Genomic DNA, 144,179 nt, shown 5'->3' on the forward strand with positions numbered 1-144,179 from the left:
GTGCTTTCATTTTACTGATAAGAGGCTACTCAGAGAGGCTCTGCCACATTTCCAGGTTTACAGAGCAGAAGGCATTTTCGACTTCCAAGGGTCCTGGTCTTATTCCATGTTATGGAGTAAGCCCTAAATTTGGAATTGCACCCATCCCGAGAGTCAGGGGCCTGAGGTTTTGCTCACAAATGCTGTTGACAAATCCTATGATTTATCAGCGGGCAGATCAAACTAAGCTGTAGAGCCAAGTAGTCCCTCTTTTTACCACCCCCCACCTGGACGAACCTTGAATTTCTCTTTCTGATACCCCAGTTTTATTGAGGTGTAATTGACATGTAATATTGTATTGGTTTCAGGTGTTGCTTTTGTTCTTTAAATTGCTTTCAGCTTTAACTCCTCTGCTTCTTAAAGAAGAATTCCCATCCCAGGAGAGCAAGCACTCAACTTCCTCATTTTTGTCAACAGAAAACAGGCCCAGAGATGGGTAGTATCTGTGAAGCCTTTCGGAAAAAGTCCGAGATCTGTGCCGCCCGACGAGTCCCAAATGTCTATGCAGAGAAAACTGACTACCTGTGGGCAGTTTGCAGACTCCAAGCTGTTAGGTATGGGGGCTTGAAGTGGAGTAACGCAAGCTTCGAACTTTCTCTCCCCCCTCCCCCAGCACTTAATCCGCGGAGGCCCAAAACCAAGCCCTGGGGGGGGTGTTGCTCCTTGAACCTGCACCTCTGACAGCTCGACGGAAAAAGAGCGGAACTCATTCTCCGGGTCCCAACGCCCCTCCCCAGACCCACCCGCCGGCCTCTCACTTCCTGCCCCCGCCAGGCAGCTCCGGGCCCGCCCCTCCACGCCTCTCAGGGAGGCCGGCGCCCGAAGAGCTCCTCCCCGGGTAGCAGCGGGAGCGGCCACTCCCTGCGCGCCGAGCTGGGCTGGGCCGGGGTCTGCGTCTGCTCTTGCTCCCTGTACGCCGCGAACCCCTCGAAGCCAGGCGGCGGCCGTCGCGCGGGACCTTGTCGCGCCCGGCAGTCCTCGTCCCCGTGACCCCCCTGGGCTGGGCCGCCGCTCGCCTTCCGGACCATGCTACGCTGGCTGCGGGGCTTCGTGCTGCCCGCGGCGGCCTGCCAGGACGCGGAGCCGCGGACGCGCTACGAGACCCTCTTCCAGAGGCTGGACCACAACAAGGACGGCGTGGTGGACATCCGCGAGCTTCAGGAGGGGCTCAAGAGCCTGGGCATCCCGCTGGGCCAGGACGCCGAGGAGGTGGGTCGCTGTGCGGCAGCGAAGGCGCGGAGATTCTGGGCGCGGGCGGCAGAAGTCGGAACTGCGGGTTCCAGCCCGCGACTGGGCTCCGAAGCTCGGGAATGGGGCACCGGGCCAGTTACTCTCGGAGCTGATGCGCGTCAGCCTGAAAGCCTACGGGTATTTTTCCCAATGAAATTAGTGCAGCGAACACTGTGGCCCACTGTAACAATTTAAAACGCTGTTCCATAGCACTTTTGGTAGGAATGCATCCCAGGTCCTTCACCTGCCTTTTTGCAAAATTTAATCAATAATTTTTTTTTTAAGCTCTCAGACTTAAATGGGCCCCACGCTCTGTAAAAGGCTCACATTTTGCATCCCTTAGAAGCTGCTTTGTTACACTTGCTAGTTTTGTCTAGTCTTTCAGAACTCTTGAAAACCAAAAACCAATCGTATGTTTCTTCCAACTTCCTGTTGAGGAGAGGCAACATTCCATTGCTGAAGACCTTCTTAATGTCCTAACTGCATAAATTCATCTAAAGGGTTGGCCGGTCGCTGAGCAGTTTCAACTTCTCTGAGTCATTTTCATTGTGCCTCTGAAGCTCAGCCCTTTTACCAGGGTGGAGATACTTGGAACCTCTCCAACCCCTCTGAAACATAAGAGGACACTATGGCATTCCCTATCCCAAGAGGGAAGGTGATTAAACTCCAATAGCCAACAACTGTTTCACAGTTCTATTTTAAGCTACCCGTTCAATGTCTTTAGTAGTTCTAGGTCCCTTTAGTTTATTTACTATTTCTTCTTGAGTCAGGTTTAGTAAGTTACAATTTTTAGAAAACTTGTCTCCAAGGTTCGTTAATACTCAATTATGATTTTTTAGAACATTCTGACTCTATGTGTGGTTATATGCTCTATTTCATTTCTGATATCGAGCTCCACCCCCCACACTTCAGTCTTGCCAAAGATTTGTCTACTTTATTTATCCTTTGAAAGAACCAACTTTTGGTACTTTTTACTGATGTCCTCTTTTTAATTTTTTCTCATTAATTTCTGTGTATTTCCTTCTATTTTCTTTGGGTGTACTCATTTGCTCTTTTTCTAATTATTTTAGTTGAATACTGATTCCTTAATTTTGAGCTACAATATCCCTTTGATCACTTTTTTGCCTTTAAAGTCAACTAGCCAACATAGAGTACATCATTAGTTTGGGGGGTAGTGTCCAGTGATTCATTAGTTGCATATAATGTCCAGTGCTTTTCACATCATGTGCGCCCTCCTTAATTCCCATCACTCAGTTGCCCTATTCCCCCACCTACCTCCCTTTAGCTGCATTCCACAAGTTTGTATTTCTGTTTAGTTTCAAGTATTTTGTAATTTCCAATGTGATTTCATCTTTGACCCTGAATTATTTAAATGTGTGCTTTAAATTTCCAAAGACATGCTTTTTCAGTTGGTTCTTTGAAAATATGAATAAAATAGGGACGCCTGGGTGGCTCAGTGGGTTGGACCTCTGCCTTCAGCTCAGGTCATGATCTCAGAGTCCTGGGATCCAGCCCTGCATTAGGCTCTGTGCTCGTTGGGGGGCCTGCTTCCCCACCCTCTCCCCCTGCCTGCCTACTTGTGATCTCTGGATCTCTCTCTCTCTCTGAAATAAATAAATAAAATCTTAAAAAAATGTATATGAATAAAATAGACAAGCCTCTGACAAGATTAAGCAAATACAAACTCAAAATCAGGAATAAGAAATATGTTTAATTTTCCAAAATTTATATATGAACAAATTATAAATTGTATAGAATCATGTCTATACAAACATACAATAGGATGGCATATATTTATAACTGTCATATATATGTATTTTATACATAAGCATAAAATGTACTTTATACATACATACACATATTTATAATATCACTCTCTGTGCTTATGATAGATATTAACTAATCCCAGCACTCTTTTTTGACTGGTGTCTTCTTCAATAAAAGGTTAGTAATGGTTATTTATGGATGGTAGGAGTTGCCTTTTTACTTTTTTCCTCACAATTTTTATATTTCCATTTTAAAAAATAACTATATTATTATGATTAGGGGAAAAAAGAGGTTTTTGTTTTCATTTTCATTTTGTTTTTATAAATACCACCTCCTCTGAGATGAGTCTTTCTGGGCCACCTTCAATGGAAGAGTTGATCACACCCTACTATGTGTAGGTCCTTGGTCTCACATGTCACTACTATCATAATTTTCAGAGGGTGTTATATTTACTTATTGATTGTACCCTCCACTAAGACCAAGCATCAAAGATGAGGGTCATATCTTAGTCATCTAAGCACAATAATGCAAAAAGATTGAGGACTTGATTTGAAATAGCCTAACTAAGGCAGTGCCTCCTTTGAGATAATACAGAAAAAAAGAGATAAAATTTAATTGTAAAGTTGTTAGTCCTTATATTTCCAGTATGTATAGGACAAGATGACCAAAAATCCTCCTACTGCAAGATATCAAGAAATGCTGGATAAAATAAAATAAACACTTTTTTATGAAGACTTTATTTTTTTAAGAGCAATTTTAACTGAGAAGAAGATACCGAGATTTCCCATACACCATATGCCCTTGCATATCACGTGCACAGCCTCCCCCATTGTCGACATCACTCAGCTGAGTGGTACCTTTTTTTAACCAAGCATAAACCTACACATCATTATCACCCAAAGCTCATAGTTTACCTGAGGGTTCACTGGTGATGTATATTCTCTGGGTTTGGATGAATGTGTAATGACATATATCCATCATTATAATATCATAGAGGATTTTCACTGCCCTAAAAGTCCTGTGCTCTGCCTATTCATCCTGCCCCCCACTGCTGATCTTTTTCTTAGCTCCATAGTTTTGCCAGATAAACCTCTTTTACATGTATAAGAAGAGAACGCTAATCAAACGGTCTGGGTTTAAATCTTGGTTCTGCTGCTAACTAGTTAACTTTGGCAATTTTCCTTATCTCTCTCTCTCTCTTTTTTTTTTTTTAATGGAAGCATAGTTGACACACAGCATTACATTAGTTTGAGGTGTACAACACAGTGACTTGACATCCCTGTTGGTTCCGCTGAGCTCACCACAAGTGTAGCTCCCGTTGGTCTCCATACAACGCTGTTACAGTGCCATTGACTACATTCCCACACTGGGCCTTTCATCCCCCTGACTTACCCATTCCATAACTGGAAGCCTATACCTCCCACTCCCCTTCACTCATTTTGTCCCTCACCCCTCTCTGTATCCTCACCCCTCTCTGGACAATTTTCTTAATCTCTCTAGCCCCAATTTCCTCATTGGCGACAGAGGCAACACAAGTACCTATCCCAGAGGGTTATTGTGAGGAATAAATGAATTAAAATATGTAAAGTACTTAGAAAAATTCCTGGTACCTAATAAGCAATCAGTTAGCCACTAAACTTTAAATTATTAATTACTGTTACTACAATCACTACAGAAAGAGAGATGTCAAAAACTCTATGATTACGGATTTGCCAACTTTTGTTTATAATTCTGTCAATTTTCCCTTTTATATTTTAAAAAATAGACTATATAGTGGACTATACTGGTGGTATAGTCAAATTTAGCATTTTGGTATCTTCCTGGTGAAATGCTCCTTATATAAGTACACTTTCTTGCCTACCCTTACAGCATATTTTTCAAATTCCTGAGTTATTACCAGAGTGTTGCCCTCCAACAGTCACTTCCCAGATCACCAGTGGGAAATCATCAGCACTGGGCTCCCACCTTGTGCAAGACATACTTCTTGCCCCATATTCCAGTCAGACTCTTTGTCAGTTGGATAATGAGTGATCCAGTTTCCAAATTCCACGTTACCACCTCTTGGGTTGGACTACTCTTGGTCAGTTCTGGTCTTCTGAGGGGCAGAAACCAAAATGGGATTGGGAATGCAAGAGATGTATTGGGAGAAATCCTTGTGAAGGGTAAGGGAGAGGCAAAAAGGATGAGTTGAGGTCTTAAGACTGGACACAAATTTAACCCCTGCTAGAAGAGTTCAAGAAGGGATGATTTGGGAAGAACTTCAACAAAAGAACAGTTCTTAGAATGTCTCAACTAAGCCAATACGGGGATTCCCCGGGGGGAAAATGTTATCAGTTGGGGGAATCCTATGCTATTGGCTGCCCCATGCTGGTACCCTGCTGTGGCCAGTCATTGGTTGGAGCAGCCCAGGGCAAGCATGGACTTGCTGGGAGTGCTGCAGCACAGGCGAGAAGGTGTTGCGGGCAGGATGTCTGTCCTTCAGCTCTGCTCCCACGGCAGGTTTTCTCTAAGGGTGATCTGACCTAGCCACCAGAGCCCTGTCCTCGTGCCACACACATCTGCGTCCATCAGCTTGGGGAGTGCTTACCTCACTGTTCTCTGCCTCTTTTTCTCAGGGAGGTCAGTGGGACAAACTACAGTCCCCATGGGTTCAGTTAGTCACCACTGGTACTCCTCGTTTCCCTTTTTGACTGTTTATTTATTTTTTATTTTTTATTAGTATTTTTTAAAAATAAACATATAATATATTTTTATCCCAGGGGTACAGGTCTGTGAATCGCCAGGTTTATACACTTCACAGCACTCACCTTAGCACATACCCTCCCCAATGTCCATAACCCCACCCCCCTCTCTCAACCCCCCTCCCCCCAGCAACCCTCAGTTTGTTTTGTGAGATTACGAGTCACTTATGGTTTGTCTCCCTCCCAATCCCATCTTGTTTCATTTATTCTTCTCCTACCCCCTTAACCCCCCATGTTGCATCTCCACTTCCTCATATCAGGGAGATCATATGATAGTTGTCTTTCTCCGATTGACTTATTTCGCTAAGCATGATACCCTTTAGTTCCATCCACATCGTCGCAAATGGCAAGATTTCATTTCTTTTGATGGCTGCATAGTATTCCATTGTGTATATATACCACATCTTCTTTATCCATTCATCTGTTGATGGACATCTAGGTTCTTTCCATAGTTCGGCTATTGTAGACATTGCTGCTATAAACATTTGGGTGCACATACCCCTTTGGATCACTACGTTTGTATCTTTAGGGTAAATACCTAGTAGTGCAATTGCTGGGTCATAGGGTAGCTCTATTTTCAACATTTTGAGGAAGCTCCATGCTGTTTCATTGTGGTTTTGTTTTTTTGTTTTTTTGTTTTTTTTTTTTTAAAGATTTTATTTATTTATTTGACAGAGAGAGATCACAAGTAGACGGAGAGGAAGGCAGAGAGAGAGAGAGAGGGAAGCAGGCTTCCCGCTGAGCAGAGAGCCCGATGTGGGACTCGATCCCAGGACCCTGAGATCATGACCTGAGCCGAAGGCAGCGGCTTAACCCACTGAGCCACCCAGGCGCCCTTCATTGTGGTTTTGATTTGTATTTCCCTGATGCCGAGTGATATGGTGCACTTTTTCATGTGTCTGTTGGCCATCTGGATGTCTTCTTTGCAGAAATGTCTGTTCATGTCTTCTGCCCATTTCTTGATTGGATTATTTGTTCTTTGGCTGTTGAGTTTGCTAAGTTCTTTATAGATTTTGGACACTAGCCCTTTATCTGATATGTCGTTTGCAAATATCTTCTCCCATTCTGTCAGTTGTCTTTTGGTTTTGTTAACTGTTTCCTTTGCTGTGCAAAAGCTTTTGATCTTGATGAAATCCCAATAGTTCATTTTTGCCCTTGCTTCCCTGGCCTTTGGCGATGTTCCTAGGAAGATGTTGCTGCGGCTGAGGTTGAAGAGATTCCTGCCTGTGTTTTCCTCAAGGATTTTGATGGATTCCTTTCTCACATTGAGATCATTCATCCATTTTGAGTCTATTTTCGTGTGTGGTGTAAGGAAATGGTCCAATTTCATTTTTCTGCATGTGGCTGTTCAATTTTCCCAACACCATTTATTGAAGAGGCTGTCTTTTTTCCATTGGACATTCTTTCCTGCTTTGTCGAAGATTAGTTGACCATAGAGTTGAGGGTCTATATCTGGGCTCTCTATTCTGTTCCATTGATCTATGTGTCTGTTTTTGTGCCAGTACCATGCTGTCTTGATGATGACAGCTTTGTAATAGAGCCTGAAGTCCAGAATTGTAATGCCACCAACTATGGCTTTCTTTTTCAATATTCCTTTGGTTATTCGAGGTCTTTTCAGGTTCCATATAAATTTTAGGATTATTTGTTCCATTTCTTTGAAAAAAAAAAAAAGGATGGTATTTTGAGAGAGATTGCATTAAATGTATAGATTGCTTTAGGTAGCATAGACATCTTCACAATATTTGTTCTTTCAATCCAGGACCATGGAACATTTTTCCATTTTTGTGTCTTCCTCAATTTCTTTCATGAGTATTTTATAGTTTTCTGAGTATAGATTCTTAGCCTCTTTGGTTAGGTTTATTCCTAGGTATCGTATAGTTTTGGGTGCAATTGTAAATGGGATTGACTCCTTAATTTCTCTTTCTTCTGTTTTGTTGGTATAGAGAAATGCAACTGATTTCTGTGCATTGATTTTATATCCTGACACTTTACTGAATTCCTGTACAAGTTCTAGCAGTTTTGGAGTGGAGTCTTTTGGGTTTTCCACATATAGTATCATATCATCTGCGAAGAGTGATAGTTTGACTTCTTCTTTGCCGATTTGGATGCCTTTAATTTCCTTTTGTTGTCTGATTGCTGATGCTAGGACTTCTAGTACTATGTTGAATAGCAGTGGTGGTAACGGACATCCCTGCCGTGTTCCTGACCTTAGCGGAAAAGCTTTCAGTTTTTCTCCATTGAGGATGATATTTGCGGTGGGTTTTTCATAGATGGCTTTGATGATATTGATGTATGTGCCCTCTATCCCTACACTTTGAAGAGTTTTGTTTAGGAAGGGATGCTGTACTTTGTCAAATGCTTTTTCAGCATCTATTGAGAGTATCATATGTTTTTTTTTATCATTTTTTTTTTAATTTATTTTCAGCATAATAGTATTCATTGTTTTTGTACCACACTCAGTGCTCCATGCAATCCGTGCCCTCTCCAATACCCACCACCTGGTTCCCCCAACCTCCCACCCCCCCACCTCTTGAAAACCTTCAGATTGTTTTTCAGAGTCCATAGTCTCTCATTGCTCACCTCCCCTTCCAATTTCCCCCAAATCCCTTCCCCTAACTCCCCATGTCCTCCACGCTATTTGTTATGCTCCACAAATAAGTGAAACCATATGTAACTGACTCTCTCTGCTTGACTTATTTCACTCAGCATAATCTCTTCCAGTCCCGTCCATTTTGCGACAAAAGTTGGGTATTCATCCTTTCTGATGGAGGCATAATACTCCATAGTGTATATGGACCACATCTTCCTTATCCATTTGTCCATTGAAAGGCATCTTGGTTCTTTCCACAGTTTGGCAACCGTGGCCATTGCTGCTATAAACATTGGGGTACAGATGGCCCTTCTTTTCACTACATCTGTATCTTTGGGGTAAATACCCAGTAGTGCAACTGCAGGATCATAGGGAAGTTCTATTTTTAATTTCTTGAGGAATCTCCACACTGTTCTCCAAAGAGGCTGCACCAACTTGCATTCCCACCAACAGTGGAAGAGGGTTCCCCTTTCTCCACATCCCCTCCAACACATGTTGTTTCCTATCTTGCTAATATTGGCCATTCTCACTGGTGTAAGGTGGTATCTCAGTGTGGTTTTAATTTGGATGTCCCTGATGGCTAGTGATGATGAACATTTTTTCATGTGTCTGATAGCCATTTGTATGTCTTCATTGGAGAAGTGTCTGTTCATATCTTCTGCCCATTTTTTGATACGATTATCTGTTTTGTGTGTGTTGAGTTTGAGGAGTTCTTTATAGATCCTGGATATCAATCTTTTGTCTGTACTGTCATTTGCAAATATCTTCTCCCATTCCGTGGGTTGCCTCTTTGTTTTGTTGACTGTTTCCTATGCTGTACAGACGCTTTTGATCTTGATGAAGTCCCAAAAGTTTATTTTGGCTTTTGTTTCCTTTGCCTTTGGAGACATATCTTGAAAGAAGTTGCTGTGGCTGATATCGAAGAGATTACTGCCTATGTTCTCCTCTAGGATTCTGATGGATTCCTGTCTCACGTTGAGGTCTTTTATCCATTTTGAGTTTATCTTTGTGTACGGTGTAAGAGAATGGTCGAGTTTCATTCTTCTACATATAGCTGTCCAGTTTTCCCAGCACCATTTATTGAAGAGACTGTCTCTTTTCCCACTGTATATTTTTTCCTGACCAGGAAGAAATCGACAACCTAAATAGACCGATATCTGGTAACGAGATTGAAGCAGTGATTAAAAACCTCCCAAAAAACAAGAGCCCAGGACCTGACGGACTCCCTGGGGAATTCTACCAAACTTTCAAAGAAGAAATAACACCTATTCTCCTGAAGCTGTTTCAAAAAATTGAAGCAGAAGGAAAACTTCCAGACTCTTTCTATGAAGCCAGCATTACCCTGATCCCCAAACCAGGCAAAGACCCTACCAAAAAGGAGAATTTCAGACCAATATCCCTGATGAATATGGATGCTAAGATTCTCAACAAGATCCTAGCAAACAGTATCCAACAGCACATTAAAAAGATTATCCACCATGACCAGGTGGGATTCATTCCTGGGCTACAAGGATGGTTCAACATTCGCAAATCAATCAATGTGATAGAACAAATTAATAAGAAAAGAGGAAGAACCACATGGTCCTCTCGATTGATGCAGAAAAAGCATTTGACAAAATCCAGCATCCGTTCCTGATTAAAACACTTCAAAGTATAGGGATAGAGGGAACATTCCTGAACTTCATCAAATCTATCTATGAAAAACCCACAGCAAATATCATCCTCAATGGGAAAGAGCTTGCAGCCTTCCCGTTGAGATCAGGAACACGACAAGGATGCCCACTCTCACCACTCTTGTTCAACAGAGTATTAGAAGTCCTAGCAACAGCAATCAGACAACAAAGAGAAATAAGAGGTATCCAGATTGGCCATGAAGAAGTCAAACTCTCTCTCTTCACAGATGACATGATTCTTTATATGGAAAACCCAAAAGACTCCACCCCCAAACTACTAGAACTCATACAGCAATTCAGCAACGTGGCAGGATACAAAGTCAATGTACAGAAATCAGTGGCTTTCTTATACACTAACAATGAAAATACAGAAAGGGCAATTAGAGAATTGATTCCATTTACTATAGCACCATGAACCATAAGATACCTGGGAATAAACCTAACCAAAGAGGTAAAGGATCTGTACTCGAGGAACTACAGAACACTCATGAAAGAAATTGAAGAAGACACAAAAAGTTGGAAGACCATTCCATGCTCCAGGATCGGAAGAATAAACATTGTTAAAATGTCTATACTGCCTAGAGCAATCCATACTTTTAATGCCATTCCAATCAAAATTCCACCGGTATTCTTCAAAGAGCTGGAGCAAATAATCCAAAAATTTGTATGGAACCAGAAGAGACCCTGAATCGCTAAGGAAATGTTGAAACACAAAAATAATACTGGGGGCATCACATTACTTGATTTCAAGCTTTACTACAAAGCTGTGATCACCAAGACAGCATGGTACTGGCATAAAAACAGACACATAGACCAGTGGAACAGAGTAGAGAGCCCAGATATGGACCCACAACTCTATGGTCAGTTATCATATGGTTCTTGTTCTTTCTTTTATTAATGTGTTGTATCACATTGATTGATTTGCGGATGTTGAACCAATCTTGCAGCCCTGGAATAAATCCCACTTGGTCATGGTGAATAATCCTTTTAATGTACTGTTGAATCCTATTGGCTAGTATTTTGGTGAGAATTTTCGCATCTGTGTTCAAGGATATTGGTCTGTAGTTCTCTTTTTTGATGGGATCCTTGTCTGGTTTTGGGATCAAGGTGATGCTGGCCTCATAAAATGAGTTTGGAAGTTTTCCTTCCATTTCTATTTTTTGGAACAGTTTCAGGAGAATAGGAATTAGTTCTACTTTAAATGTTTGATAGAATTCCCCTGGGAAGCCATCTGGCCCTGGGCTTTTGTTTGTGGAGATTTTTGATGACTGTTTCAATCTCCTTTCTGGTTATGGGTGTGTTCAGGTTTTCTCTTTCTTCCTGGTTCAGTTGTGATAGTTTATATGTCTCTAGGAATGCCTCCATTTCTTCCAGATTTTCAAATTTGTTGTAGTAGAGTTGCTCGTAGTATGTTCTTAAAATTGTCTGTATTTCTTTGGTGTTAGTTGTGATCTCTCCTCTTTCATGATTTTATTGATTTGGGCCCTTTCTCTTTTCTTTTTGATAAGTCTGGCCAGGGGTTTATCAATCTTATTAATTCTTTCAAAGAACCAGCTCCTAGTTTCGTTGATTTGTTCTATTGTTTTTTTTTGGTTTCTATTTCATTGATTTCTGCTCTGATCTTTATGATTTCTCTTCTTCTGCTAGGTTTAGGCTTTCTTTGTTGTTCTTTCTCCAGCTCCTTTAGGTGTAGGGTTAGGTTGTGTATTTGAGACCTTTCTTGTTTCTTGAGAAAGGCTTGTACCGCTATATAGTTTCCTCTCAGGACTGCCTTTGCTGTGTTCCACAGATTTTGAACCGTTGTGTTTTCATTATCATTTGTTTCCATGAATTTTTTCAGTTCTTCTTTATTTTCCTGGTTGACCCATTCATTCTTTAGAAGGATGCTGTTTAGTCTCCATGTTTGGGTTCTTTCCAAATTTCCTCTTGTGATTGAGTTCTAGCTTCAGAGCATTGTGGTCTGAAAATATGCAGGGAATGATCCCAATCTTTTGATACTGGTTGAGACCTGGTTTAGGACCCAGGATGTGATCTATTCTGGAGAATGTTCCATGTGCACTAGAGAAGAATGTGTATTCTGTTGCTTTGGGATGAAATGTTCTGAATATATCTGTGATGTCCATCTGGTCCAGTGTGTCATTTAAGGCCTTGATTTCCTTGTTGATCTTTTGCTTGGATGATCTGTCTATTTCAGTGAGGGGAGTGTTAAAGTCCCCTACTATTATTGTATTATTGTCGATGTGTTTCTTTTATTTTGTTATTGATTGGTTTATATAGTTGGCTGCTCCCACGTTAGGGGCATAGATATTTAAAATTGTTAGATCTCTTTTGGACTGACCCTTTGAGTATGATATAGTGTCCTTCCTCATCTCTTATTTTAGTCTTTGGCTTAAAATCGAATTGATCTGATCTAAGGATTGCCACCCCTGCTTTCTTCTGATGTCCATTAGCATGGTAAATTCTTTTCCACCCCCTCACTTTAAATCTGGAGGTGTCTTCGGGACTAAAATGAGTTTCTTGTAGGCAACATATAGATGGGTTTTGTTTTTTTAATCCATTCTGATACCCTGTGTCTTTTGATTGGGGCATTTAGCCCATTAACATTCAGGGTAAGTTTTGAGAGATATGAATTTAGTGCCATTTTATTGCCTGTAAGGTGACTGTTACTGTATATTGTCTCTGTTCCTTTCTGATCTACTACTCTTAGTGTCTCTCTTTGCTTAGAGGACCCCTTTCAATATTTCCTGTGGAGCTGGTTTGGTGTTTGCAAATTCTTTCAGTTTTTGTTTGTCCTGGAAGCTTTTTATCTCTCCTTCTATTTTCAATGATAGCCTAGCTGGATATAGTATTCTTGGCTGCATGTTTTTCTCGTTTAGTGCTCTGAATATATCATGCCAGCTCTTTCTGGCCTGCCAGGTCTCTGTGGATAAGTCTGCTGCCAATCTAATATTTTTACCATTGTATGTTACAGACTTCTTTTCCCGGGCTGCTTTCAGGATTTTCTCTTTGTCACTAAGACTTGTAAATTTTACTATTAGATGACGGGGTGTGGACCTATTCTTATTGATTTTGAGGGGGGTTCTCTGCACCTCCTGGATTTTGATGCTTGTTCCCTTTGCCATATTAGGGAAATTCTCTCCAGTAATTCTCTCCAATATACCTTCTGCTCCCCTCTCTCTTTCTTCTTCTTCTGGAATCCCAGTTATTCTAATGTTGTTTCGTCTTATGGTGTCACTTATCTCTCGAATTCTCCCCTCGTGGTCCAGTACCTGTTTGTCCCTCTTTTCCTCAGTTTCTTTATTCTCTGTCATTTGGTCTTCTATATCACTAATTCTTTCTTCTGCCTCATTTATCCTAGCAGTGAGAGCCTCCATTTTTGGTTGCACCTCATTAATAGCTTTTTTGATTTCAACCTGGTTAGATTTTAGTTCTTTTATTTCTCCAGAAAGGGCTTTTATATCTCCCGAGAGGGTTTCTCTAATATCTTCCATGCCTTTTTTGAGCCCGGCTAGAACCTTGAGAATCGTCATTCTGAACTCTAGATCTGACATATTACCAATGTCTGTAGTGATTAGGTCCCTAGCCTTTGGTACTGCCTCTTGTTCTTTTTTTGTGGTGAATTTTTCTGCCTTGTCATTTTGTCCAGATAAGAGTATATGAAGGAGCAAGTAGAATACTAAAAGGGTGGCAAAGACCCCAGGAAAATATGCTTTAACCAAATCAGAAGAGATCCTTTCAGAAAGTGGTTGATTTTCTGTTTCTAGAATTGCTGTTCTTCTTCTCTTCGATCTCCTGTTGGATTTGTGGGTGTTTGCAATCTTTAGATAAGCTATCTAGCTGATCTCCTGCTACCTGAAGTAGTCTCAGCCTGCTGCTTCTCCGCCGTCTTGACTCCTCCCTTCTGAATGTTTACTTTAAATTCCACTCATACTCTTCTATAATCACTGCAGGTCCTCGTGACTTTGTGTGGTGTGCTCCAATCCTTCATTTGTGAGGGGTCTGAGCTTCTCAGGCCAGTGTTCTGCATGCCCGTTCATAGCAATCAGTGGGTGGCAGAGTAGCAGGCAGCATGTATAGTGTCCCCATGGCTCACCTGAGTCCACACCTATGCCTCTCTGTCTCCACTATGTAAAAGCAGCCCTATCTCCTGCTGATTGAGGTCAGCGTATACCTACTAAGATGGTGACTTCTTTTTTTTTTTTAAATGGGCAATTATTTCTTTTTTCTTTTCTTTTTTTTTTTTTAGTTTCTTTTCAGTGTTCCAGAATTCATTGTTTATGCACCACCTCCACTGCTCCATGCAATATGTACCCATAATACCCACAACCAGGCTCACCCAGCCTCTCACCCCCCGCTCCTCCAAAACCCTCAATTTTTTTCTCAGAGTCCACAGTCTCTCATGGTTTGTCTCCCCCTCCAATTTCCCCCAACTTACTTCTCCTCTCCATCTCCCCATGTCCTCTGTGTTATTCCTTATGCTCCACAAATAAGCGAAACCATATGATAATTGACTCTCTCTGCTTGACTTATTTCACTCAGCATAATCTCTTTCAGTCCTGTCCATGTTGATACAAAAGTTGGGTATCCATCTTTTCTGATGGAGGCATAATACTCCATTGTATATATGGACCACATCTTCTTTATCTATTCGTCTGTTGAAGGGCATCTTGGTTCTTTCCACAGTTTGGCGACTGTGGCCATTGCTGCTATGAACGTTGGGGTACAGATGGCCCTTCTTTTCACTACATCCGTATCTTTGGGGTAAATACCTAATAGTGCAATTGCAGGGTCATAAGGAACCTCTATTTTTAATTTCTTAAGGACTCTCCACACTGGTTTTCAAAGTGGCTGCACCAACTTGCATTCCCACCAACAGTGTAAGAGGGTTCCCCTTTCTCCACATCCTCTCCAACACTTGTTTACTGTCTTGTTAATTCTGGCCATTCTAACTGGTGTAAGGTGGTATCTCAATGTGGTTTTGATTTGAATCTCCCTGATTGCTCATGAGAATGAACATTTTTTCATGTAAGACGGTGACTTCTTTCCTTGACTGTTAGTCTCTGGACACAAGGAATTCCAAGTGTCCAGGTGGAAGTTGTAGCTTGTAGTTCATTGGGACCCTTGCTGTATTCCCTGGCAAGAGTGTGTCCTGTTTGGGGACCAGAAACTAACCCTCCAGAGCCCAGAGTTTTGGAAGTGGGAAGCAAAGAGTTTCCCAGTGTGTCACTGGGAGTGCTAATAAGTGGGACTGCTCCTGCTTCCACCTCTTGGTTCCTGGACTCATGTATTCTCCCTGTTGAGGGCATGGAGCCCTATGGAGGTCTCTCATGTCATGTGTACTGCATCCTAAAGGCTGGCAACTCATTTTTGCCAAATATTGTCTCGATAATGCTTCCGTTATGGTTTCTGTAGGCCATTCCAGCATTCTATGAGGATGGCTGCTTCTGAGTGGTGTGGTGTATGCTATGGGCAGTGGATCTCTTGGTCACGGGCCCACTTACACACCTCTTTGACTATGAAGCAGATTCCCTGGTTAGATGCTATGTTATGTGGGGATTTTGTGCCTGTGGATCAGGCATTCCACAAGCCCCCAGATGGTGGTGCTCTCTAAGCCTCTGTGGGCAGGAAAGGGTAACCCCTACCTGGAAGAGGTATCTGTTTCTGTGGGGGTGAGCCAGTGCCCCTCCCATACAGGAGGCCTCAGTATGACTGACTTTTCACCTAGTGACTGGTTGGACTTCTTGAATAGTGTCATATCGGGGACAAAGAGGGACCAGGTCATGAAAAACATTTTGGGCCCACTGAATGGTTTGGATTTCATATGAGTAATGGGAGCATTGAGAAGTTTTAAGTAAGAGAGGGACACAGGCTGACTGAAATTTTAGGAAGATCACTCTGGTGGCTGTGTGGGAAATAGATGGAGGAAGAGAGGACATTGAGGCAAACCTGGAAAATAGTAGCCAACCAAATACTTGGAATTAGGATTACATGGTCAGTCTCTATGGGGGAAGATTTCAAAGGTATAGGTCAAGAGTTTGCATAATGTCAAGGATTGGGGAGATTATGTAGAAATGAGAGTATCATTTGAGCATCTACAAATGAGAACTATGAGGTGACTCTTCAAGGGAAGGCTTCAAGATAATTTGCATCTAAGACAGATACTTAGCTTGAAGTGAAACTCTTCTAAAGTTCTATCTGATTTTATCTCCTTTCTGTGTTTCAAGCTTTTGTAATGAATTTAGCAATTAGAAGAGAGCAAATATCCATTTACAGTATAAAGGATCTTAAATGGAAAGAATATGGAAAATAAAAGTAGAGTGTAGAAAATGGGCATAAGGGGGGCGCCTGGGTGGCTCCGTGGGTTAAAGCCTCTGCCTTCGGCTCGGGTCATGATCCCAGGGTCCTGGGATCGAGCCCCGCATCAGGCTCTCTGTTCAGCGGGGAACCTGCTTCCTCCTCTCTCTCTGCCTGCCTTTCTGTCTCCTTGTGATTTCTGTCAAATAAATTAATAAATCTTTAAAAAAAAAAAAAAGAAAATGGGCATAAGGGATACAATAGCTAACTATTACTAAGCATTCCAAGACTACCCAGGGAAGAGAAAAGGATTCAAAGCAAGTTTACTTTTTAGAGTATTTTCTTTTTTATATTCCTCCTCCTCCTCAATGTTTGTTTTTTGTTGAAGACCACATTAGAACATTCTCAAAGACAGTCCCGATGTTTGTATGTCATTTGAGGTACTCCAAGGAACATGTTTTAGAACATTAAAGAAGAGAGGGAAAAATATGAATTTTAGTTTATTCAAATGGAAATTGTGAGGAGAATAAGCTGATGAAGAGCGAGCAGTTTTAGCTGGAAATATGCTTATTTTGTTTCAATTTGGGCTTGGAAGAATTTGGAGCAGTGAAGGCCCAAAAAACCAAAAAAAAAAAAAAACAAACCCAAAAAACAAAAAATTTCCCAGTTGTAGAATTAAGGCAGTAAAATGAAAAAAGTGGATCTTGCCCAAGAGGATTTTACAGATTTTTTTTTTCTTACTTCTCCAATCTTGGCATCATTTTAGTGGCATCTCTTTTATTGTATGTGGAGGAAAAAGGGGGGCAGGTTTTGTAGGGATTCCTGTATCCAAGTTCAGACCTGGCTGACTTGATGAATGTGTTCAGTTAGCCTGGTAAATTACAGGGAGTTTTATTATTTTTTTTAAAGATTTTTATTTATTTGACAGACAGAGATCACAAGTAGGCAGAGAGGCAGGCAGAGAGAGAGGAGGAAGCAGGCTCCCCGCTGAGCCGAGAGCCTGATGTGGGGCTCGATCCCAGGACCCTGAGATCATGACCTGAGCTGAACGCAGAGGCTTTAACCCACTGAGCCACCCAGGTGCCCCTTGTAGTTTTTTGGTGTTTTTTTTTAAAGAATTACAGATCATTTTAAAACTGAGTTGTTATCATATCTTCATGTGCACAAATTCTTACTTTAACTTTCTTAGGAGAGATTTATCATCATAAGGGGCCTAGGACTCTTAAAACAGAATTGCTGAGAGCAAGAAGGAAAGCATCTTGGCCAATGAGTTCCATACTTCGTGTGACTATGTGGCCTTCGAACCTTTGGTTTACTTTCCTTATTCTTAAAATGCAAGTATCTTCCATGACTCCTGCACAGAGCTTTTGTCAAGATCCCATTTGACTGGATATGAAAGTTGATGTAAAAAAAAAAAAAAATCCTTTAAAATGTAGTGTCACAGGTACTAGATGATGGGCTTCTGGAGGACCCTCTGTCCCCATCAGTACTGAGTATGTGCTGAATGATTAGGCAGTGTCTGACAAGTGGTTGGACTGGTTGACCTGATTTAAGGGCTCTTCCAACTCTGATATTCTGATTCTCTGTCTTAAAATTTTCTATTTACAACTACAGATGGAATAGGTTCACATACAAAAACAGTAGCTTAATAAATGTTAATTGCTTTGAATGGATTTTCTTTTCAGGGTTTCACTCCATAGTGTAATTCCTCTGTTAACAGGAGGGACTTATTTTATTAGCATTTTCGTTGTTAGAAACTTTAAGAATGTGATAGAGAAGTCATAGAGAAGTCATAGAAGTCATAAAATGTACTCAAAAGTACATTTTAAGGCATCATAGCAGGGAGTTTATGGTATAAGAAAAACAATGAATTCTAAATACATTTATGTCAAATGTTCTAAAATTTACTACATCTGTACCTTTTGTGTTTTCTCCTTATATTCTAAAATCTGATGTTATCCCTTCTTTGAGGCTCTTTATTTTGGAAAGAATGAAAAAAATGGAAGAATTCTTTCGTAAGGTATAAAATACCCTTTTCACCTTGGTAGCAGTCTACCTGTTAGTCTCCTTCCCAAACCCCAACATTTTGTTTCCCCAGCCAGGCCACAGCCATGGACATTTGTCTCTATTTTCTTATCTCTGCTTGGCATTGCTCTCACTTCTTTTCTGCCTTGTCAGTTATTACCCATTTGTTTAAGCCTTCAGCTCACCTGTATAATTGTACCCTAGCACAGTCAGAATTATTATTATTATTATTTTTTTGCATATATTGTTTGTTCATTTAAATCTTCTGTTTTGTGACCTTTGGTTTCATGACCTTTCAGAAAGTGGTTGATTTTCTGTTTCTAGAATTGCTGTTCTTCTTCTCTTCGATCTCCCGTTGGATTTGTAGGTGTTTGCAATTTTTAGATAAGCTATCTAGCTGATCTCCCGCTACCTGAAGTAGTCTCAGCCTGCCACTTCTCCGCCATCTTGACTCCTCCAGAATTATTATTTTTTTAATCAGCATTCCAGTTAGTATGTTTAGAAATAAATTAACTCCCATAAGGCAACATACTGTAAGGGTGCTGCTTGACTCCTTTTGACCACTCTGAATTAAAAGATGTTATCTTTTTTTTTTAGTTAATTTTTTTTATTTTTAAAAGATCTTTTTAAGGGTCACATAGAGTCCACTGAGAAGTCTATATTGGACAGGATCTATGAAAACAACAAGAGGATTTGTTGAGGAAGTTTGATGCCTCACTCTGAAATGCAGACCATCATATCTACGTCATTCACTGGTGCAGTATGTGTAGTGGTTGTTTTTATGAGCTGCAGACTCAGACCAGGGTTCAGATATTTTCACTGTTTGCTATACTTTTGGCCTTGAGTGAGCTATTTAATGCTTGGAAACCTCAAATGTAAACTAGGAATGCTACACAGTAAGTAGTACAAATATTATATAAATCCATTCAACTAATATTTTTGGATAGTTCAAGACACTGTTCAGTGAACTGGGGTATATTAGTGAATAAGACAGATAGGGTCCCTGAACCGTGTCCTCACAACTTTCCTTATAGGAGGTGTGTTTGTGTTGGTGGGGGTAATTATAAGTAAATAAGGAACAGGATAATCTTTTTAAAAAGTGGAAAGAATTGTTGAATACAACAAAAATAGTTGCCCTTTTATTAGATGAGACTATCGACTCTGTTTGGTTCCCTCCTATCCCTTGTGTAAAATTCTGTCAGTTTTCCTTATTACTCTGGCCCTGACTTCTATCCTTTTTCCTTGGACCACTGTGCCCTGCCTGGACGTCTCTCTCTCTTCGATGACTCTTGGTGGTTACGTGCCTCTCTGCAGTGCACAGGGCCCCTGTGGATTGTACAGTTCTCTTGTGTGGGAGAATTCATTCTTGATTGGGCCACAGCACATCTTGTGAAACAGGATTAGATGTCTGCCACTGCCCAGTTTTGGGGGGAAGCGTTTATTGCAAAGCCTACAGTGGAACTTAGAACTAACTGTGGTGCAAGCTCCTTCTAAAGGCAAACTGTGGATATTTCACAGACATGTGACAGGCCTCTATATGTTGTCAGTACTTGACAGGATGAGTGAATAGAGGAAGAACTAACAGATAATGGCCAGATTAAATTTTCTTTGTGAATTTTTAAAAAAGAATCTATTTATTTACTTGGAGCATTTTGCTAGGTTCACAGCAAAATGAAGAAGAAGTTACAGAGTTTTCCCATAGATTCCCTGCTCCCACACATGAATAGCCTCCCCCATTGCCACATCCCCCACCAGAGTGGTGCATTTGTTTCAGTTGCTAAACCTACACCAGCACATCATTATCACCCAAAGTCCATAGTTTACCATAGGATTCGCTTTTGGTTGTGTGCTCTGGGTTTGGACAATTGTATAATGACATGTAAGCATCATATCTTCATAGTATCATACAGGGTACTTTCACTGGCCTAAAAAAGTCCCCTGTTCCCTGCGTATTCATTCTTCCACCCCACCCCCCGCAACCCTCTGGCAACCACTGATCTTTTTAATGTCATAATTTTGCCTTTTCCAGAATGTCATATGGCTAGAATCATATAGTATGTAGCCTTTTCAGATTAGCTTCTTTCACTTAAGTAATATGTAATATGCATTTAAGTTTCCTTTGTCTTTTCATGGCTTGATTCTTCATTGCTTTATAGCACTGAATAATATTCCACTATCTGGATGGACCACAGTTTACTTATCCATCACCTACTGAAGGCCATCTTGGTTGTTTCCAAGTTTTGGCAAATATGAATAAAGCTGCTCTAAACATCTGTGTGCAGGTGTTTGTGTGGACGTTAAGTTTTCACCTCTTTTGGGTGGACACCAAGGAGCATGGTTACTGGATTGTATGGTGAGAGTGTGTTTAGTTTTTGTAAGAAACTGCCAAACTGTCTTCCACAGTGGCTGTGCCATATTGCCTTCCCACCAGCAATGAATGAGAATTTCCTGTTGTTCCACATGAATTTTAATATTCAGCTTTTTAAAGAGTACTCCATGTTTAGGAAAATAGATTACAGAAAAAGTGGAATTCTTACTGTGAAACTACACTTCCACATTTTCAGCGGAGCAGGTGAGGGACCATAGGTCCATGTATAGGGAGGCCAGAGGCCTCAGGGACTCTGAAGAGTGGGATTAAGAAGATGCCACAGACATCATGTATGAATACCCACTGATTCTCTCTGTGATCCCAGCTGAATTAACTTCTACCCATTTTGAGATTATCCTCCTGAGTGTGCTGCCAACATCTGTGAGGACAGAGCTGGGACCCTGGTGGTTAGCGTAGCGTATCCTTGCTCTGAAACCACTGCAGATACTGTGTGAAGATAAGGAACTGGGGGTGGTGGGAGTTGGGGGTGGCTAAAATCAAAGCAGGAGAGGCCCAAGTGGGCAGATTTTCATTAGGTCCCCAATTCCTAATCGCCACAATATTAAGTGCTTCAACCTTAGAAGAGGGCTTCTAAAAAGGTGTAAGGAAACAACTTTTTAAAAAGGTGGACTTCACCACCAGTCAATATGGCCCCACCATCCGTTTCCCAACACTTTCCCACCCACTTCTCTCTAAAAAGAAGCTCTACCTTTAGCCCTGTGCAAAGTTCTTTCTGGAAGGCTTAGGGGAAGGACGTGAGTTGTCCCTTCAAGGCTCCTCCTGGATTGGGGTGAGAGCCTGGGCGTCTCATCCGCTGGTGTAAGAGCACAGCCCAAGCACCGAGGCCTCGGAGTCTGGGTCAGACCCCTAGCAGTCGCCACGGAAGCTCCAGGGCTCACGGATACACCTCGTGCCTCGGCGCTGGAGCCGTTGCAATGGGCCCTCCCCTTCCTGCGCCTGATCTCGCGGAAGGAGCCTGGGGAGGACATTGCTATTGTAGGTCCCTGCTAACTGGATGGATGGTGCGCCAGAGGCACCTTTCTCCCCCCCAATTCCACCTCTGCGAGGCTCCCGGGGGCCACAGCGTGGACCACCCCTGCTGCTGGAGACATCCCAAATGGATGCCCTCTATGAAGAACTCTTTCGGTACCTGGACTCTAATAAAGATGGGACCCTGGATATCCTTGAGCTTCAGGAAGGCCTGCAGCGTATAGGGTTCATCGAGTTCCTGGAGGAAGGGCAGGTGGGCCTCAGTGGGGCTGTGGTCAGAGAGATGTGGGGGCTGGGAGCCCTGGAGACTCGTTGGGCAGAGATGGAGGAAACCAAATTGACACCTTATCTGGCTTCACCTGGGACCCACTGTAACTTTCAGGTTGATTAGCAACGTTTTACCGTTTTAAGAAAAACAACACAGCTGATACTTTTCTCAAGCATTTTTCTTACTTCCCCTGGCTCTCATAAAACTTCCAAATTCAAAGTGTTCTCAAGATGTTGGCTACCACCTTGTTTTGGGGAGGGGGGGGTCACCTTGTTCAATGTACTCACCTGTTACTAGTAGCCTGGATGGGTATCTAGGCCAGTGAGGCTCCCTCCCCACTTTGGGGAACTGGGATAATCGCTGTAGATGTGTATGGGAGTGGGATGGTAGTTAGAAAAGGTCTAGTATTATCTTTTGGTTTCTTTTCCTAGAAGGAGGGCATTCAGTCTCCTGGCTTGTACCCTGGGGGTCTGGTGAGTTCTGACCTTTCCTAATGAAGCATGCCTTCATTAGCAGACTTTTAAAGACTGAGCTCAGGCATCATTTTGCCTGGGAATCCCTTTTTCCCAGCTGCCTAGATTACAGATAGCATCTCAGTATTGTAATGCCTGATGCATATTTCAATCACTGTATTTCCAGGTTATTTTCTGTTTGGAAATTATTATTGAATATAAGTACTTTCCAATTATATTTGCTCTTTGGGTGTTTACAGCAGTAGACTGGGTGGGAGATTCAGGAGAGCGAGAACTGTTGAATTCATTTCAGATCATTAGTACTTTGTGCTCAGAAATCTCTTGGCTGAGTTCTGTTGTGTTAAGAATGAATAAAGCTCTTCTTACTAGCTGTGTGGTCTCTGGGGGTCTCTACTTTCCTTGTCCAGGGATTGAGCAGCTGTATTTTGGCCACGTTCTGTATGCCAAGTGCTACAGCTCAGTTTTCTCATTTGTGGAATCAGAGGCCTGGCCTGGGTATTTTCTGTGGATTAGGCCAATCCAAAATGTTATCTCCATAAAGTTCACTTGGTTTTTGTAATTCCTAGAACAAAATGGAAGTGTTTTTTTCTTTTTTCTTTATTTTTTTAAAATTTTTTGAAGTGCTTTTCTTTTTAAAGCTAAATATCTCTTATGCTCATTATTTATTTGTTTGTTTGTTTTCTAAAGATTTATTTCTTCATTTGAGAGAGACAGAGACAGAGTGAGCAAAGGGAGAGGGAGACATGCAGACTCCCAACTGAGCAGGGAGCCCAATGTGGGGTTCGATCCCACAACCCTGAGATCATGACCTGAGCTGAAAACAAGAGTCGGACGCTTACCTGAGTCAGATAGGCACCCCCCACTTTATGCTTATTTAAATATCCTTTATTCTTGTACTCAGGTTTTTTGTATTTCTTTGATACAAACTAAACTTTCATAAGAAATTCTGGTTTATGCCATAAACAAGTTCAGTTCTTTGAAACACATCTCATCCTTACAAAAACAAAATTTTTTGTGAATCTGTCTTTTGTTTTTTAAGAGATGGTGTGAGCCATATAAGGGTTTGTATGCCTAATGGTGGTGACAGGGCTCACACACTAAACTCAGGAAGAGTTAGCTCTGGAGGGCTGTCATCAACCACACAGAACCATTGCAGGAGAATGCTGATGCGGCTTTTCCTCGGGTGACAGTGACATCTTTAGGGGGTTCTAATGTGAGTTTTCTCCCACATGTCTCCACCTTCCCTAGTAGAAAATTCATTTATATAAATTAAGAATTCATCAGTTAAAAAAATAGAAATGGTACTTACATTATATAATGATAAGAAAGAAAAGATACAGTTTTTTTTATTCTGATAACAGGTTCTTTGAATGATATTTTATTGGCTTTTTACCGTGGGGAGGAAGAGACTGAATATACAAGTATGGATCATGGTTTGCTCATATTTAAAATTGAAATTTGACCCACTTGAACTTAGAGTAACCTGCTCAGGAAACCAACCCCTTTTCTGTAGTAAACAACCCAGGGAACCAATGACTTACAGGAGTCCAAACTGCTATCTCTAGGGACAATCCAGGAAGCAAAATAACTTTTGTAACAATCAGCCCCAATGGTCAGAGATTGATTGATACCTGACACCTTCCCTAGTTTTTGTCCCCACTTCCAACTTAGGACCAACTAGAGAGAGGGACAGTCACACAGGATGCCCCACTTCTCTTTAACCTGCCTATGACTTCTGCAGGCCCAGAGCCGCCAATCAGGGCACACCTGAAGCCTCCCTTTTCCCCAAAATAAAGCTTACCCCACCCTTCTGCCTGCCTTTGAGTCTCAGCCAAAACTGACCATGGCTTACTGCCTTGCTATGTAGTAAGCTCAGAACAAATTGCCTTTGCTTTTCTCGTTTGATTGGTCTTCATTTATTTCTACAGAGGAATACAAAAGAAAATTCAAAAGGGAAACCCTAGTCTTTCATACTATTGTAGGTTAGAGTCCTTATTTACCGTAAGAAGGGTAAAAAAAATCAAGCTCTTCAAAGATAGGGTCTTTTAACTTGCAATTTCCCAAATGATAGTTGTTCCCTGATACTTCCATGGACCAAAATATAAGCTTCTTAGATGAAACTTCAGTACATAAATGGGGCCCCAGAATGCTGTGCCATTTTCTCTTGGATTATGCACATCTCGGTATATGTTGAGTAATCAGGATGTAATTTTCAAGTGAACATGATCCTCCCATCTAATTTGTAAGAGTAATTAAACAGCAGTAATTATTTTTCAGTGACAATATACGTGTATTTGCATTTATTTATTTATGTATTTATTTGAGAGAGAACGTGTGTGGGTGGGGAGAGAGAGGAGTGCAGTGGGGGAGAGGCAGAGAGAGAATCTTGAACAGGCTCCCTGCCCTTGCTAAGTCTGATACGGGGCTTGATGTCATAGCCCTGTGATCATGACCTGAGCCCAAATCAAGAGTCCCAGGCCTAACTGACTGAGCCACCCAGGCGCCTCAGGAAAAATACTATTTTAGACATCTAAATCCTGTGCTAGGTCAAGTGTATGTTTTTTATCTTGGAGTTTATAAAGTGCATGTCTTACTGGGAAATAGCTAATCAGGCTGCTGGAAGTGTATGTTCAAATAATTCAGTAGTTTAGCCTATTTAAAAAAACTCTTTTCTTTTTTTTTTATAGAAAATCTTTACAACTGGTGATATCAACAAAGATGGGAAGCTCGATTTTGAAGAATTTATGAAGTATCTTAAAGACCATGAGAAAAAAATGAAATTGGCATTTAAGAGTTTGGACAAAAATAACGATGGTGTGTCTTTATTTTCTTTTCATTATCAGCTATGAAGAAGCACTTCTCATATTTCCAAAAGTGTAAAATGATATGTATTTAGTCTCTTTTTTTGGGAGAATAATTACTAGTAGTTTTAGTACTTGTTTTTCATAGTAATGTGATTTTTCTGTAGAATTTATTTTTAATGTGGAAAACTTGTACATAGCTTTGTCTACTGAATTAAAAACTGTGAATAAGACTATGTTCACTATAGAATATTGTGCTGATTTGACTTACAGTTATATATTTTTAACCTATAACTTTTTGGATTTTTTTAAAAAATATATATATATGAACAAATTTGGTTTTGTTCATATATAGATATAATGTTATATGTTCTAAAGTTTAAAAACTTTCAGATTGTCTTAGATTTAATAATCTTTTTGAAAGGCTTATTTTAGGGCAACTACTCTCTAATCATGAAAATTGGGAGGAAAAAATAGACAAGTATTTCAAATATGTATCTTCTTTTTTTTTTAAATTAAGTAAACTCTACCCTCAATGTGGGGCTTGAACTTGCCACCCTGAGATCAAGAGTTACATGCTCTGCTAACTGAGTTAGTCAGGTGTGCCTAAATTATGTATCTTCTGGTTGAGATAATGGTTTCACTATTTAGATTAATAGTTTAAATTTAGAGTCCCAGTATGTAGAGCAAAAAGCAAGTGCCACAGTAGGAGAAAGGGGGGAGTCATGAAACCCTTATCACTAGATGTAGCCTTCCTTTTGATAGGAAGTAGGAATTTATTTTAAAAACATTATAATGCATACAAAACTTAATAAAAAAAAAACTAAAATGCATCGTCAAACCCCTCCCTCTATATGAATAGTCAGGGCCATTCCATTCACAGACTTGTTATTCAAGAAACAAGTTAAACAAATAGATTGAGGGAAAAATATGGTTCATACCTGGGCAGGCAATTTTTTTTTTAATAAAAATCCAAATAGTAAATATTTCAGCTTTGTGAGCCGTGTGGTCTCACAGGTTGTAGCTACTCATCTCTGCTATCATCGTGCAAAAACAGCCATGCACTATATATACATGAATAAACATGGCTGTGTTAGAATAAAAATTGATTTACAAAAGCAGACAACAGGCCTTATTTGGCTGGAAGGTCATAGTTTGTTGGCTCCTTGTTTATACTGAATAAAGAAATTTAACTTTAGTTAGGAATAAAGCAAATCACTTCAAACAGCTAAACCCTTTGAATGGATTAGATGATGGTCCAGGATGAGCATCAGTCTGTGATACTCATCGAGGAAGTTGAGTTTGTGGTGGAAAGTAGTGCTCTTTAAACATTTGTTACCTCCTAGAAGCCTTACACTGCATACCTCCAAGTCTAGCCTTCGTCCAATCTAGCAAAATGTAGTTATTAAAAGCAGCTTTGCTTCTCTGCAAACTTTCATCCTGTCTTGAGCCCACTACAGTTCAGCCACATAGGTAGGACTGTCTGTGTTGTGTGAAGGCAGGTGGTAGCTAAGAGATGGAGCTACCTCAGGGGCAGAGGTCAGTCATCCCCGTACGTAAGTTGTGCCCATATCAGTTGTCCATTTCAGAGAAGTCTCCATGAACCAGAGGAAATAATTCAAGGTGAAATTTTGTGATGTGTTTGTAGTAAATGAAAACCATTTTTTCTTAATTTATCTTGTTTGTAGATTTTCAGTTTCTCATTAGAAGTTCATATTTTTGTGGATCAGACTTCTTTAAGCAAAGCACAAACAGTCTTTCCTGCTTATTTGTGGATTGTGTATTTGAGAACTTGCCTACTTGCTAAAATTTAACCCCAAAAGTAACTCCAGAATCAGTGCTTGCAGCATTTTGGCAGTCCTTCATGGACTTGACTTCATTTGCTTGGTGAGCACGTTTCTCGCTGGGAGAGAAGAAAGTGATGTTTGAGCTCTCATACTATAAACAGGTGTCCTTCTGTCTAGTGCCATGTGTCTTGCATTTTTGTGCTTTTTGTTGGTGATTTTGCTGTTCACAGTGGCTCCCAAGCATAGTGCTGAAGTGCCATCTCGCATTCCTAAATGCGAGCAGGTGTACGTCACTCAGGCATGAGTTGTAGTATGACTGACCATGAGTTCAACGTTACAGAATCAACACTATAATATGGAATTATATAGTATTTATACATACCTGTAACAAGGTTTTATACCGACAAGGTTTTATATTGATTGGTTGATGAATACGTTGTGATAAGAGGCTCAAGGAACCTAGCCCTGTGTTCCCCATAAGAACAGTGGTTTGTTAATTCAGGGTTCATAGTGACCCTGTAGAACATAACTACCAAGAATGATAAGGATTGGCTGTATTTCTTTAAGAGTGCATTTGTAACAGAGAATATTCAGAATGGCATTTAAGGAGTTTCCTTGCTAACAAACTGATCCCTCTGTTTTTTACGCTGTGCAGATTCTGTTTCTCTTTTCCTCTCCCCAGGAAAATTCTTTCCAAATCCTGGGACTTCTTCAGAGTCCTTCTCTCTTTTTTTTTTTTTAGATTATTTATTTATTTATTTATTTATTTATTTGACAGAGATCACAAGTAGGCAGAGAGGCAGACAGAGGGGGGGCGGAAGCAGGCTCTCCGTGGAGCAGAGAGCCCGATGTGGGGCTTGATCCCAGGACTCTGGGATCATGGTCTGAGCCGAAGGCAGAGGCTTTAACACACTGAGCCACTCAGGCGCCCCCAGAGCCCTTCTCTTAAATGAAGTCTTTGCCTTCACCACTAAGAGTAATTTTTGTCCTCCTCTTTTCCTGGAGAACTTCACTGTCAGGCCTACTTGGCATCAGACCCTCTCATGCTTTGTTTGGTTTCCTCCTGTTTCATGCATATTGGTCTTGGGCTCATGAGTCTGTGAGCTGCTTGAGGGAAACATAGTATTTATCACTCCCATTTATTGCGTCTATTTTCTCTTTCTTCCCCTCTTCTAATTCCTCTCATTCTATATACCAACATGCTCTAATTTCTCTAATAATAATAATCTTCCCTCTTCCATTGTCCTACTACCCCCACTTTCTTTATTTTTATTGCCAGATTTCTCAAAAGAATAGTCCACAGTCTTTGGCTTCTTTTGGTCATTTTCTACTTCCTTTTAACCCTGTGCAACACATCTTTACATGTGTGAAAGTTGCCTAGTCATTTATTAAAGTGTAGAAATGCAGGGGCGCCTGGGTGGCTCGGTGGGTTAGGCCGCTGCCTTCAGCTCAGGTCATGATCTCAGGGTCCTGGGATCGAGTCCCACATTGGGCTCTCTGCTCAGCAAGAAGCCTGCTTCCCTCTCTCTCTCTCTCTGCCTGCCTCTCCGTCTACTTGTGATCTCTCTCTGTCAAATAAATAAATAAAATCTTTAAAAAAAAAAATAAAGTGTAGAAATGCAGACGTGTAATATTGATAGATCCTAGCCTAATGGACTTCACGTCAGAGTCAGAGTGTCCTGATTTGAATCTCAGTCATGCTGCTGCTTACTGTTGGTACTTGGTAGGGCCACATATGTTCTCAGTCTCTTCTTCTTTAGATGGAATATCATTATTTACTGATGGGACTGCATGCTTTCTGAGTGAGGTAATGTCCATGTAATTATTAAATGTATTTGTTACACTTTGAGTTGGTGTTGCAATATGTATTTAAGGAAATCTGTAACTTGCCTAGAGTCATAATTTTGCCCTAATGAGTCCAAGGCTTTCCCTTACAAAATAAGAGATTTGAAATTCATGACTTCTAAGATCCTTACCCATTCTGAGTCTGAGTTTATGCTCTTTTTCATTTTTTAAAGGTGTAATTGAGGCTTCCGAAATTGTCCAGTCTCTCCAGATACTAGGTCTAACTATTTCTGAACAGCAAGCAGAGTTGATCCTTCAAAGGTGAGCTCTTTGTCTTATTGGCAATCGTGGGGTTTCTTTGATGTTATTTTTCATATCTCGTATTAGGGATCTTCATTTGAAGAATAGCTGAAAACTCTCTGCACCTTAACCATTCCTCATTATGTGTGTTCAGTGTCTTTGTCTTCCCTTTTGTTTCATATGTACACATTTAAAGTGTAGGAGTGGGTAAGCATAAGCTCAGCCTGGGTTCTCTCTTGCAAGGATGGCCCCTGGGCAGTGAAATGGCAGTGAGATATTCACTCCACAAGAAGGAGCCTAAGCATTTTCGTGCTGCTTTTTTTCCCATTTGGTCTCCAAGGTGATAATGGATCTCATTGTTCCAAGATAAGATGTTCAGCAGGTTCGGGGCGCCTGGGTGGCTCAGTGGGTTAAACCTCTGCCTTCGGCTCGGGTCATGATCCCAGAGTCCTGGGATCGAGCCCCACATCGGGCTCTCTGCTCAGCCGGGAGCCTGCTTCCTCCTCTCTCTCTCTCTCTGCCTGCCTCTCTGCCTGCCTCTCTGCCTGCCTCTCTGCCTGCTTGTGATCTCTGCCTGTCAAATAAATAAATAATCTTTTAAAAAAAAGATGTTCAGCAGGTTCATCATGTTATTTAACCTACATGTGACTAGGTAAGAGGGAAATTCCAAAGGTTCACAAAGAAACACCGATTTAAACTCTTAGAAAACAGAGATGCCAGTTTGAACATTATTGCCCAGGGTAATCAGTTCAACTGTTCAGTGAGTCAGACCATTATAGCCTTAATGTTTTATTTCTCAGGATAGAGCAGTGATCTCTGAAGTCTCCGTGCCCTTGAAGACTCTTCTATTACAAACACACCCTCGGGACTAATTAATTTTTTTGTGATAACAGAAAACAGGAAAAGGAATTATATTCCTATGAATGCTTTAAGTCTTTGATGTTATCTCAAAAGTTTCTGCTACATGGCTTTATCATTGAATTTATCTCCTTTTGCATCTGTACCAGTAGCATTTTCCTCCTTTCTGTCTATTCAGAATTTCTTTTAAAAGCAGCCGCTCAAGAGGAGGCCCCAAGTCTCAGAGCTAGGCATGCTGTTGTTAATATTGGATAAGGAGAGCTTTCCTAGGGAGATGATCAACTAAAAATGAAAATAAGTAAACCGGATTTTGACAGTGGGGTATGGGGTATGTAATAATCTGTTCCTGAAGTCACATTCTTCCAGGGAAATGAAGGTTTTTCTCTGGTTTTTAGGCCAGAAATCATATTCCTCTGCTCTTTTTGATAGCTTTAGGAATAATGTGAATTATAAGCCCAAGTTCCAGAATAGACCATGGGTACTGCAAAAGAATGGATATTTGAAAGTGGCTGAATAAAATTATGGAAGTAGCCCAGACATCCTTCGGTAGGTGAATGGATAAAGAAGGTGTGGTATGTATGTGTCTATATATACCTGCATACGATGGACTATTACTCAGCCTTAAAACAGAGCAAAATCTTGCCATTTGCAACATGGATGAGGCTAGAAGTATTATGTAAAGTGAAGCAAGTCAGAGAAGGACAAATACCTGATTTCACTCATATGTGGAATTTAAGAAACAAAACAAATGAATAGAAGGGGAAAAAGATAAACCAAAAAACAGACTTTAAGAAAATTTTTTTCATTTTTTTAATTGACATATAATGTATTATTTGTGTCAGGGGTACAGGTCTGTGATTGATCAGTTTTACACAACACCCAGCACTCACCACAACACATACCCTCCCCAATGTCCATCACCCAGCCACCCCATCCCCCTATGCCCCTCCCCTCCAGCAACCCTTAAAACCCAACAAAACCTTTGTTTCCTACAAAAAAAAAAAAAAAAAAGAACAAAAACTGACTCTTAACTAGAAAACAAACTGGTCAGTGGGTAGGGGGATGGCTGAAATAAGTGATGGGGATTAAAGAGTACACTTGTCTTGGGGCGCCTGGGTGGCTCAGTGGGTTAAGCCGCTGCCTTCGGCTCAGGTCATGATCTCAGGGTCCTGGGATCGAGCCCCACATCGGGCTCTCTGCTCAGCGGGGAGCCTGCTTCCTCCTCTCTGCCTGCCTCTCTGCCTGCTTGTGATCTCTCTCTGTCAAATAAATAAATAAAATCTTTAAAAAAAAAAAAAAAGAGTACACTTGTCTTGATGAGAATCACTGTATTATACACCTGAAACTAATATAACACTGTGTGTTCACTTTAGTGGAATTAAAAAAACAAAAGTGGCTAAATAATTATATATATGTAACTAATTTAGGGCAGCTTTATTGATATATGATTCACATACCAAAAAATTTGATCTTTTTTTTTTTTTAAAGATTTTATGTATTTATTTGACAGAGAGAGAGATCACAAGTAGGCAGAGAGAGAAGGGGAAGCAGGCTCCCTGCTGAGCAGAGAGCCCGATGCGGGGCTCGATCCCAGGATACTGAGATCATGACCTGAGCCGAAGGCAGCGGCTTAATCCACTGAGCCACCCAGGCGCCCCAAATTTGATCTTTTAAAGCACATATAGTTCGGTGGCTTTTGATATATTCATAGAGTTGTGTAATCACCATTACCTAATTTTGGAGCATTTTTATCACCTTAAAAAGTAACCCTGGGGGCGCCTGGGTGGCTCAGTGTGTTAGAGCCTCTGCCTTCAGCTCAGGTCATGATCTCAGGGTCTTGGGATCGAGCCCCATATTGGGCTCTCTGCTCGGCGGGGAGCCTGCTTCCCTTCCCCTCTCTCTCTGCCTGCCTCTCTGCCTACTTGTGATCTCTGTCAAATAAATAAAATCTTTAAAAAAAAAAAAAAAGTAATCCTGTACCCACTAGCAGTCACTCCTTATTCCTCCTCTGCAAGCCCCCAGCAACCACTGATTTCCATTTTGTTTCTTTAGATTTGTCTGTTCTGGACATACCAGAAAAAAATGGAATCATACAATATGTGGTCTTTTGTGTGTGGCTCTTTTCACTTAGTGTGATATCTTCAAAGTTCATCCATGTTGTAGTGTGTATCAGTACTTCATTCCTTTCTTAGACCACATCACTTCCATTGTAAGGATATATCACACTTTGTTTCTCCATCAGGAGATAGGCATTTGGGTTGTTTCCATTTTTTGGCTATTATGAATAATTCATGCACAAATTTTTGTGTGAACATATGTTTCCGGTTCTCTTGGGTATGCACCTAGAGGTAAAATGACTCGATTATATGATAACTTGATATTTAACATTTTGAAGAACTGCCAGACTGTTTTTGAAAGTGACCACATCATTTTACAGTTGCAACAGCCAGGAAGGAGGGCTTTAGTTTCCCCACACCCTCCCAACACTCGTTATTTGCTGTCTTTTGATTTTTACCATCTTTGTGGGTATAATGTGGTATCTCGTTATTGTTTTGATTTGTATTTCCCTGATGGCTAATAAACTGTATATTCCTTTGCACCTTTGGGCTATTATTATTATTAGCATTTGTGCTTCTTTAGCAAAAATACTAGAATATGTTTATACTGGAAAAACCTTAGTTTTCCTTTCTCTATGTGTCTTCTTTACTATTCACACAGAAAACACTTCACTTCTGACATCTGTGGTCACCAAACGTGTGCCCTCCCCCCACAACAGGCAGTTATCTGTGACATTAGCCCAGGTAGCCTACAATTTAAGTTAATTCTAACACTATCTACCTGGAGATAGTGTCAGATCCCATAGGTTAAGGGCTCAGTCCCACAAGACTCCTCCCCAGTTCAGATGCCAATGACAAGTGGCAGGTCCCCATGTTACCCACAGTTTCTGTCCAATTTGGCTATACATTGGAGGTTCCCAAGACCTCCTCCTTCATTTCATTTGATTAATTTGCTCAGGCGGCTTACAGAATTCAGGGAAATATTTACTTACGTTTTCCAGTTTATTAAAGGATATGATGAAGAATACAGATGAATAGTCAGATGAAGAAATACATAAGGTGAGATCTGGGAGGGTCCCAATCATAGGCTCTTCTGTCCCTGTGGAGTTGGGGTGTGTTGCCCTCCTGGTATGGATGTGTTCACCAACCTGGAAGTTCTCTGAGTCCCGTACTTTGGGGGATTTTATGGAGGCTTCCTCACATAGGCATGTTCAATTATTAACTCTATTGTAAGCCTCTCTCCTCTCTGTGGAGAAATTGGAGTAGGGGACTTAATATTCTTCCTCTTTTTTTTAAAAGACACATTTATTCAGTGTTATGATCAGACTATTACATTTAGCAATCAACAGCGTGGATGCAAAAAAAAAAAAATCTACATTAAAACCCTTTGTTGGAATGCTTTTTACTTTCCACAGGACAGAAACTAACATGACCTGTTATACAATTAGTCACAAATACAGTCCTCAGTTTTTTTGCCCGTACACATGGGTATTGTCTAGAACGTTTTCTTTGTAGCAGCTAGGCCCTCCCACCACTGTGCTCAGCTGAGTTCACAAATCTCTGGTAATCTGTAGTTTCCATGTCACTTTCTGGCTCTCCTCTCCTGCCAAGTTATGTTCCCTGGCAGTAATGAAAACCTTCTCCCACTCCTATAGCTACTGCTGCTGCTAGAACTGCCAGGGTTTCGTGGTTTGGCAAAGTATTGTCCTCCACCACCATAGGGGCCAGATTGTTAGCCTCCAAAATTTCCTCCTTTCATGGGTACAAAATTTGAGGATTGATTGTTGTAATTGCCAAAATCATTATAACTTCTGCTACCTCCAAAGTTGCTTCCATCATTACCAAATCGGTTATAGCTATCCCCACTGCCACTGTATCCACCACCACCTTGACTGCCCCAAAGCCACCTCACCCTCTGAAGCTCCTTCCATGATCAAAGTTGTCATTCTCACCAAACCACATCCACAAGCACCCCAGAATTTCCAGAACAACTTCGACCTCTTTGGTTGGATGAAGCACTAGCCATCTCTTGTTTAGATAGGGCTTTCCTTACTTCACAGTTGTGGCCATTCACAGGGTGGGATTTTTGAATGACAGTCTTGTCTACGGAGTCATGGTCATCAAATGTTACAAAAACCAAGCCTCTCTTTCTGCCACTGCCTTGGTCAGTCATAATCTCAGTCACTTCAATTTTCCCATACTGTTCAAAATAATCTCTTACATGATGTTCTTTCGAGCCTTCTTTAATGCCACCAACAGGAAAAACCAACAGGTTTTTGAGAATCTTTTCTGAGATAGCCCTCTTTGGTTCCACAACTCTTCATCCACCTTGTGTGGCCTTTCATTCATGGTCGAATCCTCTTCCTTCAGAGTCACATATGGGACAAACCCAAAGCCTCTGGATCATCTGGTGTATGGATTTCTCATTACCACGCAGTCCGTCAGCGTTCCCCATTGCTCAGAGTGGCTCCTCAGGCTCTCATCGGTTGTTTCAAAGCTCAAACCTTGGATGAAGAGCTGATCAGGCTCTTTGGGAGTCTCTGACTTAGACATGATGGCAGTGGGAGGGGAGATTTTAATGAGACTAATGACGCTTACTCAGCAGTGGGGGACTGAATATTCTAAGCTTCTAATTGTGGCTTGGTGTATCTGGTGACCAGCCCCCATCCAGGAGCCCACCAGACAGCCACCTCATAAGAACAAAAGCTCCCAGGGCTCTTATCACTTAGGAATATACAAGGGTTTTAGGAGCTTTGTGTCAGGGGTGGGTCAGAGACCAGATATCAGAACAAGAGATGCTCCCAGGGCTCTTATCACTGAGGAATTTATAAGGGTTTTAGGGGCTTTGTGTCAGCAACTAGGGGCAGAGACTAATGTATATATTTTCTGTTACCTCACGAGGTTCTCAAAGGCACATTGTAATTAGGGTTTTCAGCAGTGGAAACCATGGACCTTCCCTTGAGTACTCAGCTGTCACTGTGGCTCGCATACCTCCAGGTATCAGCTTCTTTGCTGCCATTTCACCATCCCTTAGTGTCCCAAACTGGAAATTGATGAGAGAAATCTGAAAGGCGCTGCTTGAAGCAGCTGTGGCTAGGTTGTCAGAGTATGAGATAGGAGTTACTCAGTTGAAGCTTAGACTCTTTCAGTCTTCCATGGCCACAGTGATTATTCTGAATGTTTACCATGTCATTCCTGCCTGCCACTCTCTTAGTGACTGTCCATTCTGTGTTACTTCAAAGAGCATGTTCAGCTAGACATGGCTGAAATCTGTTGAGGTTGCTCCCATCATGTTTCTTTCAGTTTTCTGAGCTCTCTAAGAGTCATTTCCAACTTTGGAGCACTTAGTCCCTTAAGCAGTTCTTACTGCTTAAGGGACTAAGCCCCTCCCCCCCATCCTTTGTTAGCCTTCAGTCTTCACCTCAGAGGGAGCTGCACTGCCCAAATCCCCCCACCCCACTTCCATCCTACAGTAGTTTTCTTTATTTTATATTATTTTGTGCAACTTGTTTCCCTGCTCCATGGCTCTTACAGGTGGTAACCATGAGCTTATTTCTGTAGTTAGTGGTTAGAAATGCAGTTTCTAAAGTTAGAATGCCTACTCCACTTACCAGGCCTGTGACCCAGGACAAAATACTTAGCCTTTCTCTCTATATAAAGCTGAGACAAAAGTGTGTAGGATTATTTTCAGGATTAAATAAATTTACTTGAAGAGTGCTCAGAACAATGCCTTCAAAGGCTCAGTGAATATTAGCTATTACTTGCCATTGTCTAGTGCCTGTTTTTCCTACTACACTAAGCTTTGAGGACACAGACCACTTCTGTCTTGCTGACTATTACATACTCAGCACCTTATAATCGTGTGCCCTCAGAAAATATTGAAGAATGAGTTGAAGAATGAGTAGAAGTTATTCTAGTGAAAAGGGTTGGTGGCAGGACATTCTAGGTAGAGGCAGAGACATGTGAAGACATGGAAGCACATTGTGAAGGGCACATTCGTGGAATGGTCTCTAGACCACCAGTGGTCTGTTTCTTAGCTAGTGGTCCGTGTGCTGTTTGAGTGGTCCATCGGAGACAGCCATGAGTGTAACCATAATGACCAATTTATGGGATTTAAGAAAAGGACAGCTGAAATTGTAGACAAGAAGAGTCAGGGGAGACTAATTTGTTTCAAACTGTCCTAAGGTTCTTACTCAGGAGAGGGAGGTGAAATACTAACTTTAAATTTTGTTGTTATATGTACATAGCAAAATTTCACAGTAAGCCACTGAAAGTCTTGGAATTGGGGATGTAACTTCTAAACCAGTGAGGGAGGAAAATGGAATAAGAAGTTCAACAAGCATGAAATTCTTCTTCAGTCTATGGACCATGGTTTTGGAGCGGTGAAGGAGGAGATATGGGATGACAATGCCTAGTTGAAGTTGCTGTCCACTGAGGGCTGCACTCAGAGCCTGTTCCCTTCTGTGCTGACATGTGCCATGCCCCATGGAGCACAGAGGAGGCATGGGAACTCCTGGGCCTGCACTTCTCCCCTCGTGCTGGTGGGAGCAGCCAGGAAAACCTGCACAGGGACACACAGATGGACTCCTTCATATCTGCCTGACACGAGTGGCCATGCAGGAGGGACGGCTCAGAGCACACAACCCAGCTAAATGGAACTACAGACCTGGAGCCGTGGTGAGAGCCAGGGGCCTGTGATCACTGAGCCACCTTTACGAGCAACAACTTGGAGACCACCAGCTTCTTTGATTTGGGTGAGGATGACTATATCCGCAGGTTCCGCAGTTCCACAGAGCAGAGAGCACCTCACAGCTGATGAGAAGACAAGTGGTGTCGGAAGCAGGGGGTTTCATGGCCTAAGTGGACCTGGTCCTTCAGCAGCACCATAGACTCCACCATGTCACTCAACATCACTGTCACTCTCATGGAAAAGTACAAGTTTCTGGGCATCTCCACTGTAGGCCAAGGCAATGAGTATGGTGATGGAGTCATCTGCGTTGTCTCTGTTGTGAAGGCTGGGGCCATGGCTGCTGGTAGAAGCGTAGATCTAGGGGATATGCTGTTACAGGCAAGCTAAATGAGCTGTGAGAACATGAGTAATGACAGCACGGTACAGGTTTTGTAGGAGACTGTGCACAGACTGGGGTCATCACCCTAACTGTAGCCAGAAGGGCTGGGACCCAAGTCCACATAGCTACTTCACACTGCCCAGGAGTAGCCTCTGGCATGAGCCCTGTCCTGAGCACCATCACCTCCACTAGCTCTTCCATCACGAACTCCATTCATGACAGTGCCTGAATGACTTACACCTGTCCTTCCACATTGATGGAGCCACCATTGTCAAAGCCATGGCCTCTGAATCTGGGCTGGAGGTTAGTGGCTGCATGTGGCTCAAAATTACCATCCCCAATGCTTTCATTGGGTTGGGTGTGGTGGACTTGCTGTGCCACAATGGGGAAGGCCTCCATGATTGGCAGGAGGCCAGCCAGTATGCTAGCAGCCTTCCAAAAGCAACTTTACCCACTGCACTAGCAACAAGCTCACCTCTGGGCAGTGCTTCTCCATCTTCAGGGACCTCCGTGGCAACATGGTCAACGTGTCCCTCTGTGATCACGATGACTTCCATGGTATCTCTGACCAGGACACATTGGCCCCCCTGCCACACCCGGGGGCCACCCCTTGGTCCAAGGCTTTCCCTTACCAGTACCCGCTGCCCTCACACCCCTACAGCCTATGCCTGGGCTTCCCAGAGCTGTTTTTTTCTTTTTTTGTTTTTTGTTTGTTTGTTTGTTTGTTTTGAGAAACTTGTTAAGCTGAGTCTCAAATTAATATCAAAGGGCAAAGGCCCAAGAATAACCTAGACATTCTTGAAGAGCCTATGGGAAGCAGGGGACCTGCTCTATCGGATATCAAGAGTTGTTATTAAGCTATGATTAAGACAGTGGTAGTGGCACCCATATAGACAAGTTGACAAAAGGGACACGATATCCCAGAAATGGACCCATCCATATCTGGGATTTGTCACACAAGATAAGTAGCTTTGCAGAAAAGAAGAGATTATGCAGTACGTGGTGGTAGTGCCTCTTTTATCCATGCAGACAGGGATGAAGCTGGGTACATACCTCACACCATACACAAAAATCAACCTAAATGTGAAAGTGAAACTATAATACTTGTAGGGGAAGAAAAGGAAGTGTCTTTACCCCAGTGAAGGAAAGGATTTATTTAAAAAAAAAAAAAAAAAGACACAAAAGGCAGTAGCATAAATGAAAAGATTGATATATTCAGTTCTATTAAAATTAAGAGCATCTCTTCACAGATACCGTAAACAAAGTGAAAAGACAGAAGATATTTTCTAATTTATAATTTGGTGTATTAGAATCAACCATATAAAGAACTGTACATACAAAAGAAAAAGATAGCCAACCCACTAAAAAAATGGGAAAAAGACACAAGCAGGCGTTTTCCACATGGGGAAACATGAATAGCAAGTGAATATGATAAGGGATGTTGAACCTCATTGGTGATTTGAAGAGAAATGCAATTTAAACCCACAGTGAGACTATTTTATTTAAGAAGTTTGTCAGTGTTCTGTGGCTTTAAGCTGTGGAATTTAGAATTCATTTGTTCATTCAGTAAATATTCTCTCTGTGCCAGGCACTGTTCTAAATACTTGGGCCATCTCAGTGATCCAAATCAACAAAAATCCTTGTTCTGTGGAAGATACTTATGAATGCATATATGAGAGGTTGAGGAGTAGGGTCAGACAATAAACAGTTGCATTAAAATAGAAAATAGTGATAAAAATAGAGCTCTAAATATTGCAACCCACAATAATGTTATAGACAGAGTAGTAACTAGGGCTCTCATGTAAAATGTTAATACCCATGTGCTGAGACAAATTAAAGTTTGTGCATTTTCACATATGCAGATCAAAATTAGTTCACACCAGAAAACATAATATTAAGACCTGAAAATTGCATTTGATTTGACTGCTATCTTTATGTATCATTTTTATATGAATTATTGATAAATATAATGTCTAGGGGAGACACCCAAACTTTTTTTAGAGAACAGTCATTAATTCAACAAATAAATGAAAATCTTCTTTGCACCAACCATGTTAGGTCCTGGGTGTAGATAGTGAACAAAACAATCAAAATATCTAAGGCTAGAGGATATTAATGTTAAATGTTGAAGATGAGGTACTAGGATTTCTTAAGACTTAACAGGCCCAATCACCAAGTTAGACTTTTTTTTTTAACAATTACTATAATTTTCTTAGCTTTGAGGAGGTTGGAGAAGGAAATTGATAGAATATTTTGAGTATATTCCAAAATCACATCCAAATGTTAGAACATTAAGAAGTATCTTCCTGAGCCAAAGCAAGAAAAAATGTGTCATAAATCCATTCATTACTACTTCCTAATATTTAATCTCCCAGCTTTAGTATTTGGTAGCTCATGGGTTTGAGTCTGACACAGTGCCAAAAGTAGTCTTCAGTGAGATCTCTTTGTGACTTTGGGGTCCTTCTTCACCTAAATGATGAAAATTATCTAACAGTGTATCAAAAGCTTGCTGCCATTTCCAACAACGTATTATTGTGAATTGGGATCTTTTCATAAGAATATTGCGTTGGAGAAGAAGCTATCATTCTGCAAAATGGCCAATAATGTTTTACTTGTAAGTTTTTTGTTTTTTAATTAGCTTCTTTTTATTTTCAGTATTGATGCTGATGGAACAATGACAATAGACTGGAATGAATGGAGGGACTATTTCTTATTTAATCCTGTTACAGACATTGAGGAAATTATCCGTTTCTGGAAACATTCTACTGTAAGTATGCCATATATATTACGTTATACTTATGTGTAAGCCATAGTTAGTTATTACATGAGAACAATCTGTAATGCATACAGGCCAGGGTGCTCAATTCCCAGTAGCTCCTTGTAGAGTTCTGCTTATTCTATTAGGTGTATATTCAGAATGTCATAAGAAAAACAAACCCTGAGGCTGTATAAACATTGCAAATGTGGTACCCATTTTTCCCATTCTCAAAACTGGGAGGAGATACTGCCTTCCAAAAATCTTAAGAAGATGAGCAGCCCAGCTTTTATTGCATGTAAGTATTTTGCCAAGAGAAGTGTGAAAGTCATAGGTTTTTACTTTTCATAGATAATACATTGCTTAAATAACCTCAGCATCTCATGATTGCCAAGATTTTACTTCCTTGGCCATGACTAATGGCCAGGCATGAGTTCTGAACCTTTTTTTTTAATCTTTTTTTTTCTGAAGATTTTATTTATTTATTTGACAGAGATCACAAGTAGGCAGAGAAGCAGGCAGAGAGAGAGGAAGGGAAGCAGGCTCCCTGCCCAACGAGGGGCTCGATCCCAGTACCCTGGGATCATGACCTGAGCCGAAGGCAGAGGCTTTAACCCACTGAGCCACCCAGGCGCCCCAGTTCTAAAACTTTTGCTGGTTTTATCAACTGTCTAGATTTATCTCTGGGATAAGGTACTTATAATAATAATCATTGATGGTTAAAACACTTTTGGCTCTTTTGTTTAGCAGTTTACACCTGTCTGTCTGTATTTCTCAAAACTTTCAAATTTTAATGAAATTTCATTAATATTCTGCTAACATATATTGATGTGAATGAAGGGCTGTTTATTGCGCAATCTGCTGCTGAAACCAATGGGAACTCTTGGGGGGAATTTTAATTTTCCCAGTAGGCTTCTCTGCTAGCTTATTTTTGGATTTCAATAATTTTTATGTATAATAAATGAATTCTAGCATTTACATTGCTGTAGTAACAATGCCTACACTTAAGTAGAGCATTGTAAAATTATGGTGATTAATGCCTCTTCTTTGAGTATAGAATAATATACTATGTTAGTAATTCAGTTGCCTAGATACATTTTCTACTTATGTGAATTTATATTTACGTAATCAGACCCTTACTGTACCTTTGAGATAGTTGTTAACAATTTTGTAATCATTTTATTGATAGTAAAATGAAGAAAGAGGGGGTTACTACTATAGTATAGCCTCTTACCCCTACACTCCTACCTATAAAATCTTTACAGCAGAATCATTTAGATAATATCATTCTAGAACTCCATTTATCTCAAGCTATATTTGTAATCTATGTAAGGTTTATAGAGTAGATTGGAGGAAGGATTATTTTTAAATAGTACCTCCCTGTTAGCTAAATTTTATAAAGAAGCTGTTGCATGTTTTAAATGACAAGTCTATAAAAATATTTATAGGCAATCTCCATAGGAGATGAGTTTTGGAGTGTTCACATATATAGCTTTAATTTAATTTTCATTTACAGGTTTAAAGCATGTATCGTGGTATAAAGAATAACATGTATAGAATTTTGAGATAAAGGGAATATCTCTTAAGAATTGACAAACTAATTTCTTTGCATAGCTAAGAAGGATTCCCATCTTTTAAAAGGCTGACCTTTCTTTCTGACTTAGACCAAGAGGAGAAAAGTTACTCTGAATCTACTAAGAAAGAAAGTTGTCATTGTCAGTTTGGTAAATGTTTAGTTACCGTTAACTTTCATTTCTTGTGAACTGATACTGTGTTTCATTTCATGTGACCAGGCTATGTAAAGTCATCTGTATGCTCAGGTCAGTGTAGTATACTTTCTAAGGAATGAAGGTGATTATCACTGTAAAATTGCACTTGATTCTTCTCTACAACAAACCTGGAGTGATCGCTTTTTTAATGGAGGGACCGTGGGGATCTTTTTTCCATCTTAACAGGGTATTGACATAGGAGATAGTTTAACTATTCCGGACGAATTCACAGAAGATGAGAAGAAGTCTGGACAGTGGTGGAGGCAACTGTTGGCAGGGGGTATCGCGGGTGCCGTTTCTCGAACGAGCACTGCCCCTTTGGACCGTCTGAAAGTCATGATGCAGGTGAACCTTATGATCTTGGGTCTCGGTGTCTCCTACATACTCTAAAACGGTGAGAAGTGGGCTGCTTGGAGAAGGAAGTTTTAAAATTTCTCCATAGTCTTTTCTCATACCTTTAAAAAATAGGTATGAAGTCTCTGTTGTTATTAACCCAGAATTCAGTCCCTATGAGTATTTCACCAAACACCAAACACCAGGTGTGTGAGGGACTTTTAATCTCTGGCATTCCATCACTTTTCAAATGGTTAATGAGGGGAAAAGTCCCCAGCCATTATTGTAGGAAATAATAATTTTTTCCTTCTGTTGTATGCACTTTCTCAAAAGTGAGATATTTCCAAAGTTGAGAATCTTGGAGCAGGGATATAATTTTTACGATTATTCTAGAGATGAGGTTAGCAGAAAACACCTGGATTTACAGACTGACTTTAGTATTTACTAGCAATGTGGTCCTGGCTGGTCAGAGTGGAAAGAAAGACAGAAAGGAAAGGAATTGACACTTCCTTGGTGCTCATCATGGTAACCCATTTAATAATCCTCAGAGCAAGCCCGTGAGGTGGGTATTTTATCCTCACACCATCTGTGGAGTACCTGAGGCTCAGAGAAGTAAATAACTTTTCCTTTTCAACAAATTAGATGAGGAATGGAGTATCTCTGACTCCAGAGTATGTAGTTCTCACACTGCACGAAACTCCCAAGGTCTCATTTTCCTTCACCCTGCGATGGGGTTAAGAATATCTAACAAGGCTGGTTGTAAGAATTAAGTGATGTAAAGTATGTGAGAATGCTAGATACACTGGAACACCTTACTGGAATATAGTAGTTGCTTAAAAAAGAGTTTTAGAAGTTGTGTTGTCATACCTACAGTCAATGCTTTTTATGCCTCTCCTTAGATTTATGTATAAAAAAGATGTCTGACAGTATTTTAAGCTAGCATCTGTTCAGAATGTACCTAAATCTCAAAATACACTTAGGGGTAAAAATAGTGCTTTAAAGAGAAAGGAGAAGGAATTGGTACTTGTATTTTTCTTTGGGAATGTTAGCAAATTGACTTTGAAAGAGCTTGAATGAGCCTTCCTCTTTCCCTTTGTCATATTTTATTGTGAAGTTTCTTTAAAATAAAACTGGACTTTATTTCTTGCAAGTTCTGTGGGGTGAGTGGGTGGAGTTTTCCAAAACGACCTTCAGGTTCAGTAAGTGAATAGGACTCACAGAATACACTAGAAGCTTTAATACTCCTGGTTGTGGTTTATTACAGGGCAAAGATACAGATTAAAACTAGCCAAAGAAAGCAGCATAGCAGGACAAGTCTGAGGAAGTGCCAAATGCAGAGCTTTTGTTGTCTTCTCCCTGTAGAGTCACAATGTGTTACTTTCCTGGCTTTGAGGTGTGACAATACACACAGTGTTGCAAACCGACCAAGAAAGTTCATCCGAGTCTTTGATGTCCAGAGTCTTTATTGTGTACCGACCACACACTGCCCTCGTGGCTGACCTTTAGTCTTCAGCACATCTTGTTTTTCCATTTTTTAACAGTAGCCACTCATTTTGTGTGTACCAGAAGAGAGCTGATTTCTTTACTTGTTTTTGGCTTTTTGGATTTAACTGTTTTTCCATGGAGGGAATTAGAAGGTCTAGTGTCTATAAACAGCGATCACATCTGTAGTCTGAACCAAGTATTCACGGGGTGAGGTGTTCATGTTGCCGTGAAGTTATTGCCTAGAGAGGGCCATAGAAGGTATAATTTTTATTTTTGGTACCAGGCTATGTAAATTCCAGTGTCTGTGGCTCTGATACACATAATACAAAATTGTTTTCTGACCCATTTATATTTCATATTGGTATTACTTATCTGGGGAAGAAATAGTGTATTACCTGCAGTATATTTTTGAAAATTGTCTTAAAATGAACTTGTCTGCATTCCAAGGGGTGTTCCATAGCCTAATTCATAATTCAGTTCATGTTTCTTATATGAATGTTGTTCATAATAATTTTGATTTAGATCATGTCCTCTCTGCTTTCCCACACTGAGGATACTGGTTTTTCTTAGTTTTAGATTGAGTCAGGCCTCTAAAATGGTGGTAGTAATTCTTCCTATCATTACACATTACCTGAACTTTCTATATTTTATTTTTAAATGCATCTTCTTGCAGTAATATTATTGAAATAAAGAGGATGGTTTGCATGGTTACTTAAGAAATAGTAATAGTAACATGCCACCACTGTTTTATATCCTTTTACTTTTATTTTTAGGTCCACGGTTCAAAATCAGGCAAAATGAACATATATGATGGCTTTCGACAGATGGTGAAAGAAGGAGGTATCCGCTCCCTTTGGAGAGGAAATGGTACAAATGTCATTAAAATTGCTCCTGAGACAGCTATTAAGTTCTGGGCATATGAACAGGTAATTGCTGTCACCTGTGGAATTTATTAACAAAGAGGAGTTAATAATAACAAAGAGTAGCAATGAACATATAGTGCTTTTTGGATTCTTATTTTACTATATAATAATTTTCTGCGTATACTCCAAGAGGAATTTCTCTTCCAGGACATTAGAACTACATGAACTCAGATTCTTTATGACCAAACTTTAGAATTCTTCATTTCCTATTTTTTAAAAAGACTTATGTATTCATTTCATAGTAGCTCTTTTAGGAAATACAGCGTTTTTGCTTATTCATTTTGAATTCAGATTAGAAGCTGCATGCTAACCTAAGTTTTATAAAAGCGTCCCAGTCTAACATCTGGACAGGAAACTTTTAAGTTGAAGTCCTTTGTGTAAATTAACATTGCTAGAAAGTTGAATTGAATTTAAAGTGAAAGTTCCTTGAAGGCAGGAGCTTGGCTTCTTCTTCATGGCCTCCAGCACTTGGAGCCTGGCATGTGGTAAGTGCTCAGTATGTGTTTGTTGAATGAATGTCAGATAGTAGTGAACATCCTGCAAGACTTGACTCAAGAAATTTCCTCCAGGAAACCATCTTCATTGGCCCAGTTCCTTTTGTCTCTCTCTGTTGTAGCACTTTCACACTAAATTCTGATGAACTCAGTACTTCTCTCTCTCCTTAACAAGACTGTGAGCTTCCTTATGCAGTATTTGTTTTCAGGTTTGTATTCCCAGCACTTGGCCCAGTGCTAGTGAGTCCTTACTGAATGAGTGAAAACACTGAGGTGCCCAAGCTAGAGTTTGAGCCCAAGCTGGCCTGAATCTCAGGTCCACTAAGGTGAAGGGAAAGGTGCGTAGTTCAAGCAGAAGCAGCTGTGTGTGGACAGAAATGCAGGCACAGGGGAGCACTGTTCACTAAGGAAGTTGAAGGTGGTTCATTTGGCTCTGGTGTAGTGGAGTGTATTCCTGGGAAAAGAATGATGAAAGCAAGCTGGACAGGTAGGCAGAAGCCAATTGTAATGGGAGTCTTGATTTTATCCTGAAGAGAGTGAGGGGGCTCTTGAAGCATCTTCTGTAGACAAGTGAAATGAGAATATTTACATTTAAGAAAGATCAACCTGGAAGAAATGGAGAATGTATTAGAGGAGTGCAAGGCCAGACTGGAGGTAGGAAGACTAAGGAAATATTTCAGTCGTCCAGGTCAGAAATGATGAGCACCAAGATAAGGTGGTGGCTAGAGAAACTGAAGAAGAAGGAAATGAACTGAGAAATATTTTGGAAATAGAATCAACAGGACTCACTGACTGAGTGGATATGGAAGTGAGGAAGAAGGAGGAATCAAGGATGATACTCTGGGTCCTAATTTGGGCAACGATGTACATGGAAAATATAATAAGAGGAATAGATTTGGGGTACAATAACATGCTGAGTTTGAGACCTCTCTACAACATGAACAGGTAGCCGTCCAGTAGGACTTTTGCTCTCTGACGGAGAGGTGGTTTTTGAGTTGAAGCCGTTGGAATGGATCACTGAGGAAGACTTACAGAATGGAAGAACTCTGGGAATATTTCCAGGGAGAAGAAGAAGGAGCCCCTTGTAGAGGAAATTGAGAAGGAATAGCCAGAGGGATGGAGGAAATGCAGAGACTGATGGCCTAGAAGTGAGAGGGTGAGAAGGGATTTTGTGAAGATTTTGTGAAGTTTCCACATGCTACAGGGCAGTACACACAATAAGAAGAGTATCTTTTAGGATTCATCAATTCGGAGATAGGAGAACTTGGAATAAAGCCTCCAGGGAAGTGAAGAGATGAGAAACCATTCTGACATGAGTGAAAATAAACCAAGGGCTGACAAAAATTATACAGTGTAGACACATTTGGGGGGAATTTAACTTGAGTAAAAGGAAGGAGAAAAAATGAGGGAGAGTGGTAGATAAGAAAGATGGTGGGCAGAGGGGAGTTTTGATAGGTTTTATTTTAATGTGCTCGTTACTGAAGGAAGCACGTCAACACAAGTGAAAAGCATAGAAGGGAGAGGCTAGTGAATGCAGCAGGTGTTCACAGGAGGTATGTGTGCTGGGGAAACATGCATGGTACCATCCAGAGGCCTTGGGAAGGATTGGCATTGGTGACATGGGGGACTCTTCTTCTGTCACTTTGGGAAGAGAGAAGACTCATGTGGCTGTGGATAATTCTGTGGAGGTTGGGCAGGAACATCCTTACTTAGTGGCTTCTGTTCTTCCTTGAGTTGCCAAAAAAGGATATTTCCTGAGAATGAGGAGGGAATGGTGTTGGAAGCTGGAAGAGAATGGAAATATTGAAATAGGTGTTGTAACAAATGGAAAATAAAAGAGACACAGGGATTTCAGGGTGGCTTTGGGAGCCCCGTTAACCTCCTGCTTCTCTCTGTTGATTTATCCACTTCTCCCTCCTGGGCCAGTGGTTAATTACCTCTGTAGGCTCACCTCACCTTCTAAAACAAGCAGTCTGGTTTGCCTGGTTTATGACCAGTCTGTGTTTGGGCAGAGCCTTTCCAAGTTGTAGGAGAGAATGGTAATATTAATAGCGTTTACTGAGTATTCACCATATGCTCAGCACTATGCTGTATTGTATGCATTATCTTATTTAATCCTTTCAGCAATCTTGCAAGAATAGATCTTACCACAGATAAGGAAACACATATGTGAACTTGCTCAGGGCCATGCGTTTCTAGGGTTCCAGCCCAGGTCTCCCTGGCTCCACAGCCCATGCTACTAACATCCTTGTCTATTGATATGTTGCCAGCATTGGGGTCCGATTTTCCCCTCCACCCGATTGGCTATGTTGGTTGCTTTAGTATTGCTGGTCCACGTGGGTTCTGGGGTTGATGTGGATGTGTAATTATGTGTTATTTTAAGTGTTACCTACAGAAATGTCTTTCTCAGTTCTGTTAATGTTTGTCACTTATTTTATTTATACTGGTGAGAATAAACTCATCTTAAAAAAAGAAAAACTAGGGCCACCTGAGTGGTTGAGTCGGTTTAGCATCTGCCTTTGGCTCAGGTCATGATCTCAGGGTCTTAGGATCGAGTCCCATGTCAGGCTTCTTGTTCAGCGGGGAGCTTGTTTCTCTCTCTGCCTGCTGTTCCCCTTGCTTCTCCTCTCTCTCTTTCTCTCTTGATCTCTGTCAAATAAAAATAAATAAGTAAAATCTTAAAGAATAGAAAAATTATGAGGAAAACATCCAAAAGTTGTGAATACTTTATCAACCCTCTATTTTCTGGGAAAGAATGCTATTATTGTGTTTTAGCAAAGGAGTGACTGGGTCCCATCTGTGGAACATCTGTGTTCTGTGGAAATCTAAGTTGAAAAACCACTGTCCAGTAAACTAAATGTCTTAGCATCTGAGCTTTCTTTACTGCTAGGTATTGTTAATGCAGTGTATACATTTGGAAAAATGTCGTTGTATTGTCAACTGATTACTAGGCGTTGACTTGTGTTTTGGTATTTATGTAGCTTGGGCTGCCATAACAAAATACCGTACTAGTGGTTTAAAAAAGAGAAATTAATTTCTCACAGTTCTGGAGCTGGGGGATCCAAGAACAATGGGCTGACCAGCTTGGTTTCTGGTGAGGGCTCTCTGCCGCGCTTGCACATGGCTATCCTCTTGCTGTGTGCTCATATGCCGTTCTTTAGTACACATGTGTATAGAAAGAAAAAGAAGGGAAGGGAGTGGGGAAGAGAAAATTTTCTGGTGTCTCTTTTAAGGACACTAATCCTTTCCACGCCCACCCTCATAACCTCCTCTAACCCTGTTTATCTCCTAGAGGCCCTCTTCTCCAAATACTATCACAGTGGGGGTTATAGCTTCAACCTAAGAATTTGTTGGGAGGGAGAGACATGACTCAGTCTATAGCAGGTTTTAATGGACATTTTTTAAATGTATATATACAGTACAAGAAATTGCTTACTGAGGAAGGACAAAAAGTAGGAACCTTTGAGAGATTTATCTCTGGTTCACTGGCCGGAGCAACCGCACAGACTATTATTTACCCCATGGAGGTAAGTACCATTGTGCAGCCTGACTGTGTTGATGGTGTTCAGTTCATGATCTATCGCTGGGTAACAGGTCATCCCCAGATAAGCAGTTTAACAGGCCTTTATTATCTCACGGTTTCTATGGGTCATGGGGTACCCCTGGATCAGGGGTCTTCTAGGCCTAGAGTCAAGGTGTAGGTCAGAGCTGCAATCACGGCAAAGTTCAACTGGGGACGGGTCTGCTTCCAAACTTGCTCCCATGTTTGTTGCTGGGCCTCCCTGGCTATTACAGCTGGAGATGTCAGGTTCTTATCTCAGGAGCCGTATCCACTGGCTCTTTGAGTACCCGCACAACACAATAGCTGTTTTCCCCAAGCTGGTGATATGAGAGGGAGAGAGAATTGTTAGCCAGCACCCAAGATGGAAGCTGCAATCTTGTCATTTCTGCTGTTCCTGTTAGTCACAGACCACCCTTTGAGAGCATGGGAGGGGACACCAGCTGCTACAATGTTGATAAGAATTATAACACCCATTCCTGTCCAAAGAGTTTCTGTGCTATAAATTTAAGAGTAGATTTAATTAGGTGATGGTAATCCTCACTAGACATCCTACCATTAGAGCATGGGATTGGCAAACCATGTACATGGAGAGTACTTTGTTCAGCCCTGGAGCTAAGAATGGTTTTATACATTTTAAAGAGTTGGTTAAAAAGATTTAAAAAATATGCAACAGACCTGAAATTTTAGACCTGCAAAGACTAAAATATTTACTATGTCACCTTGGTAGGAAAAGTTTGCCAACTCTTGCTTTAGAGAAAAACAGTATTGTAGACATGGCTATCTTTATTGATACGACAAAGGGTGTTTCAACAAATAATAAAATCTAAGCAAAATATACCCTTAATCCTTACCTTTGTGTTATGCCTATTAATATGGCTTTCCTTACAAGCATCTTAGTATGGTTATTTTTATGATTAGTCGCACTCCTCAAAAAATATCCTAACTGAATACATCCTTTTACATCCCCCATCTCAGTTAATAGCATCACCGTCCTGCTTCCCTGCTGCCCCTCTCCTGTGTTCCAACCTAGAAACATTGGGGTCATCCTATAAGCTGCCATTTCCTTCACCCTCCATATCTAATTGATCACCAGTCAATTTTAAGACATCTGTGAATTATTTGCTATTTTCTCTGCCCTCATTCAGATCCTCTTTATAATAAACAGATCTTCTTGGCTCTGGTGTTAGCCCTGAATTCAGTAGACATTCTATGTGAGGGATAACACTTTAACAAAAATTGGGCAGTCATCTGAGAGACAGTATGTGCTAGGTATTTATTCTCTGTAAAATCACTTCCTTTGACTTCCATGATGATTGAATTAATATAAATGGTAGTATTTGTTATATTCTTTTATAACTAGGTTATGAAAACCAGGCTGGCTGTAGGCAAAACAGGACAATATTCTGGAATATTCGATTGTGCCAAGAAGATTTTGAAACACGAAGGCATGGGAGCTTTTTACAAAGGTTATGTTCCCAACTTATTAGGCATCATACCTTACGCAGGTATAGATCTTGCTGTGTATGAGGTGAGTCTGTAGCAATCTTCTGAATCTGAAAATGTAATTAAATAGTTCTTATTGTTAGAATTCGACTTTATATAAAGAAGCACATATATACCAGGAAATAGTTTGTCACTCAAAGTAGATTCAGGGGTGTGTTATTTGATCAATTTTTTTAAGTACCTCGAATATGAGACTCATATGCCTGTGGTCACCTCTGTATCAGATTTCCCTGTTAATTATGTTTATTAAGGAAGAGTGTAAATTCACGTTATATAATGTAATTGTTAATTGTTATATAATTATAATATATATTTGTTCAGCTGAGAAGGTGGTACTAGAGATTTTTTTTTTTTTTTTTCCGGAGAGGGCACATTTTCTTTGATTTGTTAAAATCTGCCATCATAAAGCCAAGAGACTGATGTGGATGACACAGATTCATCCCTGGCACTGAAAAGACAACTTAGACCGCACATCTTGGATCAACTCTCAATTTAATAATTTATGAATCTGACAAATAGTCTCGGGTTTTGCCTTTAAAAAACTGAAGTTTTTGGCTCGGGTCATGACCCCAGGATCCCAGGATTGAGCCCCGAGTCAGGGATAACACTGCCCAGCAGGGAGCCTGCTTCCTCCTCTCTCTCTGCCTGCCTCTCTGCCTGCTTGTGATCTCTCTCTGTCAAATAAATAAATAAAATCTTTTAAAAAATAAAATAAAATAATAAAAACTGAAGTTTTGGTTGGGGAGGGCGACAAGCCAGCTGCTAAGGCACAGTGTAGGGAACTGTGCTGTGATGGAAATAACTCTATAGTGGAGGGAAGGGATGGAACATGGAATGCAAATAGCTTTATTAGAATATAATTTACACACTATACATTTCACTCATTTAAAGTGTACAATTCAATGGCCTTTGGAATTTAAAATTTAATTTAAAAATTGTAGTAAAATGTATGTAGCATAATATTTGCCATTTTAACCATTTTTAAGGGTACAATTCAAGGATGTTAATTACATTCACAGTGTCCTTTCCCATCCAAATAGATAGTAATCTATTTCCAATAATTTTTTTAAAGTATTTATTTATTTGAGAGTAAGAGTTGAGTTAGCACAAGCACGGAGCAGCAGGCTCCTCATCAAGCAGGGAGCCTGATGTGACTGAGGCTTAACCGACTGAGCCACCCAGGTGCCCCCATTTCCAATACTTTTTCATGATTCCAAACATAAACTCCATTAACCGTATTGAAATAATTCTCTACTCTCCCTTCCCCCACCAGCCCCTGGTAACCACTAATTTGCTTTCTTTCTCTATGAATCATCCATTCTAGTTATTTCATACAAGTAGAGTCTTATAGTATTTGTCCTTTTTTGTCTGGCTTATTTCACTTAGCATAATGTTTTCAGGGTTTGTCCATGTTGTAGCATGTGTCAGAACCTCATTCCTATTGGCCGAATAATATTTCATTTGGTGTATATACCATATTTTGCTTATCTGTTCATTTGTTGGTAGATACTTGGGTTTTTTGGTTTTTTTGTTTTTTGGCTTTGGTGAATAATGCTGCAGTGAATATTGGCAATGAGTATATGAGTATCTGGTGAAGTCTCTGCTTTCAATTCCTTTGGGTATATCCTGAGGCATAGAATTGCTGGGTCCTATGGTAAATTTATTTTAAGCTTTTTGAGGAACTATCAAACTGATTTCAAACTGATTTCCATGGTAGTTGTACCCTATTTCATCCTACCAACAGTACACAAGAATTCTAATTTCTCTACATCCTTGTTAACGCTTGATAGAAGAAACTACCTTTTTTTTTTAATAGTGACCATCCTGATAGATGGGATGCAGTATCTCATTATGCTTTTGATTTGTATTTCTCTTATAATATGTGGGGTTGAACATCTTTTCATATGCTTGTTGTCCATTTATATACCTTTTTGGAGAAATGACAACATTTTTTGCCAATTTTTGGTTGAAGTATAGTTGAGGCACAGTGTTATATTGATTTTAGGTGTACAACATAGTGATTCAGCAACTCAATATGTTATGCGGTGCTCACCGCAGGTGTAGCTTCCATCTGTCACCATACGACACGCGTATAGTGCCATTGACTATATCCCCTGTGCAGTACCTTTCATCCCCATGACTTACTCATTCTGTAACTGCAAGCCTGTACCTCCCCTTCCCCTTCACTCATTTTGCCCATCCCTTCCCTTCCTTTCTCCTCCCCTCTGACAACTATCAATTTGTTTTCTGTATTTAAGAGTTTGCTTCTGCTTTTTTTTGGGGGGGGGGGGTGATTGTTCATTTGTTTTGTTTTTTAGATTCCACATATAAATGAAATCATATGGTATGTGTCTTTCTTTGTCAGGCTTATTTCACTTAATACCTTCATCATACTCTCAAGGTCCATTCATATTGTTGCAAATAGCAATATCTGCTGAGTAAAATTCCTTTGTGTGTGTGTGTGTGCGTGCATATGCATGTACACACACACCCCATATCTTCTTTATCCATTCATCTATCCATGGACATTAGGTTGCTTCCATATCTTAGTTATTGTCAATAATGCTGCAGTAAACCTAGGGCTATGAATTAGTGTTTTTATTTTCTTTGGGTAAATACCCAGTAGTGGAATTGCTGGATTGTATGGTAGTCCTATTTTTAATTTTTTGAGAAACCTCTGCACTGTTTTCCACAGTGGCTGCACCAGTTTACATTCCCACCAACAGCGCATGAAGGTTCCTCTTGTGCCAATTCCTCGCCAATACTTGCTCTTTCGTTTTGTTTCTCTCTTCTCTTCTCTTCTCTTCTCTTCTCTTCTCTTCTCTTCTCTTCTCTTCATGTATGAGCTGTCGGGGTAGGCAGAGGGGCAGAGGAAAAGGAAGAGAATCTTAAGCAGGTTCCACATCAAGCATGGAGCCCGATGCAGGACTCATTCTCATAACCCTGAGATCATGACCTGAGCCAAATCAAGAGTCAGATGCTTACCTGACTGAGCCACCCACAAGCCCCTATTTCTTGTCTTTTTTATTCTATTCATTTTAACAGGTGTAAGGTGATATTTCGTTATAGTTTTGATTTGCATTTCCCTGATGATTAGTGATGTTGAGTCTCTTTTCATATATCTGTTGCCTTTGCCCATTTTTAATTTTTTAAATTGTTGTTATTGGAGTTCTTTATATATTTTGGGTATTAACCCCTTATCAGATATGTGGTTTACAAATACATTCTCCCATTCCATAGACTGCCTTTTCACCCTGCTGATTGTTTCCTTTGCTGCACAGAAGTTTTTAAGTTGGTGAAGTTCTTTTATCTGTTTTTTATTTTATTGCCTATGCTTTTGATGTCCAAGAAATCATTGCCTAATTCATTGCCTGGAAGCTTTTATCATATGTTTTCTCCTAGGAGTTTTAAAGTGTTAAGTCTTCTGTTTAGGTCTTTAATCCATTTTGAGTTAATTTTTGTACATGGTGTAAGGTAAAGGCCCAACTTTATCCTTCTGCATGTAGATATTCAATTTTCCCCACATTTGCTGCAGAGACTTCTTTTTCCAGTACGTAGTCTCGTTGATCATTTAGCCATATATTCAAGACTTTATTTATGGACTCTGTTTTGTTCCATCGATCTGTGTATCTTGTGCTCGCTTCGGCAGCACATATACTAAAAATTGGATCTGTGTATCTGTCTTTATGGCAATACTACATTGTCTGATTATTGTTGCTTTGTGGTATCTGTTTTTTTTTAAAGATTTTATTTATTTATTTGACAGAGAGAGCACAAGTAGGCAGAGCAGCAGGCAGAAGGAGAGGGAGAAGCAGGCTTCCTGCTGAGCAGAGAGCCCAATGCGGGGCTCGATCCCAGGACCCCGAGATCATGACCTGAGTCTAGGGCAGAGGCTTTCGGCTGAGCCACCCAGGCACCCCGCTTTGTAGTATCTATTGAAATCAGGGAGTATGAGGCCTCCTAGTTTATTCTTTTTTTTCTGAGATTATTTTAGCTCAGTGGGGTCCCTTGAGATTCCATATGAGTTTTAGGGTGGTTTTCTCTTTTTCTTCAAAAATTGTCATGGGGTTGTGGCGCCTGGGTGGCTCAGTCAGTGAAGCATCTGCCTTGGGCTCAGGTCATGATCCCAGAGTCCTGGGATTGAGTCCCACAAAGGGGTCCCTGCTCAGAGGCAGGCCTACTTCTTCCTCTCCCACAACCCCCTGCTTGTGTTCCCTCTCTCTGTCAAGCAAATAAATAAAATCTTTAAAAACAAAATTGCCATGAGGATTTGAGTAGAGATTACATTGAATCTGTAGATTGCTTTAGGTGGTATATTACTTTGCTTGCACTAGCATAACAATAATTTCCCCCGCATGTTAGCATAGATTCTTATACTTAAAATATCCTATATTTAAAAAGTGGATTAGCATATTTTATACAGTTACTTTCAATCATCGCCTTCCGATGGAAATACAAGGATGTAGGCTAATTGGGGCAAAGGCACAGCCTGGAGATCAATACCCTTGATTCTGCACCCTTGTTAAAAAAAATTCCACTGAGGGGTGCCTGGGTGGCTCAATTGGTTAAGCATCTGCCTTCGGTTCAGGTCATGGTCCCAGGGTCCTGGGCTCAAGCCCTGCATTGGGCTCCCTGCTCAGCGGGAGGCCTGCTTCTCCCTCTCCCACTCCCCCTGCTTGTGTTCCCTCTCTCACTGTTTCTCTCTGTTAAATAAATAAGTAAAATCTAAAATTAAAAAAAAAAATGCCACTGAGACTCCTTTCCCTTGTTTCTAAAATTGGAAGAATAGTTCCACCTCAGGGAAACAACAAAATGAAATATATGTGTAAAGTATAAAATTGATGCAATTAGTAGAATTATATTGTTTTTATTAATACTGTAAGAAATGTTCTTGAGATACTGTGTTTGGAGTGCTGTTGATCTTAACATTAGTTTGGAAGAAAAGGAGCAACCAGTGCAAATCTCAGGTGTTCTGGATCCCCACTGGCTCCGCCCTCACCTCTCCGCTTCCTGCAGAGCAGCTGCCTTCTCCAGGGACTGCTGCTCCTGGGAGTGTACCCCTTGATCTTGCAGAAATGTGGCCCGTCTCTCCTAAGGACAAGAGTGGCTAAGAAAGTGTTCATGCTGAGTGAGAGCTGTTGTTGAGTTGGTTGTTCACTGTTTTTCTTCCTTCGTATTTCTCTGGCAGCTTTTGAAGTCCCATTGGCTGGATAATTATGCCAAAGACTCTGTAAACCCCGGAGTTGTAGTGCTGCTGGGGTGTGGTGCCTTATCCAGCACCTGTGGCCAGCTGGCCAGCTACCCCTTGGCTTTGGTGAGAACACGCATGCAGGCTCAAGGTGGGTTTTGTTTTTTGTTTTTTTTTTAAAGATTGATTTATTTACTTGAGAGAGAGAACATATGGCAGTGGGAGGAGAGGCAGAGGGAAAGAGAAACCCAAGTGGACTCTGTACCTAGCAGGGAGCCTGATGTGGGGCTAGAACTCACGACCCTGAGATCATGACCTGAGCTGAAATCAAGAGTCAGATGGCTGAGTCACCCAGAAGCCCCTCCCTTGGCTTTGATTACACTGTGTCCTCCTGGCTCTTCTGCCAGCTCATTGAGTATTTTCTTTTCCTAAGCCTTGCTGGCTTTTATTGCTATTTAAAATATGTGGCCTGGGGCGCCTAGGTGGCTCAGTGAGCTAAAACTTCTGCTTTCAGCTCGGGTCATGGTCCCAGGGTCCTGGGATCGAGCCCCACATCGGGCTCTCTGCTCAGCAGGGAGCCTGCTTCCCCCTCTCTCTCTGCCTGCCTCTCTGCCTACTTGTGATCTCTGACTGTCAAATAAATAAATAAAATCTTTTAAAAAATAAATAAAATATGTGGCCTGTAACTTTATTTTCTTTTTTTTTTAAATTGTTTTCTGTTAGTCACCATACAACATTAGTTTTTGATATAGTATTCATGATTCATTGTTTGCGTATAACACCCAGTGCTCCGTGCAATACATGTCCTCCTTAATACCCATCACTGGGCTCACCCATCCCCCCACTTCCCCCCCTTCTAAAACCCTCAGTTTGTTTCTCAGAGTCCACAATGCATTTCTTTTCTTTTTGACTCTTTTGCTGGCCAGTCTCACTCACCCACTGTCATTTCTTTCAATAGTTCCCCCTGGGTTTCTACAGCTCTATATCCAGTCTCTCTTTCAAGTACCAACAACCCCCACCCCCAACCAAGTCATCACTCATTAATTAATGACTACTTCTAGAGCCCCATGGTCAGGTGCTGGAAACTCTAGGGTTAGAGCAGTCCACAAGACAGATGTTGTCCCTGCCTTTGCTGAGTGGAGAAAACACGGGATCAACAAGTAAACAACCTTGTTAACATGCTTTGTTAGGGGAAGCACAGAACAAGGATCCCTAGCCTTACTTGGGAGCCTGAGAACGTTATCATTTAACTTCCTCCTGGAAAGACAGGTGGGAGTTAGCTGGGCAAAGATGGGTGGGGTGGAAAAGAAAGAGCATTCTAGCCCAAGGAAAAGTATACGTGAAGGCACTAAAGCAGGGGAAATGGGGACTGTTTGAGGCACCAAAAGATCATGTGGCTGGAGAGAAAAATGCAACATAGTAACCAAATATTATGTATTCTCTCATTTAACCATCACAGCCATCTTTGGGATTGATACTAATATCCTCTGCATTTTATAGATGAGTAACTGGGGCAAAGAGAGATTAAGTAACTTCCTTAAGGTTATACATTTGGTAAATTGTGAAGCTAGACTTCAAACCCAGGCTGTCTGATTGGCAGCATCACCTGACAGTCCCTCCGCTCCCGTATGCCAACTCCACTTCAGTCGTCCCGTGGGCCACAAGGATGTTGTTTTTAAAGTCAAGTTCCAATCCTTTTATGCCTGTGCAGTAACCTTTGTGATCTCCAGTGTCTTCCAAATAAACTTTGAGGTTCTTGGTGGGACTTTCAAAGCCTGTAGTAATCTGGCCCCACTTCATTTCTCTGCCTCCCGCCACTGGGTGCCCTCCGTGTGATAACCACGTAGACGGTCAGCAGTGTCCCCTAGCACCTGCATGTTCCTGCCCCTGTCTTTGTTGTGCCAGCAACACGGGCTTCCCCTTACCCCCTTTCTTGCCTCTTGCGGTCTTTTGCCCTGCCCTGGAATCCTACATTTTCCCAAGTTCCCCAGAGTGTTCCCCCTGCTCTCCTTAATTCCCAGGATTGAACTACTCTCTTTTCAGTGTGTGATTAATGAGGAGGTGTGGCGGTGGCAATGCAGGGCTCGAGAAAGTACGTGAACTTTGGAGTCAGAAAGACTATCGGCTCTCAGTTCTCCCCTTACTAGCTAAGTGGACCAGGCCAAGTTTTTCCATCTTTCTAAGCCTCCAATTCCTCATTTATAAAATGGCTATAATACTTACCTCGCAGAATTGGTGGATAAGGTAACTAACCCAGTATCTAACACATGGTAATTACTCAATGATAACTGTTGTTGTCATTGTTATTATAATTATGGACCTCACTCTCAGGTGCCATGCAAGGAGAATTACATAAAGGGGTACTTTCTTGAGCCCCTTGGAATAAATATTATCCTTTTATTATATTCTCACATGTCATTTGGAATCATAATTATATATGACAATAATAACAAAGCATGCTTGAATATTAAATTAGTCTGGTTTCTTTTCTCTTTTTTTTTTTTTTTTTCTAGCCATGATAGAAGGAAACAAACAGATGAACATGGTTGGCCTCTTTCGACGGATAGTTTCTAAAGAAGGAATCCCAGGACTTTATAGAGGCATCACTCCAAACTTCATGAAGGTGCTCCCTGCTGTGGGCATCAGTTATGTGGTTTATGAAAATATGAAGCAAACTTTAGGAGTATCCCAGAAATGACATGTTGAATTTTTTGCTTTAGCATGATTATTGAAATTTTCAACAATCTCTGGAGTGACTTTTCCTCCTAGAATTACAAGTGTATAGCAAAAGAAGGCCTTTATTTCTCACAAAAAAAAAGGAAGAGCATATCAATGATTATTTCAAACATTTGGGCTCAATTTTATATATATATAGAAATGTCAAAAATCATAGTTTTGATAAGCTCATACAATTTTGAAAAGGTCAGAAAAATTGTATTTTATCTTATTAGTACCTTTCTACACATCTATGCCCTGAGTCCTAAATCTGAAAAATGTATTGCTTGAATTAAATATGTTTTATGTGATAATTATAAATCACTAATCTTTATTTTGGTTGGTTCAAGTACATGCCAGTCCCTTAATACTTAAGTGTCTTTTTGTACAAAACAAAATGATCAGAAAAACTTGAAACTTGAGTTGTTTTATGTATTTGGAATGTCTTTATAGACTGCTTAAAATTTCCTTGTAGAACCATTAATAGAAAATCATTGCATGAAAACATATCTTACAGCAGCCAAATAAGTATAGAGCTTCTATCCTTATCTTTCTTGAAGCTGGATGAGGAAGAACTTAAGTGGCAGAATTCCAGGACATGCAAATACTGTAGTCCATTTATATTTTTGTATAAGGAGGAGTGATGAAATAATATTTATTTCAGCGGGCCCTTTTCCATTTTCCTTACACGGTTATTTGGTTCCTGGAATGGCACACTGATTGTCAGTATATTACTGTTAAATTATCAACACAAGGCAACTTATTTGAAAGATTCTATTTATTCTGTCATCACTTTGAAAAGCACCAGGAGACAAAACCCTCTTATTTATGTCAGCTTCTTCAGAGCATCTCTCTTTGTCCTTTGTTTCCTACTTGAGTCAGATTCTGTTTTAATCAGGAAAGCTTCTAGAGTGCATTATTAGTAATCTGACATTTCTTAATTACATGGGTAGGTTGATCATGGGTGAATGATATTTTCATTTCCCCCACACTGTTGAATTTGTTTGAACCTGCAGTTCTCAATTTGGACAGCACAAACTTAGGAGATTAGTACATTTTAATAGTATATATCAATATTATGTATTAGGTACCTACATTTAAATGAAAGGTCCAAGTTATACACATATAATTCATATTCTCTCTTGCCCCCAATTTTAGGAACATGTTATGATATAGAAAATTTATAATATTGATAGCATATTTTTTATTTTACTACAACATTTTTGTAGTCAACCATCTTGTTTTGATTTGTGTGATTAAGACTTAGATATTTATTAAAGTTGTTCTGTAGCTTTTTAATTTAGTTCCTAAACTCACGTTTGATTTCTAGTGGTTTCTGTTATAAATTGCCAACTTTTTAGTGAAAATCCAGTGATGTAATAGGCACTTACTTTACTTGAACCTACCTCTTATATTTCCTGAACCAAAGAGAAATGTTGGAGTTGTGTTTGTGAAACATTATCCTAAAATACAGTTTTTAATACATTAGTTATGCTTGATAAGTGTCTTTTTATTTTTATTATACCTGTGATAAACACAGGACTCTATTTTTTTCTTCAGAGTTGTTTATACTATTGAGTAATCCAGAAATGACAATATTAAGGTACATGATTAGCTTTTTCCTTTTTTTACTCATGAGAATTATGAAATGAATGACTAGAATTTCAAGCTCCTGAAAAGCAGTCATTGTTCATTATGAACTTAAATTGTTTGCTACTTAACACTGTAAGGTATGAATGTGATTTGTCCATGCATCTTGTATCGTTTGAAAAAATCATCTTGTGTCTTTCAAAAAGAGCCCAGAGTTGAAGATGTTTATTTCCAGTATTACTGCATATGTACTTTCCATTTATATTAAAAAAAAAAAAACTATATATTTGTTTTAAGAACGACTCATTTCCTCATTAAAAAAAAAAAAAAAAAGAGAGTCTGTATCTTACAGCTTCTTCCCTGGTGGTAGTTTGAATAATCGTGTTCACATCTGACTCCATATAATCTTTCCAAATATTTTGGCTTTTCCTAAATAGCCATAGCAGTTGTCTCTGTCATATATTTTGGCATAAGATGATGTTTTTCCTAACATTCGAATTCCACATTTACTAGTTAGGGTTACATCTTTGGGGGTTCACAGTATCAGGGTGAATTCAAAATTGTGGGATTTCTTGACACAACTTGGTGGCACATCAGTTTGTCTGGAAGCCTTGGGAAGCAAAGCTAAGTCAGTTTACTGGTAAGTGATTGAACATTTTTTTTTTTTACAATGCAGATTACAGGGGTGCCTGGGTGGCTCAGTGGGTTAATGCCTCTGCCTTCAGCTCAAGTCATGATCCCAGGGTCCTGGGATGGACCCTGAGTCAGGCTCTCTGCTCAGCAGGGAGCCTGCTTCCTTGTACCCGACACTGCCTCTCCTTCTGCTGTGATCTCTGTCTGTCAAATAAATAAATAAAATCTTTACAATGCAGATTACAATTAAATACAAAATCTGATTAAAAAAAAATAAAAATACTAAGACTGCAAAAAAATTTCTGCATTCCAACTCAAATGCCAGCCAGACTCCAGGAATAAACATATTATCAGCCCTTCTCTGTCTGCTGTATGGGACCCTTTGTTAGAAAAATGCTGCTGGATTTATTTCTCAGTCTTGTTTGCACACCAAGAGAATAACCTTCATGCAAACAGGGATTATATATTACGCTATTTTGTTCTTTGAGCTGTACATCAGGACACATATAAAAGTGCGGTGTGGTTTTCCTCTCCCCAGATAGAAATTTTACCAGCCCTTTTATTAAGGAGTTTGTTGTTGTTGTGGTTGAGATGTGCACCACAGGAGGGTGGATATTTGTGGAGAGGAGCAGGCAGCAATCCTCTTCTCCCTGCTTTGCTGTATCCCCTTATTGGGAGGAGCATGGAGTGGACAGAGCTAATTTAGACAGCTCTCGGACAGCGTGTGTCCTGCCATGGTCCACCTGCTTTCTCCCTCCTGTGTAGGACAGAGCTGAGCTGAAGTCCAAGCCACCCCAGCCTGGACCCACTGCTGCCCTCTGGCCCTGTGTGATTGAAGATTCCCATTCACAGCCCTCTGACGGGTATGAGACATGAGTTTTTTGTTCTTGTGTGTGGGTTTTGTTTCTGTTTGTTGTTTGTTTTTCAATTTTAATTTTTTTTTACCAGACGTGCATGTCCCCTGGTTGTCAGCAGGCCCCCTGGCTATATACTCAGCTGCTCGGCCACAGCCACTGCAACATTGTTTGCTGTGAAAACAGAAGTACCCCAAGCCCAGGCCACTTGGGCATTTATTCCGTAGAAACGTATGTGCTCATTTTTCATTTCAGCATTTATTAAACATGTACTTGGTGCCAGACACTTTTAGGGGCTGAAGACAGCACTGAACAAAAGACATAGTGCCTTTCTTCGCTGAGAATCCCTAGAGGGAAGAGTCAGACAAGACACATAATGAGTAAAATATGTGATATTGCAAAGAGGGTTAAGTGCAGAAGGCGGTGCTAGGGTTGGGACTGTATATTGAGATAGAGAAGGCCTGACTACGAAGGTGCTATTTGAGTAAAGACCCACAAGAGGTACAGGAATGGGCCATACCAACGTCTAGGGAGGGCATTCCTGGTAAAGAAGATGCAAATGCAGGCCTCGTGTATGGCTGGAGCAGAGCTGGGCCAGCAAAGGGGGGAGGGTGTGAGCAAAACAGCCCCAGGGCTACCACGAGAGGCATATCAGCTGAGCCCTTCTCCATTTCTCACTCTCCAGGACTCCAGGACAAGACTCAAAAGTCTCTCCTTTGGGGGTGGGGCTTTCTAGTTGGAAATGCTGGAAGACGGCTGCCGTTTCTGGTAACCTTCACATCCATCGCCACAGTTGTCTCTACTGCAGTCCTAATACATTGGTCCCTTCTCCAGGTAGCATGTCTCCTGGCTGCTGTATGCCTCTCCCTCTCCAGGGAGAATTTTAATTTTTTTTTTTTTTTTGAGAACTTAAAAAAAAAAAAAAGAAATCAGAGACCTTAAAATCTTTCTAGATTATTTTCCTAAGAATTACAGAGAACTTCAATCTCAGCAAACTAGCAAGTTCTCTTCGCATCCTTCTCTGGCCGTCTTGTATCTGCCCAGGGCTTATTTGTTTATAATTTTTACAAGTTGTACAATATTGGGAATAGTACTTTTATTTTTTGTTGTTTGATACTGTCCTGCTTTGAATCCACTTCCACAAAGCCAAGATAACAGTAACAAAGAAGTGATCTGTATTTTGTTACTCCTGAAAAAGGCACTGATCTGGCCAGGGATTTTAAAATATTCTAAAGTACTCTTTCAAACTTAAACTTACCACACACCCTCAGTATTCATTCGTCAGTTATGTTTTCTAAGAGTTTATATTTGTCTCTTTATACAAGTTCTACAAAACAGGACCATGGGCTCATGATGAAATTGGTTAAATTCCAGCCCTATAATCAGTGTGGGCTATAGGTATGCATCAGTCATACCCCACAAGAGGTCCACACATGACTCTTAGTGCACCAAACGGGTTGTGCAGAAAACATGACATTTCCTAATTTTCTTTGTATTAGCTTAAATGCAGCTGGAAGCTTCTTTACCACACAGTGTTGTGCCAGTGACCTGGGGTCTTGGTCCCTCTGGATGCTGGTCATGGTCTGCATCTGTGCCATGCTTGGCATGGGAGTAGGTGGGAACACATGGGCCATCTGTACTTGGTGTCCAGCATTTCCATTCTGAAGGGGTGAAAGGCGAATGTAAATCTCTCTTAACCCTGGGAACCACCAATCTTTATCTCTTTCCCATCCTCTGAATTTACCTCTTTTTCTCTTTGCTCTTAAAAGCATTCGTCTTGGGGTGCCTGGGTGGCTCGGTGGGTTAAAGCCTCTGCTTTCGGCTCAGCTCGTGATCTCAGGGTTCTGGGATCAAGCCCTACATCGGGCTCTCTGCTCAGCGGGAGGCCTACTTCTCCCTCTCTCTCTGCCTGCCTCTCTGCCTACTTGTGATCTCTCTCTCTCTCTCTCTGTCAAATAAATAAATAAATAATAAATCTTTAAAAAAAAAAAAAGTTATTTGTCTTTATACCCCCTGGGGCTCCTAGCATCCTTTCTGTAGGTAATTTAGATGTTTGCAAAAGACACAAGTGACTAATCAAAGCGACTTCTGTTTTCTGCTTTTAAAACTAATGCAGGGAGGGGTGCCTTGGTGGCTCATTCAGTTGGGCATCTGACTCTTGTTTGGGCTCAGGTTGTGATCTTGGGGTCGTGGAATAGAGCCCCAAGTTGGGCTCTGCACTCAGCATGGAATCTGCCTGTCTCTCCCCCTCCTCCCTTCTGCTCACATGCACCCGTGCTCTCTCTTTAATAAATGAAATCTTTTAAAAAATTAAAATAAATAAAAATTACTCAGGAAAGGAAATGCTAAAGACTCACCTCCTTGCCTGAAGTGAGTGAAAGGGAACATATAGGGGAATAAAAACAGGTTAATATTTCCCTAGGTTATCCTGCTACAGGCTCTCAGACTCCCTCCTGTCCCTTGGCACTCTTTCTCAGGCGTAAGCCTCATTTTGCTATAGGGCAGGGGGTTCTGTACAGGTGAGACACCACATTGTTCCACCTACTAAATCTCTAAATCCCTACAACTTTATTAATATACGGCAATGTAGCTTCATAGCCAGACAGTTCAACAATGTCTAAATGGAAAAGTCAGCATTGTCACTGAGATTCAACACTTTCCAAGGGCTTGGGAGGAGATAGGAAAGACAGGGAAAAATTAGTTGTAATGGGGAAAAGAATAACTTGGAATCTAAAACTGTTTCTGAATCTTTTGTTTTGGATAACATAGGGAATACAGATGATAAGATGCAAGCGTAGGTAATATTAATGAGTCAGGTGCTTGAGAATTTTACAGTAGAAGAATCTGGAAGAAAACTAAAAGTGAGGAAGAATTTTTAAAGTCTATTCACTTGTGATCTCTGTTCTTCTAATATTGTTCCTGTCCTACTTTACTATTCGTTAAGATGTTCTTCCTGGAAAGATATGAGAAAAGCTTCTGTAAGGTGATAAAACTGTTAAGGAGAGGAAAGAATAGACAATTGAAGAATTTTGCTGTAGCTTGAAAATTTTGCCTTTTTATCTGCATTTGACTAATAAAAATGTATGATTATTATTTTAGAGAATTTTGGCCAGAGATTATGGGAGACTTTCCCCTCTATACCAAGCCTTAATAATTCACTTATTCTTCATATAAGGCATGAGCAAAAAGGTTCAGAACATCAAGAGACATACACTGGTCAAAACGGTTATTCAGCAAAGTTTTTATTTTTTTTAAGGATTTTACTTATTTATTTGAAAGAGAGAGAGTACAAGCAGGGGGAGGGGCAGAGGGTGAAGAGACTCCTGACTGAGCAGGAAGCCAGACGGGGGGACCTGTAGGAAGGACCCTGGGATCATGACCTGACCCAAAGGCAGACACTTAATTGACTGAGCCACTCAGATACCCCCTATTTTTTTTTTCATGGTACTATTAACTAATAATCAGATGGTAACTGCTGGTGAGGTATTCCCTCCACTTTTCAGAATTCCCCACAGTGGACTTCCCCTTGGAGGAAGCCTGGGCAAAAGGAGCATGAGAGTTTGCTTTGGTACAACTCTGTGGACAGGCCTTTAGGGTAAGAAGAGAACTGACATCCTTGTTTATAACTAATAATTGCTCATGATGTTATTCAATTATAGATTTGTCTATTTGGGGCACCAAGAACCATAAATATGGTTCTCCAATACAGGCATTGAAAGTATCAACCACGCATAATTTCCGAGAGGAGAGAGAGGGAAAGAGAGAATAGATTTATGACTTTTGCAGCCTATTTCATGCCTTCTCTTGTTGAATTGCATAAATTATCTCTTTGGAAATAAATAGCACAGGCTTTGGGAACACTAATACAATCAAGCTCATCCGTTTCTGGATGAATGGATAGTCACGTGACAAATGGCCAAAACCTCAGCCCAGAAGTCGTATTTTCCAAGGATTTCTTGCCATAGTCTACCCTTTGCTTTCCTGACTGCAAACAGAGGACTTACACAATTCTAAGTTTCTATATCCAATGCAAAATGAAATAGGAAGGCTGTTTCTTGCCTGTTGTGGCAATAGCACAGGACCAGTGAAATAATTACACCTGGCTTACAACAGCAAGTCTTTGAAGGTGCTGGTCATGGGACTTTTTCCCACAGCAGCCTAGTGACCACCACTTAAAAGGTATAAACTGGGGGCACCTGGGTGGCTCAGTCACTTGAGCATCTGCCTTTGGCTCAGTTCATGATCCTAGAGTCCTGTGATGGAGCCCTGCATGGGGCTCCCTGCTCAATGGGGAGTCTGCTTCTCCCTCTGCCTGCTGCTTCCCCTGCTTGTGCTCGCTCTCTTTCTTTCTCTCTGTCAAATAAATAAAATCTTTAAAAAAGTATAAATTGTTTAAACCCATTTTTTTTTATTTTTAAATTTTTTTTTTCAGCATAACAGTATTCATTATTTTTGCACCACACCCAGTGCTCCATGCAATCCGTGCCCTCTACAATACCCACCACCTGGTGCCCCCAACCTCCCACCCCCGACCCCTTCAAAATTCTCAGATCGTTTTTCAGAGTCCATAGTCCCTCATGGTTCACCTCCCCTTCCAATTTCCCTCAACTCCCTTTTCCTCTCCATCTCCCCTTGTCCTCCATGCTATTTGTTATGCTCCACAAATAAGTGAAACCATATGATAATTGACTCTCTCTGCTTGACTTATTTCACTCAGCATAATCTCTTCCAGTCCCGTCCATGTTGCTACAAAACTTGGGTATTCATCTTTCTTTCTTTCTTTCTTTCTTTCTTTCTTTTTTTTTTTTACAGCTTTATAAACATATATTTTTATCCCCAGGGGCACAGGTCTGCGAATTGCCAGGTTTACACACTTCACAACACTCACCATAGCACATACCCTCCCCAATATCCATAACCCCACCCCCTCTCCCAACCCCCTCCCCCCATCAACCCTCAGTTTGTTTTGTGAGATTAAGAGTCACTTATGGTTTGTCTCCCTCCCAATCCCATCTTGTTTCATTTACTCTTCTCCTACCCCCTCAACCCCCCATGTTGCATCTCCTCTCCCTCATATCAGGGAGATCATATGATAGTTGTCTTTCTCCGATTGACTTATTTCGCTAAGCATGATACCCTCTAGTTCCATCCACGTCGTCGCAAATGGCAAGATTTCATTTCTTTTGATGGCTGCATAGTATTCCATTGTGTATATATACCACTTCTTCTTTATCCATTCGTCTGTTGATGGACATCTAGGTTCTTTCCATAGTTTGGCTATTGTAGACATTGCTGCTATAAACATTCGGGTGCATGTGCCCCTTCGGATCACTACGTTTGTATCTTTAGGGTAAATACCCAGCAGTGCAATTGCTGGGTCATAGGGTAGTTCTATTTTCAACATTTTGAGGAACCTCCATGCTGTTTTCCAGAGTGGTTGCACCAGCTTGCATTCCCACCAACAGTGTAGGAGGGTTCCCCTTTCTCCGCATCTTCGCCAGCATCTGTCATTTCCTGACTTGTTAATTTTAGCCCTTCTGACTGGTGTGAGGTGATATCTCATGGTGGTTTTGATTTGTATTTCCCTGATGCCGAGTGATATGGAGCACTTTTTCATGTGTCTGTTGGCCATCTGGATGTCTTCTTTGCAGAATGTCTGTTCATGTCCTCTGCCCATTTCTTGATTGGATTATTTGTTCTTTGGGTGTTGAGTTTGCTAAGTTCTTTATAGATTTTGGACACTAGCCCTTTATCTGATATGTCATTTGCAAATATCTTCTCCCATTCTGTCAGTTGTCTTTTGGTTTTGTTAACTGTTTCCTTTGCTGTGCAAAAGCTTTTGATCTTGATAAAATCCTAAAAGTTCATTTTTGCCCTTGCTTCCCTTGCCTTTGGTGATGTTCCTAGGAAGATGTTGCTGCGGCTGAGGTCGAAGAGGTTGCTGCCTGTGTTCTCCTCGAGGATTTTGATGGATTCCTTTCTCATATTGAGATCCTTCATCCATTTTGAGTCTATTTTCATGTGTGGTGTAAGGAAATGATCCAATTTCATTTTTCTGCATGTGGCTGTCCAATTTTCCCAACACCATTTATTGAAGAGGCTCTCTTTGTTCCATTGGACATTCTTTCCTGCTTTGTCGAAGATGAGTTGACCATAGAGTTGAGGGTCCATTTCTGGGCTCTCTATTCTGTTCCATTGATCTATGTGTCTGTTTTTGTGCCAGTACCATGCTGTCTTGATGATGACAGCTTTGTAATAGAGCTTGAAGTCCGGAATTGTGATGCCACCAACTTTGGCTTTCTTTTTCAATATTCCTTTGGCTATTCGAGGTCTTTTCTGGTTCCATATAAATTTTAGGATTATTTGTTCCATTTCTTTGAAAAAAATGGATGGTACTTTGATAGGAATTGCATTAAATGTGTAGATTGCTTTAGGTAGCATAGACATTTTCACAATATTTATTCTTCCAATCCAGGAGCATGGAACATTTTTCCATTTCTTTGTGTCTTCCTCAATTTCTTTCATGAGTACTTTATAGTTTTCTGAGTATAGATTCTTAGTCTCTTTGGTTAGGTTTATTCCTAGGTATCTTATAGTTTTGGGTGCAATTGTAAATGGGATGGACTCCTTAATTTCTCTTTCTTCTGTCTTGTTGTTGGTGTAGAGAAGTGCAACTGATTTCTGTGCATTGATTTTATATCCTGACACTTTACTGAATTCCTGGACAAGTTCTAGCAGTTTTGGAGTGGAGTCTTTTGGGTTTTCCACATAGAGTATCATATCATCTGCGAAGAGTGATAGTTTGACTTCTTCTTTGCCGATTTGGATGCCTTTAATTTCCTTTTGTTGTCTGATTGCTGAGGCTAGGACTTCTAGTACTATGTTGAATAGCAGTGGTGATAACGGACATCCCTGCCGTGTTCCTGACCTTAGCGGAAAAGCTTTCAGTTTTTCTCCATTGAGAATGATATTTGCGGTGGGTTTTTCATAGATGGCTTTGATAATATTGAGGTATGTGCCCTCTATCCCTACACTTTGAAGAGTTTTGATCAGGAAGGGATGCTGTACTTTGTCAAATGCTTTTTCAGCCTCTATTGAGAGTATCATATGGTGCTTGTTCTTTCTTTTATTAATGTGTTGTATCACATTGATTGATTTGCGGATGTTGAACCAACCTTGCAGCCCTGGAATAAATCCCACTTGGTCGTGGTGAATAATCCTTTTAATGTACTGTTGAATCCTATTGGCTAGTATTTTGGCGAGAATTTTTGCATCTGTGTTCATCAAGGATATTGGTCTGTAGTTCTCTTTTTTGTTGGGATCCTTGTCTGGTTTTGGGATCAAGGTGATGCTGGCCTCATAAAATGAGTTTGGAAGTTTTCCTTCTATTTCTATTTTTTGGAACAGTTTCAGGAGAATAGGAATTAGTTCTTCTTTAAATGTTTGGTAGAATTCCCCTGGGAAGCCGTCTGGCCCTGGGCTTTTGTTTGTTTGGAGATTTTTGATGACTGTTTCAATCTCCTTACTGCTTATGGGTCTGTTCAGGCTTTCTATTTCTTCCTGGTTCAGTTGTGGTAGTTTATATGTCTCTAGGAATGCATCCATTTCTTCCAGATTGTCAAATTTGTTGGCGTAGAGTTGCTCATAGTATGTTCTTATAATTGTCTGTATTTCTTTGGTGTTCGTTGTGATCTCTCCTCTTTCATTCATGATTTTATTGATTTGGGTCCTTTCTCTTTTCTTTTTGATAAGTCTGGCCAGGGGTTTATCAATCTTATTAATTCTTTCAAAGAACCAGCTCCTAGTTTCGTTGATTTGTTCTATTGTTTTTTTGGTTTCTATTTCATTGATTTCTGCTCTAATCTTTATGATTTCTCTTCTCCTTCTGGGTTTAGGGTTTCTTTCTTGTTCTTTCTCCAGCTCCTTTAGGTGTAGGGTTAGGTTGTGTACCTGAGACCTTTCTTGTTTCTTGAGAAAGGCTTGTACCGCTATATATTTTCCTCTCAGGACTGCCTTTGTTGTGTCCCACAGATTCTGAACCGTTGTGTTTTCATTATCATTTGTTTCCATAAATTTTTTCAATTCTTCTTTAATTTCCTGGTTGACCCATTCATTCTTTAGAAGGATGCTGTTTAGTCTCCATGTATTTGGGTTCTTTCCAAATTTCCTCTTGTGATTGAGTTCTAGCTTTAGAGCATTGTGGTCTGAAAATATGCAGGGAATGATCCCAATCTTTTGATACCGGTTGAGACTTGATTTAGGACCAAGAATGTGATCTATTCTGGAGAATGTTCCATGTGCACTAGAGAAGAATGTGTATTCTGTTGCTTTGGGATGAAATGTTCTGAATATATCTGTGATGTCCATCTGGTCCAGTGTGTCATTTAAGGCCTTGATTTCCTTGTTGATCTTTTGCTTGGATGATCTGTCCATTTCAGTGAGGGGAGTGTTAAAATCCCCTACTATTATTGTATTCTTGTCGATGTGTTTCTTTGATTTTGTTATTAATTGGTTTATATAGTTGGCTGCTCCCACGTTAGGGGCATAGATATTTAAAATTGTTAGATCTTCTTGTTGGACAGTTCCTTTGAGTATGATATAGTGTCCTTCCTCATCTCTTATTATAGTCTTTGGCTTAAAATCTAATTGATCTGATATAAGGATTGCCACTCCTGCTTTCTTCTGATGTCCATTAGCATGGTAAATTCTTTTCCACCCCCTCACTTTAAACCTGGAGGTGTCTTCGGGTTTAAGATGAGTTTCTTGTAGGCAACATATAGATGGGTTTTGTTTTTTTATCCATTCTGATACCCTGTGTCTTTTGATTGGGGCATTTAGCCCATTAACATTCAGGGTAAGTATTGAGAGATATGAATTTAGTGCCATTGTATTGCCTATAAGGTGACTGTTATTGTATATTGTCTCTGTTTCTTTCTGATCTACTACTTTTAGGGTCTCTCTTTGCTTAGAGGACCCCTTTCAATATTTCCTGTAGAGCTGGCTTGGTATTTGCAAATTCTTTCAGTTTTTGTTTGTCCTGGAAGCTTTTTATCTCTCCTTCTATTTTCAATGATAGCCTAGCTGGATATAGTATTCTTGGCTGCATGTTTTTCTCATTTAGTACTCTGAATATATCATGCCAGCTCTTTCTGGCCTGCCAGGTCTCTGTGGATAAGTCTGCTGCCAATTGAATATTTTTACCATTGTACGTTACAGACTTCTTTTCCCGGGCTGCTTTCAGGATCTTCTCTTTGTCACTAAGACTTGTCAATTTTACTATTAGGTGACGGGGTGTGGACCTATTCTTATTGATTTTGAGGGGGGTTCTCTGAACCTCCTGGATTTTGATGCTTGTTCCCTTTGCCATATTGGGGAAATTCTCTCCAATAATTCTCTCCAATATACCTTCTGCTCCCCTCTCTGTTTCCTCTTCTTCTGGAATCCCAATTATTCTAATGTTGTTTCGTCTTATGGTGTCACTTATCTCTCGAATTCTCCCCTCGTGGTCCAGTAGCTGTTTGTCCCTCTTTTGCTCAGCTTCTTTATTCTCTGTCATTTGGTCTTCTATATCGCTAATTCTTTCTTCTGCCTCATTTATCCTAGCAGTGAGAGCCTCCATTTTTGATTGCACCTCATTAATAGCTTTTTTGATTTCAACTTGGTTAGATTTTAGTTCTTTTATTTCTCCAGAAAGGGCTTTTATATCTCCCGAGAGGGTTGCTTTAATATCTTCCATGCCTTTTTCAAGCCCGGCTAGAACCTTGAGAATCGTCATTCTGAACTCTAGATCTGACATATTACCAATGTCTGTATTGATTAGGTCCCTAGCCTTTGGTACTGCCTCTTGTTCTTTTTTTTGTTGTGAATTTTTCCGCCTTGTCATTTTGTCCAGATAAGAGTTTATGAAGGAGCAAGTAAAATACTAAAAGGGTGGCAACAACCCCAAGAAAATATGCTTTAGCCAAATCAGAAGAGATCCCGAATTGTGAGGGGGGAGAAAGGGGATAAAAAGGGGTTCAGAAAGAAAGAAGAAGAAAAAAAAAAAGAAACTATTAAAAAAAAGAAAGCCGGTAAAGAAAAAATATAAAAAGAGGAAAAAATATATATATATTAGATAAACTATTTAAAAAACGTTAAAAAAAGAAAACGGTAAAAGTTAAAAAAAATTTAGCAGAAGAAGAGAAAAAGAAAAAAAAATTGAAAAAGAAAAAAAAATTAAATTAACTGCAAGGTTAAAAAATCATGGGGAGAAAGCCATGAGTTCCGTGCTTTGCTTTCTTTTCCTCTGGAATTCCGCCGCTCTCCTTGGTAGGTGAACTTGGTCCTGGCTGGGTTTCCCGTTGATCTTCTGGGGGAGGGGCCTGTTGTAGTGATTCTCAAGCGTCTTTGCCCCAGGCGGAGTTGCACCGCCCTTACCTGGGGCCGTGCTGAGTAATCCGCTCTGGTTTGCTTTCGGGAGCTTTTGTTCCCTGAGCGCTTTCCGTAGAGTTCCGGAGGACGGGAATGAAGATGGTGGCCTCCCGGTCCCCGGCCCGGAGGAGCCGAGAGCCCGGGGCCCCACTCCTCAGTGTGCCCTCAGAGAACAGCGCCCAGTGACTCCCGCCACCCTGGCCTCCGGCCACGCTCCGAGCTGACCGCGCCTGCGACCGGTTCAAGGCAACCCCGAGCTGAGAGTCACTCCTCGGCTCTGTCTCTGTAGCCGGCTTCCCCGTTCTAATACCGGTAAGCTCTGTGACACTCAGACACCCCCGATCCTTCTGTGACCCTGCGGGACCTGAGGCCGCACTGACCCCGCCTGGGCTTCACCCCAGTTAAGCCTCTGGAGCGATGTCCCTCAGCGGAACAGACTTTTAAAAGTCCTGATTTTGCTCCGTTGCTGCGCCGCTGGCCGGGAGCCGGCCCCTCCCCCCGCGGTCTATCTTCCTGTCGCTTTGGATTCACTTCTCCGCCAGTCCTACCTTGCAGAAAGTGGTTGATTTTCTGTTTCTGGAATTGCTGTTCTTCTTCTCTTCAATCTCCCGTTGGATTTGTAGGTGTTTGCAATCTTTAGATAAGCTATTTAGCTGATCTCCCGCTACCCGAAGTAGTCTCAGCCTGCTACTTCTCCGCCATCTTGACTCCTCCCCTGTTTAAACCCATTTTTAAATTTAATTTTCAACACCATGGTCTACTTTGTATTAGTTTTTCACATAGTCCCAGATAAGATTGTTAAATTTCAGTTGATCTAGATTATGATGACATGCAAACTGAGGTAGAGCCAAGTTTACCTCAGCCTGGTGGGTCCAAAGATTCTACTCCTGACTCACATAAATTTTAATTCAAATACTATATGCTCCTTCTGAGAGGTGTCATTTTTTTCCCCCCCATACAATAGACTTGGTGCTTCAAATTGGAGGAAGGGACTGTCTCTGCATCCTTTGCTGACTGCGTCTCTCACGGGTATACTGACAGCTTTGGTTGGGTGAATTAAATGAACGTAAATAATTGCCAATATACTGTTAGGATGCACTATCCAGGCTCCCCCCACTGTCAGAAGTCAGCCACTGCAGTGCATATTTCCGTTTAGAGCAAAGGCAGGTATTTTTATTGAACCAGGACTTCCAAAGTGAGCCAAGAATTATGTAAATCATTCTGATTCCATATGGAATATATGCATAGTAAGCGCCCCCTTACCAATCTGTGGTTTCGCTTTCCGCAGTTTCGGTGGTGCGGTCGGTGGTGGTCCACAAGTAGACGATCCTCTTTCTGACGAATCATAAGAAGGTCAATAAGTAGTCTAACTCTACGGCGTCGCAATGCCTACGTCATTCACCGGGCTTCATCTGGGTGTGTAGGGATTTTCTTCTCTCACGTCGCTGCAAGGGTGAGTGTAGTCCGATATTTTCATAGAGACCACATTCACATAACTTTTGTTACAGTATATTGTTATAATTGTCCTATTTTATTATTAGTTAATGTCTTACTGTGCCTAATCTATACATTAAACTTTATCACCTGTACATATTACAGATAAGAAAAAAAAAAACAACAGTACAAAGAGGGTTCCGTATGATCCCGGCATCCACTTGAGGGTCTTGGAACATATTCCTTGTGGGCAAGGGGAACCTACTATCATGCAGATTAATGAGGATGTTATAAATTTAATTGCTGGGGCGCTTGGGTGGCTCAGTGGGTTAAGCCGCTGCCTTCGGCTCAGGTCATGATCCCAGGTCCTGGGTTCGAGCCCCACATCGGGCTTTCTGCTCAGCAGGGAGCCTGCTTCCTCCTCTCTCTCTGCCTGCCTCTCTGCTTACTTGTGATTTCCCTCTGTCAAATAAATAAATAAAATCTTAAAAAAAAAAATAAATTTAATTGCTTCGAAGAAAAAAAGTGAACTGATATTTATAGGAATCACATTTAGACCTTGTAACTTCTTAAGCAGGTCTTAGACACAGTTGAGTCTTGTAAGTAATACTTTTTACACAATCTGATTGGTGTATAATTGAGATACAGTAAACTGCACATATTTAAAATGTATAATTTGATGAGTTTTGACATATGTATATCCCTATAAATACAATCCAGATGATGAGCATACCATGAGCCTTAAAAGTTTCCTCCTCCACTAGGGAAATGTTGATCTTCCTTCTTGCCATCACTATAGATTAGCTTGCGTTTTATAAATTTCACATAAATGTCTGGCTTCTTTGACTGCAGACTGGTTCCTCTGTGTTGCTGCATGTCCATTTCTTTTTCTTGCTGAGCAGTATTCCATTTGTAGGGATATTCTACAGTTTGTTGATGGACACTGACCTGTTGATGGATGATAGAGCAGTATCCAGCTATTACAATAAAGCTGCTATGAACATTGATGTACAAATTTTGTATGGACATATGTTTTTATTTCTCTTCGGTAAATACCTAGGGGAGGCATGACTGAATCATCTGGTAGCATATGTTTAACTTTTTCATAAATTGCCAAACTGTTTACCAAAGTTTCTGTACTATTTTATATTCCCATCAGTAAGAGTTCTAGTTACTCCACATTCTTTTTTTAACATTTTATTTATTTATTTGACAGAGAGAGTGCAAGAGAGAGCAAGAGAAGGGGGAAGAGGGAGCTGAAGTCGCTGAGCAGGGAGCAGGATGTAGGGGTGGAGCCCAGGACCTGAGATCATGATCTGAGCCAGAGGCAGACGCTTAACTGACTGACCCCACCCCCTCCAGGTGTTCTGTTACTTCACATTCTTGACTTACGGCCAGTCTTTTAAAATTTTAACCCTTCTAGTAGGAGTAGTGCCATCTTCTTGTGGTTTTAATTTAAATTTCCGTAATGACTAATGATGTTGAGTGTTTTCTTAGGCATTTTTTTTTTTTGCCACTAATTTTTTTCCCACTGTGTTTATGGGTGTATACCTAAGTCAAAACTTAAGAAACTCTGTTTCATTTTTTTGAAGTATTTCTTCAGGTCTTTTGACCATTTTTTAAAATTGTTTCCTTATTATTGAATAGTGAGAGTTCCTTATATATTCTTCATAAAAGTCCTTTATTAGATATATATGTTTGCCAATATTTCCTCCCACTCTGATGCTTGTCTTATCATTTCCATAGCTGTGGCTTTGGAGAACAGTTTCTGATTTTGATGTAGTCTGGTTTATCAATTTGTTCAGTTTTAAATTTTGATATAATCCAATTTATTAATTTGTTCTTTATGAATAATAGTATTGTATCCAAGAAACCTTTGCTTAAACTAAAGTCACAAAATTTTTCCACTGTGTTGCTTCTAGAAGCTTTGTAGTTTAAAGGCCTTTAAATTTGGGTCTATGACCTGTTTTGGGTTAATTTTTTTATAAATGATGCAAGGTACGGTTTAAAGTTCATGGTTTTGCAAATGGATATTCAATTGTTCTCATACCATTTGTTGAAAGAACCATTTTTTCTTTACTGAATAGCCTTTGTACCTTGTTGAAAATTATTTGTCCATAGATATGCGCTTCTATTGTTGGACTCTCTTCTGTTCTGTTGATCTACTTGTGTATTTTAAGTCAGCATGACACTGTCTTTGTTACCATGGCTTTGTAAGTCTTGAAATCAAGTACAGTAAATCATCCAACATTCTTCTTCTTTTTCAAGGTTGATTTGGCTATTTTAGGTCCCTTGCATTTCCATAAGAAATTTGGAATTAGCTTCTCAATATCTACAATAAAGCCTGTGGTAAATTTGATTGGGTATTATATGAAATGTATAGATTAATTTGGGGAGATATTACATTTTTTGACCCATGAAAAAGGCATACCTTTCCATGTATTAATTTTAAAAACCTCTCAATAGTGTTTTGTAGTTTGATAGCAATATGTACGAAACCAACAAAAACCCATAACATAGCCAAAAAACACCATACTTTACAGATGTTTTATTTTTATAATCTTTAAAACTGTAAACAGCAATATGAGATTATATTAGAAATTAGAAAAGCCAGAAACAATCTTAAAAGCTTCTGAGGTGGTCAGGGAGACACAGATCATCTGCAAAGGAATAAGAAACATCAGATTTTGTAACTGTAGCCCTAGAAAGTAGAAAAGTGACTTTTAACTTAGAATTAAAAGCATAATTTACTAAGCTAAAGATAAGAAAAATAAATGCCCAAAGTGAAAGGAAATTTACTTCCCACACAGCTCTTTAGGATATATTCAAGCAAAGTGAGAATACCAAGAAAAAAGAGGGAATGGAATACAGGCAACAGTGGCTCCATCATGGGAAAGCAATACCAGGGGCTCTCAAGATGGCAGCAGGTGGAGAGAAGGACTCCAGAATGGAGCAGGATGACGGAGGGCTTGCAGAGAGGCTCTATAGAGAACTAGGGGCTCAAAAGAGTACTCGATCCCTGAGTGGCACAAGAGGTCAGAGGGAAATGTCAATATAAAATAAAGGCAAACAAAAGATGCAAGAATTAGTAGTTAGAAATTCAGGAAACATGAAAAAGCTCAAATACAAAGGAAATGTAATGATAGAGAACACTAGCTCTACAGTGAAAAATACTGTACCAACTCATCTGTATGCTTTTGGAATCTATAGGCTGAGCATTTGGGACTTAAATATAGCTATCGAATAAGGTAAATGAGAAAGCAAATATAATCAGAAGTGGAGAGGTTGGAGAGAGGAGGAGGGGCTCAAGGGAAGTATGGGGGCCCTAAAGTCTTCATGTTTGAGGATACTGCTTAGTGTGGATGGGAACAAAAAAGAAAGCTGTTAGTATATCCTTTAAGTGACATAGGTTTCCAAGGAAGGACTAAAAATGATGAATTGGAAAGATGGGAAGGGGGGGTGACTGTGTGCTAAGGACCTACCCATTTAGGTAAGATGGCCTTAGTGGGTGCCAACGGTGCCCTGCCCAGATACCTGACCCTGACCACAACTGCACACAGTGGCCCTGTGTCCAATTAAGCTTCTGCATTTCTTTGCTTTGGAGTTTCTCCTGCTGCTGGAGCTCACCTGGCTGCCCATTTGACAAGAGTAGCTCTAAACTGCTGATACTGCGCTCAGTTTTTCACTGGCTCCCATTTCTGCACTGGGCTCTAGCTCTAGGTTCCTACAGTGGCAGCTGGTTTGATGCCTACCCTTTCCTGGCTTCCTTCCCTGCCTCATTGTATTTCCCCATCCTGTCCAGGAATACCTTACCTTGTGGTATACTTCAGAGGGAACACAAACCGAAATAGTCCACCACCAATAGATCCGGTCATAGCAGCAAACACATTTTATTTTGAGATTATGAGGAACATAGCAAAAGAAGCATTTAACAGACCAACAAGTAGTTACTTCTAGGGAATAGGACTTTCAGAAGGAAGGGATAGAACAGGGGACTGATGCCTTCAAATAGGTACCTATCCATGTGCTACTTTATTTTTTGACAGGATGTAGGATGTATTGGTGGGCATGGATAGGGAGGGGGCAGTGCTGAGGTTCTCATGAGTGCAGAGCCCTCCATTTGTCCAAGGGGCCACAATTAAGGATGAATTTGACGCTGCAGCCATCTGGGATGAGTCACTTTTCAGCTACCATGTCTTCAAATTCATCCTCATTAAACTTAGTAAAGCCCCACTTCTTGGAGATCTGGATATTCTGGTGACCAGGGAACTTGAACTTGGCCCTGTGTAGGGCCTCAGTCACATGTTCCTTGTTCTGCATCTTGGTACAGATGGACACGATGACTTGACCAATCTAGACCTTGGCTACTGTGCCCTGGGGCTTTTCACAGGTACCCCACATACCTGTCTGCAGCCTAGATTGGAGATAACTTGTGGTCAGACCTCAATGTCTACTGGAAAGGGCTATCTCCAAGGTCCCTTCGGGTAACCCATAAAATCAACAGGCTGTATACACTACCAGGGAGGCTACCATTTGCAGCCATGGCACACTGGCCCCCATGGAGAAAGAGCACAGTTGGCTTAATTGGCTGCGGACATGTGCTACTTTAACATAAATTTAAAACAAGCATTTAAAACATAAAGCAAAATACTGTGAGAAATGGGACCAAAACAAGAGAACACAAACATATCTGCATGGCCTGGCCTGGGATCCAGCTCCCAGTCTCTTAACTTTATTTGAAAATGTCAGTCATTTTTGAGTGGCATCCATAAACTGGGATAAATTATTGCAGGTATGAACAGCCGGAAAACACTCTCTGTGCAGAAAATTCACATGTACAACTTTAATCATAATAATGGGGGTTAAGTATACTTCCCACCTTGTGTTTTCACTGTGTAGGAAAAGACACACAGAATACATTAGTAATCACTGTGGCAATGGGATGGGATGGTTAAGTAAAACAATACCTCATGAGGCACCACTTTATGAAGAGGCTTTATATAGGGCTCCACTGTGTAGTTTTCATTTATAGGAAGGAACGTTTTGTGTCTTGGGTTTGCATATTGTTTGTAGATGGTGCTGGGTATTCTCTGGATAGTACACCATGTCCCGAACGGAAGCTACAGCCCCAGGGCTCCATTTATAGAAGCGGTTCTTGACAGCCACGAGGCCCTGGCAAAAGACTATTTCAAGAAACCAGCCTTGGCCTCGACCTTCCACTAGGTGGCAGACTTCCCCCAGTTCTGCCGGCTGCAGGAGCCCAGCGGAGGGACACAAAGCCTCTCTTCGAGCTGCTTTCTCCCTTTGCTTCTGTCTGGAAAATCACTAGGCTGCCTGGGGCCAGATTTAGATTTCCCGGACAAACCATCATTACCTTGTTAGAGGAGAGAAGGTAGGGTTGGTCTGTTCCGATTCCATGGGAGAAGGTGACAAAGAGGTCTTTTATATGTAACACTGGAGAGAGGCGGCTTCTTTTTTTTAGAAGGTTCTTCAAAAATTGAAAAATTCCATGTTTTACAAGTCCAATTACAAATAATTGAAAAAAAAAACACCCAAGTATTACTGATCCTATGTAGGATTATAGTTAAATGTGCAGATATGAACATTGCGACCATAGGAGATATTTTGATATTTGTTTTCATGGTGTAATGAATCTTTTCTCATTTGCTTAAAATAATCTGAGAAGTGTACTCATAATTCCAGCTTGAAGTGCAAGGGTAGTAAAATAAGTATAAAAATAAAATAAAACAAATAAGCAAAATGCACCACAAAATTGAATTTGCTCCATATTCTTATAGGGATTTTTTTTTTTGTTTTAAGAAGGTGTTTTCATTGATTTGCGTAGTTCTCTGGTTGACATGTGTTGTTTGTGTTGTTTTTTAAAGATTTTATTTAATTATTTGACAGACAGAGATCACAAGTAGGCAGAGAGGCAGGGAGAGGAAGCAGGCTCCCCGCTGAGCAGAGAGCCCGATGCAGGATTCTATACCAGGACCCTGAGATCATGACCTGAGCCGAAGGCAGAGGTTTAACCCACTGAGTCACCCAGGCACCGCTCTAGTTGACATGTTTTGAAAGAAATAGGATTCAGGTTTCAGACTGAGATTAAGATAAACATGTTCTGGTGTCCCTGGAACAATGAGTGCCAGGAGAAGAATTTAATAAGAAAATCAGGTAACTCAGTCTGTATTTTTGGGTTAATCTGGGGTGTTCATGAATTCCATTAAACAGGTGGAAATATTTACAAATTTTGATCAGAAGAAAATAGAAATTAGGGTGGGGAAGAGAACTGTTAGATTCAGTTGTGTTGTGGGGTCCCCCCACAACTCACAGGGTCTACTAGATGTTTACCTGCTCCCCCTACCCCACCCCATCGTGGGAACTGAGAAGAGGTACCAGGCCCTGGGGCCTCCTTTGCCTCTTCCTTTCTCCTTCTTCCCCACCCCACCACTTCTTGAGTGTTTTTTTAGTGATCTTTCTTTACTTCCCAATTCTCTCTTTCCTCTTGTTTGTTAACTTAGCACTAAAAAACTGCAGACGGGTCACCCATGAGAAGCCAAGAAAAGTGAGCAAAAATTGAAAAAGAAAGTCAAGTGATGAAACCAACCTTGTTAAATTGTTAAACTCCTTCAACCCGGCCTAAAACTGTGATGAGCTTCTCAGCTCATTTCCCTCAAAATTCACAGAAAAATGTGCTTGAAAAGAAAACCGAAGATCCAGAACTGAGATCTGGTGATATTCTGGCCAATTTTTTAGCCAGTGATAAGGTTTTCTCACCAAATGATCACTATTTAAAATGAATAAAAAAGATTCTTATAAAAATGAGAAATAGGGGGCGCATCTGGGTGGCTCAGTGGGTTAAGCCTCTGCCTTCAGCTCGGGTCATGATCCTGGAGTCCTGGGATCGAGCCCCACATGGGGCTCTCTGCTCAGGAGGGAGCCCGCTTCCCTTCCTCTCTCTCTCTCTGCCTGCCTCTCTGCCTACTTGTGATCTCTCTCTGTCAAATAAATAAATAAATAAAAATCTTTAAAAAAAAAATGAGAAATAGGGATGCCTGGGTGGCTCAGAGGGTTGGGCCTCTGCCTTCGGCTCAGGTCATGATCCCAGGATCCTGGGATCCAGCCCCACATCGGGCTCTCTGCTCGGCGGGCAGCCTGCTTTCCCCTCTCTCTCTCTGCCTGCCTCTCTGCCTACTATTTATTTTGATTTGGGGATATTATTTTTAGTGTGTGATACTGATTCTGAAATCTACTTCATAAACTAATGGTTTTCACCAGGTCTCTCTTTTTAAAGCCCTAGCACAGTGGCTAGAAAACTTAGTAGCTCATTAGAACCACCTGGGTGGGGGCCAAGAGTGGATCTTATTATTTATTTATTTTCTGGATCTTATTATTTATTTTTTGGAGCCCCCCCTCCAGATTTTTATTTAGATTGTAGTTAGTTAACATGTAGTGTAGTATTGTTTCTGGAGTAGAATTTAGTGATTCATCCCTTCCATATAACACCCAGTCCTCCTCACAAGTGCCTTCCTTAATACCCATTACCCATTTAGCCAATTCCCCTGCCCTGCTCCCAGGAGTGACTTTTAAAAGTTTCAGGCCATACCCCAGGTCATTTAAATAAGAATCTCTGGGGGTGGGATGTGGACACCAGAATATTTAAAGGCAGTGCCACCCCAGATGATTCCCATGTACAGCCAACGCTGAGAACCATTGCAAACCAGTTGCCTCCTGACCATTGTATATAAATGATGTTATGAATGGTTGAGATGAAAGGATATCAAGAGGGTGATGCTCTCCAGTGCCCTCCTATGGAAAGGAGACTGGGAGGGAGAGCTGACAGGATTAGCTGACAGAAGAGGTGAAGTAGAGGTTTAGCAGAAATTGTCAGTCAAGTTTTTGATCCAAGAGAGAGAATGATAGCTGCCTTTTATTGAATGGGCAGACTGCACGAATCCCAAAAAAAGGTGGGGCTCAGTGGGGAGGTGGAAGACTGGGCTTGGGACATATGAAATACAAGATGCCTTTGAGGTAGCCTAGGCAAAAATTCAATAAGGCTGTTCTGGAATCCAGGCTAGACATACACATCTGGGAGTCGTCAGCATGGAGGCGGTATTTAAAGCAGTGAGCTCAGATGGTTACCTAAGCAGTAAGTATAGGTAAGGGGGAGGAAGGAGATAGGGGCTGAAGACCAAGCCCTGATGCAGCTCCAGGAGAGGTCAGAGAGATGACAAGGGAGCAGCTGCGAGGTAGGAGGAAAGCCAAAACATGGGGTGTGTTGGAGGTCACGTTAGGTAAGGCAAAGACTGAGAACGGACCCTTGGCTTTCATTCCATGGAGGTGGCCAGAGGAAGGAGAGGAACAGAGGTGCATGACAAAAGAGAAAATACTACCACAGCACACAGGATTTTCTCTAGCAGTATTTAACATCAGATAGCTTGATTAACCTAGGGTTAGGCAGGGTATGAGAGCACAGAGAAGAAGGGAAGGTGGAGATCCCTTAGGAAGTTGGAATCAAAGTAGCATAATGGGAGGAGAGACTGTTGCATAAAGAAGGGTGTGGTTTGATGGCCCAGGTCCTAAAGGATCTGAAGAACAGAGATGGTGGGAATGACCACAGAGAACCTGGGAAGAGAGAGCTTGGGCGGGACTGAGATTTTGAGTTATAACTCTAACAGAGAAACAGCGTGGGGTGAGAACAATTTCTAGTGATCTAGCTACTTAAAGTACTTTAATGCATGAGAGGGAGTAACCAGGAAGTAGGGAAAAATGTTGATGACAAAGGGAATAAGTGGTCAGAAGGCAGGACCTTGGTGGAACAGCCCTTTAATGAGAGGGTGCATGTGGACAATGGTCTCGAAGTGGAAGAGATCAGTGAGGAGCACCCATAGCCACCCCCAACCCTGCAAAGGGCCATGGGTGTCATCATGGGAGAGGCAGTCTCTCCAAGGAAAGGGGAGGATGGGAGAGGCAAGGTATGGGGGTACAGAGCTTTATAGGCTAAGGTTTTAGGGAAGGTGATGAGGGGGAGCATTTAAGATTATGTGGGGTTCATGAGTGGAAATAGGAATGTGAGCAATGTTGATGCCTGCTAGGCTCCCTCCTCTGTGAGATGGGGGCTTTTTGGAGCTTGTGTTCCCAAGAGTGCTGTGGCCAGAGGCAGAATTCTGCTTTCTGGCTGTCAAAGAGGGGAGCAAGAAGGCAGAGCTGAGAAATTCCATCCTGGAGGGACAGCAAGTCCAAACTGAAACATCTGTCCACATTACTGTGAAAGTATGGGGCCACGGCACAAATCCCAAATGTCAGGGTGTGGAGGAACCTGGAAACTGAGTGGGAGAAATTGAGGGATGGGAAAGCAGGAGGGGTCCTGGGAGCATCCTGGAGACAGAGATGACCTGCTTTTGTGTGTGGTGACTTTTCAAATCAAGCCCAGTGAAGTCTAGTGTGGGTGGGCGGGGTTCATTTACAAGGGTGGGAATGGGATGAGCGGAAGGCATGGTTTTCAAAGAGTAGTAATTACTACACAATGACAAAATTAGAAAGAATGAGAGGAAATTAAATGTTGTAAAATAGAGAGGCTGTGCCTTTTGAATCAAGAATAGCCACTTAAGCTGTTTGGTTATATAATATTTCATTCATTAGGCATTGAATTACCTCTGGCTGTATGTACTGTTTCTGTGAAGTTAATTTTTATTCCATTATGAAAGAATTAATCAAATCCAATGAAAGAACATCTGTGCTCGTTGCTATCTACAGGAGGAGGGGCATGAACCAAAAGCCTTTTTTGTGGTTTAATATTTTTGATTTCAGCTTAATAAAGAAGAGGAGCCTGGGGGATAAGAAAAGAGGTCAGGTTTTGCCTTTTCCACTTGAAGTACATAAATAGAACAAAAAGAAGTAGTGAGATGTAGACAATTGTAAAGACATAAAATCAACCCAGAACATGCTAGATTTTGATAGGAAGGACCGGCAGCAAATATTCATGGTACCACTGAGAACAGAGTAATCAATTCAACAAGATTTTGTTGGTGTGTGCTAACTACTTCACAGAGCCTTTGTTGGGCAATAGGCATATGTAAAAAATAAATAATATGTACTTTTGGTTCTCAGAACTCAGTCTGTTGGAAAGACAGATGTGAAGAACACAAAAATTTCCATATAACATGAAAAGTGCTAGAATCTATTTTCTTTAAATTATTTTTATTAACATATAACATATTTGCCCCAGAGGCATAGGTCTGTGAATCATCGGGGCTTAAACACACTTCACAACACTCATCATAGCACATACCCTCCCCAATGCCCGTAATCTAATTTTTTTTTTTTTAAGTAGGCTCCACGTCCAGTGTGGAGCCCTATGTGGGGCTCGAACTCACTCCGAGATCATGACCTGAGCTGAGATCATGAGTTGGACACTTAACCAACTGAGCCGCCCAGGTGCCCCTAGAATCTAAATTCTAATTAACATTTAATTTTTTTTTATACAGTTTTTTTTTTTAATTTGACAGAGAGAAATCACAAGTAGGCAGAGAGGCAGGCAGAGAGAGAGGAGGAAGCAGGCTCCCCACTGAGCAGACAGCCCCATGTGGGGCTTGAACCCAGGACCTGGGATCATGACCTGAGCCGAAGGCAGCGGCTTAACCCACTGAGCCACCCAGGCGCCCCTAACATTTAATTTTTAAACAAATGGCTAGATGTCAGGAATGGAGATAGTATAGTTTAGAGGAGAAAATGCTGGATTGAGAATAGAAAACCTGGGTCCTCACCCCAGCTGCACTGCTAACCAACTGAGTGAGCTTCACCAAGCTATTGCTCTACTTGGAGCCTTCATTTCACCTCTGAAGTGAGTGTAGTTCTGTGCAATGGTCTTTTTCAGCTTGAAAACTCTATGATTCAAGTTGTTATAAATTTGGTGATATAAACGTATAAAAATAAGGAATTTTCCTAGAATAGTTGGCCTCAAGTATAACTCAGGTGTTGTGTTTTTGAAATTTTTGCTTCCTATTATCTTTAAGAATAAATGTGTATTCTTTAAGAGGAAATGCATGTGAGAAAGAACTTTGTAGACTTTTGAGGTATAACAGTCACCTTTCTATTTATTAATAATCATGATAATTTTCTTGACCCAGAGATCTCACATGTTTTCTTTCTCTCTCTCTCTCTCTTTTTTTATTTGATATATTACCCCAGAGTATGAAATCTTAGCAGAAGGGGTACCAAAATTAAATTAGCTCCTTATCTAAAGATTTAGATGCCCTGGTACAAACCTCTCAAGGATAATAAACTAAATCATTTCCCTATGGATGGTGAAGTTCTGGTTTGCATAATTATTTCCTCATGGTTTAATTGAAAATATGAGCGATTGAGCACATAGATACCAGGGACTCTAATATAGGGTAACACATTTCCATCTTTTGTCTCTCTAGCCTTTGCAACCTGTAAGGCTTAAATGCAGCTAGAAATGCCCGTGAAAGACAGAGATGAGCTGAGACGTGGACTTGGGCCATTCTAGGGTATATGGAAGCCCTAGATTACTGGCTGTGAGACAGATGCCACTTTCCAGGGGTCTGTGGAGGGCAGAGGCCAGCAGCTGTCTTTCTCCTCCTCTAAGGTATTCCTGATCGTGCCTGTGAGCATCCCTCCGCAGGATCTGGCAGTGCCACCCAAGCATTCACACTCTCAGACCTGGTAGCCAGGGAATTGGATGGCTTTGTGAAAAGACCCTCCTCCTGCTGGGGAGGCAGCCACCTCCTGATCTCTGTAGTTCAGAGGTGCAATCAGTCATCACCACTAGAAAGCCAGTGTGTCCTCCTCAGCTCCTTGTCTCTTCCCCCAAGTCTAGTAGATCATCTCTTACTGGCTTTTGCCACCTAAATAGCCTTTCTTCTGGGTCGCCTTTGCTCTTCCTATGCTCACTGATGTAACTTCAGCAGTAGCCTCTCCTGTTTCTCTGGCTTCCCAGCCATGTCCCCTGCACACCCACCATGGCTCCACAATGTTACTAGATTCTCCAGCAGGGCATTCAAAGCCCCTCCTTTTTTGGCCGCTCACCCCTCCTACTTCCTCACCCTTCAGCCCTCCTACTTTCATGTTGAGATTCCATGAACAGGATGTGGTTCCCTGTTTCATCTATTTGCACATGGCCTCCTGCTTGCCTGTACTAACCCCCTCCTGACCTGTTAGCACATAATATGTGCTCAATGTATGCATGTTAAGTGGGGCTGAATTTTGTTTCATTCTTCTTTCCTTACCAGCTATATACCCCTTTATTTTTATTCTCATGTATATATTTCTAGCAGAATAGAGAGCTTTTCTTTTGCTTTTCACACATATCCTACAACAACAACAACAACAACAACAACAACCATTTCATTTATTGAGTGTTTTCCAAAGACCAGGCACCATTCTAAGAATTTTACACACATGCTTCTTTTTATTCCTCACAACAGTTTTGTGAGGCAGGTGTTATTGTCTTTATGCTATACATGAAAAGGCTTAGCCTCAGAGATGAAGCAGCTTGACCAAGGTCTGGCAGCAAACAGACTTTGGAACATAGCTGCAGACCTGGGTCTCCTGAGTGCAAATATATGCTTCTATTATCTTGCATCTGCCTCTTACTACTAGTTGTTGCTGTTTGTTGAATGTGCTTTGGCAACATAATCTGGTAAATTGTTTTAAAAATGCACAGTTTTTAAAATGCACTGTGTGTGACTGTTGTCTCTTATTTAAAAGAAAAACATCACAGAAAGAGTTCTTTGACGGCTGATTCCCAAACCCATCCCCCAGCCACAAGGAAACTCCTGAGTTCCGTGTATAGTCTTCCAGACCTTTTCCTTTGCTTTTACACACACTGCACCCAGATACAATGTCTTTGTTAGAGTAAAGAAAGCTATTTCTGCAGAGGGGCCCCCAAATATAGTTTAAACTTTTAAAGAAAGTTGACATGTATGTTCTCTCACATAATGGTCCCAAGGTGAACAGTTCAGGTAAAAAGATGGCTTTGTCCATGCGGCCAATCACAGACCTTCCTGCTGTCCTAGCCTTCTAGGCATGATTGAAGCTAGGTCAAAGGTAGCTCTAAATTCCATCATCATGAAGAGAGGAAACGCATGGAGGACCTCTCACTAGGTGCTCTAAGGAATAGACCTAAAAGGGGCACACCTCACTTTTGCAGATGTTCAGCTGGTGTGATAGGAGTATCCCAGATTTTAAAATATTCTGTTGAATATCTTTCTGTACTGGGCAGTTGTACTTACTTACACAGTTGCCAGGAGGATATGAGAGTCTTCCAATCCTATAGTCTCATTATCATTTGATATTATTGGGTCTAAGAAAATTTTTACTAATTAAAAGGATAAGAAATGATCTCACTTTTTTCTGTTGAATTTTTTTTGGGTATTGATTTGTAATTCTCTCTCCATCTCAAACTAATCTTTTATTGGGGATATATATATGCCAGACAACTTTTCTTGGTCTTTAACTTGCCTATTAACTTTGTTTATGGTTGGCTTTTTCAACCTCTGCACTGTTGAAATATTGGGCTAGATAATTCTTTGATGTGGGGTTGTCCTGTGCACTGTAGGATATTTAGCAGTGACCCTGCCTCAGTACATTAGATGTCAGTAATATCCAAACTACCCTCGCCAGTTTTGGTGAGCAAAAATGTTTACAGGTGTTGCCAGATGTTCCTTAGGGGGCACAATTGTCCCAGTCAAGAAATTATTTACACAAAGCTTAATTCTTGGTACAGTTATGTTAGTAAGGCTTTTTCTTATGATTTTGCTTTTTTGTGTCTTGTTTAAGGAAGTCCGTCTTAACCCAAATAATAGAAGCACACTTTTATTTTCTTCTAGTACTTTTATGGTTTATTGTTCTTTAAATAGGTCTTTAGTGCCCTAGAAATTAGTTTTACCTAAAAGGAGAAGTAGGGATCTAGATCGACCAGGCTCAGCCAGGATGCTGGCCACCTGCTCTGCTTCCTGGACAGTGGGACCGTAGCAATGGCTCACTTTGCTCTCATGGGCATAAAGCCATGGCCACTGATGCCATAGCCTGAGGAGCCCCTTGTGCAGCACTGACTGACAAGGAGAGTCTGTCATAATGGCACCCTGGTTAGATGGGACCTATGGAGGCTCAGATTTCTCCAGTGGCTGACCAGAGTGGGCAAAATAAGGAAGTGGAAGAGAGTGAAAGCCCTAGCAGGTGGACTTCTGTCAAGAAAGAGAAGAGGGAAAGAGGAAATGCAGCTGTCTGTTTCCTTGCCTATCCTCTTCTCATGGATTTCCAAGATGCAGTGGTTTCATATGGCCTTCTTGGAGACATCCTGTGAGACCAAGCAATGAGCTGTGTTGGTTGCAAAGCTGTGGCCAGTTCAGTAACTCCCCTCCATGCATTAGCTCTCCCTTTCTCCCACAATGCAGTGCTAGCATATGGGCTTTTCCTGGGGTCTGTCTGAAGTAAGCATCTTACTCAAACATTTATCCCATATGGATAACAAATTTCCCTGACAGCTTTTTATCAAACTCTTTTTTTTTTTTTCCACTTTGAATGTGACTTTGACTGCAAGTAACAAAAATTGCAGTTGAAAGTAGCTGGGTCAGCACTTGAGGGGTGCAGCTAAGGAACTTGTCTTGGGTGCACTTTTGGGAGAGGGACACCAAAAAACAGTAATACAGATTTATAGCATTTATAGCATTTTAATTTATAGCATTTATAGCATTTTAAAATTTCAGCATTAATGCGAAAAAATCTGTGATGAATAAAATATCAACAGAATCTGATCTTGTACCTGCTTTGTTTACTCACTTTCTCCTAATCCTGGCCCTTAAACAATAAGAAATTTCCTATGTTACAAAGGAGAAATCTATAGGAAGAAAAGGGCAGCCTTCAGGCATGTTACAATCATCAGCTCCGTTGTGTCTTTCAGGACCCAGATTCCTTTCATCTTTTGTTCTGCTCTCTTCCACATCAGCTTCAGCCCAAGGCCAGTTTCAGCATCTGCCAAGGCTAGTTTCCCATGAGATTGCTGCTTGCAACAGTATTCCAGGAATGACATTCAGATGTGACTATGTGCAGAGGCAAAGAAGGGACACACCTTTGGTGACATTCTACTCAGTTGTGTTTTGGACAAAAAAAGGGGAACTTTTGTGTGAACTAATTCAATGAGAGGTTTTCATCCCAGTTCCTCGTTTAGCTTTCCTGAGGGAGACTGAGTTTGGGGGATGAGAATAATGATGCAAAAAAGTGAGACTTAATTTTGTGATTTGGGGGACACTTCAGGGACACCAGATCTGAGTGGGCTCCGGGAGCTAGTGAGAGCACTGGGAACTTTGTGGGGGAGCCCTCCTGCCAGAAGAGAGGGAGAGAAATGAGAGAGAGGTATAGGGGAAGGGAGATGAGGAATGCCTCTGGACAGTATGTAGGACATGCCCTGCTCCCTCCCCCCTCCTCAGGGATCTTTGATAAGAGTCCCATTTCCAGGGGTGCCTGGGTGGCTCAGTGGATTGGGTCTTTGCTTTCGGCTCAGGTCATGGTCTCAGGGTCCTCGATCGAGCCCCATGTCGGGCTCTCTGCTCGGCGGGGAGCCTGCTTCCCCCTCTCTCTCTGCCTGCCTCTCTGCCTACTTGTGATCTCTCTCTGTCAAATAAATAAATAAAATCTTTAAAAAAAAAAAAAAAAAGAGTCCCAGTTCCAGAAAAGCCTAAGCTGTCACTTTATCTTCAGGATGGGACCATTGTCTCAACTGTTCCAAGTGCTATTTACATAGAAACCTGGGGATACTTTCCAAGCTGGCTAGGCAGGGTTCTAGGAAAAGTGATAGTACTGTGTGTGTGTGTGTGTGTGTGTGTGTGTGTGTGTGTGTGTGTGTGTTTCTGTCTCTGATGGCACTAAGGACTCACAGCGTGAAAGCCTCATTCTCCCTGTCTCCTGAGGGGAAGCCCAGGCCAGGTCTGGGTGGTCCTTTCTTGGTCACCTGTCACGATGAGTTTGCTGGCCCTTTGTAGACTCAGCATCATGACCACAGTCTGGGGCTCACTGGACCCATGTTAATGGCTTGCTGATGGAGGCAGGTCTTTCCAGTTGGAAATGATGCATCTGGCCTTGTTCTTAATCCATCACTCCACTCATTTCTCCCCATGCATAGCAGGTGGGAGGAGGCAATTATTGATTGCCTTTGGGAAGCACTCAATACTTGTGGCTTGGCCAGCCACCCTCCACTTTTCAGTCTCTTTGGAGACCCTGTCTATAGAATAGACTTATTTTGGTCTGCTTTCTGCTATATACTGTTTTCCCTGACCCAGTCAAGGAGGCCTCTGATGGCTCAGCTGGGGATGAGGAGTGGCTGCTGCTAAGTCATTGTAGTTACACATCTAGGCCACACGCTTCAATCCAGTTATATAAGTAATAAAGCTGATTCCTTTTTTCCTCCTCTCTCTCAATAGTTCTGAATTATTGGCCCCTAAAATGCTAACCCATCAATTGAATTTATTCCAAAGGAGAGAGGGACATAAAGAATCTCCTTGCATTGGAAACTTCAGATTTGCTCCTTCAGTCAGGAGATATTTATTGAGTACATACTTGGTGGGCAGTATGGTGCTGGGTCCTGGGTGTGTTGTGGTAACTGAATGAGCATTGTGGAGGCAATATCCAGTGTGTGTGTATACTCAATAAATAGATGATCCCCCAATTAGTTTATTACAAATATTAAGGAATTTTACTATGAAAGAAAAGTGCTGTAAGAGTCACTGTTGTTGGGGCACCTGGGTGGCTCAGTCAGTTAAACGTCTGCCTTTGGGTCATGACCCCAGGGACTTGGGGTTCAGTCTGGCATCAGGCTCCCTGCTCAGCAGGGGGCTGCTTCGCTCTCTCCCTCTCTCTCTGCCTACCGCTCTGCCTGTTTGTGCGGGTGCGCTCTCTGTCTCTTTCAAATAAATAAATAAAATCTTAAAAAAAAAAAGTCACTGTTGTTGCTCATGCAGATCAGCCGGCCCTCAAATAGCCTCAAAGACACCCCCACCAGTACGTCCCCCCACCCGCAACATTCCATTTCCCACAAGGCACAGGGGCACTGCTCAAAGTGAGCCTTGGCAATACCCTGTGTGTATGTGTCCCCAGGGTAGATATGCAAGATACATTCACAGTGGTTTTGGGTTACAGAAGTAACTTTAATTAGAGATGTTAAATGGCCAAATTAAAAGAAGAGGGAACAACTGCCAAAAAAAAAAAAAAAAAATTGGAGAGACCATCATATCAAGGACATAATTGTTTAAAAACCCCTGTTGTGGGGCGCCTGGGTGGCTCAGTGGGTTAAGCCGCTGCCTTCGGCTCAGGTCATGATCCCGGGTCCTGGGTTCGAGCCCCACATCGGGCTTTCTGCTCAGCAGGGAGCCTGCTTCCTCCACTCTCTCTGCCTGCCTCTCTGCTTACTTGTGATTTCTCTCTGTCAAATAAATAAATAAATAAATATTTAAAAAAAAATAAAAAATTAAAAAAAAAAATAAAAACCCCTGTTGTACTCTTCTAAGACTGTGAACAGGAACAGTCTTTTTGGTCTCTCAGCATTCAGAGCAGGCGTCAGGCTCCTCTTGGATGTCAGGGGCAGTTCCGAAGCTGTGCTTTCAATCCTGTGGGTATGGAAAGAGGACCCATGGGGCCGGGAGAGCCTCCTATTCAGAAGTGTCTTTCCGGTGTTCCCACTAACAAGAACTTTCTCTTTGTTAACAAATACCTATTCTTAGGGTTGAATCTGTTAATAATTTGTTTCTTAGTATAAATATCTCCATTGGGATAGTAGGAATTGGAGTTGAGGAATTGAGGGAGTAATAATAATGATTACTGTTTACATAGAACCTAGGAAACTGATTGCATGAATTAGCTGGTAAGGATTTTTTTGAGTCTGGTACTATTATTATTCCAAAGGATTTTAAGAAGGTGTAAGTAACTTGCTTAAGGTCATAGCCCTATTAATTGGCAAAGTCATAATTGGAACCCAGAATATTCTGTCTTCAGCGTCGTCAATGCTTATGTCTCATTGAACACTTATGGGAAGGAAGGGAGAGATCATCTCTGCAAGGCCAGAAGACATTGTGAGAGGGTAATGGGATAATAATGATAATATTAGTACAGATAGCTTCCATTTATTGGGTACCTACTCTGTGTAACTCATCTCATATATGTCATATCCTTAACCCTCTCAATAACTCCACAGGGAGGGCTGTGTGATCCCCATTTTACAAATGAGAAAAGAGAGGCTAAGAGGGGTTGCATGACCATACTCAAAGCTATACATCTTTAGGGGGAGAGGCAGCTTGGATTGTCAGGCAAAGTAGTACCAGCTGAATTCTATCACCAGGGTCATAAACTGCAGGTGCTGTTTGGAGGACATATTGCTGGAGGTCTCAACATCATGATTCTGGCATAAACCACATTGGGAAGAAATTGAGACCCAAGAACTAGAATTCTATGAAGTTTACTTACCTACTCTGAATTTGTTATGTTTCTGTATCTAATTAACCCTGAACCACAAAACTCCTAGGGGAGTTTTGAGACCTAATGGAAGAACTTAATTTACACATGTAGCCTTGGAACCTGGAGGGAAGCTTGGGGAGGAATGGTAGAAGGAGGAACCTCTGATAGACTCAGATCTGTGTGGCTGCCTGAGAGTGAACTAGTCTGGATATACGTCAACTTGGCCACATCTGTCCCATAGTGCTAGTTTCTCTCCCAAAAGGCCTAGAATCCCCAAGTTGCTTAATGTTACTCTGTCAAGGTTATCAGAAGACACCTTATCCCAAAGCCACTCATGAACATGAACCCCTGGGAAGTGTGATACCGTAAGTCTCTTTTTAAAAATGCATTAAAAATGCAATGGCAGCTTTTTGTGGGGACTGAGCCCAGAACCTCAGGTATTTGTTTGGGGAGGGCTGCAGTGAATGGGCTCCAGTCACTGTTGCTGCTTGTGTCTGAGCCCAAGCTCATACAGTCGTCCAACTATTGCCTTGGCTCCTTCCTCATGGACAGGCCCGGCCTTTGCCATGCTACTCAAGTCCCAGCAGAAGGACTGGGTTCCTCAATTTCCCTTGGTGTAGAAATGCTACTAAATGCCAAGAGTGATGCCAGGCCACACTCACAGATCTGGTAGTTTAATTAACTGTGTTTTCTGGAAGTAGAATTAGGCATGCTAATAAGGCATGCTTAAGTAAAACGTAAGCCAGGCTGTCTGATGAGAAAGTGCTTTGCTGACAACTTCATTAAACATATATGAGGAAGTGAGTCAAGCATTTCAGCAGAGAGGAAATCCAGTAGACAGTGGGCAGGAAATAATAGGAACACCAGCAGGGCTTAGAGATACATGAATACGAAGCATAGTTCTAAGGATGAGAATAATTGGCGTTGGCACGGATACATGCCAGTATAGGGGATTAATGAGTCTTTGTTTATTCACTCATTAAAAAAAAATATTTATGGAGCTATTTTTCCATCTCAGGTACTATACTAGGCAATAGAAAATAGGTTGAAGAAGAAGTGTCGACCCTCTTGTACTTACCAAGTCTAGTAGGTTAACATTACCAGGCATTTTGGGGGAAACCATAGGCTGGTAGACAATTTGGGCAAGTTATTTAATATTATTTTTTAAATCTCAATTTGGAAACATAGTCAAAGTGTGTAAAACTCAAATGTAAAGTTTAATGAAAAATAATAAAACAAAGGCCTGTGTCTCGGTTTAAGGAACAGAAACTAAGATTTCAGAAGCCTCCTGTGAACCTCTTCTGAATTTAATTCTCTTCTCAGCCCCACCCAAAGGAAACTACCCTGACATTTGTGTTAACTTTCCTCTTCCTAGTTGTTTTCCTTTTGCTTGTTTCTCTGAACAATATTTTGGGGCTCTGAAAAGTATACAGGTGAATCTAAATATCACTTTGGTGAGAATTAACTGCATTATGATGTTAAATCTTTCTATCCAAGAATCTTGCATATCTCTCCATTTGTTTAGGTCTCCCACAGTCCTGCAGTAAAGTTTTATAATTTTTTTCAGTAAAATGTTTTACTTCTTTGGTTAGCTTTTTTCCCTAGCTAAAAGCATCTTTTTTTTAAAAAAAAAGTATCTTAAAAATTATGATTTTTTGACTGATTGATGAGGGTGTAGAGCAATGCAATTGGCATTGTAAACAGGAATTATTAAGCTCTGTTGCTAATGAATTTTTGCAGCTGTTTTGGACAGCTATATAGATAATAATAGGATATGCAAATACTGACATATTTATTCCTTTCAAATCCATTTTGGTCTGTTTTTCTTGTCTTACTATACAGGCTAAGATCTCTAGTACAATGTTAAATAGAACTGTATTAAATAGGCATCCATGTCTTTTACCAGACAGTGTATGACAGTGAAATGCTGGAAGCACTATGTTTAAGTATGCTTTGCTGATAGTTATTTTTAGATATACTTTAATAAGTTAGAGACTTTCTAGTTCCGGTTTCTTGAGGTTTTCTTTTTGATAATCATGAGTGGATATTGAATTTTATTGAATGCTTTTCGTACATCTATTGAAATGATCATTTAGATTACTTTATGTTTAATTTAAAGCTGGACTTTTATTCCTGAGAAGGAAAACTGACTTGATCATATTACATGATCATTTTACACATTTTGGGCTTCAAAGTTACAGTATTTTCCTTAGGATATTTACATTTGTGTTCATGAGTTTATCCTGACCTGTGTGATTGATTTCTTTCTTCTGCTGTCTTTGTGTGAGTTGGGTATGAAATTATGACAGCATATGAGTTGAATAGCATTTCTTCATTTTATGTTTTCTGAGAGAATTTATGTAAGAGTTATTTTTTACTTGAATATTTAGTAGAATATGCCTGTGAAGCTCTCAGGGCCTACTTTTGGTGGGGGTAGCTTTAAAATATTAATTAAATTTATATAATGGTTATAGGATTTATCCAGATTTTCTATTTCTTCAGTTATTGTTGGTAAGGACTGCTCCCCCCACCAGGGATTGAAATGTTTCATCTGGTTTTCAGATTTACAAAAAGTTGGTCATCATTTTCTAATCTTAGTATCTCTATTTTAAAAAACAACCTCAAATCTCAGATAGGCACAGTATCTTTTCCCTGAGCCAATTTTCCAATGACAGTGTTTATTGAATACCACACTGTTAATTCAAACTCTACGCCCTGACACCATTCTTATTTTGAAAAATTTGATCTCTGAATTCAGATGTCCATAACTTGACCAGATGTTTGGCCCAAAGCTGAGCTTTAATTGGCTTTGGTGTGCCAAAACTTGCTCAGTGTTACCTTTTACTGTTTGGGGTTGAGAGGCAGTTGCCTCCTGTACCATACGAATCCTTGAATTTGTGGACTGTGTTCTCTTTCATCCTTTTCTGAAAGCCAACCAAATCTTCTCCAAGCTCCTTGCTTCCCTGTGGCACCTTATTGAATGCATCCAATTGTAACCAAAACATATAGCTAACATTTTGTCTTCTGAAATTTTCTGCTAGGGTTATAAATTCACTAGATATATGAGCTGCCTTCCAGGTTCCTATAGTGACGATTCCACCAAAGGCTTCCTGATGTATAAAAAAGATTGCCTTTCTGGACTCTGCTCAGGTTCCCTGCTGCTGACCAACTGATCACAAAACCAGTGTCACCGACTAAGGGCATTTTTCTTGTTAGCAGAGTCGCCCTTCTGATACCAATTTCTGTGCCCATCAAGGCTATGCCACAGTACCAACCAGATGACTTCAAAGAGTTCAACGTAGTCTCAGAGGCTCTGCCCCTCATAGTCACTGACAAGTGTTGCCCCACAGCAAGAAGGAAAGGGATGGCTTTCGTGGTTGCCCGTGCCACTATTCTTCATCTCTCTCCTGCTTTGCTCTGTAGTATAGGAAGCTGACACAGCTTCCCATGTCAGCTGGCTTCTCACAGGTGTGCCAGTGGAAAGCACGGGGGAGAAAGGATGGGGTATTTCTAAGATTCTGAAAGGAAAGCCCACTGTACCAGTGTTGGTCCTCTCCCATCCCCCTGGATAGTTCTTGCACTGACACTTGAAGCCAAGGAAGGCTCCTCTCAGCTTCACCAGGTGGTCCCCACATTTCTATTTGGATGGGTCTACTTTTGGTGGGGAGTCTTTGCAAGGCTTTTTTGTTTGTTTGGCTAGGTTTCAGGATGGATTTCGGGGAGATTCAACAACTTCATGCTGCGGTCATTGTTCTTTTTCAGAAGTGCGTTGGGGCCACTTGAAATTTTCTGCTTGGGTGTTTGGACCACAGTGTTGGTGTGAATTTAGACTGTGAACCCATGAGAGCACTCTGTGGTTATGAGAGCTCAAGGAGAATATTTTTTCCTTTTCCACCCAGTGTCAAGGTGGAGGTGGACTATCGCTTTTAGCATGCAGGGGTTGGTTTTTTATTATTTTTTCTGAGGGTGTAGGCCTTGGTGATCTCAACTTTGTGCAGGATCTTCCATTTGATGCCCTGTCTTGGGGAGTAGCTAGGATTTACACACACCCCCACCAGCCATGCACTCTGCAGTTTTATTAAATGTGTCTCTAGGATTTAGTACAGATTCTCCATGCAGAGTTTCATATTTGCTTACCACCTAGAGTTCTTGCTTTCATTTCATTTTTGGATTCTTTAAGATTCCTTTGTGACAGCTCAATGATACATTTAAAATATTTTAAGAAACATTTTATCCTGCATTTCAGTTGATTCAGTTGTGAGGGTTGTTCAGAGTATCTAATCTGTCTATAATGCCAGAAAAAGAAGTCTACTTCTAGTCTTTACTTGATATTCTTTCTGTTGCATAGGAGGCAAAAGTCCCTGGGAGCATAGTCCCCATTTTAAAGTGCTATCATCATACCAAAAATACATGGGGAATAGGTGACTAGGTTAACATAGATTAATAGCTAATAACAAGGTCAATTGATAAGTTTAGTATTATTCACTTCTCTGGAATTTCACAGGTCCTCCTGTCTGTTGGAAGGTGGGGAATAATGTTTAATGAATTTAAATAAAACTGACCTGAAACCCCATTGTAAGTTAAAAAAGGAAGCACAAACTTGCTACAACAGAGCTGAGGATTTTTTTGTAGAAGAGGTTTACATTTAGAGGTGCTAGATTTAGTAAATAACAATACTAATTTCTTAAGAATAAGTATGTCCCTGCAATATTTGAGACCTTGCAAAAAATTTTGTTACCATAAATTAAAATTTAAATGGATGTCATTTATTCTACCTGGCAACCCTGCTCTCATTTCGTCTAGTCACCTCTTGCTCATGTTTTCTGCTTCCACCAAATTCTGCTGCTTCTTTATTTCATCTTTTGTGGAAATTCCTTTTCTCTGCTTTTGGTTAACCTGAAAGGAAGAGTTCCTTTTTCTGATTTTTATGAAATATACTATAGATTTTTACCAGTGACTTGGAGGTTGATGTCAGGTTTGTGTGATACTGCAGCAGAGCCAGCAAACAATTTAAAATAGAATATCAGCTACCCCTTTTCTTTAATATCAGTAGCTATGCTCACAACTTTGGACTTCCACATAGCCATCTGTTCTCTGGTCTCCTTCCATGAACCCCTTTTTCTCTCTTCAACCTCTTTTATCTCTTCCCCAGTTTCTACTATGTTCTCGGACACCACCACCCCCACTTCCACAAAAATTTCTTACTTATTGCACAGAACAGTTTAATTCTCTTTTCTTCACTCCTGGACCATCCTGCATAATCTTAAGGGATATCTTTCTTTTTTTTTTTTTTTTTTTAAGATTTTATTTATTGATTTGACAGAGAGAGACCACAAGTAGACAGAGAGGCAGGCAGAGAGAGAGAGAGGGAAGCAGGCTCCCTGCCGAGCAGAGAGCCCGATGCAGGACTCGATCCCAGGACCCTGAGATCATGACCTGAGCCGAAGGCAGCGGCTTAACCCACTGAGCCACCCAGGCGCCCAAGGGATATCTTTCTACAACAACCCAAGAGGCAACCCAAGATGTTATAATTGAAAGATAGTTTTTCTCTTAAAAGTATTCTCTCACTTAGTTTTTTTAAACTAACAACTTTTCCTTCCCTTTTCCCCATCTTGCATGATCACTGGTGATTATAGATTTGAGCATGGAGGGAGAAAGAAGAAAGACAATCTTTAATGCAAGTACTAAGACTAAGCTTTGTTAAAAGGAATCAGGACCATGAAGTGTTCTGAAATGTAGCTTTCTTGGTAGAAAAATTATTCAAACGCATTTATAGCATTGGTGGATTCAGTAAATGTAGTCACAGTTTTCTACTACCTGGTGCCAAAATAGTGATTATGAATGCAGTATATAACACCAAATCACATAGTTTCTTTTCATGTTGTGAAGATTTATAGTTAAGTGGCATGTTTTTATACTATTATATGGTTAAAACATATTTTGTTAGCAATTCTTTTAATCATGGCATCAGTAAACTAAAAATGTACAATACCATATATGTTCTAGGACTTATTATTACCATCAGGCTATATTTGTTTCCTGAGACTGTCAACATCACAAATTTAAATGTATGAACTTCCTTCATAAATAGCACTGAATAATGGAAACAAATTGATGTCTTTAGATGACAGCACTGTTGCCATGGGCCTCTGATGTGGATCAACTTTCTTAGTTGACAAGATGCAGTGCCTTACAAAGTAGGGCAGAATTTTTCAAGGTTGTTGGCAATGAAACTTAGAGATTACTCTCAATTTTATTGTGAGCTGACAATGACCTTTGACAAGGACCTCTGGTAGATTGCTTTATTGTACCCAATTTCCTGTCACCCCTTGCTTCTGCACCTTTACTGGTGACTTATAGAGGCTGAACTGTATCTCCTTGTCCTTAAATTTGGGCCCAACTTTGTGATTTGTTCTTGCCAGGGACCTGTGCATAGAAATGATAGTGTGCCAGTTCCAAACCTGGGCTATGCATTTCTGTAGCCCCTTTTGTGCTTTGGTCATTTCATAAGAAGAACGTGCCTGGACTAGTCCATTGGTCCAGGGAGAATGAGGGACAGGTGGAGCAGAGGTGCTCTAGCCATGCCTCATCTAGATCAGCCAAACTGGCAGATGCATTAGCGGTAATAAATGAATGTTTCTTTAAATCACTGAATTTTGTTTTATATTTGTTTCTTTGTTTTGTTTCATTTTTGCATATAATTTTTGTGGCAATAGCTGACAGACCAGCAGACAGACCATTTTTAAAAGGAAAATGTTATAAAGACTCTGAATGAAGGATGAGAATTTCCAAGTTTTCTGTTCGTTCTGATTGATATTACCAGCTGCCTGATGCATTGTTCTGAAAATTTTTCGAAAACTGAGTCTAGGTTTACCACGAAAGTGATGTGATTGATCATTAATGTCTGCCACAGGGTTGGAAAGGGAAAGTGGAAGGATGTTTGCTATATATGTTCCATCCTTAACTCAGACTCAACTTAGGTGTGACTGGCTATTAATGACTGGTAGGGTAACTAGATCACGGGGGGGCTTCCTTAAGTAGATTATGACTTGTCATCGAATCTCACCTGACTCTTTCTAGTCTGTTTTGTTTTCTTTCAAAAATACCTGCCTTCTCTAAGTATTGTCATATCTATCTATTGGGTGGCACATATTGTAGTTTGTTTGGCCTTCTCCCTACCTTTCATAATGTCTTTCTAGCATGTCTTCCTGTTCTTCCTGTACACCAGAGGCTATGAAGGTAAAGATCACATTTTTAAGGCTCCCTTAACTAGTTGAAATTTAGGTTTTGCCAATCAAATGCACTTGTAACTTAGAACTGAGTTAAGTGGGAGGAGGGTCAGGGTCTGAAACCTCCACTGGGCTGACTGGGATTGTGATAGAGCAGCAGGTTCTTCAGTCAGCAAAGAAATTACTTTTCCTCCTTGATTTCTTCATTCCCATCTTCCTGCTTGTCATCCTCAGTTACATTCCACACAGCCTATCTGACAGGAGGTATGTCCTGCCAGCATGCCCTTAGACAGTGGTTCTCTTTGTTTCTCTTCAGCACTCCTCACATCATTGATGACAGCATTCCTTTGAAGTAGTCAAGTATTTAAATCTCATTTTCCCTGGGAAAAATCAAGAACAGCTTAAGTTACTAGGAGTCTTGGAGGTGCATGTCTGTAAGGAAACCACACAATTGGGCATGGTGTTGGAGCCAGTGGCTCTCTGGAGCAGAAAGCATTGGGTTTCTTCACTAAGGAAGCTCTTGTGGTCTGATCCTGGGAATAAGTGACCTTATGCAGGGAAAAAAATCCAATCTTCATTGCCCAGTTATGTTTACCATTTAATTAATGGGTGAAATTTCCTCCCCTTTAAAAAAAAATCAATAACAATGAAGTCTTGAAGATAGGACAAATCAGATTTCAGGCATGAGGAACTCATCAATAGCCACAGAATAATGTCATGTAGAGTTGAAAGTGACTTCAGAAGTAGTTTAATCTAACGTTCCACTCTATGGAGAAATCTCCTTTTACATCATCCTTGCGAGGGCTGAGTTCTCATAACAAAAATGCAGCCAAGCAGGGACCGCCACCTCATTAGAAAATTCTATTCAACATTTCCCCAAGTGTGTTTCATTTTGGAAAGTGATAATTTGCAGAAAAAGGTTATGAGATCAAATGCATTATTAGGAAAACATTTTATAGAATTCCCTGCTCTTGGAGAGCCATCATGTAAATTAGAGTAATAAGAGCTCTGCAGAGATCAAGAGGGGAGAAAACTATTTTGTTTAAACCAAAATTTTCCACACATTTAGCCATGGAACTTCTACCTCTTCATAGTAGGGATCCGAAGACATACTTGAAAAATGTTATAAAGCTGATTATAAAACTCTTTATAATGAGAGAAATTTGTATCTTTATATCTTCTCTTAAACGTACAGCAATTTTTTCACTGTGACCTGGAGCCACTGAAAAAAATGAGTAATCTCCTTTCCACATGAAAACCTGTATGATGGTCACTGAGGACTATCAGTGGGTAAGGGGTGGAAGCTGTGGGAGGAAAGAGAGGGCATCATGAGGGACAGAAAAAAAGTCCCCTACTAATTTGTCATTCTGTCGGGCCTGTGACTTTTCATATTCTACCCAATTCCTTCTTCATTTTGCTCCACAGAGTGACTTTTCTATTCTCACCCTGTATTTCCCTTCAAAACCTCAGTGCTTCCCATAATGAAATGGATAAATTTCAGTTTCCTTGACGAGGCATACAAGGTGATGCACGATCTGGTCCTTGTTTCTTGCAATTTTTTCTTTGGTCAATATTTTCTTTTGCCGTTCTACTTAAACTAGGGCAGTAATGAGTTACATGCCATTCTTGGATCCACAGTGCCATTTCACACTTCACAGGCTTTGCACAGGCTGGTCTCTATGTCTGGAAGAACATGCTCTCATTCCCCATGCCCACCTTGCATTCCAGTAGTCATCATCCACACCCCAAATTACCATCACTGTTTGTGTGAAGCCTTCCATGAGTTCTCCCCTCCCCATATAGATCCCCAGCAGAGTTAACCACTACTTGTTATTACATTTGAGTGTTGTACACAATTTTATTTTGTTTTTGTCTTATCACTCTGTGGTGTAAATATTTGTTCATATGTGTGTCTCTTATTATGGTTTCTGAAGATAGAGACTATATTAGTTTCCTAGAGCTACAGTAAAAAGGTACTACAAACTGGATGGCTTGAAAAAAACAGAAATGGATTGTCTTGCAGTTCTGGAGCTAGCAGTCTGAAATCCAGGTGTCAGCAGAACCATGTTCCCTATGAGAGCTGTAGGGCAATCCTTCCTTGCTTCTTCCTGATTTCTGGTGGCTGCAGTCCTTGGTGTTCTGGGTTTGCAGCACTCTAGTCTCTGCCTCTGTGATTACATGGCCTTCTCTCTGTATGTCTTTCTCTTCTTCTAGGGACACCAATCATGGGATTAAGCATCCTTTCTACTCCAGTATGACCTCATCTTAACTAATTCCATCTGCAACCACCCTCATATGAAATGAGGTCTCATTCTGAGGTACTGGGGTTTAGAACTTCAGCATATCGTTTTAGAGAATATAATTCAGCCCATAGCAGGGACTAAATCTCATTTTTCTTTTACTAGAGAGTGGATGCTTGGTAAATGTTCCCTTGGTTAAGACCCATGTTTTAAGTTAGACACCTCGGTTGTCTGGTTACCTGTACTTTCTTTTTCTATTATTTAGAATATTGCTGTGAAAAAAATTAGAAGATAAATAAATAAATAAATAAATAAATAAAATACTGCTGTGAACAACTATGCATCCGTGTTTTTTTTTTTTTTTCACCTCTGCTGAATTAAGAACTGACTAATTAAGAATTAAGCCTATTCCTCAAATTCAAGTTCTTGAATGGAGCTAGGCATTGACTCAGGCCAACTGAAGAGATGACTACAACGGTACATCAGGTAGGTGGGCAGTTAATTCATTCATGATTCATTATTCATTCATCAATGTGCCCACTACCTATCAGATACTAGGTTAGTGAATAATGGTGCCATGTTGCATGCCTTCCTGGAATTTGTAACCTAAGTGCCCTGAGCAATGAGCACATCCCTACCTTCAAGATCTCCCAGTTTAATGGGGGAGATTGACATGTTAAGTGATAATTGCAATGCAGTGTTGACCTAACATTGTAACAAATGTTGACATAATGAAGTACATGCTGTGATACCTTTGACAAGGAACACTTAAACCAGCCAGAGTGGAGAGTTGGACGTCTAAGGAGGGGTTTCTGGAGATGCAGACAGCTCAGCTGAGTATGAAGTGATGAATAAAAGCTGGGTATGTTTTTGTGTCGGAGTCTTTTGTGGCTCAGGGAGTGGGAATTATTGCATCAACTAAATAAAGCAAGGATGTGAGAAACAAGTTGTATGTGATTCTGTGTGACCTAGAGCATAAATTGATGGGTAGGGAGAAGTGAAGATGATCGGAGAGATAGTTTCCAGATAATGAAGAGTTCCTTAAGCCATGACGTTTGTTTTTTCTCTGATTACAAATACAGTACATAGGCAATATTCGAACATTAGCAAAATAGCTGAGTAAGTCCCAGCAAATCCAACCCCAGGAATAACCATGGTCAACATTTTAACCTCCATTTATCCAGTGATTTTTTTTTTCCTGTTCTTCCAAGCCCAGTTTTATTGGAACGCACTTATCCAGTCATTTACATAATACCAGTGGCTGCTATAGCACTACCAGGGAAATGTGGGTAGTTGCAATAGAGACCTTATGGTCTACAAACCTAGATTATTTATTATCTGGAATCTTTAAGAAAAGATTTGCTGATTCTGGTCTAAATCAAACACTCTGAACACGGGCTACATCTGTCCTGTTCACTGTCCTGTTCAAGCAGTATTTATGGAGTACTCATAGGTGCACTGTTCTAAGCTCAAGAGAGGCAGTCTTCAACAATACAGAAAATAATATCCTAATCACCATGGTTTTCAAAATCTGGCAAAGGGTTCAGGTCACACGAGAAGTAAACAAGAAAAGAGGCAAGGATGAATGCTAAGATGAAAATCAAACAGGTATGGAGCATGACTGAGAATCCAGTGATTTTTTTATACATATTATTATTTTGTCAAAATGGGATTATGCTACATACATATTTTTCTGTAGCTTGCTTCTTTAAATTAAGTAGTATTTCCAAGGCATCTTTCTACATTACATGGCTCATGGTGTGGGTGAACTCAAGTGTTTTTAATTATTTCCATACTGATGAATATTAGCATGGCTTCCAAATTTTGTAATTACAAATAGTGGTGTAAGGAAGAATTTTAAGTGTATATTTTTGGGCAGTTGAGGGAGTATTTCTGACACATAAATTCATAGGAGTAAAATATGAACATTTTAAAAGGAAAAACCAAATTGCTCTCCAAAAACGGTTATCGATTTATCCTCCTACCAATTCTTTGTGAGCACTAATTTCTCCAGATTACTATCAATCTTTAAAAAATATTTGCTGGGGTGCCTGGGTAGCTCAGTGGGTTAAGGCTTTTGGCTCTGCTTTTGGCTCAGGTCATGATCTCAGGGTCCTAGGATCGAGCCCCACGTTGGGCTTTCTGCTCAGTGGGAAGCCTGCTTCTCCCTCTCTCTCTCTGCCTGCCTCTCTGCCTACTTGTGATCTCTTTCTCTGTTAAATAAATGGATAAAATCTTTATTTTTTTTAATATTTTATTTATTTATTTTGACAGACAGAGATCACAAGTAGGCAGAGAGGAAGGAAGAGAGAGAGAGGAGGAAGCAGGCTCCCTGCAGAGCAGAGAGCCCTATGAGGGGCCCGATCCCAGAACCCTGGGATCACGACCTGAGCCGAAGGCAGAGGCTTTAACCCACTGAGCCACCCAGGCGCCCCTGGAAAAAATCTTTAAAAAAATAAAAAATATTTGCTGACATGAAGGGCAAAAGATACCACATTCAGTTATAAAGTTGCCTCATAAGTAAGAGTGATTATCTTTTCAACTATTTATTGACCACCATTAGTTAACTATAAATTTCCTTTTTAAATACTGTATATACATTTTTTATAAACATATAATGTATTTTTAGCCCCAGGGGTACAGGTATGTGAATTGCCAGGTGTACACATTTCACAGCACTCACCATACCACAAACCCTCCCCAATGTCCATAACCCCACCACCCTCTCCCGACCCCCCTCCCTCCGGCAACCCTCAGTTTGTTTTGTGAGATTAAGAGTCTCTTATGGTTTTTCTCCCTCCCAATCCCATCTTGTTTCACTTATTCTTTTCCTACCCTCCAAACCCCCCATGTTGCATCTCCACTTCCTCATATCAGGGAGATCATATGATAGTTGTCTTTCTCTGATTGACTTATTTCGCTAAGCATAATACCTTCTAGTTCCATCCACATCGTCGCAAATGGCAAGATTTCATTTCTTTTGATGGCTGCATAGTATTCCATTGTATATATATACCACTTCTTTATCCATTCATCTGTTGATGGACATCTAGTTTCTTTCCATAGTTTGTCTATTGTGGACATGGCTGCTACAAACATTTGGGTGCACATGTCCCTTCAGATCACTACATTTGTATCTTTAGGGTAAATACCCAGTAGTGCAATTGCTGGATCATAGGGTAGCTCTATTTTCAACTTTTTGAGGAACCTCCATGCTGTTTTCCAGAGTGGTTGCACCAGCTTGCATTCCCACCAACAGTGTAGGAGGGTTCCCCTTTCTCCGCATCCTCACCAGCATTTGTCATTTCCTGACTTGTTAATTTTAGCCATTCTGACTGGTGTGAGGTGGTATCTCATTGTGGTTTTGATTTGTATTTCCCTGATGCCGAGTGATGTGGAGCACTTTTTCATGTGTCTGTTGGCCATCTGGATGTCATCTTTGCAGAAATGTCTGTTCATGTCTTCTGTCCATTTCTTGATTGGATTATTTGTTCTTTGGGCATTGAGTTTGCTAAGCTCTTTATAGATTTTGGATACTAGCCCTTTATCTGATATGTCGTTTGCAAATATCTTCTCCCATTCTGTCAGTTGTCTTTTGGTTTTGTTAACTGTTTCCTTTGCTGTGCGAAGGTTATGATCTTGATGAAAAAAATGAAATAGTTCATTTTTGCCCTTGCTTCCCTTGCCTTTGGCGATGTTCCTGGGAAGAAGTTGCTGTGGCTGAGGTCGAAGAGGTTGCTGCGGCTGAGGTCGAAGAGGTTGCTGCCTGTGTTCTCCCCAAGGATTTTGATGGATTCCTTTCTCACATTGAGGTCCTTCATCCATTTTGAGTCTGTTTTCGTGTGTGGTGTAAGGAAATGGTCCAATTTCATTTTTCTGCATGTGGCTGTCCAATTTTCCCAACACCATTTGTTGAAGACGCTGTCTTTTTTCTATTGGACATTCTTTCCTGCTTTATTAAAGATTAGTTGACCATAGAGTTGAGGGTCTATTTCTGGGCTCTCTATTCTGTTCCATTGATCTATGTGTCTGTTTTTGTGCCAGTACCATACTGTCTTGATGATGACAGCTTTCTAATAGAGCTTGTGTCAGGAATTGTGATACCAGCAACTTTGGCTTTCTTTTTCAATATTCCTCTGGCTATTCGAGGTCTTTTCTGGTTCCATATAAATTTTAGGATTAATTGTTCCATTTCTTTAAAAAAATGGATGGTATTTTGATAGGGATTGCATTAAATGTGTAGATTGCTTTAGGTAGCATAGACATTTTCACAATATTTGTTCTTCCAATCCAGGAGCATGGAACATTTTTCCATTTCTTTGTGTCTTCCTCAGTTTCTTTCATGAGTACTTTATAGTTTTCAGAGTATAGATTCTTTGCCTTTTTGCTTAGGTTTATTCCTAGGTATCTTATGGTTTTGGGTGCAATTTTAAATGGGATTGACTCCTTAATTTCTCTTCCTTCTGTCTTGTTGTTGGTGTAGAGAAATGCAACTGATTTCTGTGCATTGATTTTATATCCTGACACTTTACTGAATTCCTGTACAAGTTCTAGCAGTTTTGGAGTGGAGTCTTTTGGGTTTTCCACATATAGTATCATATCATCTGCGAAGAGTGATAGTTTGACTTCTTCTTTGCCGATTTGGATGCCTTTAATTTCCTTTTGTTGTCTGATTGCTGAGGCTAGGACTTCTAGTACTATGTTGAATAGCAGTGGTGATAACGGACATCCCTGCCGTGTTCCTGACCTTAGCGGAAAAGCTTTCAGTTTTTCTCCATTGAGAATGATATTTGCGGTGGGTTTCTCATAGATGGCTTTGATAATATTGAGGTATGTGCCCTCTGTCCCTACGCTTTGAAGAGTTTTTGATCAGGAAGGGATGCTGTACTTTGTCAAATGCTTTTTCAGCCTCTATTGAGAGTATCATGTTTCTTGTTCTTTCTTTTATTAATGTGTTGTATCACATTGATTGATTTGCGGATGTTGAACCAACCTTGCAGCCCTGGAATAAATCCCACTTGGTCATGGAGAATAATCCTTTTAATGTTCTGTTGGATCCTATTGGCTAGGATTTTGGTGAGAATTTTTGCATCTGTGTTCATCAAGGATACTGGTCTGTAATTCTCTTTTTTGATGGGATCCTTGTCTGGTTTTGGGATCAAGGTGATGCTGGCCTCATAAAATGAGTTTGGAAGTTTTCCTTCCATTTCTATTTTTTTGGAACAGTTTCAGGAGAATAGGAATTAATTCTTGTTTAAATGTTTGGTAGAATTCCCCTGGGAAGCCGTCTGGCCCTGGGCTTTTGTTTGTTTGGAGATATTTGATGACTGTTTCAATCTCCTTACTGGTTATGGGTCTGTTCAGGCTTTCTATTTCTTCCTGGTTCAGTTGTGGTAGTTTATATGTCTCTAGGAATGCATCCATTTCTTCCAGATTGTCACATTTGTTGGTGTAGAGTTGCTCATAGTATGTTCTTAAAATTGTTTGTATTACTTTGGTGTTGGTTGTGATCTTTCCGCTTTCATTCATGATTTTATTTATTTGGATCCTTTTTCTTTTCTTTTTGATAAGTCTGGCCAGGGGATTATCAATCTTATTAATTCTTTCAAAGAACCAGCTCCTAGTTTCGTTGATTTGTTCTTTTTTTTGGGGGGGGGGGGGGTTTCTATTTCATTGATTTCTGCTCTGATCTTTATGATTTCTCTTCTCCTGCTGGGTTTAGGCTTTCTTTGTTGTTCTTTCTCCAGCTCCTTTAGGTGTAGGGTTAGGTTGTGTATTTGAGACCTTTCTTGTCTCTTTTTTTTTTTTTTTAAAGATTTTATTTATTTATTTGTCATAGAGAGAGAAGCGAGAGTGAGCACAGGCAGACAGAGTGGCAGGCAGAGGCAGAGGGAGAAGCAGGCTCGCTGCCAAGCAAGGAGCCCGATGTGGGACTCGATCCAAGGACGCTGGGATCATGACCTGAGCCGAAGGCAGCTGCTTAACCAACTGAGCCACCCAGGCGTCCCTGAGACCTTTCTTGTTTCTTGGAGAAAGGCTTGTATCACTGTATATTTTCCTCTCAGGACTCCCTTTGCTGTGTCCCACAGATTTTGAACCGTTGTGTTTTCATTATCATTTGTTTCCATGAATTTTTTCAGTTCTTCTTTATTTTCCTGGTTGACCCACTCATTCTTTAGAAGGATGCTGTTTAGTCTCCATGTATTTGGGTTCTTTCCAAATTTCCTCTTGTGATTGAGTTCTAGCTTCAGAGCATTGTGGTCTGAGAATATGCAGGGAATGATCCCCATCTTTTGATACTGGTTGAGACCTAATTTATGACCCAGGATGTGATCTATTCTGGAGAATGTTCCATGTGCACTAGAGAAGAATGTGTATTCTGTTGCTTTGGGATGGAATGTTCTGAATATATCTGTGATGTCCAGTGTGTCATTTAAGGCCTTTATTTCCTTGTTGATCTTTTGCTTGGATGATCTGTCCATTTCAGTGAGGGGAGTGTTCAGTCCCCTACTATTATTGTATTATTGTTGATGTGTTTCTTTGATTTTGTTATCAATTGGTTTATATAGTTGGCTGCTCCCACGTTAGGGGCATAGATATTTAAAATTGTTAGAGCTTCTTGTTGGACAGACCCTTTGAGTATGATATAGTATCCTTCCTCATCTCTTATTATAGTCTTTGGCTTAAAATCTAATTGATCTGATATAAGGATTGCCACCCCAGCTTTCTTTCTTCTTTACCATTGGCATGGTAAATTGTTTTCCACCCCTCACTTTAAATCTGGAGGTGTCTTCGGGTATAAAATGAGTTTCTTGTAGCAGCATATTGATGGGTTTTGTTTTTTTATCCATTCTGATACCCTGTGTCTTTTGATTGGGGCATTTAGCCCATTTACATTCAGGGTAACTATTGAGAGATATGAATTTAGTGTCACTGTATTGCCTGTAAGGTGTGTATATACATTGCTATTGAACCTTTTCTTTTTACCTTACAGAAACTCTTATACACTATAGGTATGAACTCTTTGTTGAACATATTCCAAATCTTTATGTCCCGTCTGTCATTTGTCTAGTAACTTTGTTTATAGCTTATATAGAATTTTAAAAATTTGGGGCACCTGGGTGTCTCAGTGGGTTAAAGCCTCTGCCTTCAGCTCAGGTCATGATCCCAGGGTCCTGGGATCGAGTCCCGCATCGGGCTCTCTGCTCAGCAGGGAGCCTGCTTCCTCCTCTCTCTCTGCCTGCCTCTCTGCCTACTTGCGATCTCTGTCTGTCAAATAAATAAATAAAATCTTTAAAAAAAATTATACTGTGATATCTATTTTTTATGACTTCTGAGTTTTATGTTTTTTTGAAAGAGACCTTTCTATCTCACAATTTGAAATGTTCTATATTTTCTTATAATCATTTATTTTTATACTTAGGGATTTTTTTAAGCCATCAGGAATAAATTCTTTTGTATGATGTGAGATGGGGATTTAGTGATTATTTATTTATTTATTGTTTTTACATTGAATTATTTTTTTCTCCCCCACTGTTTAGAGATGTTTACTTTGTCATACACACACACACACACACACAGGTCCATTTCTAGGCTCTAAAATCTGTCCCATTGAACTTTTTTCTATTCCTGTGCCAGTGCCACCCTGTCTAATTACTAGAGCTTTGGAATATATTTTAACAGCTAAGATGTCAAGTCTTTCATTCATCTTTGTTGGAGTTTTTTTTAGCTATACTTGTTCATTCACTCTTAGGCATGCTACTGATTAGGACCAGATTCAGCTGAAAACTTAAAACCAACAGTGGCTTAAACTAGATGAAAGTGTATTTATTTCTCCATCAAACAAAACTTGGTCCAGGGACACTATGATGGGTACATGATTAATAGGAGATCAGTATTTTCTATCCTGCTCTTTCACTATCCTCAGTATTTGGCTTCGACCTCATGTTCTAAAATGACTGCTCAAGTTCCCACCACAACATGGGAAGTGGCAAGTGAGGACAAAAAGGCAAAGGGGGCATGCTGGCTGCCTTTGAGGGGGTTTCCTAGTAGCTGTAATACAACATTTATATTTATACCTTATTGGCAAAACTTGGTGCCATATGTGTACCTAATTGTTGCAAAGCCTGAAATTATATTCTTTGTTATGTGTGGCCAGTGCTCAGCCTAAATTTGGAAGATTTATTACTAAGAAAGAGACTTTAAAAAACATGTGTTGGGATTGAAAACTAGTGTCTCTACACAGCGCCTTTTATCCCACTGAGATTTTGATGGAATTACATTAAATTTATAGGTGAATGGTGGGGGGGTAATTGATATTGTTATGGTGTCACAGCTCTCTAACCAGGAACATGGCTTGAATCTCCATTTATTTGGGTCTTCCTTTATATTTTTTAGCAAAATTTTATTTTGTTATTTTGGTTTTTTTTTTTAAGATTTTATTTGTTTATTTGTCAGAGAGAGAGAGAGAGAGAGAACAAGCAGGGGGAGTGTCTGGCAGAGAGAGAAGCATATCCCCACCAAGCAAGGAGCCCGATGTGGGACTTGATCCCAGGACCCTGGGATCATGACCTGAGCTGAAGGCAGACGCTTAACTGACTGGACCACCCAGGTGTCCCTTGGTGTTTTTTCTAATAAACATTATACCCCTATCTTTTAAAATTTATTCCTGTGGGGCGCCTGGGTGGCTCAGTGGGTTGGGCCTCTGCCTTCAGCTCGGGTCACGATCTCAGGGGCCTGAGATCGAGCCCTGCATCGGGCTCTCTGCTCGGCGGGGAGCCTGCTTCCCTCTCTCTCTGCTTCTCTGCCTACCTTGATCTCTGTCTGTCAAATAAATAAATAAGATATTTAATAAATAAATAAATAAATAAATAAAATTTATTTCTAGGTGTCTTATAATCTGTTTTGCTTTTAATTATTGCTAGAGTTAAGTATTCCCTGTGCTTCCCTCGTGGTTTGTATATACTTCCAAAAGAGCAACCATTAATTGTATTGTAATTGCCTATTTACTTCCTAACTGATTTCCAATGTAATCTTGAGGCCATTTGTTGTGTCTCATTCATGGTTGTGTCCTTAGTATCATGCTTCACATTTAGAATATCCTTTATAATATTTTTGAGTGAATGAATGATGCCATTATTAGAGTTTCTGGCACTTAGTAGTTACTTCTTAACTTCCTTCCACTTTCCCTTTTTATATTGGTGAATGGTGAAAGAAAAAGAAGAGGGAATTCAGGTAGGTGGTTTAGGATTCATTTATACATAAACATGAAAATATTTTCATCCCCCCATCCTTCTACCTGCCTTTCTGGGTCATTGCTCACTTATCTAATGAAGGGGGAGGGAGTGGGACTTGATATTCACTATCCCTGAAAATAACTTTGATTCCAATTTTGCATTCCCTTCCTATAGGAGTGCTTTCTCATTTCTTTAAGATTTTGTGTTTGTGGCAAGTACTGAATACCGTGAAATACAGTTCATTTATGTATTGATTTAGTTTTTATTAGGTTTTTTATTTCTGGGGGAATTTTCTGAATCAGATACTCAAACAGATACAGAGGAACCCAGACTACCAGGGAAGGAACATGTACTATTTGGCAAGGTAATTGGGACTCCTGTTGGCTTACATACCACACTTCCAAATGCAACATCCAGCTGTTGCTTACTGTCTTCAGGCCTTGATCTTGCATAGATGTAAAAAAAATTTCTTGGAGTCCCACTTGTTGACCCAACCTTTGGGCCTTGATATTTGCTAAAGTGAGAAGTGGTGTAAGGTGCTTCTCATGAGCTCAGTGCCTGGGTTTCTAACATCATAAACAGATGTGTTTCCTAGAAGTCTTGTTGCCATTTCACCATCTCTGGAGAATTCCTATACATCTAACTATGCTAATATGCAAAATTGTCCAGCCATTCTCATTGGAGTTAGTCTACTAGTGTTGAATGGTATGTTTTATTTCTGGAAGCCTCTCATTGTCAAAAGCACAAGAACTTCCTGTGTGCTATTTGGCTATCAAGTTTGGCATGGTCCAATGAGGAATGTATACATCTTTTGAAATAAGGATGTTTCTGCTCTGATAGCACAAGAACAAGGATTTAGCTGTGTTTCAGAGCAGTGGAGGGGTTTGGAATGGTGTTGGGCAAGGAGATAGGAGGCCAGGGTTATAGTTTTGCCCTTACACTTAATAATCAATGGACTTGGAGTCACATTTTTAAAACCAATTTCTAGATAAGACTGTTGTAACTATCAATATTAAGCTAATAACATTCCAAGAGAAAGGCTTCTTTTCCTTTTATTAAAAATTTTTTAAAGATTTCATTTTTAAAAAATTTATTTATTTTAAAGAGAGAGAATGTGTGGGTGGAGGGGAGAGGGAGAGAGAGAAGAATCTCAAGCAAACTCCCCACTGAGCAAGGGCCAGATGCAGAGCTTGATCTTACCACCCTGGGATCAAGACCTAAGCCAAGGGACGTCTGGGTGGCTCAGTCAGTTAAGTGGCTGCCTTTGGCTCGGGTCATGATGCCAGTGTCCTGGAATCAAGTCCCACATCAGGCTCCCTGCCATGCAGGGAGCTTCTCCCTCTGCCTCTGCCTGCCACTCTGCCTGCCTGTGTGCTCTCTCTCTCACAAATAAATAAAAATAAAATCTTAAAAAAAAAAAGACCTAAGCTGAAACCAAGAGTTGGATGCTTACCCAACTGTACCACCCAGGCACCCCTAAAAGATTTTATTTTTAAGTAATCTCTACACCCCATGTGGGGCTTGAATTCACAATCTTGAGATCAAGAGTTGCACACTCTACTGACTGAGCCAGCCAGGCACCATCCATTGCTTTTTCACTCAGATGCTATCTTATTTCCTAACACATTTTAAGCTAACATCCAACACTTAGAACATGGGGAGGACTCACTGAAATATTAGTATGTAATTAATTGCCAAATCTGACATTTTTATGGTAAAAGTAATCTTATTTATTTCAAAACTGTTTTGATAAGAGATTTTTGAAAAAAAAAAACTTGTTCTGAAATACCAGTAACTAAAAATTATTATAACTAGAAATATATATATTGACAATAAATTTTGGTTTTAATTATCATGTCTCCAAGTTTTATTTTTTTATTTTTTTTAAAGATTGTATTTATTTATTTGACAGACAGAGATCACAAGTAGGCAGAGAGAGAGAGAGAGGAGGAAGCAGGCTCCCTGCTGAGCAGAGAGCCCGATGGGGGGCTTGATCCCAGGACCCTGGGATCATGACCTGAGCCGAAGGCAGAGGCTTTAACCCACTGAGCCACTCAGGAGCCCCTGTCTCCAAGTTTTAAAAGACAATTTTTTTCCTTCTCTGTATCTTACTTTTTGGTTTTTGCCCTTAGGCTTGCATATTTTTAGATAGTTGTAATAACAGTGCACGTATTGTTTTGTATTCTGTCTTTGTTTTGGCAATGGGAAGTAAAATAACAAGCACTATAATCAAAACAGAATTCTTTTGAATCTAGCTGTAACTAAAAACATCATTCATAAAATCACACAAATTGAAGAAAAAATGAAAGAAAACAGACAGAGTGTCTTATTTGTGGAATCTCTATTTAGCAAGACACATTAGCACAGCATTTTAAAACTTACCCTTCTAGCTTCATCAGAATTTCCATTGTTTGAAAGATAGTTGCGTCTGTTTATGGAGACCTTGGGACATCTCATAGGTGTCTGGGAACCCAGCAAACTGAACAGCCATGTTCCCTGTCTTAGTCTGTTCGAAATGCTTTAACAGCTTACCACAGACTGGCTGGCTTATAAACAAGAAATTTTGTTTCTTAAAGTTCTGGAGATAAGGTGCTGGCCAATTTAGCATCTGGTGCAATTCCACTTTCTGGTTCATAGATAGTTGTCTTTTTGCAGCGTCTTCACATGGCAGTAGGGACAAGGGAACTCTCTGGGGTCTCTCTCTCTCTCTTTTTTATAATAGGCTGCATATGCAGTGTGGAGCCCAAGGTGGGGTTGAGCTCACAACTCTGAGATCAAGACCTGAGCTGAGATCAAGAGTCAGACGCTTAACTGACTGAGCCACCCCGGCGGCCTGGGGGTCTCTTTTATAGGGGCACCAATTCCATTCATGAGATGTACCTTCTGAAGTGACCTAATCATCTTCCAGAGGCCCCATTCTCAAATTCCATTACATTGGGGATTGCGTTTCAATGTCTGAATTTGGGGAGGACAACATTTAGTCTGTAGAATCCCCTTTGCCATTTTCTTCTTCTGCCTTGGATCTGGCTTCCCAGGGTGCCATCTGTTGCCTGGGCTGCTGGTGAGCAGCAAGGACCTTGGGCAGGTACTTCCCTGTTGCTGTCATGCTGTCTTCCACTGCCTTCTGTCTCCCTGTGCCTTTGTGTTGTTGTGCTAATAAGGCCCCTTGCGTGTCCTCCGTGAGGCAGCAGTTCATCTAGTCTAATGTGAAGTGGAAAGAGTCCCTTCCCTGACTGTGACATTATACATTCTTAGCTGAGTCTTAAAGCAGTTTTCAGACTCTACTTTTCCTTTGTGTTTATGAAAACAGATTTTTCACCTTATACCTGAGGTGTGTTCTGCCATCTTGTAGTAATACCTAGCTTGACACTGGTAATAAGTTCTTAAGGTAGGGGACTACTGTCATTCCACGTCCAGGGAAGCACACTATCAACACATTCCTGACTCTCAGCTGTACTTGCACTTTGGCAAGTTAATCTGTGATGAGCATATTGCATTTCAGTCTTGGAAAGACTTGTTGCCAGAAACCTTGGGCTTCTTTTCCTTTGAATTATCTGGACAAAACAGGTGAGCTCCTAAACCTCAGAGGTAGTATGAGGGTGTAAAATAAAAGATGAACTCAGATTTGGAAGTTGGCCACAGGTTTGAATGCATGCTCACTAATCTTTCCCCAGAGTGCTTCTTCCAGAAGGACTAGGGCAGTAAGTAGGCTTCTAGAAATGCCTTGGGCTGTCACTTTTGCTCACCTTCCTGCAATAGTGCCACGGTTCCGATCTGATCACTTTGACTCAAACTCTTGAACTTGAAGAAGGCTTTTCCTTTTCTGTCATTGATGACAAAGATGGCAGAGATTGTTTCATTATTGCTGTGATTTTATATGTCTTACACGTTTTTTAAACTAAGGACCTAGGAGGGTTGGTATTTGTCAAGGTGTAACTATAAGCCTGTGTCTCCCAGATGGAGAGTGAGTATATTTGTGGTCCTTCTAGGTCTTGCAAAATAAAATTAGGTCATAAAAACAAACTTTCAAAAAAAAAAAAAAACTTCATATAATTTATGTCATTAATCATTTTACCATAAATTTCTAGAAAGTAGTAGTTATTCCAAGATCCCTTGGGCCATCATTTTAAATTGTATTCTTAGGGCGCCTGGATGGCTCAGTGGGTTAAAGCCTCTGCCTTTGGCTTAGGTCATGATCCCAGGGTCCTGGGATCGAGCCCTGAATTGGGCTCTCTGCTCAGCAGGGAGCCTCCTTCCTCCTCTCTCTCTGCCTGCCTCTCTGCCTACTTGTGATCTCTGTCTGTCAAATAAATAAAAAATCTTAAAAAAAAATAAATAAATTGTATTTTTATGAGACAGAAGAATATTATCTTTTCTTTATCCTGGTTAGTCCTATGTGTTTGGTAATACCTCCTTCTTCAATTTTTTTAAAACAACTGGCTTCCTAGCATTTTGTCTGGAGTATTCTCGTCTTGTGGCTTTGGTACATGGATCTATTTTGGTGCATTCAGAACGCAGTATATTATCATATACTTAAACATTTATATATTTATCTCAAATTTTGCCTTCATTTTCTGTAATAATCCAACAGAAACATATGGACTATGGGACTTAGAAACAATTAGATGACCATACATTCTTGTTGGTCTAAAATAGCCCTGGTTTTATGCCTGTTATGTGGGTATAAACATTAATAGGGTGTCCTTTCATGCTCAGGTTGTTCTGATTTTTTTATTGTGTTAACATATAATGTATTATTTGCTTCAGGGGTACAGGCTTGTGAGTCATCAGTCTTATACAATTCACAGCACTCGCCATAGCACATACCCTTTCCAATGTCCATCTGATTTAGATAATAAAGTATGATCTCCTTGAGATGATGTCATTGATTGCTGGCTCTAACCAGATGTTAACTTAAGGCAGAGAACTTTTTATGGTGTTATTTTCAGGGTCAAGTTTCTTATATCTCTATTTTATGATGTTACTCTGAACACAGATTCTGTTACACTCAGAAAGAATATAACCTTACTTCTTATTTGTATTTTCCTCCTGTTTTTTCTTCTACAGTCGGGATTGAAGAGTCTTTAAATGAAAAGTTTTCAAGATTTAAACAAGGTGTCTCAGTTGTGGAAGCTTCAGGAAAAGAAGTGGCTTCTGTCTTTTAGCAGAATCTGCACTCAAGACAAGGATGAGAAGAATATCCAGAAGCTCCCCAACCTCTCACCTATGGTACTAGGCAAGTCCTTTGGATGGACTGGGGATGTACTTTGTTGGTGAACCATCCCATCCCCAATCCAGACATGTAACCATATCCCCTTTATCCCCACCCCTCTTTCAGGAGATTCCACCTCCCACACCTGAAGTAAAGAGAGGTATATGGACTTGGCCATGGCATCCCAATCCATACAATGCTTGCAACAGGAAGGGCTTAGGTGGTCATCAGGACAATTTCAAAATTATGGTCATTTGTTGCAATTGAGCCCTCTAGAGTACCAAAGCCCCTCTATTTTTTTTTTTTAAGATTTTATTTATTTATTTGACAGACAGAGATCACAAGTAGGCAGAGAGGCAGTCAGAGAGAGGAGGAAGCAGGCTCCCTGCTGAGCAGAGAGCCCGACGTGTGACTCGATCCCAGGACCCTGGGATCACGACCCGAGCCAAAGGCAGAGGCTTTAACCCACTGAGCCACCCAGGCGCCCCCCAAAGCCCCTCTATTTTTGTAATAGGGTTAACTTTTGTCCTTGTTTTTCTTGAACCTCATATAAGTAAACCTTTGAAACGTTGGTAATATTCCTTAAATTTCATTTTCACTGGGGTCTACCAGTCACCTTGGAGAGTCCATACTCTTTCCTGCACACTTAAAAGTACATACAGTTATTCCCAACATCACATAATTCTTGTTCTAGATAATTAGTCTGTGGGGTAAGTATATACTGGGCAAAGGTCCATTATCATTCTGGATGGTGCCCTGTCCCCTTTCCTCACAGTCATCCTTACACTGATACCTCAAGTGTTATCACTTGATATGACTCCCAGATCCCACTAGCCAAAGTAGCAAAAGCCCAGCTTTTCCCACCCTTTTTCTTTCCCGTTATTTCTGGAATTACTGTGGGGGCTAATTTGTTCCTAAAAATTGTCCTGATCCTTCTACTGCTTATAGGTAGTCTAAGAACCTGGATGCCACTTTGAGACTACTGTTGGCCATGGGGCTGGTTCTCCAGAGAGAATAGCTTGCTTTGAAGTCGGCAGGACAGAAATGTGTTGCCTAACAGAGAAATCCAAATTTCACTCTCATAGGGAAAGTTTCTGTGGCTCAATTAAATGAGAATCAGGTGGTGGTGGAGAGGAGCCGCTAAGCAAAGTTGTTTGTGCCCCAAGGCATCTTGTTTCTGTAGCTCTTAACCCTGCCACTGGGACAGACTGGGTGGTCACTGCCAGTTTTGTGGAGACCCTGGCAGACCTGTATGGGTCTGGCTAACTGGACTCCCACTCCTGCTGGCCTCATCGTCCACCTCTATTATCTACCCACTGGTAGGACAGATGACCGCCATGGTATCTCTCTAGATGAGGGACAGCTTGTCTTCTCTCTGCCTTAACCTTTTATGCCCCACAGAAATATGCCTAGTCCCCATGGGTTAAAACTCTTCCACTTCCACTAAGTCCACTTCCAAGGCAGCTGAGTTGGGGGGAGTTCTGAGGCAGATAATACTATCCTAATCCTTAGCCCTTTGTGACAAGGCCAGTCTACTGCTCTTGACTCCTCCCCCTACATGGGCTGTTCCTTTTAGGATTCTCACTATTCTTCCTTAAAGTTCCTTAAAGTTCAAACTCAGACCCTCTCATTTCTAACCCATCAGACAATTTACAAAAACTTTGAATCTGAAGGGGAAGGATTTGGGGTCTTCCAGAAGTCTTTATTCCCTCTATTAATTTGTGGGTACATAAAGCTTGGGGTCAGACTCTCAGTAATTATTAAGCTTTAACACAAATGGATATATTAGGAGGGGCTTTATGCAAATCTGCCCTCATCCTGAGTCTGGGCCAGCACATGCCCAGCCAAATTATCTTGTAATATGTGATACAGTAATTTGATTTAAAAACAAAATTTGGAACACACTGAATATTCTCTTTTATGACCTTCATGTTTTTTACTTAACTTCATGAACATCTTGCTACAACAATTTGAGGCATATATTTCGAGTCTTTTTCACTATCTTGAATAGTGATGAGATAAATACCCTTTTACAAACATCTTTGGATATACTACTGATTATTTCCTTGTGATGATTTCCCAGAAGTGGAATTTGTGGGCCAAAGGGCACTCCACTGTACTCCAAGACCAGAAGCATATGGGGCTTTGTAAAGGGCTGTCAGTAGTCATAGGAAATAACTCAGAAGACATTCTCTTATGGCTTTTCTTTTAAATGGTCCATAAGACAATGCAATTAGAATTGTTCACATACAACAGCTACTTCGAAGTCCCTGGATAACAAACTAGATAGTACAGTTAACTGTTCTCTCTCAATATATCTTTTATTGAATATATCTCTAATATTTGCTCTTTAGCAAAACATAATGACAGCTGTAATACTAATAACTTCCAAGGGTTTTCCCTAATGCTCTGAGTATTTGTGTGTCAAAAGCAGAGTCTTTATATACTTCCAAAAGAACAGCAAATGTGGTGGGGTGAGGGTTGGAACAAAGTTGCATCTCAAAGGCATTCGTGTTCTTGGGGAGATGCCTAGGGAGGTCAGGAAGTATTTCCTGGTGGGGATAGAGCTGGCTACCTCTCCCATCAGACTGTAGCATTAAGAATACTATGTCCTGGGGTGCCTGGGTGGCTCAGTGGGTTAAGCTGCTGCCTTCGGCTCATGATCTCAGGTCCCTGGGATGGAGTCCCGCGTCGGGCTCTCTGCTCAGCAGGGAGCCTGCTTCCCTCTCTCTCCCTCCCTCTCTCTGCCTGCCTCTCCATCTACTTGTGATCTCTCTCTGTCAAAAAAAAAAAAAAAAAAAAAAAAAAAGAATACTATGTCCTAATAATGTGTGATGTTTGTCATTTTGGCTACTAGTTTATCCCCCGGGACCCTCTTCTGACCTTTTTACACACCCTGTAGCATGTTGGCTCTAGACTTGACATTTTGTCTTTTCCTTTAAAGACACAGGGAGACTTAGGGAATCATCTGTGCTTGCCTTCAACACTGTATTTAAGAGATAAAGAAGCAATTATTTCTCTCCTCAGGTAAGCTCATTTTCTGTCAGGAAGGCTCTGCCTTGATCCCTCCTTAGTAAATAGTAGGGACAGTGTAGCAGTTCCACCACCAGAGAAGCCTGTGGCTGGCTGCTACCCCAGCAACTTTAGAATGCATTAATAGAATTGCAGCATATGGACAGAATAAAATGCCAATCCCTTTGTACTCTGCAAGTCTTCGATCTGCAGACATTTCCTATGCATTATGCACTGGACACCTGGCGGAATGTTGAGATTCAGGGCAGAAAAGGAACACACTTAAGGAACTCAGACAGACGGGAGGCAAATATAGCAGCAAGTATTTATTCTATGATGCTATAATTTATAATGGATATTTGTTCAAAGGGCAGGAGGTGTGAAAGGAACTGGAACACCTTGGACAAAGGGCCAATGAGCTTTTCTTGGAGGATAAATAGGTGTTTGCCTAGCAGATGAGTGGATGAGGAGATTCCAAGGCAAAGAAACAGAATGTGCAAAGTCATGAAATTATAATAGTTCATGAAGAATTGGGTTAAACATTTGAGTATTCTAGTTTTGCTATTAAAATATGAAGGTGGGTGGGCAGGAAGTGAGGTTAGAAGAGAAGAGTAGTCTGGAACACGTGATGAGGGGTCTCATATGTCACATGTGGGAGAGACTATTAATTGTCCCCTGATATTTGTTTCCTCCCATCTTCAGTTAGCAATAAATGTGCTAGCTGGGCACATAGAAGCTCAGATTGAAGACTACATTTCCCAAACTTCCTTGAAGCTAGGTGTGACCTGGTGGCTAAGTTCCCTAAATAGAAGATACCAGGGCAGGTCCAGGGAGTCTGCTTTTAGGCCCTTAAAAACAGTGAGCATGAGAACATCATTTTTCTTTGTTTTGTCTTTGTCCCTTTCTCCATCTAAATTCTGAAAAGCAAATAACTCCAACCATATGGACCAAGATAGAAAGGCTGAAGAAAAAAAACAAAAAAACAGAAAGACATAGAAAGCCTGGGTCATTAATGCTATGGGCAACCTTACAGCTCCACACCACCTATGCAGATTTCTACCTGAGAGAGAAATACATTTCTATTTTGTTTAAACAACTATTACTTCAACTTTTCTCTCTCTTGCAAACATACATGATCCTAACTAATACATTATGCAAAGGAGTTTAGATTTTGTGCTGTTGCTGATGGATAGGTAGTGGGAAATCTGATGGGTGAATTGCTGCGATTTGAGACAGCATCATCATCGGCGTTGCGTAAGACAACCATCTCATGAGGACACTGTGAAGGATGGATTAGGGGGGAACCACCTGAGGATGGGTAGGGCCACTCGATGAAGATGCAGTGGCTTTGTACTGGGTCAGATGAGCTAAACTGGAATTAAACTTCCCTTCCCTGTGTGGTTGTCAATTAGGGCTGGCCCAAGAGAAATTTCACAGAATTTGGAAGGGAAGCGGGGAACAGCAGCAATATTTATATGGGAAGTGGATGTAGGGTTGGATGCCTTTGCAGCTCACACATGGTCAGGAATTTGCTGGTTCATATTCTTGGCTGCAGGGAGCAGCTGGGCCTGCATCTAGTCCAGCTATCATTGATCTCCTCTTTCAGCTCCTCTGCCTCTGGGCCAGCTGTGGTTTAGATTCTGGATAAAAGGTGAAAACTTTGAGGTGCTAGGAGATGAGGGGAGTTTCAGCTTTCCTCTTGGGCTCTAACCTCCCCTTCTGGGTTCCAGTTTGTCCTTGCTTTGCCCCACTTCCTATCCACCTTTCCTTACCAGCTGCCTGCCCTGCTGACTGTAGGCCAGTACCAAATGAAGAAGGAGCAGCTGTACGTTAACTCCTTAACCAACTCCCCAAAATGGCACTAAGTCAAATCCCTGGACTAGGCCTCCTCACTCTGAGTGGTTTTCTCTTTTCTGATTGAACCCTGTTTGATACTGAATATGAAGATGGTCAGGGGAAGACTGTGACTTTATTTACCACCGTGTCCCCAGAGTCTAAAATAGTGCCTAGAACTAATAAAACATAGTAGATGCTCAATAAATATTTTTAAATGAAACAGTTGAAGAGGGTGAAAATTAAGAGAACTTGGAGAGGCAGAATTAATAGCATTTGGTTGTTGCCTGAATGTGGAATTAGGAGAGAAGGGTACAGCAAGCAGGACCTCATTTTTTTTTTTTTTTTTTTTTGCCTTTTATAACCGGGTGAATTTGGTATCATATTCTAAGAGGGGATCTGGGAGGGGACCAGATAGGGTGTACTTCCCAAAAGGGCTCTTTCCAGGATGATATTGAGTCGAATGAACCACAAGGCAGCTCTTGTGCTGAAATGCTTGTATTCATAGAGATTCTTAAAGCTATGGGATTGAAGGGTGAAGCTGAGACAGCCTCTGCAGTTCCTTTTGGCCTTAGAATCCTGTGACGGGGGGGAGAAGATAATGAGTTCCTCTTTGGATATACAAAATTTAAGGAGACTGTGGGATGTTCTTAATTTAAGGAGACTGTGGGATGTGGAGATATGTAGTAGCCGGAAATTCAATTCATACATCAAGTAAGGGGTCTAGGCCAGGGACTGAGTTTTGGGAGTCATCTGTGCAAGAGCAGTCGTTGAGGCAATGCACGTGCTTAAATGAGTTTAAACGTTATTAGGAGACAAGACTGGAGCCATAGGACCAGCAGTGTTTAAGAGTCTGGCAGAAGAGAAGCCTGTTAGGACACTTAAGACAGTGGTCAGCTGAAGTAACAGGTGATCCAGGAGATATGGTTCTAGAAGCTGAGGGAAGACATGGTTTCAAGAGAAGCACCATCTATTGTGAAACATTCAAGTGAATGAAAATTTAGAAGCATGCCTAGGAAAAGTACTTTCTGTCACACCTTGGGCTGAGAAGCCAGTGTGAGGTGGGTTGGGAGTGGCTGGGAGGTAGGGAAATGGGTGTTGGTGAACGAAAACTATGCTTTTTTTTTTTTTTTTAAAGCTTGGCTGTGCAAGAAAAGAGAGATTTGGGATAGGAGTGAGAAGGAGTATGGGAACCGAATAGGCAATGGTCAGAAAACACAGTGGGGTTTAAAATCTCTGAGGGAGTTTTTCTGAGTGATAACAAGGTCTGCATGGGGATTTGGGAGTGGGTGATTGAGGGGTACAAAATGAATGAAGTCACTAGAGTCAAGGCCAAGGAAGTGTAGGCCTGTATGTGGAAACAGTCTGTCAATGCCCATTGATCCTCAAGCCGACCATGGTGAGATGGTGAGAAAGATGACAACCTGAAGCTCATGGCGGACATGCAGGAGTAGACAAGAGATGGGCATACCTCAGGGGAGGAGATGAGAAGAGCTTGTCACTCTTGGAGGGCATGGGTCTCAAAGGAATAAGGGGCTGTTCACTTAAGACTCAATATTAAGTGGCTACATTCACGACCAGGGGAATCAGTGGAGCATAACTGGGGGAACCACCTATTGACTCAGTGATAAATGGGAGGAAGGAGGTAAAACATCTCACATGGGAAAGATTAGGCTTAGGAAGGATCCAGATTTCCTCAATGGTTTTTAACCCTGGCTACACGGTAGAATGTCCTGTGCCAGTCCAGTTCTATCGGAATGTCTGATAGCAGCATCAGTAGGGCGCAGCAGCACTATGTTGTAAAGGCCCCAAGGATTTCCAGTGTGCCGCCAGGCTGGCGGATCACTAATAAACAAGGAGTCCTTGGTCATAAAGAGGTTTCACTGCTGAGGCTGACACGGGGTAGGGGTGAGTACTGAGTGGCACCTGCTTTTGGCACCCAGGGCACAGGATGTATAGCCGGGCCTCAGAGTTTGGGGAACATTGATGGTCTGCAGCTGAAGCCCTTGGCCAGCAGGCCAGCGTGAAGCAGGGCCCAGGTGCAGAGCATCTTATATGCAGCTGGGTGCCGATGCCGGGGAAGGACAGGAAGGGGGGTGGCCCCAGTGTTATTTCCCACTGGGAGGGAGGCTACTTGTAGAGTTCTGTCATCAGTCCTTGGTGCTACATTTGAAAAGAAGCATGACAAATTGGGCCTGTCTTGAGAGAGTAAACAGAAAGGAGGCTGGATTCAGGAAATCATGTCACATTAGGAGCGAAAGAAGGAACTGGGAACGGGGAGAAGAAAAGCTTTTGGGTGGTTCTGACAACCATCCCATTGAAAGGCTGTCTGTCCTGTGGAAGAGTGATGAGGTTTACTGCATTTTGCTCCAGAAGGCAGACCAGAGAGTGGGAATTTAAAAGAAGAAGAACTCATCTTGGTGTGAAGGAAGATATTTCTAACAATTAGCTTCCACCACACTTAAGACGGTCACCGTATTAAGTGGGGCAATTCTTTAGAGTTTTTCAAGAGGTTAGATGACAGATCTTTAAATAGTGTAATAAAATTATAGCCCTACTTTGTGTAGGAGGCTTGATATCATGCTCATTTTCTTTCTTCCTAGTTTTAGAGTCTAGGAAACTATTCAATGTGAACATTAAAAAATGAAAAATGGGAAGGCCTGTGTGGCTCAGTCAGTTAAGTTTCTGACTCTTGATTTTGCTCAGGTCATGATCTCAAGGTCGTGAGATTGAGTCCCACACCCAGCTTTGTGTGCTGGGGTTGGAGCCTGCTTGAGATTCCCTCTCTCTCTTCCTTTCCCTTTGTGTCTCCCTCTTCCTCTCTCTAAAAAATAGAAGAAAGAGAGAGAGAGAAAGATAAAGACAGACAACTAAAAAAAATCCTTGGTATATATTGGCCCGTGTCTTGGGAAAAACAAACTATTACAGTTTGGTTTTTTTTTTTAAATCTAGCATTATTCTTGGGAAGTATAGGTAACAACATTATTCAAGCTGACAGTTTTTTTTAATTAAAAATCAAGAACTTATTTCAAGATATGTGTATGTGTGTGAGTATTTATAGCTTAAGACATTAATAATAATATTTATAGATCCTGACATTTTCAGAACAATCTATTGGTTAAGCCTCAGAGTGTTTCTGTTTAAGTAGGTCAGTATTTTTACAGGAGTAGAAACCTGAAAAACAGAGAAATCTATGTGACTTGAGGAAGGTCATAGCTGAAGTCAGCATTGCAGCTAAGAATAACCAGCTGTCATTATTTGACAGGTGTACATCTCCAACAGTGAGCTCAGACTGAATACATAATACAGAGCATATGAATAAATATAGTCCCCATTCAAATGGATTTCCACATAAACCAAGGCAGATGACAATTAATACAGAAAGTCGGTGGCTTGTGTTCCTTAGGGAAAGGCAGTAGATATGACCTTGATTTCTACTGCTAGGTCCTTGTGAAGGAACTACATCATAACTCTTTAAGAATGGCTCACTCTAACATGTTAAAAATTTTGGAGAGATTCCGAAAAAACATTTTTTGTGGGGTAGAGATTTTTAAAAAAGGTTTTAAGGAGTGGGAGGTCAAAAGAGGTGGTTTTTAGGAGGAGGTGGTAGGGCTAATTACCAGATAATTTTAAGGAATTAGATACAAAAATATTCATAGCTGCCCAGAGCTGCAAGACATGGGGACAGGTAACTGAGAGCAGGAACTTGCTCATCAAGAATGCAGACCCATCCTTTTTGGGGGTGCAAAGAGAAGATTGGTGATACCTGCCAATGTTTAGGCATGCATAAGGGTAACAAGATGATGATGATTATTTTGTTGTGGTTTCACCTTTTAAAGAGAGTAAATAGAACAGGTGAGGCAAACTATTCCCTTCTGAGAGGGTAAGGACAGCTTACTGCTGATTAGAAAAGATAAGGGGGGAGGCGCATGGGTGGCTCGGTTAAACGTCTGCCTTTAACTCAGGTCATGATCCCAGGGTCCTGGGATCAAACCTCCTCACCCCTTTTTCGGGCTCCCTGCTCTGTAGAGAGTCAGCTTCTCCCTGTGTCCCTCCCCTCGCTCATGCCCTCTCTCTCTCTTTTTTTTCCCCCTCTTTCTCTCAAATAAATAAAAAAAATCTTTGAAAAAAGAAAAGGTGAGGAGATGAAACCCCCTCCTCTATGAAGAACATAATACCCTCTGCAGCTCCTGAGAACAGTGTGTGAAATGATGAGTCCCCAGAAAGTCTGAGTCACACAGGCCTTAACTTTAGATATCAAAGCATAAGAGAAAGTAGAAAGTTCTTCCTAAAATAAAAAATAGAAACAGGGGGCGCCTGGGTGGCTCAGTGGGTTAAGCCTCTGCCTTCGGCTCAGGTCATGATCTCAGGGTCCTGGGATCGAGCCCCACATGGGGCTCTCTGCTCAGCAGGAAGCCTGCTTCCCCCTGTCTCTCTGCCTGCCTCTCTGCCTACTTGTGATCTCTCTCTCTCTTTCTGTCAAATAAATAAATAAAATCTTAAAAAAAAAAAAACCAGTGTTAGATTCAGTGGCCATTGTTTAAGAATTGATGTTTATGGTGTGGGAAGCTATTTATTTTTACTTAAGTTTTAAGCCTTATTCTAAATTGCATGTCATGCTGGTGTCTAATATGCATGACATACAGGCTCTATTTTATTCAAGAACTATATTTCTGCAGAAGAAGCATGTGTCCTAAACTGTGAACTGAAAACTATGACACCAGAAATCTCCATTTAGGGAGATACTGGACTGGCGGCCCAGGGAATCACACTTCTTTGGGGATAGATTCATCGAACTATAGAAACTAGTGTGTCTCTAAGATATAGTATAAGCGAAGAACCCATCCTTAGGCAAAGGCATCCTCATGTGTACTTCCATCTCAGGCCTTGAAGAGCTGATCACTCTTCTATTTAAACAGACTGTTAATGACTAGGCAAGTGGTGAATTTTCAAATATCAGGTAAAAGGGAAAACATTTCTGTTGTCTAGGATGACTGTAATGAGGGACAAGCAGGGATGTAGAGGTGACAGTGGCAAATGATGGGTTTGGAGTGATGGCCCTCAAACTTTGGTGTTCATCAGAATCACTTAGAAGCCTTGTTAAAAAATACACATTCTCAGACATTACCAAAGAAGACATGCAGATGGCAAAGAAGCAGGTGAAAGATGCTCAGTGTCATCTATCATTAAATAATTGCAAATTAAAACAACAATGAGATATCACCACATGCCTATTAGAGTTGTTAGAATTCAAAAACTCAACACCACAAATGCGGTGAGGATGTGGAGCAGTAGGGACTCCCATTCATCTTGGCGGATATGCAAAATGCTACTTTGGAAGGCAGTTTCACAGTTTCTTACGAAGCTAAAAATAGCCTTACATAGGATTCAGCAATCACACCTTTCAATTCAACTGAGGAGGTATTTACTCAACTGAGTCAAAAACTTATGTCCACATGAAAACCTGCACACAGATGCTTATAGCAGCCTGAATTCTAATCACCCCAAACTAGAAGCAGCCAAGGTATTTTCTAAGTGGATGGACAAATAAACTGTGGTACATCCATACAATGGAATAGTATTTGGCAATAAAAAGAAATGAGCCGTCAAGCCATTGCCGAAAAGCCATGAGCTCAAGCCATGAGCCGAAAAGACATTGAAGAGACTTTAATGTACATTGCTAAGTGAACGAAGCCAGTCTAAGTCCGTGGTTGCCAGGGCCTTAGGGGACAGGGGGAAAAGGAGTAGGGAGAGCACAGGTGAAACTATCCTGTATGATACCATAATGATTTGTACATATCATTATGCATTTGTGAAAGCCTGTTAGGGATTTACAACATAAGAGTGAACCTTAACATGTGAAAATTGGAAAAAACCATTTAGGAGGTTAGGGGGTCCCAGGGAAGAGGGCAAACTGTGACAAGACAATCTAAGGGTGTTACAGATGCATAAAACACTCTCACTGGAGTGTGACCTGATGGCTTTGGAAGTGAGTAGAGTTGGTAAGATCCAAGGCAAAAAGGAGTGCACGGAAGTACTGGCCTCCGTCAGTAAGTTGTTTCTCACCGAGGTAAGAGTTAACTATTCTGATACCACTATACATGTATATATATGTTGGGATTGAACAATAAAGTAAATGAATGGTGGCTGGTGGTTGCCAAGTTTCTGACTCTTAGAGTGGGAGTTTTCAGAGAAGGGAGAATAACCTGTGTGTAATGAGTTAGAATTGGGGGCTTTAATAAAAATTTCATGGCACTAGTGATCCAGATGGTTAACATAGAAATATTTATAGATATATATACACACACATAGAAAGGGCAAAGGTGCACAGGGGCCAACTGAAAGCTCCAATGGCCAAAGCCAGAACATTTTGAGCAACAAAATACAGTAGCTGTAGATTATAATCCCAAGTATTAAATAAATATCCACAAGTACATACAGATATAAATATTGAGTAAATTAATAAACTGGGGAGAAGAGACAAATCTTCCATTCAGAAACACTTCAAATTAATTATGTAGATCCTCCATCTCATAGGAGGGAGAGCATACCTTCCCCTCCTCACTTGTGGGCTGTACATAATGACTTCCTTCCAAGGGAAGGAGTAACTTTATAGTAGAGAAACCTGACAAACACTATTTAAGCCAGATGATCAAGGTCAGCAATGGTCATAAATAATGTTGATGATATGTATCATTTACATGCTGCAATGAAAATGGAAATTTACCTCTGTGATCTTTCTCCCCAAAACTCATAATGCACAGTCTAATCATGAGCAAAAGATTGGACAAATTCCAATAGAGGGACTTCCTACAAAATAGCTGACCAGTACTTTTTAAAACTGCCAACAGCATCAAAAACCAATTTGAGAAACTGTCACAACTAAGAGGAGCCTAAGGGTACATGACAACCATGTTATAAAACGATTTCCTGGAACAGAAGAAGAGCATTAGGTAAAAACTAAGGAAATCTAAATATACTTTGCAGACTTAATTATAATATATCAGTATTGGTTCCTTAATATTAACAAATGCACCATAGTAATATAAGATGTTAACAGGGCACACTGTTAACAGGGCACACTGTGTATAGGGAACACTGGTAGCTCCTTGTATTACTGCCTTTATTTCCTGTAAATCTAAAACTGTTCTAAAAAATAAAGGCTATTTATAAAAACACCAATTCAAAAAATACACATTCCCAGCTCCCACTGGATGATTCTGATACACTTCAAAGTATGAAAACTACTTATCATCAAAATGTTCCAAAGCCAAGAGAAAGCTTGACTTCCAGGCCTTTTACTGGGTCAGCATATAACTTTTAATATGCTAAAAAGCAAACATAAGATCTTAGTGAATCTTGCATTTTTTTAAGACATCTGTCTCCTCAGCTGGGTTCATCAGGTAGAAGAAGCTGTCTGATTCTGGAAGGGGAAGCAGATGACAGCTCCGCACAAAGGAAGTGGGGAGAGACGTGAAGGTTTTTAAACTCCCACAATTCAGGGGCTAGAGACAGCTAGTGGGACTGTTTGTTACCATATGAGATTTGCCTTCAAATTGTCATCAGCAATATGAATTATAAAGATAGTACTGGCTTCTGAGAGTTGACAGTTTCCATGTTCACTACTAGTTTTTGATTATTGAATGACAGGATAACAAAACTAGAAGAGATTAGAAGGAATAATTGGCTTAGTATCTTCTCTTCTCTTGGGTAAAAACAACCTATATATTTTCCCCTGCAGTATTGTAATGGGAAATAGCAATCTTAAATTCATTCTTTCTCTTTCCTTAAAAAGTAAAATAGGTAAAATGTGACAAAATTTTAGGATAAACAAGCTTGGGTCCCTAAGGATGGGGATTCCTCAAAGTGGCAACATCTGACTTATAAATGCCTTGTATGTACGAAGCTTAGTCTGTGCTTATTAACTAAATCTAGAAGAGGGAAGAGTGTTCCTTAAGGCAGTGGGTTGTCTTCACCCTTACACGTCTGCAACACTCCAGAGCATTAACTCTTAAAGTGTGCTCCCACCACCGGCTTATTCTCTGCTTCCCGGGTCTCGAGTCACCATGTAGCAGCTGGCTGGTCTCTAGTATCTGTCTTCAATAAAGGTGTCGTTCATCAATGTCACATCAGTTAGGAAAATGTAGGCTAACAAAGTGGAGTGACAGTGAACCTGGAAGTATGGTTATTAGAGGGATGGAGACACACAAAAAAAGCCAATCCAGGGATGCCTGGGTGGCTCAGGTCATGATCCCAGGGTCCTGGGATGGAGTTCCCTCATCGGGCTTCTTGCTCAACGGAGATCCTGCTTCTCCCTCTCCCCCTGCTTGTGCTCATTTGCGCTCGCTCGCTCGCTCTCTCCCTGTCAAATAAATAAAAATTTTTTTTAAAAAATTACATTTCCTCAATTTTAAGATGAATACTTTCTCACAACTTATATTTCTGAAAAAAAGATATACTTTACAGTTGGTGTATACATTCAGTGTGGTGTTTCTCACCAAACCCTCTCAAATTACTTTTAAATTAATCATGTGTCTTACAGGTGACCCACCTTAAGAACTGAGATCTGGCAGTCAAAACATCTATGGAAGGTGAAAAGAACAGTCTTTGAATCATTTCCCCTGTGAATCTAGTGAGGACCATTACAAAGCAATTTTATTGGGGCACCTGGGTGGGTCAGTGGTTTAAAGCCTCTGCCTTCAGCTCCGGTCATGATCCCAGAGTCCTGGGATCCAGCCCAGCATTGGGCTCTCTGCTCAGTGGGGAGCCTGCTTCCTCCTCTCTCTCTGCCTGCCTCTCTGCCTACTTGTGAGCTGTCTGTCAAATAAATAAATAAAAATCTTTAAAAAAAAAAAAACAAAGCAATTTTATTTTCTCTTCATCAAATTCTAAACATGCATTTACTATTACTCTTTTAAAATTAAAATTGCCTCCAAGGCTTTTGCTTTAGGGTCAAGATAAAATAAGAGGGGCTATATTTAACCCTTGCCTGAAACAACTAAAGAAATGGAACAAAATATATGAAATAACAGTTTTCTTTTTTTAGATTTTTTATTTATTTATTTGACAGAGAGACAGGGAACATGAGCAGGGGAAGTGGAAGAGGGAGAAGCAGGGCTTCCACCAAGCAGGGAGCCTGAAATGGGCTTTGATCAGGACTCCAGGATCATGACCTGAGGAGAAGACAGATGCTTAACGACTGAGCCACCCAGGCGCCCAAAATAACAGTTTTCAAGATGCTGAAACATCAGTCACCAAGGAATGGTGATCTGAGGAATGGGAAGGAACTGAGGTGAGCTCTGGGATGACCCTCACTGATTGCCTTGGAGTCCTCAGGCCTGGGGTGCAGGGAAGGATGTGGTACTACCATCTGGAGAGGGAAAGCAGATTTCACATCACGGTAATGGGTAACATGATAAGTCGTGGTTACCATGATGTGTTTTGTCCATTTGGAACATATTTAAAAACTATCGGCCACCTAGATTTCTTTATCTATAATATAGATATCAAGGTGTTTATCAGGGTTAGGTGGAATTAAGTATTAGTATTTTGGGGGAAGTGCCAATACATCAATGCTAGAATCTTTCTGGATTTTAGAGGCATGAGAGAACTGTTTGGTTATAGCGGAGTGTGAGTTACAGTCCGTGTTAGTGTGTGTGTTTGCGTGGACACGCATACTCAACAAACAGACAACAGCTGTTTGGTTACAGGATGAAGCAGGCCAATTGGAAATTGTACAATTATTATTTCTTTGCCCAGACCTTACTCAGAACTTCCTGGGTTCTGCAAGATTGGCTTATGATTGGAGTAAAGAGGAATGGACAGTATTCTACCTGATAGAAACAAGGCTCTTTTGACATGGTTTCTCCAATTGTACCGAACCACACGTGGTTTTGAGTTCGCTTTTGATCTCACCATGAAAGATGAAATGCTGAGCGAGGCCATTTATCCATTGCATCTGTGGCCTATCAGGGGATAGTTACAAATAGAAGCTGGGTAGAGGAAAACATGTGCAGGCCTGGGTACCAACAATGATCACCTCTAGCCTGCAGCTAACCCAAAACTGGTGACCTTGAGTACATTAATGACCCTGAGACCAGGCCCCAGCCGGGACCAAATAAATAAGAATTAGTGGTTGTGGATTTGAGCATCAGTAATTTTTTTTGAAACATCCTGGTGATTCTAACATACATCCAGGTATGAGAACCTGTGACTAGTAATTGGGAATTGTGACGAGTGACTAGTAACTGTCTGTAAATTCGCTTCTAGATCTTGGGGTATAAATCGAAGCTTAAATTCTAGCAGATGACAGGCCGTTAACTGTCACGGTGTGACAATTTATTTTTGTTGTTAATTTTTTTCTAATTATGATAATTAGCTCCTGCATCAGCAGACATCTGTAGCCTTAAATCCAGTATCTGGAATGATATGTCCAGCTGGGGCCTGCACTTCCCACCTCCCAGGACTAGCTGAAACAATGTGTCAGTCTTTTACTGCTCTTTCCTGATCGTTTTAATGAACTTCCTGCTATTTAAAAATTGCACTGGCAGTGGTACCCTCTCTAGGCCATTTGCTCATTGCTAACAGCTGGTTATCACCCTAATTAGAAGGAGTGTTGGCTTTCCTTTTAGTCCTATAATTTAGGGTGCAGAAGCTGCCAAGCTGAGGTCAGTTTTGTTTGTGGGACCTGAATCTTACCAAAGTGACCTTGACAGCTAAAACTTTGTGTTAAATCTATTTATACCATACTAGAGGATATTTTTTATTATTACTCAGGTCATCAACTGTAACCAGATATGTTAAAACCTTAAAATTTTCTGCCAAATAAATTAATGAAAGTATGATAACATATCTCCTTCAGAAATATTATTTCATATATTCATATTGTTATTATTTTATAATATCGAGGTCATAGAATTATGGAATCCTGGAGGGGATTTATAGGATCACCATCTTCCTATAGAATAAAGAAATCTCTTCTATGATGTTACAATGACCCCTGTCTTCCAAATATTTCTAGTGACTATAGTTTGTTGTTATGTTCATCCATCATGATTTGTTGCTTCTAAGCATTTGTTTAAACTTTAGTATTTCTAATATCTATGCTGAATTCAAGAATTAAACAGATTTGGGGGGAAATCATGATTTATTTCTCACACCTTAATGGGAGAAGAATGACAAGTACCAACTATAGCAATACAGTGAGACAAATGCTCCTATGGCTGTAGATTTTTCTGGAAGTCACCACACTGGAAAGTAATTTTGCTTGCAACTGAGAGGGAGCAAAAGATCAGGGAAGTTTCATAGAGAAGATGATATATGAATTAGGTCTTAAGGAACCAGATTTTCAGGCAGAAAAGGTAAAGAGGAAAGAAGGTAACAGGGATACAATAGAACCTCTCCTAACTAAAACCTCACTTTTATCCTTGGTATCTCTCTAATTATTTCTCTCTCTCACATCTTTGCCTACGACAAAGAAGAGTATATAATTTCGTTACTCAAAGTATGGTCCGTGGACCAGGAGCTTGAAAGAAGTGTAGACTCTTAGATCCCACCCAGATCTACTGAAGCAAGAGCCCCAGATACTTTCTGTGTAGATGCAATTTGAGAAGCACAAGGCCACCACTTGTGCTCCATTCCTTTATCTCCCATTCAGTCTTTTGAAAGGGCTTATTGTATTTTATACAATATACAATATAACAATATACAATTATAATATAACTAACTAATGTGTGTATGTAGTTTTAGTAGTCAAATAATTTTACAAGTTCTCTAACAAAAAAATGGCAGACCCCTTTTCTGTCCCTCTCCGTTGCCACTAATCACTTCCTAGAATTAACCACTTTTAGATCTTTCAGCCATTTCTTCTAATAGTTACCTCTAACTCGAAAATTAAATGTTCACATTATTATTTATAGGTTTGTCTATTTTAGAACTAACCTGTGCTTCCTATCACAGAACGTAAAAATTTGACTTTACACAACCACCTTGACTTTCCTTCCTTTCCCTTCATCCAACATAATTATAATACAGTTCTGCTTAAACTGATATTTAGTATTTATAGTGTTATGACTATAAACATTATTTGTTAAAATAAGTAGTGTACTTTTAGAATTTTTTCCTGAAGTTAATTATTGCCTTGCTTTGTTAATTTGTTTAGATTTTTACGTATCTGTACCTAGACCTAATTCTTTCTTATCTCTCCAACAGTACTGTAAAAATCCAATGAACACAGTCAAAATATTCTATCAGTTTCATTTGTTTTCCTTGGATGACTTTCTTAAAATCCTATATCCTGGGGCACCTGGGTGGCTCAGTGGGTTAAGCCTCTGCCTTCAGCTCAGGTCATGATCTCAGGGTCCTGGGATGGAGCCCCACATTGGGCTCTCTGCTCAGCAGGGAGCCTGCTTCCCCCTCTCCCTCTGCCTGCCTCTCTGTCTACTTGTGATCTCTCTGTCTGTCAATAAATAAATAAAATCTTTTAAAAAAATCCTACATCCTCTTGTTCTAACCTGGATTGGCTGCTCTATAGGCAATTAACACAGCTGTCATCCTAGAACTTATTGCTCCCATCTTCCTGGGAAATTCCTTTGCCTCTCTTCTTTTCTAAATTCTCAGTTTGTAGAATCTCAGGATTTCCTACTTTTTGGTTTAAATTTTCATTTCTGTGGAGCATATCCTTCAGAGCTTCTGGAAAAAAAGGTGTGCTAAGTATATCTGCTGGCTTTTAGTAACTTTTATGGTTTTCCCTTGCATGAGAGAGGGAACTAATTTTCCCAGAATTCTTTGCTAGCAACATCTTTGTTTAGAGTAGACCAATTAAAGGTACTTACGTAAAATTTGGAAGGAGGAAGTAGAATAGGGTTTATTCTTCTCTCATCAGAAATGGTGACAGAATAAATAAAGTCTTTAAAAAAAAAATGGTGACAGATTAACATGTACTTTTGCAGTGGCTTTCTTGCATTTTGCTATTAGACCTAGCAGTTGTAATTTTACCAGCAGAGTTATGTGGTTTCCTGATTGCTTGGTAGCTCCTTCCTACCACTTTAGCCCTTTCAACAACATGAGATGACTACATTAGATCATTTCCTGTTTGGACTCCCTATGATAGATATTTTTTTTTCTGATTGAACACTTACTAAGAGGGCTTTAAGAAATAGACATTCTAAATAGGAATTTAGGGGGTGTCTGGCCAGTTCAGGTAGTGGGGCATGAGACTCTTGGTCTCAGGGCTGTGAGTTTGAGCCCCACATTGGGTATAGAGATTACTTAAAAATAAAATCATTTTTAAAAAAGGGAATTTAGGGACGCTTGGGTGGCTCAGTTTGTTAAGCATCTGCTTTCGTTTCAGGTCATGATCCCAGGGTCCTAGGATCAAGTCCCGCATCGGGCTCTCCATTCAGCGGGAAGCCTACTTCTCCCTGTCGCTCTGCTTGTCCCTCTCCCTGCTCGTGTGTGTACTTTCTCTCTCCCTTACAAATAAATAAATAAATAAATTTAAACTTTGTTATTTGGAGTAGCTAATATTTGAAGAAACAATGACCTACCTAGGATGATTATTATTAGCTAATGACAAAATAGTTGCATAAATTATTACCTGTACTTGCATAGCATGAAGTGCCTAATATTAAAGGGACAGTTTTGGGAGACAAAGTGGCTCCTGCAATATTTGGATGTTGTTGGAGTGAGGACAAAGGAACTAGTAGATTGGATATTTCTGGGTGCGCTGGAGAGATTACAGAAAGAAATGATGAGCTCAGGGTTGTAAATTGTCTCCTTAAAATATTCTCAGTAAACCAGAATACTTAGATGACTGCCCCCAAATAAAAGCTTACTTTTTAGAATTACGTAACAATGTAACAAAACAGTATAAGAAAACAGTGTAACAAAAATGACCAAAAGTTTGATCTTACACACTGAATAATTTGCAAAACAAGTGAATTTATTACCTCAAGAAGTCTGATATGTGAAAGAAGGTAGAACATATTACAAAAGAGTGTGTTATGGACTGAATTGTGCCCCTCTCCCCATTCATGTGTTGAACCCCTAACTCCCAATGTGACTGTATTTGGAGATAGGACTTTTAAAGAGGCAGTTTGGGTTAAATGAGGTCATAAGGGTAGGGCCCAAACCCACTATGACTGGTACTCCTATAGGAAGAAGAAGAGACTCCAGGGATGCAAGAAATAGGTCTCAATAAAAACTAAACCTGCTAACGTCTTAATCTTGGACTTCTAGCTTCCAGAACTATAAACAATTAATTTCTGTTGTTTAAGTCACTCAATCTGTAGTATTTTGCTGTGACAGCTCTAGTAAACTAATAATATCCTTTCAGAGGATTTTACCTTTATCAAAACTTTGGGAGGGACATTAGTTAGAGGAGCACCAGTTTTCTTTGAAAGAGCTCTAGTGTCTGTCCCTGAAGGCCCTGAGTTGACTGCTGAAGATAATGCCATAGAAATGGTCTCTTTGATTTCATTGTGGATGATGGATCTTAGTGACAGAGTGGCAACTAATAATGCCAAGACAAGGTGAGACTGAAACCAAATAGTGATAATTACAGTGGTTTAATCTATAGACTTTTTAAAGATGGCTAATTGATCATGAAGACATGAAAAATTGATCCCTAAGACTGATACAGATGGTCAGCGTTACTTTTTTGTGACAAGGTTTTACTTCATCTATAAAATAGAAAAGTTCTAGGTCTGTGAATAGAGGCTTACTTTTAATCACAATGGAGATGTTTTTTACTATTTCTAGACCTGGACTCGTTCTCAAATCTATAACCCCTTGATTAGAAGGGAAGGTCAGTCTCTTGGAGGAAGATTCCTATGACCCTTGCTATAACTATATTATATGTCTTCTACTGAAAAATTCCAAAACTTTTCTGGGATAACTGCCCACTGTCTCTGAGCTGACACTACCTCCTAGGGTTACAAAATGCCACTGCACTCCATGGTCTAAATGGAAGTCCATACAGGTCAGATGATATGGTGGATTTTATTACTATTTTCCAAATTCTCCATTTTCTCTCCCTGAAGTGCCTTCAAGAAGGCAGGATTATAGTATGCTATGTTTGGCTATGTGATTTGCTTTGACAGGTGGAATGAAGGCAGAAGTGTCATACGTCACTTGTGGACAAAAGCTTTAAGACACATTTTTTAAATGTTTTATCACGTTTGTTTTCCTTTTGTTGCAAGATAGGTAATGCTCCAGAGAGTAGCAGCAGCTATTAGCCTGAGTCCTGGATTGAAAGACAGTGTAGGATAGAGCCATACCCAATCAATAATGGCATGTAACATGAATAAGAAATTATGCTTTGTTTTTATAAGGCACCAGTATTGGGGGCTATTTGTCATTTCTGCATAGCAAAGACAGTCTTAACCAATGCAGGTGTTAGATGGAGTTTGGCCCCAAGTCTTCTATCACAGTGAACCCAAGGGACCCACAGATCTGTGTTGTGGTTATTTCCCCAGAGCCTGAATGTATAGTTGGAATAGACATATTAAAAAACTAGCAAAAAAAAAAAAAAAAAAAAAAAAAGAAAGAAAGAAAGAAAGAAAAAGAAAGGAAACTAGCAAAATATTCACTCTGATGCGTAGCTTAAAATTTGTTTTAGTAGAAAGGACAAATTTGTTTTGTTTTTTTTAAGATTTTATTTATTTATTTGACAGAGAGAGATCACAAGTAGACGGAGAGGCAGGCAGAGAGAGAGAGAGAGGGAAGCAGGCTCCCTTCCAAGCAGAGAGCCCGATGCGGGACTCAATCCCAGGACCCTGAGATCATGACCCAAGCCGAAGGCAGCAGCCCAACCCACTGAGCCACCCAGGCGCCCCCTCCCCCCCTCCTTTTTTTTTTTTTAAGAAAGGACAAATTTGTAAACCAAAAGCAATATTGAATCTCTAGGGGAGCTGCAGAGATTAATGCTACCAACAAAGACTTGAAAGATGTATGGATGGTGATTCCTATTACTTCTTCAATTATCTTTTCTGTTTCTGTGCAGAAGACAGATGGCTTCTGGATGATGAGAGTAGATACCATAAACTTAATTAGGTGATTAGTTTAATTTCATCTATTGTTTCTAATATTTTCTTTTTGTTGGAATCAACCAACATGGCTTCTCACATCTGGTATGCAGCTACTGATCTGGAAAAATACTTTGTTTCTCTAAACTGTGTAGTAGCAAAGACCAGCAGAGCAGTTTGATTTTACCTGACAAGGGCAGTAGTGCATCTCACTGTCTTCTTGCCTGATCACTGATCCAGATCTAATGCTGCATTCTCTACTTGCTATCCTTGAGTTGGACCTCTCTTTTTTCTATAAAGAAGAGTAAATTTGCTGCTTCTGGTTTTCTAGGCTTCTGGGATCTTAGTTTGTTCATTAATTGTATTCCAACTCTGGCTGTCAGTATGATTCAACTCACTTTCCATCAAAAACTGTCAAAAACATTTGTCTGATACCACCTTGTCTTACTTCATATTTACAGATTTATTCTTTTTGGGTAGTGAGGATTTTGTTCATCACAAATGCTACATAAAGACTTTAAAATGTCTTAGTGTGAGAAAATTATACTTTCCTTCTTTGAGGAGAAAAGTGGGAACACCTGGTCTGACGGAAGCTCTGGAGCTATCTGATGCAGTTCACAGGGAAGGGCAGACATTCCAGCTGCAGAGTGGTAAGGTATTACAGCAGAGGTGAGAGAAGGGGAAGAAAGACAAGAGGGAGTAGGTATTTGGGAAAATTCACACACACATACACACACACACAAACACACACACACACAGGTGTGGAGAAAAAGAGAGGGGAAAGAGGGATGGGACATTGAGAGGTGTAGAGATAAATGTTGCTTAGGTTGAGAAGATAAAGAAGTGAGACAAAAGGAGGCATTATAGATGTTTACAGCTAATTAAAAATGTACTCCTCACTGTCTTACTTACATGTCAGATTTTTTTTTTTCTTTGAAGAGGAACCATGTTGAGTCTGTAACAAGGAACCCAGACATTTACTTGGGTTACATTTGTATATTTTTATTCTATTTCAATGGGACCTAGTGGAGAGGAAGTCAAACATATGCCCAGTCTGTCCTTTCAAACTGTTTTTGAATTAAACATATTGAAAAGCATCTGGATGACTTCCTACTATCTTCTCATTTATTTTGTCATTCCCCTTTATTATAATATTTAACTTGCTTATCCCAATTTAAATATTTGAAGATCATTCTTTTTGATGGAAAATATGGAAGCAAAAGTCAACATGTCTTCTCTCTACCATCTCTTGAGATTACACTGAAACAGTAGTTGCCCTTAGAGTTTGTGATCTACTATGGAGGTTTTTAGATTTTCTGTTATAATTTTTACAGATAGAGAATTAAGGACAACAGGTACCATTTCTACCTTTACGAAGTCTATACTGATAGCTATTTATTTCAGGTTTTATGTCTATATGTCTATCCATTCCCACCTCCCTTCAATGTATAGTTTTATATATGAGCTAATCAGAAAGCTTTTATGCAATCTCATTGATTTCTTTAATTGTCTCTACACGTTTCTCCCACCAGGACAGGATTTTCAGGACTATATACCTAGAATTTCATACCTTGAAAATATTGGAACACTCTTGTGCTAAATTCCTCTTCAGGACTTCTGGTCATGTCTATCCTTTCTCTAAAATAATCAAATATCCTATTTTCTTAAGCATATGTCCAACATTTTTCATCTTTCCTTTCCTTCCTATTAAAAACCCCAAGTGACATGGTTACTTCCTGTTATATTCAATTGCCAACCACATTTCCCTTATTTCTCAGAATTAGGTCTGGTACATGAGTTCCCTTTGTGCCTTCCTGTGGCTTCCAAAAGATGAAATTACAGGGAAGGCAAGTAAAGACTGAGTCTGATACTTAATTTTCAGCAGAAGGGGACTTTTAGAAGCTGTTGATGTCATTTGTACAATTCCACTCTATCCTGAATTTTTAATCTCTATTAGGAAAGTAGTGACTTTCCTCTAGCTTGGTGCTTTATGGAGCATGCCAATAGCCATATAATTTGTCTTCTTTCTCTTTTTATCCCCAACTAAATATTTTCGAATTTGCATGTATTATCAGAATACCAGATTCCCAGACAGGGTTTTACTCTAGAGTGACTTACTCTGGAGTGTTGCCATTTCTCTGCCTCCTTTCTTGTGTATCTGCTTTTTATTAATGAGATAAGCCCTTCCAATATTTGGTTTTAAGTTCTATCTTTACAAATCTCAGATTGTATTTACTGTACTCCATTAAAATTTCCTGTTAAGTTGGCCTGTTCTCTATTCCCTGTACTTTGAAATATAGCTCTCTCTCCCCTCCACTTTTTTTTTTTGTTAAAATATTATAAATCATTAGGTTTGAAGTTATATAGTGTTATGTCAGGTAAGAAATGCTAGCTGTTATGTCAAACAAACCACCAAATCTCAGTGGCTTAATATTATAAAGCTTTAATTTTTTGCTCCCACAGAGTTCAAAGCAGATGTTTCTGCTTAGTGGGTAGCCTTCTATGTGGTTATTTGCAGACCTAGTCTCCATCTTGCAGCTCTTCCCTTTTCTGTATTCTTGGATTCCTGGTCTATTCAGCCAGTAGATAGGGAAGACAGAGAGAAGGAAGTGAATCCCACAGGAAGTTTTTAATGGGTTCAGTCTGGTAGTGGAGGACAATACTTTTGCCCTCATGGCATGGACAGTAATGAGAACCAGTCACATGGCTATTCTTAACTGCAAGGGAGTCTGGGAATATAGACTAGCTATAGGCCCAGGAGTTAAGAGAAACAGCAGCCAGTCTCTGCTTTGTAGAGTTATATAAAATATTTGTTGAGAGTTCTCCATTTTGCTTTAAAGTGATTTTCTAGTGGCCTTTTATATTTCCCCTTCATGCCTGAATCGTCACAGTGGCTTCCTTGTTTTCAGTTTATATTTCTGACAGTACACCCTAAAAAGCCCCGATAGATGTATCTTCTTAAAATCCTGTTACCATCATGTCCTTTTCCTAACTTTCCTCATGCCAGCTTTTCATAATTTCTCTGTAATTTATGATCCGCTTTACTAATCTAATTTTTTTTTTTTTTGAAAGGAAGAGAGACAAAGATGGTGAGGAAGGTGGGCAGAGGGAAAGAAAGAATCTTAAGCAGGTCCCATGCCCAGCAGGGAGTCTGACGCAGGGTTCCATCTCACAATAGTGAGATCATGACCTGAGCCAAAACCAAGAGTTGGACGCCACCCAGACCCCCCTTACTTATCTAATCTTATCTCATATTAATCCCTGCTCATATTTGTAAGTTCATGGTGAGGTGGTGGTATTGGGTCTGGGATCCAAATACCTAAATCCTTTGATGCTACAGTCCTCTTCCTTAATCCAAATCTGTAGTACAAGACCAGGGAAATGACACTTTTCAATATTCTGGGCTTCAGATTTAAACTGCAAACTGCTTTCTAGAGGGAGACTGTGCAGAAACCCCTTTGCACAGGCAGCATCTTAGATGTACATAATCTATGAGTGGCCTCCCTGCACTCTCTCCCTCTGTGTCCACACCAAACTCTTGTCCCTAAGCATCTTACTATTTTGCTAATGGGAAAACTGAATCTAAGGAGAAGCAGTGTATCAGTTAGTTTTTGCTACATAACAAATGATTACCAAACTTAGTGATTTAAAGCAACAACCATTTGTTATTCCTTAGGATTCTGTGGGATGGCTGGATGGTTCTTTTGGTCTAGGCTGGCTCAACTGGAGTGGATGGTTTGGAATAGCCTTGCTCACATGTCAGGGGACTCAGGGTGGTAGGGAATAGCTTGCTCCCCTTTCTACATTGTCTCTCTTCCTCCAGAGTGTGGTCTGGGCTGTTCATAGGGAGGTCAGGAGGTTCCCAGCAACAAGAGATGGTAAGCTCCAATGCACAAATTCTTTTACTATCTCTTCTGACATCATCTTAAGCAGGCTGAGGAAGGATAAAGGAGAGGTTCCTGTTGACTTAAAACAGATCTGGTTAAAGCTGTCCACTCCAGTTATCCCTAAAGGAAATCAACAAGAAAAAAAAAAAATCTTTATGATGGAATCAGAAGAGAGAGAGAGAGAAAGAGAGAACAAGAGACAGAGGAGGATGTTGGGAGGTGGAGGCAGTTGAGAGAGAGAGAGACTGATCATACTCTGATCATGTTCCTAAAATCGTTGCCCAATAAATGTCCCTCCTCTTTACCTGTCCATATCAGCATACCCTCTTTTTTTGGGAGGAAGGTGACCTGGAAGAAAATGGGGGAAGAGGATCTTGGAAGTTTCTCTAACTCAGGGAATTTTGACCTGGTGGGAAAATAGAAAGTGGGGTGCTTTCTTGTTGACAATATAAAGATTAAAGGTACTTACAGGACGTTGATGGGCATAACATTGCCAACATAGGAAGGAGAATCATTTCGGATGCCAGTGATATTGGTCTTCTCTCTTTCCCCCTTCAAAGTTTACTTCCACCTGAGTTTGTAATGCTCTGTCTTATTTAGAATGCCATCTTGGCTTCTACAACTATTCAAAACTTGTAAGTCCTTTGTTTCAGATACTACTAGTTGCCTACCTAATATGCATTCTCTTCTTTTTTGTTACTAATAGAATCATAGTTTTATTTGGGGCATTTATATTTTGCCAGCTTTTGGGGGGTTAGGAAGGGCTATATAACACAGTTCCAATTTATCTGCTGGAGATTGTCAGAAAATTTTTGCTTTCCTGATATAGGTACCACTTTTTCCTCTTTTTTGCTTTCTTCTTCCTGTCTGGGATGAAGATATTAGGCTGGAGAAGGAGCAGCCACTTGTGGCTATGAGGCAACCATAAATCTGAAAGCCACATGCTAAGGATGGAGGAACCAAAAGTTAAAAGGAGCCTGAAGACTTGACGTCATAGAGTCACTTACCAGTCTAGCTTGCCCTCTTTAAGACTCCTTGTAGTATGAAAAAAATAAGTGGCTGTTTGTTTACAACATTATGATAGCTTTTGGTGACCTGCAAACAAAGGTGATTCCAAACAGACAGTTTTCAAAGCCTTTTACATATCTCATCTTCTTCATGAAGCCCTCCCTATTTAATATATCTTAGTCTCTCTCCTTCCTGACCACTACAGCTGTCCTTTTATAATAAGATATAAAAGTTTTCTGTTGCTGCTAAACAAATTACCACAAATTTAGGGGCTTAAAACAACAGAAATCTATTATTTTACACTTCTAGAAGTTAGAAATCTAAAAGAAGTCGGCAAAGTTGTATTCCTGATGGAAATTCTAGGGAAGAATCTGTTTCTTTGTCTTTTCTAATTTCTAGAGGCTGCCCATATTCTTTGGTTTTTGTCCCACATCATTCTGACCTCTGTTTCTTTTGTCACATCTCTGCCTCTCCTGCTGCTCTCTTATAAGGACCTTTGTGATTGCAGTAGTCCCACTAGCATAATCTCAGGTAATCTCTCAATCTCAACATCCTTAGTTTAATTGTACCTACAAATTCTCTTTTGCCATGGAAGGTAACATCTTCTCAGAGATTAAGACATGGCTATCTTTTGGGGACTGTTATTTTGTCTACCAGATAGACCCTATAATTGTATATCCGTAATACATTTTAGTCCAAAATTGTACTTCATTTAGCTCTATATTTTGTATCATTTCTATAAGTCTCATTTGTTTGTCCCAGTATAAATCCTCTGGGGGCGAATATCATCCGCAGAGCTGGGCATATACTATCAATCTTAGAATTTCATTCTCTTCATTGAAAAATACTGTATGTCTCTTTGGTATAAACACAAACACTGAAATATCTTTATGTTTAACTGACTACAGTGAAAATTTATTCACTTTCCTCATTTCCCAGGGGTCCCAGTTCTCAACATGTAATAAAAATATGTGATCTCTTCTTGCCATTTGAAATGACATGGATGGAGCTAGAGTGTATCATTCTAAGTGAAATAAGTCAGTCAGAGAAAGACAAATACCATTTGATTTCACTCATATGTGGAATTTAAGAAACACAACAGATGAACACATAAGGGAAGGAAAGGAAAAATAAAATTAGATAAAAATAGAAAGGGAGGTGAACCATAAGAGACCCTTACTGTAGAAAGCAAACCGATGGTTACTAGAGGGGAGGTGGGTGGGGATGGGCTAAATGGGCATTATGGAGGGCAGTTGTTATGATGATGTTCTGTGTAAGTGATGAAATCACTGAGCTCTATTCCTGAAACTAATACTACACTATATGTTAACTAACTTGAATTTAAATAAAATCTTGGAAGAAAAAAATATGTAAGCTCTTATAAGAAGCCTAAAATAGAAAGCAGTCTTCATTAGTGCTTTGTAATCAAGTTTTAGGAAGAATCTTAATGATATTTGGTTCTTTTTGGCACCAGCTAATGGGATGTTTGACTTATTTAGCTGTTTGTTTTTTGTTTGTTTTCAAATCCTTGTTTGATTAACTGATTTTGAAACTTTTTATCATTAAAAAAAATGTCAACACAGAAAAGTAGAATGAATCATTCAGTGACTACCCATTAAGCTACAATCTAGATTGAGTAGCATATGCATACACCCTGACTGGGGGTTGGGGAGCAACCCATTTTAAAGTAAATTACAAGTAATTGATTTTGATTCAATGCCATAAAAGTGACAAGTTATGTGTACTCCCTCTGTTTTATGAGACTCATGAAATTATGATTGAAGTTGGAGGATACCTCATTATATTATAGATTTTCCCTTATTAAATATAGGTGTACTTCAGGTCACTGTAGACTGTGGCTTTCTTCTCTTAACTAGAACATCTCTGTAAACCATTGTTATCTTTTAAACACATGGCTGACTTCACGTAAATTTTATTTTCATAGCCATAGCCTCCACATTCCTCTTAATTTCTTAACTAGTTTCCTAGAAAAAAAAAATCACTTAATTCTCATTTTATTTGGAGTCAGATCTCATTCCAACTTGCTTAGCAATGTTTGCAGGCTAGGAGACTAAAGGAGTAAAAGCTTTGATCTTGATTTCTTTAATTCTTTCACGTTTGTGCCACATCTATACCAGGTTTTGGCTGCTTTTTTCTTTCCCGGAAGAAAAGAATTTGGACATAATTTTACTTAAAATCCGCTTGTGTAGTTCTTTTGCTCTTGCTTCTGCTAAGGGAATCATGGATGTTCTTCTTGACTATCTCCCAGAATTTTCAGCAATATTAGAACTACCCAGTGTCAACCTTAAAAATGATCAAGGTGTAGCTTTCAAGCAAGGAAAGCATTGGAATTTTTACCCTAATTCTCCCATTTCAGATAGCAACAAATTATCTCAAACGCACACATCTTTCACTTGAAAATTTAAGTTCAACAAAAATCTTAAACTTAGGGACTTTGGCTGTTAATGAATCAGATTGTTGCTTTTACCAACATTTTGCGTTGTCTGGATGAGCAAAGCATGTTGTTTATGAAAATATTTGGGAGATAGAACTGGTTAGTATTCTCCCTCTGGATTCCTGTTTTTCTCTGCTTCTGGTTAGGATAAAGATTCACAGAATGCTTTACCCCATGCCTAGGTGATACTATCATGGTCATTATTCAAATAAAATGGTTTGTCTTTTAAATGTAAATCCTTTTCTATGCTTTATCAAAGACATTCTCAAACTCTGTTCTGTCTTTCCATGTCAAGACTTTAAACTTCTGTTTAACCGGTGATTATTAGAAAATTTTAAATAGCATTATTTCACATACTTAACAGAGTAATCTAGGTCTTTTACTGTCTCAGGTAATTCTTCTTTTTGCCATAATTTCTGGCTTTAATTAGTTTAAAACCATCCTTTTGTTTTTAGGTGTTCTTATTTTTTCTTAAAAAAATAAATATTAGAGTTAGAACCTATTGTTTCCTACCATGTTGATCAGAAGCCAAGTCTAGGAGGAAACAATGATGTAAGTACTATCATGAAACTTCAGGTAGTATCAGAAAAAGCCTACAGACTGTCTGAAATGTTTATCTGAGAGTTATGTGTCATAAGGCCATTCCACTATGATATTATAAGTAAATTTTAATACAATAGTAAATATTATTTCTAATCATATTAAACTATTAGTGTTCATCGAATTTTCAGAATCATCCAGAATTGATATTTTATTTTCAGCATTTGAGACCACAAAAGTCATCTAGTTAGCTGCATTTAATGTCTACTCA

At 40.4% G+C, this 144,179-nt stretch overlaps 1 protein-coding gene, 1 long non-coding RNA gene, 1 other non-coding gene and 2 pseudogenes across 3 annotated transcripts; 3 read left to right on the forward strand and 2 right to left on the reverse strand.

Annotated features, from left to right (window-relative positions):
* Window positions 1-860: 860 nt before the first annotated feature.
* Window positions 861-59,728, forward strand: SLC25A24 (solute carrier family 25 member 24). The gene is made up of 10 exons (XM_047726315.1): window positions 861-1,248; window positions 25,146-25,272; window positions 29,065-29,152; window positions 39,771-39,882; window positions 41,826-41,984; window positions 44,231-44,383; window positions 48,294-48,401; window positions 49,797-49,964; window positions 55,128-55,278; window positions 57,641-59,728. The coding sequence occupies exons 1-10, from the start codon at window positions 1,066-1,068 to the stop codon at window positions 57,823-57,825; spliced, it is 1,434 nt and encodes a 477-aa protein (XP_047582271.1). The 5' UTR covers window positions 861-1,065; the 3' UTR covers window positions 57,826-59,728.
* On the reverse strand, window positions 33,467-34,622 carry LOC125098003 (heterogeneous nuclear ribonucleoprotein A1-like; annotated as a pseudogene).
* On the forward strand, window positions 35,636-39,758 carry LOC125098004 (segment polarity protein dishevelled homolog DVL-3-like; annotated as a pseudogene).
* Window positions 59,729-64,382: 4,654 nt separating the features above from the next.
* On the forward strand, window positions 64,383-115,410 carry LOC125098366 (uncharacterized). The gene is made up of 3 exons (XR_007126806.1): window positions 64,383-64,514; window positions 72,618-72,782; window positions 115,004-115,410. It is a non-coding gene; the product is annotated as an uncharacterized LOC125098366 (long non-coding RNA).
* LOC125099541 (small nucleolar RNA SNORA70) lies at window positions 77,225-77,357 on the reverse strand. The gene has a single exon (XR_007127254.1). It is a non-coding gene; the product is annotated as a small nucleolar RNA SNORA70 (small nucleolar RNA).
* Window positions 115,411-144,179: the final 28,769 nt, after the last annotated feature.

Source organism: Lutra lutra, chromosome 4 (genome assembly GCF_902655055.1).
Source record: "Lutra lutra chromosome 4, mLutLut1.2, whole genome shotgun sequence".
In the NCBI taxonomy this organism is placed as follows: Eukaryota; Metazoa; Chordata; class Mammalia; order Carnivora; family Mustelidae; genus Lutra; species Lutra lutra.

What these genes read in the sequence shown, in the direction of transcription:
- SLC25A24 (XM_047726315.1), top strand. Translation starts at nt 1,066, where the DNA reads ATGCTACGCTGGCTGCGGGGCTTCGTGCTGCCCGCGGCGGCCTGCCAG. An exon ending in GTCTGAAAGTCATGATGCAG is followed by an intron (nt 41,985 to 44,230) that starts GTGAACCTTATG and finishes TTTTATTTTTAG; the next exon opens with GTCCACGGTTCAAAATCAGG. An exon ending in CTATTATTTACCCCATGGAG is followed by an intron (nt 48,402 to 49,796) that starts GTAAGTACCATT and finishes TTTTATAACTAG; the next exon opens with GTTATGAAAACCAGGCTGGC.